Below are 144179 nucleotides of genomic sequence, written 5' to 3'. Positions count from 1 at the left end.
TTTAATTCTGTATTGTTTGTACTTTCTATTGGTTAATACCTGTGATGTATGTATTGTAATTCTGTATTGTTTGTTCTTTCTATTGGTTAATATATGTATGTATTTTAATTCTGTATTGTTTGTACTTTCTGTAGGTTAGTACATGTGATGTATGTATTGTAATTCTGTATTGTTTGTTCTTTCTATATGTTAATATATGTATGCACTGTAATTCTGTATTGTTTGTACCTTCTATTTGTTAACAAATGTATGCATTGTAATTCTGTATGCTTGTACTTTCTATTGGTTAATACCTGTCATGTATGTATTGTAATTCTGTATTGTTTGTTCTTTCTATTTGTTAACATATGTATGCACTGTAATTCTGTATTGTTTGTTCTTTCTATATGTTAATATATGTATGCACTATAATTCTGTATTGTTTGTACTCTCTATTTGTTAATATATGTATGCATTGTAATTCTGTATTGTTTGTACCTTCTATTGGTTACTACCTGTCATGTATGTATTGTAATTCTGTATTGTTTGTTCTTTCTATATGTTAATATATGTATGTATTGTAATTCTGTATTGTTTGTTCTTTCTATATGTTAATATATGTATGTATTGTAATTCTGTATTGTTTGTTCTTTCTATATGTTAATATATGTATGCATTGTAATTCTGTATTGTTTGTACTTTCTATATGTTAATATATGTATGCATGTATTATTGTAATTCTGTATTGTTTGTTCTTTCTATATGTTAATATATGTATGCACTGTAATTCTGTATTGTTTGTTCTTTCTATATGTTAATATATGTATGCACTGTAATTCTGTATTGTTTGTTCTTTCTATTTGTTAATATATGTATGCATTGTAATTCTGTATTGTTTGTCCTTTCTATATGTTAATATATGTATGCACTGTAATTCTGTATTGTTTGTACTTTCCATTTCTTAATATATGTATGTACTGTAATTCTGTATTGTTTGTACTTTCTATTGGTTAATACCTGTGATGTATGTATTGTAATTCTGTATTGTTTGTACTTTCTGTATGTTAATACATGTATGCACTGTAATTCTGTATTGTTTGTACTTTCTATTTGTTAATATATGTATGCACTGTAATTCTGTATTGTTTGTTCTTTTTATATGTTAATATATGTATGCACTTTAATTCTGTATTGTTTGTACTTTCTATTGGTTAATACCTGTGATGTATGTATTGTAATTCTGTATTGTTTGTACTTTCTGTATGTTAATACATGTATGCACTGTAATTCTGTATTGTTTGTACTTTCTATTTGTTAATATATGTATGCACTGTAATTCTGTATTGTTTGTTCTTTCTATATGTTAATATATGTATGCACTTTAATTCTGTATTGTTTGTACTTTCTATTGGTTAATACCTGTGATGTATTGTAATTCTGTATTGTTTGTACTTTCTATATGTTAATATATGTATGCACTGTAATTCTGTATTGTTTGTACTTTCTATTGTTAATATATGTATGCACTGTAATTCTGTATTGTTTGTACTTTCTATATGTTAATATATGTATGCACTGTAATTCTGTATTGTTTGTACTTTCTATTGTTAATATATGTATGCACTGTAATTCTGTATTGTTTGTTCTTTCTATGTTAATATATGTATGCACTGTAATTCTGTATTGTTTGTACTTTCTATTTGTTAATATATGTATGTACTGTAATTCTGTATTGTTTGTACTTTCTATTGGTTAATACCTGTGATGTATGTATTGTAATTCTGTATTGTTTGTACTTTCTATATGTTAATATATGTATGCACTGTAATTCTGTATTGTTTGTACTTTCTATTTGTTAATATATGTATGCACTGTAATTCTGTATTGTTTGTTCTTTTTATATGTTAATATATGTATGCACTTTAATTCTGTATTGTTTGTACTTTCTATTGGTTAATACCTGTGATGTATGTATTGTAATTCTGTATTGTTTGTACTTTCTGTATGTTAATACATGTATGCACTGTAATTCTGTATTGTTTGTACTTTCTATTTGTTAATATATGTATGCACTGTAATTCTGTATTGTTTGTTCTTTCTATATGTTAATATATGTATGCACTTTAATTCTGTATTGTTTGTACTTTCTATTGGTTAATACCTGTGATGTATGTATTGTAATTCTGTATTGTTTGTACTTTCTATATGTCAATATATGTATGCACTGTAATTCTGTATTGTTTGTACTTTCTATTGTTAATATATGTATGCACTGTAATTCTGTATTGTTTGTACTTTATATATGTCAATATATGTATGCACTGTAATTCTGTATTGTTTGTACTTTCTATTGTTAATATATGTATGCACTGTAATTCTGTATTGTTTGTTCTTTCTATGTTAATATATGTATGCACTGTAATTCTGTATTGTTTGTTCTTTCTATATGTTAATATATGTATGCACTGTAATTCTGTATTGTCTGTACTTTCTATTGGTTAATACCTGTGATGTATGTATTGTAATTCTGTATTGTTTGTACTTTCTATTTGTTAACATATGGATGCACTGTAATTCTGTATTGTTTGTACTTTCTATTTGTTACTATATGCATGCACTGTAATTCTGTATTGTTTGTACTTTCTAGATATTAATATATGTAAGCATTGTAATTCTGTATTGTTTGTTCTTTGTATTGGGTTAATATATGTATGCACTATAATTCTGTATTGTTTGTACTTTCTATATGTTAATATATGTATGTATTGTAATTCTGTATTGTTTGTACTTTCTATATGTTAATATATGTATGTCTTGTAATTCTGTATTGTTTGTTCTTTCTATTGGGTTAATATATGTATGCACTGTAATTCTGTATTGTTTGTACTTTCTATTGTTAATATATGTATGCACTGTAATTCTGTATTGTTTGTACTTTCTATTTGTTAATATATGTATGCACTGTAATTCTGTATTGTTTGTACTTTCTATTTGTTAATACATGTATGCACTGTAATTCTCTATTGTTTGTACTTTCTATTTGTTAATATATGTATGGAATGTAATCCTGTATTGTTTGTACCTTCTATTGGTTAATACCTGTGATGTATGTATTGTAATTCTGTATTGTTTGTACTTTCTACATGTTAATATATTTAGGAACTGTAATTCTGTATTGTTTGTTCTTTCTATATGTTAATATATGTATGCATTGTAATTCTGTATTGTTTGTTCTTTCTATATGTTAATATATGTATGCACTGTAATTCTGTATTGTTTGTACTTTCTACATGTTAATATATTTAGGAACTGTAATTCTGTATTGTTTGTTCTTTCTATATGTTAATATATGTATGCATTGTAATTCTGTATTGTTTGTTCTTTGTATTGGGTTAATATATGTATGCACTATAATTCTGTATTGTTTGTACTTTCTATATGTTAATATATGTATGTATTGTAATTCTGTATTGTTTGTTCTTTCTATTGGGTTAATATATGTATGCACTGTAATTCTGTATTGTTTGTACTTTCTATTGGTTAATACCTGTGATGTATGTATTGTAATTCTGTATTGTTTGTACTTTCTATTTATTAACATATGTATGCACTGTAATTCTGTAATTCTTGTACTTTCTAGATGTTAATATATGTATGCATTGTAACTCTGTATTGTTTGTTCTTTCTATTGGGTTAATATATGTATGAATTGTAATTCTGTATTGTTTGTTCTTTCTATTTGTTAATATATGTATACACTGTAATTCTGTATTGTTTCTTCTTTCTGTATGTTAATATATGTATGCATTGTAATTCTGTATTGTTTGTACTTTCTATTTGTTAATACCTGTGATGTATGTATTGTAATTCTGTATTGTTTGTTCTTTCTATTGGGTTAATATATGTATGCACTGTAATTCTGTATTGTTTGTACTTTCTATATCTTAATATATGTATTTATTGTATTTCTCTATTGTTTGTTCTTTCTATTTGTTAATATATGTATACACTGTAATTCTGTATTGTTTGTTCTTTCTATATGTTAATATATGTATGTATTGTAATTCTATATTATTTGTACTTTCTATTTGTTAATACCTGTGATGTATGTATTGTAATTCTGTATTGTTTGTACTTTCTATATGTTAATATATGTATGTATTGTAATTCTGTATTGTTTGTTCTTTCTATATGTTAATATATGTATGCACTGTAATTCTGTATTGTTTGTTCTTTCTATATGTTAATATATGTATGCACTGTAATTCTGTATTGTTTGTTCTTTCTATTTGTTAATATATGTATGCACTGTAATTCTGTATTGTTTGTCCTTTCTATATGTTAATATATGTATGTATTGTAATTCTGTATTGTTTGTACTTTCTATTTGTTAATACCTGTGATGTATGTATTGTAATTCTGTATTGTTTGTACTTTGTATTTGTTAATATATGTATACACTGTAATTCTGTATTGTTTGTACTTTCTATTGGTTAATACCTGTGATGTATGTATTGTAATTCTGTATTGTTTGTACTTTCTGTATGTTAATACATGTATACACTGTAATTCTGTATTGTTTGTCCTTTCTATATGTTAATATATGTATGTATTGTAATTCTGTATTGTTTGTACTTTCTATTTGTTAATACCTGTGATGTATGTATTGTAATTCTGTATTGTGTGTTCTTTCTATTTGTTAATATATGTATGCACTGTAATTCTGTATTGTTTGTACTTTCTATTGGTTAATACCTGTGATGTATGTATTGTAATTCTGTATTGTTTGTACTTTCTGTATGTTAATACATGTATACACTGTAATTCTGTATTGTTTGTACTTTCTATTTGTTAATATATGTATGCACTGTAATTCTGTATTGTTTGTTCTTTCTATATGTTAATATATGTATGTATTGTAATTCTGTATTGTTTGTACTTTCTATATGTTAATATATGTATGCATTGTAATTCTGTATTGTTTGTTCTTTCTATTGGGTTAATATATGTATGCACTGTAATTCTGTATTGTTTGTACTTTCTATATGTTAATATATGTACGCATTGTAATTCTGTATTGTTTGTTCTTTCTATTTGTTAACATATGTATGCACTGTAATTATGTATTGTTTGTACTTTCTATATGCTAATATATGCATGCACTGTAATTCTGTATTGTTTGTTCTTTCTATTTGTTAATACATGTATGCACTGTAATTCTGTATTGTTTGTACTTTCTATTGGTTAATACCTGTGATGTATGTATTGTAATTCTGTATTCTTTGTACTTTCTCTCAGTTAATATATGTATGCATTGTAATTCTGTATTGTTTGTACTTTCTATTGGGTTAATATATGTATGCACTATAATTCTGTATTGTTTGTACTTTCTATATGTTAATATATGTATGTATTGTAATTCTGTATTGTTTGTACTTTCTATATGTTAATATATGTATGCATTGTAATTCTGTATTGTTTGTTCTTTCTATTGGGTTAATATATGTATGCACTATAATTCTGTATTGTTTGTACTTTCTATATGTTAATATATGTATGTATTGTAATTCTGTATTGTTTGTACTTTCTATATGTTAATATATGTATGCATTGTAATTCTGTATTGTTTGTTCTTTCTATTGGGTTAATATATGTATGCACTGTAATTCTGTATTGTTTGTACTTTCTATATGTTTATATATGTATGTATTGTAATTCTGTATTGTTTATTCTTTCTATTTGTTAATATATGTATACACTGTAATTCTGTATTGTGTTCTTTCTATATGTTAATATATGTATGCATTGTAATTCTGTATTGTTTGTACTTTCTATTTGTTAATATATATATGCACTGTAATTCTGTATTGTTTGTACTTTCTATATGTTAATATATGTATGCACTGTAATTCTGTATTGTTTGTTCTTTCTATTTGTTAATACATGTATGCACTGTAATTCTGTATTGTTTGTACTTTCTATTGGTTAATACCTGTGATGTATGTATTGTAATTCTGTATTGTTTGTACTTTCTATTTGTTAATGCATGTATGCATGTAATTCTGTATTGTTTGTACTTTCGATTTGTTAATGCATGCATGCACTGTAATTCTGTATTGTTTGTACTTTCCATTTGTTAATGCATGTATGCACTGTAATTCTGTATTGTTTGTACTTTCTATTTGTTAATGCATGTATGCACTGTAATTCTGTATTGTTTGTACTTTCTATATGTTAATATATGTATGTATTGTAATTCTGTATTTTTTGTACTTTCTATTTGTTAATATATGTATGCACTGTAATTCTGTATTGTTTGTTCTTTCTATATGTTAATATATGTATGCACTGTAATTCTGTATTGTTTGTTCTTTCTATTGGGTTAATATATGTATGCACTGTAATTCTGTATTGTTTGTACTTTGTATTTGTTAATACATGTATGTATTGTAATTCTGTATTGTTTGTACTTTCTATATGTTAATATATGCATGCATTGTAATTCTGTAGTGTTTGTTCTTTCTATTGGGTTAATATATGTATGAACTGTAATACAGTATTGTTTGTACTTTCTATATGTTACTATATGTATGTATTGTAATTATGTATTGTTTGTACTTTCTATTTGTTAATATATGTATACACTGTAATTCTGTATTGTTTATTCTTTGTATATGTTAATATATGTATGTATTGTAATTCTGTATTGTTTGCACTTTCTATTTGTTAATATATGTATGCACTAATTCTGTATTCTTTGTACTTTCTATATGATAATATATGTATGCACTGTAATTCTGTATTGTTTGTACTTTGTATTTGTTAATATATGTATGCACTGTAATTCTGTATTGTTTGTACTTTCTATTGTTAATATATGTATGCACTGTAATTCTGTATTGTTTGTACTTTCTATTGTTAATATATGTATGCACTGTAATTCTGTATTGTTTGTACTTTCTATTTTTAATATATGTATGCACTGTAATTCTGTATTGTTTGTACTTTCTATATGTTAATATATGTATGCACTGTAATTCTGTATTGTTTGTACTTTTTATTGTTAATATATGTATGCACTGTAATTCTGTATTTTTTGTACTTTCTATTGTTAATATATGTATGCACTGTAATTCTGTATTGTTTGTACTTTCTATATGTTAATATATGTATGCACTGTAATTCTGTATTGTTTGTACTTTCTATTTGTTAATGCATGTATGCACTGTAATTCTGTATTGTTTGTACTTTCTATTTGTTAATGCATGTATGCACTGTAATTCTGTATTGTTTGTACTTTCTATTTGTTAATGCATGTATGCACTGTAATTCTGTATTGTTTGTACTTTCTATTTGTTAATGCATGTATGCACTGTAATTCTGTATTGTTTGTACTTTCTATTGGTTAATACCTGTGATGTATGTATTGTAATTCTGTATTCTTTGTACTTTCTCTTAGTTAATATATGTATACACTGTAATTCTGTATTGTTTGTACTTTCTATATGTTAATATATGTATGCATTGTAATTCTGTATTGTTTGTTCTTTCTATTGGGTTAATATATGTATGCACTATAATTCTGTATTGTTTGTACTTTCTATATGTTAATATATGTATGTATTGTAATTCTGTATTGTTTGTACTTTCTATATGTTAATATATGTATGCATTGTAATTCTGTATTGTTTGTTCTTTCTATTGGGTTAATATATGTATGCACTGTAATTCTGTATTGTTTGTACTTCCTATATGTTTATATATGTATGTATTGTAATTCTGTATTGTTTGTACTTTCTATTTGTTAATATATGTATGCACTGTAATTCTGTATTGTTTGTTCTTTCTATATGTTAATATATGTATGCATTGTAATTCTGTATTGTTTGTACTTTCTATTTGTTAATATATGTATGCACTGTAATTCTGTATTGTTTGTACTTTCTATATGTTAATATATGTATGTACTGTAATTCTGTATTGTTTGTTCTTTCTATTTGTTAATATATGTATGCATTGTAATTCTGTATTGTTTGTACTTTCTATATGTTAATATATGTATGTATTGTAATTCTGTATTGTTTGTACTTTCTATTTGTTAATATATGTATGCACTGTAATTCTGTATTGTTTGTTCTTTCTATATGTTAATATATGTATGCATTGTAATTCTGTATTGTTTGTACTTTCTATTGGTTAATACCTGTGATGTATGTATTGTAATTCTGTATTGTTTGCATTTTATATTTGTTAATATATGTATGCACTGTAATTCTGTATTGTTTGTACTTTCTCTATGTTAATATATGTATGCACTGTAATTCTGTATTGTTTGTACTTTCTATTGGTTAATACCTGTGATGTATGTATTGTAATTCTGTATTGTTTGTATTTTCTATATGTTAATATATGTATGCATTGTAATTCTGTATGCTTGCACCCAATGGCCTCTGGGAAGATCACATATTATTATTATTATTATTATTATTATTAAAAATGCCCTCAACACATTTTCATTAAGGTTACATTTGCTGTGTCGGACATACATGTGTGTTTTTCCATGTTCTGATTTGACCAGACGTCTATCCGACTGCTACCATTCAATGGGCTCCTCTAAGTGAAAGGCACGTTATTCAATGTAACAGAAGGAAAAACACAAATTGGAACGTCTAATTATTGGGCCCGATATTGGAATATGTTTTTGTCTGGCGATGGAAAATTTGCCATTCTGATAAGGCCTTCTCCACATTGGCTGCTTTTCCCGTTCTTTGTCTTTTTCGTTCTGGGTTATCATTGGCGAGATATTGGGCACATAAAACGTAGTATTTCTGAGCCAAAGATAAATCATTTCGTTTCCGTTTATTAATACCATGTTGTACATTGTGAAAAAAAAAAGTTCTTGTTAATATTTATTGTTTAAAAGATGATTAATCCAACTTGCAACAAACTTGTTTCCTACAACTTACCTTTTGTCGGCACTTTATTACAATTTAAACATCGTAATTAATCCATAATCGGTCATCCCAAATGGGGCCTCACATTGTGAGCTGCAGAAGAAAAATCAAGTGATTAAAAGATCCCGTAATTCCCACACTAGTAGCAAACGGCATTTGTTTGTTACTGTCATCGACAATCTCATGTCGAAAAATATCTGACAAGTGTATTATTTATCCATTAAACATACACTGCTTCAATAGTTTTCGACTATGAGATTAAGGGTGCCTGTAACGAAACGCACGTGGCCGCCAACAAGGTTATTTTGACCGACTTTGATCCTTGATTGTCCTGCATTGTCTCGGCCATTGGGTCACATTTGAGATGAATCTCAGAGTTCATGGTTTAATTACGATGTAATTAGGAAATGTATTGATTAATAACGAGTCATCCGAAATAATTTAAGAAACAAGAAAAACAAGTTTGTTTGTAAGTCTTTTCTTTTTTTTTAACAATGTCAAATTAAATATAAACGGAAAAGTATTCATTTATCTGCTCAGAAATACGATAGTATGGTATTACGTACGATGCTAAATTTTAACAAAAACACATCAAGTAACACAATGTGGACTTTCCTATGTTTTCCGTGCAATTGCCATTCGGCAAGGATAATTTTATTTTCAAATATCCGAAAACACGTTAAAAAACACATCCAATTAACCGTTGGATTTTGTATTGTCATAATGGCAAATCAGTTCCGTGCAGGACAAACATATTCAAATATCCGTCCTGGTATATACAATAATCCGACATTCAATTAATTGGATTTGACTGTATATGTATGCACTGTTTACAATTCTGTATTAATAATGTACATTTAATATTGGTTAATACCTGTGATGTATGCATTGTAATGACTGTGGTTTGTACTTTCTATATGTTAATATATGTATGCACTGTAATTCTGTATTGTTTGTACTTTCTATTGGTTAATACCTGTGATGTATGCATTGTAATTCTGTATGCTTGCACCCAATGGCCTCTGGGAAGATCACATATTATTATTCGGTATTTTATTATTATACCGGTATTTGAAATGCCCTCAACACATGAGGCCATTAAGGTTCGTAATTGCTGTGTCGGACAACGATGTGTGTTTGGGTATACCATGTCGAAACTGTATAATGAGAGATTGAAATGCCGCTACCATTCAATATACTCCTCTTTGTANGATTAGAAGCACGAGATCTTGTATATGCAGCATCGCACAAACAGGATAGTACATATATCATGGCTTTTGTTACAATTGTTTGGTCATGAAACACTGTCACTGGGTGATCAATTGTCACTGTTGTTTGGTGACTAACTACTGTCACTAGGTGATTGTCACTGTTGTTTGACTAACCAGTCACTGGGTGATTGTTACTGTTGTTTGTCACTGTCACTGGGTGATGTTACTGTTGTTTGGTGACTAACCACTGTCACTGGGTGATTGTCACTGTTGTTTGGTGACTAACCAGTCACTGGGTGATTGTTACTGTTGTTTGGTGACTAAACTCTGTCAGTGGGTGATTGTTACTGTTGTTTGGTGACTAAACACTGTCACTGGGTGATTGTTACTGTTGTTTGGTGACTAACCACTGTCACTGGGTGATTGTTACTGTTGTTTGGTGACTAAACACTGTCACTGGGTGATTGTTACTGTTGTTTGGTGACTAACCACTGTCACTGGGTGATTGTTACTGTTGTTTGGTGACTAAACACTGTCACTGGGTGATTGTTACTGTTGTTTGGTGACTAACCACTGTCACTGGGTGATTGTTACTGTTTGATGACTAACCACCATCACTGGATGATTGTTACTGGTATTTGGTGACTAACCACTGTCACTGGGTGATTGTTACTGTTGTTTGGTGACTAAACACTGTCACTAGATGATTGTTACTGTTGTTTGGTGACTAAACACTGTCATTGAGTGATTGTTACTGTTGTTTGGTGACTAAACTGGGTGATTGTTACTGTTGTTTGGTGACTAAACTGGGTGATTGTTACTGTTGTTTGGTGACTAAACTGGGTGATTGTTACTGTTGTTTGGTGACTAAACACTGTCACTGGATGATTGTCACTGTTGTTTGGGGACTAAACACTGTCTCTGGGTGATTGTTACTGTTTGATGACTAAACACTGTTACTGGGTGATTGTTACTGTTTGATGACTAAACACTGTTACTGGGTGATTGTTACTGTTTGATGACTAAACACTGTCATTAATGGCGATTGCTACTGTTTGGTGACTAAACACTGTCATTAATGGCGATTGTTACTGTTTGGTGACTAAACACTGTCATTAATGGCGATTGTTAGTGTTTGATGACTAAACATTGTCATTAGTGGGTGACTGTCACTGTTGTTTGGTGACTAAACACTGTCACTGGGTGATTGTCACTGTTGTTTGGCGACTAAACACTGTCACGGGTGATTGTTACTGTTGTTTGGTGACTAAACACTGTCACGGGTGATTGTTACTGTTGTTTGGTGACTAAATACTGTCACGGGTGATTGTTACTGGTGTTTGGTAACTAACCATTGTCATTAGTGGGTGACCATTACTGTTGTTTGGTGACTAAACACTGTCACTGGGTGATTGTCACTGTTGTTTGGTGACTAAACACTGTCACTGGGTGATTGTCACTGTTTTTTGGTGACTAAAGACTGTCACAGGTGATTGTTACTGTTGTTTGGTGACTAAACTGGGTGATTGTTACTCGCACACCATATTTCGATGACTCTTCATATGTTGATGTAAAACATCTGGCCGGCTAAATTGCTTAGTGCAGACTGGACAGGTGAAATCCAAGAGCTTTTTGTGTCTGCTTCGATAGTGTCGCAGTAGGTTGTGTCGGTAGGTAAACACGCTGTGACACGCCTGGCATGCATGAGGACCTGGCCTGGTGCACCACTCTCCTTGACCACCATCCACCCTGCAAGCAAAGCGTGCACACAGTCGATTACATCTTGTGCAGCAGACACGCAGTTATCATGATAAACATTTTGTGTGTTAATGTGAGAAAATATTCAGCAGACACGCAGTTATCATGATAAACATTTTGTGTGTTAACATGAGAAATTAATCACCAGACATGCAGTTATCATGATAAACATTCTGTATGTTAATGTGAGAAATTATTCTACCTTCTCTTTCAAAAATGTTGTGTTCTACAATATTCAACTTTAATTATTATGCAATCGTAAAAGCAGCTGCCAATGTCACAAAAATAGACCACAACACAATCACATTAGCCTAGTATATACCACAACCGTAGCCTACTATATGCTACAACAAAACAACCGTAGCCTAGTATATGCTACAACAAAACAACCGTAGTCTAGTATATGCCACAAGAAAACAACCGTAGTCTAGTATATGCCACAAGAAAACAACCATAGTCTAGTATATGCCACAAGAAAACAACCGTAGTCTAGTATATGCCACAACAAAACAACCATAATCTAGTATGCCACAACAAAACATCCGTAATCTATTATATGCCACAACAAAACAACCGTAGTCTAGTATATGCCACAACAAAACATCAGTAATCTAGTATATGCCACAACAAAACATCCGTAATCTATTATATGCCACAACAAAACAACCGTAGTCTAGTATATGCCACAACAAAACATCAGTAATCTAGTATATGCCACAACAAAACATCAGTAATCTAGTATATGCCACAACAAAACAACCGTAGTCTAGTATATGCCACAACAAAACATCAGTAATCTAGTATATGCCACAACAAAACAACCGTAGTCTAGTATATGCCACAACAAAACATCAGTAATCTAGTATATGCCACAACAAAACAACCATAGTCTATTATATGCCACAACAAAACAACCGTAGTCTATTATATGCCACAACAAAACAACCGTAGTCTAGTATATGCTACAACAAAACAACCGTAGTCTATTATATGCCACAACAAAACAACCGTAGTCTAGTATATCCAACCCAAAAAACAACCGTAGTCTAGTATATGCCATAACAAAACAACCGTAGTCTACAATATGCCACAACAAAACAACCGTAGTCTACAATATGCCACAACAAAATAACCGTAGTCTACAATATGTTTTGTTGTGGCATATAGTAGACTAAGGTTGTTTTGTTGCAGTCTCGTCCAAATTTCTCAAAATGTTAATACTGCATTTTGTGTTAAAAGTAATCAAACTTTTAAACTTAATTCAAGGGTGCTGATTTCAAATATGCTGTTTGTCCAGCTGGATTTTGAGGTTTTAACCCCCAAAATTCCAAAACAAAATGGTGGCTATTCAAGACATTCCAACTACACATTTTGGCAATATGACTTGTAGTTACGGTAATATGTGACATGTGGTTTGAAGATTGCATAACACATTAAAACCATAATCCACAAGTACAAAAAGTTTGCCCAATTAAATTTTGAGTTTTAACTCCTAAAACTTAAAAATCAAAATGGCAGCTATAGAACTGATTCTGAATTATGACTGACACTTAATATGTTACGTACTGTTTAAGAGTTGCACAACACATTTAAATCATAATATGTATGTCATAAATTCAGAAAAAGATGTTTGTCTAACTAAAGTTTTGGTTTTAACCCCTAAAAAGTAAAAACAAAATGGCGGCTATTCAACACATTCCATATGAAGTTAATATTTGGCATAATGTTAAAAGCAAGAAAATACATTTTCAGTATTAAAATAATAATTTAGAACTGTTTGTTTCATACACAGTGTCCGACGGACTCAAATATGAATTTTCAACCACAAAAACTGGCAAATGTGGCATTTTTCACTTGCACAGTGGGGAGCTGGCAAACTGTACACAAATTCTCCAATTAAAAGTTATTGCTGTAACTTGAAATTAAACTGCAAATTGAACCAGTGTATCATAAAAACTTCATAACCCTTACTTATAGTCTAATAATTTCACTGTGGTGGTGATGACCACCATGATAGCCACATGTAACTTATACCATCAGCACTGTTTCTGCAATCGATTTGACTATCACTGCATTTGCATATCCCTATAGAATGTGGACCTTATTTCTACAACTGTATCGCTGGATGAAACATTCTTTGGTGCATTAACATATTACTTCAGAACACACTTGTGAAATGGGCGGAAAAGACAAATTTTAGTACAAGAATTCCCACCAACAAATGTTTGTCCCATATCTGTTTTTTCTGCAAGTTGTGCATTGGGGTAGTTTGCTTAATCCAGACCATAGCCTGATAATAAGCATGTTTGAACTAAACCCATAATGGATGGTAATGTTTCTTGGGATTGAGGTTTGCAGAACAGCACAACATAAGCTTTGTCATTCATATGTGTCTATATCAGGGAGATTCACAACCTGCAGATTAATATCTCGGTAGATTTTGTAATTTCATTGGAAAGTTCACCCATTGCCAGATGTTGCAGTGAATTATAATAAACTCCAAACACTTTCCATACCGTTTTGTTGCCATGGCCTAGACGTTGTGATACACTGTCACCTCCTGCAGTTACATGGAATAGTTTGTAATGTTTTTATGGTAATTGCTGATGAACATAAAGCTTGTTTTGTTTAATGACACTACTAGAGAACACAGATATATTTTGTTAATCATCGGCTATTATATGTCCAACAGTTGATAATTCTGACATAGTCTTAATGAGGAAACCCACTAGGGGATCGGTACTTGACTGACCATGCATCAGATGAGTGCTTTACCACTGGGCTGTGTGTCGCCCATGAAGTTCATTGACTGGACGTATTTGGGCTTTTTTAATGTTCCTGCTTTCATCCAGAGTCTGGTACCAAAATGATCGAGCTTTAAGATGAGTCAGTATTGGTATGAATAACGAACAGCATGAATCGCATCTGCTTCTTCATAATTGACTTCAAGTAGTGATTTAACCATCTGTGGATCTTATAAATTCACCTCTGTGACTTCCTTGAATTCTCCAACAAGTATATGTTTGTCAGAATTTATCTCTGGTAAGTCGTGCTTGTTCTCTCCCAATGACAAAATGTTTGTTCAGTTGCTTCAGAGTGAATCATGCCAATAGTTATGGGTTCGTTTGTGTTTGATGCCAGATGGAATGTCTCTTATACCTGTCAAAAGTCACACCAATTCTGCTAAAATGTTCAACAAGACATATTACGGACTTAACAAAATATCTGCAAGAACAATTGATTGCCTATATGCAAGCTTCCATTCATTACAGCAAGTGCCACTGGTACTGGCAGTAGTTCCAAATTACTAGATAATCATGCTCTATAGGCAGTGATATGTGTTTATACTACATTTCTGTCTGCATTAATTTCTGTATGACATGCTATAGGTTGCTTTTTCACAATATACAGTTATGCAAATGTGACATGTGTTCCTACAATTTCACCAGCTTCTTTCCAAGAACCATTCCTGACTATGATTGAAACCCACTTGGTCAAGTTGTGGTTGATTCCTTTGACCAGAAATTTTTCGTTGTAAAATTCTTAAAGGATTTCGTTAACAGATATTGCATTTCTGCCTCATCTAGCCTAGTGTGTATGGTCATATATGAAGAAAAATGGAAACATCCTTCGGAAGCAATACATGTATAATAATGTACGCTAAACCCTAATGTATGACAAGAGAATGCACATCATTTCCCTGTACTGCCACCAAAATGGCATTTGGATTGTTTTTAGATGAAGGACAAATGCAGCCATGTGATTGTGGAATAATTTTGTTGATAAAATGGTGACCAATTCATCAAAGTGATCATGTGATTATGTAATATTTGACAGGTTCACTGTCCGAGCAGCATCCTGTTCTTCTAGGTATTTATCAAGTTGTGGAACAAATAGTTGCCATGATGCATCTTGTAGTATGCTATTTGTATCCTGTTCTTCTAGGTATTTATCAAGTTGTGGAACAAATAGTTGCCATGATGCATCTTGTAGTATGCTATTTGTATCCTGTTCTTCTAGGTATTTATCAAGTTGTGGAACAAATAGTTGCCATGATGCATCTTGTAGTATGCTATTTGTATCCTGTTCTTCTAGGTATTTATCAAGTTGTGGAACAAATAGTTGCCATGATGCATCTTGTAGTATGCTATTTGTATCAAGCTGTGGAAGACTAGACTACGGTTGTTTGTTGTGGCATATACTAGATTACGGGTGTTTTTTTGTGGCATATACTAGACTACAGTTGTTTTGTTGTGGTATATACAAGACTAGTTGTTTTGTTGTGGCATATTGTAGACAACGGTTGTTTTGTTGTGGCATATACTAGACCACGGTTGTTTTGTTGTGACATATACTAGACTACGGTTGCTTTGTTGTGGCATATAGTAGACTATGGTTTTGTTGTGGCATATACTAGACTAATGTTGTTTTGTTGTGGCATGTACTAGACTATGGTTGTTTTGTTGTGGCATATACTAGACTAAGGTTGTGTTGTTGACAACAACCATAGTCTACTATATGCCACAACGAAACAGCCATAGTCTAGTATATGCCACACAAAAACAACCATATCAAAGAATTATATACTATAACAAAACAGCTTTAGTAGTTAGTCACGATACAAATACCATAAAAGAAAACCGTATATATATATAAATATATATATATATGTACCATAAATGTCTGACCCTATTTTGACCATGTACTTTTCATCTTATTGGTACATTTCAACTGTGGACTTAATGGCTGTAGGTTGGGCTCATGACGGTGCCACAGGTGAGGCAGGATAAACATCTGATATCATCTCTGTTTTTACATTCTGTATATGTTCCATTGGGCTCTATCCTGTGCAAGTTTAGATTTTCTAAACTAATCTTGGGTGTGGCAGACCTCCTTCAGGGTTAGGATTAGGGTTAGGAGGGATGAAACATCAGTATATAAAATTTAATTTAAAAATGCCAATAATGAAAAAAACACCCACTCCACATGGACCTTTATCACAGCTCTATTTTTCCGTTTTCATTTCATAAAACCCCACACCAAGTCACATCACTAATCACCCAGTCACATAACTAATCACATCACTAATCACCCAGTCACATCACTAATCACCCAGTCACATCACTAATCACCCAGTCACATCACTAATCACCCAGTCACATAACTAATCACATCATTAATAACCCAGTCACATCACTAATCACCCAGTCACATCACTAATCACATCACTAATCCTCCAGTCATATAACTAATCACCCAGTCACATCACTAATCACCCAGTCACATCACTAATCACCCAGTCACATAACTAACCACATCACTAATCACCCAGTCACATCACTAATCACCCAGTCACATCACTAATCATACTATAACAAAACAGCTTTAGTAGTTAGTCACGATACAAATACCATAAAAGAAAACCGTATATATATATATATATGTACCATAAATGTCTGACCCTATTTTGACCATGTACTTTTCATCTTATTGGTACATTTCAACTGTGGACTTAATGGCTGTAGGTTGGGCTCATGACGGTGCCACAGGTGAGGCAGGATAAACATCTGATATCATCACTGTTTTTACATTCTGTATATGTTCCATTGGGCTCTATCCTGTGCAAGTTTAGATTTTCTAAACTAATCTTGGGTGTGGCAGACCTCCTTCAGGGTTAGGATTAGGGTTAGGAGGGATGAAACATCAGTATATAAAATTTAATTTAAAAATACCAATAATGAAAAAAACACCCACTCCACATGGACCTTTATCACAGCTCTATTTTTCCGTTTTCATTTCATAAAACCCCACACCAAGTCACATCACTAATCACCCAGTCACATAACTAATCACATCACTAATCACCCAGTCACATCACTAATCACATCACTAATCACCCAGTCACATCACTAATCCTCCAGTCACATCACTAATCACCCAGTCACATCACTAATTACCCAGTCACATCACTAATCACCCAGTCACATAACTAATCACCCAGTCATATAAGTAATCACATCACTAATCACCCAGTCACATAACTAATCACATCACTAATCACCCAGTCACATCACTAATCACCCAGTCAAATCACTAATCACATCACTAATCACCCAGTCACATAACTAATCACATCACTAATCACCCAGTCACATAAGTAATCACCAGTCACATCACTAATCACCCAGTCACATCACTAATCACCCAGTCACATCACTAATCACCCAGTCCCATCACTAATCACCCAGTCCCATCACTAATCACATCGCTAATCACCCAGTCACATCACTAATCACCCAGTCATATCACTACTGATCAATGCCTCATGTCGATCCACAAATTACAGTTAATCGATTTATTCATTATTATTTCTTTATTTTATTTTATTTTATTTATTTATTTACTCTTCACTATCATTTATATCAGTCACATACAACTTCATTTGAAATATCTGCTATTTACAAAGTTTTATTTTCTATTGCTCTCTTTCATTTTTATCGGTCACATACAACTTCATTTGAAATATGTGCTATTTACAAAGTTTTATTTTCTATTGCTCTCTATCATTTATATCAGTCACATACAACTTCATTTTCTATTGCTCTCTTTCATTTATATCAGTCACATACAACTTCATTTGAAATATCTGCTATTTACAAAGTTTTATTTTCTATTGCTCTCTTTCATTTATATCAGTCACATACAACTTCATTTGAAATATCTGCTATTTACAGTTTTATTTTCTATTGCTCTCTATCATTTATATCAGTCACATACAACTTCATTTGAAATATCTGCTATTTACAAAGTTTTATTTTCTATTGCTCTCTTTCATTTATATCAGTCACATACAACTTCATTTGAAATATCTGCTATTTACAAAGTTTTATTTTCTATTGCTCTCTTTCATTTATATCAGTCACATACAACTTCATTTGAAATATCTGCTATTTACAAAGTTTTATTTTCTATTGCTCTCTATCATTTATATCAGTCACATACAACTTCATTTGAAATATCTGCTATTTACAGTTTTATTTTCTATTGCTCTCTATCATTTATATCAGTCACATACAACTTCATTTGAAATATCTGCTATTTACAAAGTTTTATTTTCTATTGCTCTCTATCATTTATATCAGTCACATACAACTTCATTTGAAATATCTGCTATTTACAAAGTTTTATTTTCTATTGCTCTCTTTCATTTATATCAGTCACATACAACTTCATTTGAAATATCTGCTATTTACAAAGTTTTATTTTCTATTGCTCTCTTTCATTTATATTCACATACAACTTCATTTGAAATATCTGCTATTTACAGTTTTATTTTCTATTGCTCTCTATCATTTATATCAGTCACATACAACTTCATTTGAAATATCTGCTATTTACAAAGTTTTATTTTCTATTGCTCTCTATCATTTATATCAGTCACATACAACTTCATTTGAAATATCTGCTATTTACAAAGTTTTATTTTCTATTGCTCTCTATCATTTATATCAGTCACATACAACTTCATTTGAAATATCTGCTATTTACAAAGTTTTATTTTCTATTGCTTTCTATCATTTATATCAGTCACATACAACTTCATTTGAAATATCTGCTATTTACAAAGTTTTATTTTCTATTGCTCTCTATCATTTATATCAGTCACATACAACTTCATTTGAAATATCTGCTATTTACAGTTTTATTTTCTATTGCTCTCTATCATTTATATCAGTCACATACAACTTCATTTGAAATATCTGCTATTTACAAAGTTTTATTTTCTATTGCTCTCTATCATTTATATCAGTCACATACAACTTCATTTGAAATATCTGCTATTTACAAAGTTTTATTTTCTATTGCTCTCTTTCATTTATATCAGTCACATACAACTTCATTTGAAATATCTGCTATTTACAGTTTTATTTTCTATTGCTCTCTTTCTTCTTTTTCTTCTTCTTTCTTTGCTCAGTGGTAAAGCGCTTGCTTGATGCATGGTTGGTTTGGGATCGATCCTTGTCAGTGGGCCCATTGGGCTATTTCTTGCTCCAGCCAGTGCACCTCAACTGGTACATCAAAGGCTGTGGTACGTGCTATCCTGTTTGTGGGATGGTGCATATAAAATATCTCTTGCTGCTAATCGAAAAGAGTAGCCCATGAGGTGGCGACAATATCTGTGTAGTCCTTAACCATGTCCGACGTCATATAACCGTAAAATTAAAATGAATTGAGTGCATTATTAAATAAACTATTTCCTTCTTTCTTTCTTTACTCTTCACTATCAAATATATCACTTGATATCAGTCACATACATCATCATTTGAAATATCGAGTATTTATAGAGTTTGAAAAATGTATTTATTTATTTATTTACTCATCACAATTATTTGTATCATGTTCACAGTAACAGTCAGCTACAACTTCATTTACAATCGGGTATTTCTCAAACAGATTATTTTGCTTCTTTTTGCTTCACTATTTTAATTATTTCAGCCTATTCCTTAGTCTTTTTAATTTTGTTGATTGTCCATCGTCCGAGGAGTAATACTTATATGTTTGCTTCCAACATTCAAACTAAACCCTCGTGAGTTTATATTAAAGGGACCATCCTGAATTTGCAGCCGTATTATCAAGTTGTCAGCTATAGTTACTAGTCTAATCACTTAGGATTAAACTTACACGTTTACACCTGCCCCCACCCAGATATGTTCCTATGGTCCTCATTAAACTTACATGTTCTGCCCCCACCCAGATATGTTCCTATCGTCCTCATTAAACTTATACTTTCTGCCCCCACCCAGATATGTTCCTATGGTCCTCATTAAACTTACACGTTCTGCCCCCACCCAGATATGTTCCTATGGTCCTCATTAAACTTACACGTTCTGCCCCCACCCAGATATGTTCCTATGATCCTGATTAAACTTACAAGTTCTGCCCCCACCCAGATATGTTCCTATGGTCCTGATTAAACTTACACGTCCTTTCCCCACCCAGATATGTTCCTATGGTCCTCATTAAACTTACACGTTCTGCCCCCACCCAGATATGTTCCTATGATCCTGATTAAACTTACAAGTTCTGCCCCCACCCAGATATGTTCCTATGATCCTGATTAAACTTATACGTCCTGCCCCCACCCAGATATGTTCCTATGGTCCTGATTAAACTTACACGTCCTTTCCCCACCCAGATATGTTCCTATGGTCCTGATTAAACTTACACATCCTGCCCCCACCCAGATATGTTCCTATGATCCTGATTAAACTTACACGTCCTGCCCCAACCCAGATATGTTCCTATGATCCTCATTCTAATCGTTTGTAGTCGCTCAAATTTCAAAACTATCATTTATTTTTCTTCCAAATGCTGAACAAAATTTTAAATAACTGGGTGAAACGAAATCCCGACAAGAATCCAAAATATATTTATTGGTAGAATACTATATATTTAAATCATATTAAGGTAAGATATACATATGTATTTGGACACAGACACAGACTCGCACAGACACAAATCACAGACACACACACACAGACAGACACAAATCACACACAGACACATATCACACACACACACACACACACACACACACACAAATCACACACACACAGTTCTGTCTTGTAATCTCAAATAAGTTGCTAATACATCTACGAGTTGCTAATATGGTTGTGCAATTGGAATATGAAACAAGTCTATTCCTCAAAATTAAATGTCTCACCTACCATAAACATTTTTGATGCACTGTGATGATCACCCATCAGTGCAACCATAAATCAAGTTTCACTGACCTAGGATGAGGGTTTGTGAGAAACTTACCTAGGACGATGGTTTGTGAGAAACTGACCTAGGACGAGGGTTTGTGAGAAACTGACCTAGGACAAGAGTTTGTGAGAAACTGACCTAGGACGAGGATTTGTGAGAAACTGACCTAGGACGAGGGTTTGTGAGAAACTGACCTAGGACGAAAGTTTGTGAGAAACTGACCTAGGACGAGGGTTTGTGAGAAACTGACCTAGGATGAGAGTTTGTGATAAACTGACCCAGTACAGGATGAGGGTTTGTGGAAACTGATCTAGGACGAGAGTTTGTGAGAAACTGACCTAGGACAGGACGAGAGTTTCTGAGAAACTGACCTAGGATGAGAGTTTGTGAGAAACTGAATCATAGGCCGAGGGTTTGTGAGAAACTGACCTAGGACAGGATGAAGGTTTGTGGAAACTGACCTAGGACAAGGGTTTGTGAGAAACTGACCTAGGACGAGAGTTTGTGAGAAGATGACCTAGGACAGGACGAGAGTTTGTGAGAAACTGACTTAGGACGATGGTTTGTGAGAAGATGACCTAGGACAGGATGAGGGTTTGTGAGAAACTGACCTAGGACGAATTTGCAAGAAACTGACCTAGGATGAGGGTTTCTGAGAACATCACACATAGACACAAATCCCCTAGACGGTAATGCACCCCTTCATTGGTTAATTGGCCTTGTTGTTTAGGAGGTAGAGGGTCATTGCTGCCTGTTCATAACGTCATTCCACAATCAAAGGTAGTATGTGATGTCACGTAATATGTAACACTATATGCATTCCTTCTAGTGACGTAATATATATCAGATGTCAGCAGGGTCCTGACATCACAGTATAAAAAATAAAATGAAGTGAATTTTACAATTATTCAAAAATTGCAAGTATGATTGAACTAGAAATATTTCTGGCACTCGTCTCAACAAAATCAATCCTTGGAGCTTGCTGAAGCTTGCTCCAATGATTGATTTTCATGACTCGTGTCAGAAAAACCATCTACAAAAGGACTCGTGCCAGAAAATTTTATTCTTGTTTTACATAGATAACCAATGATTGCAGGTGACCACTTGGGAAGGTTTGCCTGTAAACTGGAACTGTATACAGATGTTGACAACATTGTAGGAACACACACTGGCAATGGTCAATCCCTAGATGCTGGAAAACAATAACCACACTTGTTTAAGTGCTTATGAAAAACATCCACGTTTCATCTAAAAACTTGTGTAACAGATCCACGTTTCATCTAGAAACTTGTGTAACAGAAAGAAAGAAAGAAAGAAATGTTTTATTTAACGACGCATTCAACACATTTTATTTATGGTTATATGGCGTCAGACATATGGTTAAGGACCACACAGATTTTGACAGGAAACCCGCTGTCGCCACTACATGGGCTACTCTTCCGATTAGCAGCAAGGGATCTTTTATTTGCGCTTCCCACAGGCAGGATAACACAAACCATGGCCTTTGTTGAACCAGTTTCATCTAGAAACTTTTGTAACAGATACACGTTTCATCTTGAAACTTGTGTAACAGATCCACATTTCATCTAGAAACTTTTGTAACAGATACACGTTTCATCTAGAAACTTTTGTAACAGATATATGTTTCATCTAGAAACTTTTGTAACAGATACACATGTCATCTAGAAATTTGTGTAACTGATACACATTTTATCTAGAAACTTGTGTAACAGATACATGTTTCATCTAGAAACTTGTATAACAGCAGTCCTTGGCAAGTTAAAAATCGCACACCTCAAAACACTTACAGAATACCTGCACTTCCACCTGTCCAGCCAGCCATTCGAGCCCTTGAAATCTGCAATTGCAAGTTCCTTGGCAAATTCACTGGCCTTCTCTTGGATGATGGGACCAGAAATCGGGATGTTTTTAGCGCAAGCTTGACAGAACCACTGCCATACCAGTTCATTGAGCTTATCAAATTTACATGCGTTATTAAACCGCTGTTTATTCCCGCTAATATTCTTTTCAAACTCTGCCTTATAAACCTCAATTTTTTTTATGATATCTCCAACTGTTGATTTGCCAATACTAAACTTTTCACTCAAAGATCTTAACGTTGGTTTAAGTACACTTTCGAAACTTTTAATTATTTTGAGTTTATCATCGAGCGAGAGTTCAACACGGTGACGTTTAGCTGGACGTTCCGTCATGTTGAAAATCGACATGAAAATGAAACACTACTAACATCTATTCGACTACGCAAAGCCAACATATACTTTTGCTTACTCTTTATTTCGCTAAACAAACGTTTAAAAAAAACCCAACACATTCACACAATTGGAAGGCAGCAAATTAAATTCCCTGTTATTTGTGTCAATCTTTGAAGCAAATCATGAGACATGTTTGTGAAGGATCACATTTAAAACACACTCGTAACTTAATAAAGACATCTAACCCAAACCTGAACTCCGCTAATGTTAACTATAATTACAACACAATCAATGTGTTTACAGTAGTTAACTCCATACCAAAGCTTGTGATCAGTCCTTTTAATTGTTTATTGTCAAGTTGCTAATCTTGCCTGCTGAGCGGTACCTGTACTGTATGCAGCGGTGATTACACTGATAACAGCAATCTCGAGCATGCGCATATTGCACTAGCCATCGGTGTTCACAGACAGGTGGGCACCATATTGATTGGTATCGGTTTGATCGTCCGGTTTTCAGGGGTAGGATTTACACTAAGTTGACACATTGGGACCGAATTGTTTGTCCAGTGTTCAGTTTAGAGGGGTTTCCGGTTTAGAGGGGTAAAATATAGTGTTAAAAGATGTGTAAATCACGGGACGCGGAAAACGTCCGGTTTTGAGGGGATTGCGGTTTAGAGGGGGTCCGGTGTTGAGGGGTTTCACTGTAGTTATAATTTATTAAAAAGTTTCAGGAGTAGTACTATAGAAATATAATTATGACATGTATACACTGATGCAGACAATTTGATTTTTTAATTACAATATGTACTATTCAGATAATTTGATGCACACAATTATATATACCGGGTATATACCTTCACAGTGTTAGATGGTTTGATGAACATGCAGCTAAACATATATAGGAATCAACTTATCTAGTACAATGAACACGATTAGGATAGTTGAGATGGGAAAAACCCACTGGTTCCGAGGTGGTTCATAAACTATGACTAAAGCATCTCAGGTGTGCACTACAGACTCATATTATAAAAATAAAAAAGTTTAAACAACCCGTGAAACGTAGGCCTACAATTACTTCAATTGAGTGTTGATTGGAACATTGACATTCATTCACATGGCATTTTTAATTCAACAATAACGCAACCAGTCTCCCTTCCTCAACATTTGGAACTTCATTTGACCTACCGCTACAAGTTACAAACAGCTCTGACAGCGTTATGTCATTGATCTAGAATGGCCCCAGTGTTGTTGATAAAAACAAAAAATACAAACTCTGAGTCTGACAAAATCTGTCATTACAAAGGATTTTATTCCAAATGTGGGATGCCATAATAAAGATAATAAAAAAAAACCCACATAATTTTAGACACCATCATCAATTCGTAATAAGTTGTCAAGTAGACCAGCGTGTGCGTGCAAAATTCCAAGAGTAAACATAATCTGACCCCGATAGTTCTGATTGATCAATATGCCACAGAGTTCTGTGCATCAAATCATGTTCCAGTCACATGGTCTGTGACTTTCTAACAAACGAAACAAAAATTAAATAGTCGGCAATGATCATTGATTACTGTTACTACAGTGTGTACATATATAAATAACATATGCACATTCATTAACCTCTGGCTGAAATACAAAAATAGTTAAATGAAGTTTTATTTGATTTTTTTTTTTTTAAAGACAAAAAAGAAAAATAATAGACCTAAAAAAAGACCTAGGCTTATTCCTACATACCTATTATCATTTCTTTTCCTTCTTTTTATTATTCCGTCTAAATTTCATTTGTTTTCTTTTTTCCAAAAGAAAGTATAAAATTACACAACTGCCATTTTCGAGACCTCATGTAAGCTTTGTAGGTTAACAGTTATGAATTAATTGAGACAATTTTACCGACTTCACCGATTTCCGTAACGAGTTCATTTGTGTAAGCTATAGAAGCCACTATTTAATTCAATCCCATTTCTCTTTTTGTCATAACTATATAAACTGTATAAATGAGTTATCCTTTTACTTTATAAAAGTGGATCATTTCTAATTAAAGGAAGGGACAATTAAGGCTTTTGGCCTGACATGCATATTCAACGATATATAATGCACATCATTGCTTAATATTAAGAAGTATAATTGTATAGTTAATTAATAAAACGGTTAAATATGACTATTATATACAACTGGCGCAGCCATTTTGTACCATCCCAGTGAATACGCCCTCTGGCGAGCTGGTGGTTATGTAATACCTAACGTGTCAAGTCAGTAATTAGTCTTTGAACTGAAGAAACAAAACATACCTGATTTTTGCGGAGCATCGCAATGTTCTGTAATAATATCCATCCCAGTAAGCCAGCAACAAGTATATATTATTTTTCAATACAAAATAAACCACCATTATCAAAGTGTTGAAATAACTGTATTATGTTTTGTACATAAATTAACCCACCTACTGAAATAATAATCAGGGTTTTCTTGGTTAATTGGTCTGTTTTTTCTGTGGCCTGGACCTGCGGTTCCTAATTGGCAGGTGTATATTTAGATGGTCCCCAGACTCTGTGTCTAGACACACTTAAAAGACGTATCTCATTTATTAAGATCACAAGGTATTGTGTGATAACCGTGCGGACACCCCTCAAATCATAATGAACATTATCAGCCGTCCTGCTTTATTACTGTAAGTAATTCTGTAAAACCCTTGATTAAGTAGACTTTCCCATCTAAAATCACAAAACTGACCAATTACATAGTCACAAAGGAAAGAAAAATATCACTTGGGTATCGCGAGTGGTCATTTTTGCACGAAAGTACCCTACCAATAGGCCTAATATTATGCATTTTTTCTTTGGATTTTTTTAAAAGTTAAAAATACTATAACTCCATTTCGTTCTATTAATACAAATTGAAATATATTTAGTTAAATAGTTTATTATATTATCAAGTCATTTATGTTGTTTTATAAGTCAGGTTGATGAAAGCGAAGCGCCTTGTCGTAAATTAGTGTTTGTTTACACTGTGCATAGAGAGAGGAATTGAACGGAGCTGACGTCACTTCGCCCCAAGCTATACCACCAGACGTCACAAAAACTAAACAAAATGGCTGCCCCCAGTTAGCAGGAATAATCATGGTTTTTTTTATTAACTCTAAACTTACGCGTTTTTCATTTGTTAAAGTGTTGGTGGTCCAGGTATGCATCTTTCCAACACATAAGGTTCTTGTTTGAGTTGACTCCCTTTAAAAATAAATTAAATAAGCAACAAAGTTTTGATCGGATTGGTTTGGTACGTCTTTGAAGATTAAACCTGTATTTTCCGATTTGTATAGCAAAGGTAAGTACCAGTCATATATTAAAATCTTGCATGGACGCTACCATTTCCTAAACATTTTTTTTCTAGTATAATTAAACGGATCTTTCTATCAGCTACATAAGGTAAGTAGTAGCAATCAATATTTTTCACTCGCTAGACTGAAATAATGTGCACTGTACGAGCGCGATCGCACCTGTGCACCTTAAAAGACAAAGTCTGTAACAGATACATGTTTCATCTAGAAACTTGTGTAACAGATACATGTTTCATCTAGAAACTTGTGTAACAGATACATGTTTCATCTAGAAACTTGTGTATCAGATACATGTTTCATCTAGAAACTTGTGTAACAGATACATGTTTCATCTAGAAACTTGTGTAACAGATACATGTTTCATCTAGAAACTTGTGCAACAGATACATGTTTCATCTAGAAACTTGTGCAACAGATACATGTTTCATCTAGAAACTTGTGTAACAGATACATGTTTCATCTCTTGGACAGGACACAGATGGGGTTTGTGTATCACTCACTTGGACAGGACACAGAGGGGGTTCATGGGGTTTGTGTATCACTCACTTGGACAGGACACAGACGGGGTGTGTTCCTCACTTGGACAGGACACAGATGATTAACTGTGTATCACTCACTGGACAGGACACAGATGTGTGTTCATGGGGTTTGTGTATCACTCACTTGGACAGGACACAGACACAGATGTGTGTATCACTCACTTGGACAGGACACAGATGGGGTTTGGGGTTTGTGTATCACTCACTTGGACAGGACACAGACGGGTGTCTCACTAACCAGGACACAGATTGTGTATCACTCACTTGGACAGGACACAGACAGGGTTCATGGGGTTTGTGTATCACTCACTTGGACAGGACACAGACAGGGTTCATGGGGTTTGTGTATCACTCACTTGGACAGGACACAGACAGGGTTCATGGGGTTTGTGTATCACTCACTTGGACAGGACACAGACGGGGTTCATGGGGTTTGTGTATCACTCACTTGGACAGGACACAGACAGGGTTCATGGGGTTTGTGTATCACTCACTTGGACAGGACACAGACGGGGTTCATGGGGTTTGTGTATCACTCACTTGGACAGGACACAGACGGGGTTCATGGGGTTTGTGTATCACTCACTTGGACAGGACACAGACGGGGTTTGTGTATCACTCACTTGGACAGGACACAGATGGGGTTTGTGTATCACTCACTTGGACAGGACACAGACGGGGTTCATGGGGTTTGTGTATCACTCACTTGGACAGGACACAGATGGGGTTTGTGTATCACTCACTTGGACATGACACAGAGGGGGTTTGTGTATCACTCACTTGGACAGGACACAGATGGGGTTTGTGTATCACTCACTTGGATAGGACACAGACGGGGTTCATGGGGTTTGTGTATCACTCACTTGGACAGGACAATGATGGGGTTTGTGTATCACTCACTTGGACAGGACACAGACGGGGTTCATGGGGTTTGTGTATCACTCACTTGGACAGGACACAGACGGGGTTTGTGTATCACTCACTTGGACAGGACACAGACGGAGTTTGTGTATCACTCACTTGGATAGGACACAGATGGGGTTCATGGGGTTTGTGTATCACTCACTTGGACAGGACACAGATGGTGTTCCTGTGTTTGTCTATCAGTCACTTGGACAGGACACAGATGGGTGTTCACTGTTTGTATCACTCACTTGGACAGGACACAGACAGGGTTTGTGTATCACTCACTTGGACAGGACAGAGTGGTTTGTGTATCACTCACTTGGACACTGACAAAGAGGGGGTTTGTGTATCACTCACTTGGACAGACACAGATGTGGGTTTGTGTATCACTCACTTGGATAGGACACAGACAGGGGTTCATGGGGTTTGTGTATCACTCACTTGAATAGGACACAGATGGGGTTTGTGTATCACTCACTTGGACAGGACACAGACGGGGTGGGGTTTGTGTATCACTCACTTGGACAGGACACAGACTTCAGTCCAGGGCAGACACAGTATCACTCACTGGACAGGACACAGACAGATTGTGTATCACTCACTTGGATAGGACACAGATGTGTGTCATTTAACCACTAATTGTGTATCACTCACTTGGACAGGACACAGATGGGGTTTGTTAACCACTAATGATTAACCTCAGTCCGGGACAGACAGTCCAGGTAGATGAGGTGCTTGCTAAAGACAGCATGAAGTAGTCTTTACGACTAAGTGTCCGGCCACAAATAGTGCACAGAAAGCGAAGTGAGCCAAGATGGACGTTGCGGTTGTGGCGTACTAAAGCTGAGTTATAGGTGAACGTTTTACCACACTGCTGGCACTGGAAGCGTTCATCACTGGGCCGTCTCTGTTGGCTATCTGCTGTGATGTCAGTACAAGTTCCAACATGCAGACGCCCTCTGAAAACAAAAACAAGACAATCAACACAGGGATTCTGGTGTTCAGGGCCATCACAATTTCGACACGTTTCCATCACCAACAACACCCATAAGCCATTAGCAGATCTGAAAGCAAGCAATTATTGGTCGAGATCTGTTTTGAAATTACTTAACTTAAGAGACTTTCAAGTGCTCTGCTAATAAGTGTTGAATCAATGTTTCCCGACACACCAGTGCTAATAAGTGTTGAATCCATGTTTACGGACACACCAGTGCTAATAAGTCTTGAATCAATGTTTACAGACACACCAGTGCTAATAAGTCTTGAATCAATGTTTACAGACACACCAGTGCTAATAAGTGTTGAATCAATGTTTACCGACACACCAGTACTAATAAGTGTTGAATCAATGTTTCCCGACACACCAGTACTAATAAGTGTTGAATCAATGTTTACCGACACACCAGTGCTAATAAGTGTTGAATCAATGTTTACCGACACACCAGTGCTAATAAGTGTTGAATCAATGTTTCCCGACACACCAGTGCTAATAAGTGTTGAATCCATGTTTACGGACACACCATTGCTAATAAGTGTTGAATCAATGTTTACAGACACACCAGTGCTAATAAGTGTTGAATCCATGTTTACAGACACACCAGTGCTAATAAGTGTTGAATCAATGTTTCCCGACACACCAGTGCTAATAAGTGTTGAATCCATGTTTACCAACACACCAGTGCTAATAAGTGGTGAATCAATGTTTACCGACACACCAGTGCTAATAAGTGTTGAATCAATGTTTACGGACACACCAGTGCTAATAAGTGTTGAATCAATGTTTACGAACACACCAGTGCTAATAAGTGTTGAATCAATGTTTCCCGACACACCAGTGCTAATAAGTGTTGAATCCATGTTTACTAACACACCAGTGCTAATAAGTGTTGAATCAATGTTTACTAACACACCAGTGCTAATAAGTGGTGAATCAATGTTTACTAACACACCAGTGCTAATAAGTGATGAATCAATGTTTACGGACACACCAGTGCTAATAAGTGGTGAATCAATGTTTACCAACAGACCAGTGCTAATAAGTGTTGAATCAATGTTTACGGACACACCAGTGCTAATAAGTGGTGAATCAATGTTTACAAAAACACCAGTGTTAATAAGTGGTGAATCAATGTTTACCAACACACCAGTGCTAATAAGTGTTGAATCCATGTTTACGGACACACCAGTACTAATAAGTGTTGAATCAATGTTTACCAACACACCAGTGCTAATAAGTGTTGAATCCATGCTTACGAACACACCAGTGCTAATAAGTAATAAGTGGTGAATCAATGTTTACAGACACACCAGTGCTAATAAGTGGTGAATCAATGTTTACGAACACACCAGTGCTAATAATTGTTGAATCAATGTTTACCGACACACCAGTGCTAATAATTGTTGAATCAATGTTTACTGACACACCAGTGCTAATAAGTGGTGAATCAATGTTTACCGACACATCAGTGCTAATAAGTGGTGAATCAATGTTTACCGACACACCAATGTTAATAAGTGGTGAATCAATGTTTACCAACACACCAGTGCTAATAAGTCTTGAATCAATGTTTATCAACACACCAGTGCTAATAAGTGTTGAATCAATGTTTACCAACACAGCAGTACTAATAAGTGTTGAATCAATGTTTACCAATACAGCAGTGCTAATAAGTGTTGAATCCATGTTTACCGACACACCAGTGCTAATGAGTGATGAATCAATGTTTACTGACACACCAGTGCTAATAAGTGTTGAATCCATGTTTACAGACACACCAGTGCTAATAAGTGTTGAATCAATGTTTACCGACACACCAGTGCTAATAAGTGGTGAATCAATGTTTACCGACACACCAGTGCTAATAAGTGATGAATCAATGTTTACCGACACACCAGTGCTAATAAGTGATGAATCAATGTTTACCGACACACCAGTGCTAATAAGTGTTGAATCAATGTTTACCGACACTCCAGAATGAACAGAATTCCACGGAATTCAATGTCTTACCTATTGTAAATACTTTCAGCGCACTGTTATGAACATCCATAGGCGCAACTATAAACCAGGTTTCACTGACCTAAGGTTGTGAGAAGCTCATCTAAATGTGAAACATTTAACATAAAAGTTGATACTGTAGGTATTTTTTGCTTTTTCACTTTGTAAATTGTTAGACAAAAATGTATCAGCTATTTAGTGTCAACAAAGATAAGTACCAGTATATAAATATATTGACATGACTTAAATGTCTATTGTTCTGCTAAAACACAGTATAAACAGTCAAACATACATGTACAACTTTTACACCTTTTCAAAAAACGTTAAGTAACAAATAACATCTATTAATCTTTCATTGTTAATGATTTTGCCATGCTGTATTAGTTCAACTACATGTAAATGTCATGTATGGGGCTTGAACTACTTTCAGAAGGAGAGTGTAAAGGGAAGTAACTCACTGAACTAATTATAGTTATTCTGCTATGTGGCAAGCAAATGAAAGTAAGTTGGTGGCCAGAGTGCATACAATGTGTATCCTAATAACATTTCCCACCATGGACAGAGGGCATACAATGTGTATCCTGATAGCATTTCTCACCATGGACAGAGGGCATACGATGTGTATCCTGATAGCATTTCCCGCCATGGACAGAGGGCATACGATGTGTATCCTGATAGCATTTCCCGCCATGGACAGAAGGCATACGATGTGTATCCTGATAGCATTTCCCACCATGGACAGAGGGCATACGATGTGTATCTTGATAGCATTTCCCACCATGGACAGAGGGCATACGATGTGTATCCTGATAGCATTTCCCGCCATGGACAGAGGGCATACGATGTGTATCCTGATAGCATTTCCCGCCATGGACAGAGGGCATACAATGTGTATCCTGATAGCATTTCCAGCCATGGACAGAAAGTGTACAACATATCCTGACAGGATTTCCCACCATGGACATAAGGCGTACAATGTGTATCCCGACAGTATTTCCCACCATGGACATAAGGCATACAGTGTGTATCCTGATAGCATTTCCCGCCAGACAGAAGATGTACGATGTGTATCCTGAAAGCATTTCCCGCCATTGACATAAGGCATACAATGTGTATCCTGATAGCATTTCCAGCTATGGACAGAAGATGTACGATGTATATCCTGACAACATTTCCAGCCAAGGACAGATGGTGCACATTGTGTATCCTGAAAGGATTTCCTGTCATGGACAGAAGGCGTATAATGTGTATCCTCACACCATTTCCAGCCAGGGACAGAAGGCATACAATGTGTATTCTGAAAGGATTTCCAGCCATGGACAGAAGGCGTACAATGTGTAGAGGGTGTACAATGTGTATCCTGACAGCATTTCCAGCCATGGACAGAAGACGTACGATGTGTATCCTGACATTTCCAGCCATGGACTGAAGGTGTACAATGTGTATCCTGACAGCATTTCCAGCCATGGACAGAAGACGTACGATGTGTATCCTGACATTTTCAGCCATGGACAGGTGTACACTGTGTATCCTGACAGCATTTCCAGCCATGGACAGAAGGCGTACAATGTGTATCCTGACAGCATTTCCAGCCATGGACAGAAGACATACAATGTGTATCCTGACAGCATTTCCAGCCATGGACAGAAGGCGTACAATGTGTCAGTGGCATACAATGTGTATCCGTGTTACAGTGAAGATGATGAAACTGTCCACACAATGGCTGCCAGTCTTGCTGGGGCTCCGGTAGTGTGAAGATTGAGATTGACTAGACATCTTTGGATCTTATTGTACAAAACTTGTAGACAGACAAAAATTAGACAGAAGACTAGCTCAGCTGTTATCAATCACAGCATTTCTCACTGCTTTATCCAAATATAAAAGCTGCATGACTGAAACCTATCTACAAAGACAGCGTGACCTAGACCTATATGAAAACATCATTATCAGACTCCACAACCAGTTTCCCAACAGCCCAGCGTTCTATGACTACCACAAAATGTTCGCTTCTAGAGCAGCAGAAGCTTTAAGACATTTTATTAAGGTAGATTGGTCATACATGGACCAAGACATTTACAGTCTGGTTACAGGTTGCACAGTACCAAAGAAGAGAGTTCCGTGTCAAAGTTTGAGGTGCACCGTCAAATATTTATGGAATAAAAGCAACTGTGGGTGTGATTGGTAGTAATATGTGACATTGATTATTTGTGCAAATACTATTTCCCATTGATAATAAATAAATACACTTTTATTTGTTATACAGTTGTTATGCAGTATATACCAGAGGTTGAAACTAATGCGGGGTACCCTCAAAAATGGAACTGTAATTTTCAGCAAAAATGACGGTTGCTATTAAAAACATTAATTAAATCTCTTAAATGAGCCCCCATTTTCTTTCAGGTAGAATAGATGTAAGGTGCCACACTTTCTATTGCTGTACTTCCTGGGTGTGTTGATATGCTGCTTATATCAGTTTTATTCATAAATGATAACATTATCGGCAATAGGAATTGATTTGGTCTATTAGAACCTATACCAGGCAGGCAGGGATGCTTGTGCAAGGGCTGTGGTAACATGACACACATCCATTGACTGCACTATGCATAACTCCAGTGATCAACATTACAACACCCCCTTTTCAAACTAAGGGAGATAACTTTAAATGCATAGATTGATACCAGCTATATAAGCGCAACACATAGAAATATCAGTCTCTCCCATCGATCAGCCATCATGACAGCTAGTTTTTAAAATTTATCACAAATTAATCGAATGCCATCCAGAGGGAAAAAACGACCATCTAACATCATGCCAGGAAATAGGAAAAGAAAAGTGGCTGCTCAAGCAACTACCGGGAGAGCGAAGAGGAAGATCGCCCAGCCGGCGCGATAGCGATCGACGTCGGAGCCACGTGAAGCATGGATTGAAATTGACGAGGGACAAAGAAGGAGGACAGAAAAAGATGACGGCGCACCAAGGATTAGAGGGGAACAACGAGATGACGGGCAAGGCAGGAGAGAGGAAGAACGGATCGAGGTGGAACGAAGAGCCTAGGGCGAGGAAACTTCAATCCAGTTCGAAATGGGTGCCGGCCGACATGGGACAACGGGTGAGTCTGTTTTTTTGCCTCAGGTTGAGGTTCCGGCGATTGAGGTTGTGCCCCATGTAAGTGTATTTGACGGGATCGGGATACACATTCCCCAAAAATTAAGGGAAAAATTTGGGAGGGGCAATATGTAGATTTGTGCTTGTTGAATAAGTCCACTCAGGAAATGGAAGCCAGTCAAGGGGGTGTAGGCGAGCTTGTTTTTGAGGGGGGGAAGCTGGTCATAAAGAACCAGGCAAAAAACGGGTCATTTACGTCCATAATTGTGTGGATGTCGGCATTCATGATTTTCATGAGTGTGCTGTTGGAACGGAGCTCCCAGGAGGCTCAACAGTTGTTGAAATACATGAGGGATGTAATGATGTTGGCAAATAGAAGTTCGTCTTGGTCGTGGTATGACGAACAATTTCGGATAAAAAAGGCTAGACACCCAGAAAATTCATGGGGGGTTATTGACAACAAGCTGTGGCTTCTATGCATGTCGGGTGTCGGGGGTGTTAGGCAAATGGGAGGGGGCCAGGCAAGCACCAGTGGGCAGTACAACCAGCCCTTTCGGGCAACCCAAGGGACTAGCCCCGTCAGGAGTGGGGTCAGAACATGCTGGGGGTTCAACAAAGGAAAATGTTCCTTTGCCAGGTGCAAGTTCATGCACTTATGCGGAAAATGTGGTGGACGCCACCCAGCTATGCAGTGTAAGCTGTAAGGACCTTTACACCCTAGGAAAATCCCCAATTCACACAAATAATTTGGCTCAGCAGTTACAAGATTATCCAGATAAGATAGCAGCACAGGAATTGATAGAAGGCTTTACAGAGGGTTTTATATTAAAATATCAGGGGCCAAGGGAGGCAACCGAGGCGAATAATTTAAAAAGTGTAACTCAGGCCCCTGACATACTTAGGGACAAAATTGAAAAAGAGATTTCATTAGGTAGGGTGGCAGGACCATTTCCAGAGCGTCCAATAAAAACTTTGAGAATTTCACCTCTGGGGTTAGTTCTAAAAAATGATGGAGATTTTAAAGTTATCCACCACCTGTCATATCCCAATGCAGCATCAGTTAACGACTACATCGACCCTAATTTTTGTTCTGTGCATTATGCAAACATCAATGAGGCTGCGCATTATTTGAGAAATTTTCTACCTTTATTCAGTGGGAAGTTGAAAAGCAGTGTGTGCACAAGTCACCAGTGGTTTTACATTACCTAGATGATTTTCTTTTTGCGGGCAGGAGGGGATCAAATGAATGTCACATGGTAATGGAAAGTTTTCAGAATGCATGTTCCAGGTTAGGGGTTCCAATCGCGGTAGAGAAAACTGAAGGCCCCAGTACACTCTTGATTTTTCTGGGCATCGAAATAGACACAGAAAATATGGTTTTATGACTACCAGAGAGAAAACTATGGGATTTGACGCAACTCATAACTGCTATTTTACAGAAAAAGAAAATTACATTAAAAACATTACAGTCATTAATTGGGTCATTGAACTTTGCATGCCAAGTGGTAAGACCAGGTCGGGCTTTCATTAGGCGCATGAGTGATGCAACAAGAGGGGTTACTAAACCACACCACAATATCCGGGTTACTCGAGGTATCAAGGCTGATTTGGACCTATGGTTAGACTTCTTGAAATACTACAATGGGGTCACTGTCATGCCTGATTTATTCTGGACAAGTAGTGCTCGCTGGAATTTTTCACTGATAGTGCGGGAGGGAGAGAAAAGAGATTTGGAGTTTACTTCCAGGGTCATTGGGCATATGGGTCTTGGCCTATGGAATGGGGGAAATTGGGGCTGCTTCGAAACACAACATTTTTGGAACTTTTCCCAGTGGTTGTTGCAGTAACAATTTGGGGCAAATGGCTGCAGAACAAAAAGTTGCTATTTCACATTGACAATGAGGCAGTAGTAGTTGTGATCAATAAGAAAACGTCTAAATGTGCCATGGTAATGACATTATTAAGGAAATTGGTCCTAATAACTTTGCGAAAGAACATTTTGTTAAAAGCCGTACACATTGCTGGAAAAAAGAATGTAATAGCAGATGCTATTTCTCGTTGTCAGTGGGACAAGTTCCGGAAGCTGACACCAGAAGCAGACTGGATTCCCGCCAAGATACCTCCACAGGTTTGGCAGCTTTGACAGCAGAGGCAAAGAGGCTTTTAAAAAATTCTGTGGCAAGTCAGACATGGAACACCTACAAAACTGCAGAGAAGCAGCTGGCCTCAGACCACAATTAATTTCGCTATATGTTTCTATATAGCCTTAGTGGCTATAACATTTTTATTAATATCAGCAGGCCCGTGAAGTTTTGTATGTACCTTTGCCTGCATGGGGGACACATACCCTGAAAAGGACAACCCCTGTTGTCCAGCTCTTTCTCCCAGCATATTGGTTTAAACAGACACACCCTCTAAACCAGGCCGGATTACACCCATTTTACACAAAAAGCACTACTTTTGCATGGGCCGGAATTACCACAAACAAGTCTTCAATGTCAACAAGTTACACATGTTTACAAACTACATGCTATCCCCTGTCACTTCAGTCAAACAGTTGCCACTTCATAGCTGTCTGCCATGAAATAATCACAGTCAAACAGCAGACTACTTGCGCGGTGAAACTTCCGGATTTTGGACAACCAAATGGGAAGATAACTGTAATCTGAGGCCAGCTAGAAAAGTTTAGACTGCAACTTAATTTGTCTCCATTATGGCCAGTGCCTTTAGAACACTTAATCCACTTTATTGCTTATCTGTCTCTGGAACAATTATCACCATCCACCGTTCGAACCGTCATTAGCGGATTAAGTAACTGGCATAGATTAAATGGGTATGGGGACCCGACAAAGCACTTTGTAATTTCAAAGCTCCTGGAGGGATTTAGTAGGGGGAATACTAGACTGGATGTACGAAGCCCCTTCACTTTGGAAGTCTTAGAGAAGATAGTGGCAGCATTATCACATGTTTGTTCGTCTCAGTTCGAGACTGAGCTCTTTGCAACAGCTTTTAAGTTGGCCTTTTTCGCATTCCTACGTGTGGGGGAAATAACATCTGCTACACGAGGTGACATTTCAAACAGGGCTGTTGGGGTACATGATGTTAGTTTAATTTTTAGACTGGGGGAACAACTGCCATATCGGGTAAAGCTTCTCCTAAGAAAATCTAAGAATGACCAAAGGGGTAACGGCTATTTACTGTACCTGGAAAGATTCACAAATGAGAACATCTGTCCAGTTCTGGGGGTATACAAATATTTGAAGTCAAGAAATAAGACCAGTTCTCCCCAGTTGCTGACCCATTACAATGGGGTATCTGTAATCAGATACCAGTTTAACACCATTCTCAAACAGACATTACAGTTTATAAATAGCAAAGGCCAATGTTACAAATCACATAGTTTTAGAATAGGAGCGGCAACGGAGGCGGCGGCAAGGGGTGTACCCGAGGAAACCATGAAGCTGTGGGGCTGTTGGCATTCAGGGGCTTACAACAGGTATATTCGGTTTCCACATAAGTAATTTATTTGAAGTCAAGAAATAAGACCGGTTCTCCCCAGTTGCTGACCCATTACAATGGGGTATCTGTAACCAGATATCAGTTTAACACCATTCTCAAACGGACATTACAGTTTATAAATAGCAAAGGCCAATGGAGGCGGTGGCAAGGGGTGTACCCGAGGAAACCATAAAGCTGTGGGGCCGTTGGCATTCAGGGGCTTACAACAGGTATATTCAGTATTTATCAATGTAAATTTATTGATTGTAGGTAGGCATAAAGTGTGGATTATAGGATCGTCAATAGTGCATTGGGCGGGAATCCAGGTGCAAACCAGACCAGGTGGAGGTAACCTAGGGTTACAACAGGCGAGTATAGGTGTAAAATGGTATGGGAATAGGGGAATGCGGTGGTCGCAGTTGGATCAGTTTATTTTGGGTAAGTTGCAACATCAAACCCCACCTAATTCCATGATCTTGCAACTGGGGTCCAATGATATGGTAACGGTTAAAAACAGGGTCCTTATCCAGGAGATTTCTTGTTCAGTTTTGTGACTGAGGTCACTACTTCCCTCTGTAAGGATCATTTGGTCGAATATGTTGCCGCGCCTCTACTGGCATGGAGCGGAACATCCAAAGCAGGTGGACAAAGCTCGGAAAAGGGTAAACGGTGCAGTGAAAGCACTGGTACTTGCAGGGGGGGGGGGGGGGGGGCAGTGATTGGGCACCCCGCTGTGACCATAAAAGAGTTAGAGTTGTTCAGGAATGATGGAGTGCATCTGTCGAGCAAAGGAAATGGGGTGTACCTGGATGGAATGCGGGGTGCCATGAAAGCGTTGCTTTTGGGAGGGGGAAAGACTCACTCCTGTGGCGGGACCCTCGGGGGACTGCTACAGAGCTAAGGTTCATCTGGCCCAGGGTTAGGTCCTACCTACTGGACAGTAGGGGGACAGTCAATATAAAGGATTCACTCGAGACTGCCTGAGGGATCCGCTCCACATTCGGGGCTGAAGGGGAGTTTTCAGCCCACCTACGATTGCCGAGGGGGCAGGTTAATTGGATATGCTCGACCTTTGGGCCGAAGGCGAGTTTAGCCCACCTATGTTTGCCGAGGGAGCAGGTTAATTAGGGCAGTTAACAGATTGTGAACCTTGGCTCGCTGACTTGCCACATACTCTCTAGTGAGGGCAGTCAGTATGTCCCCAGGGTGTTCTGTTATAGGTAATAGCTGCGGCCAGGGTTTATCCAAAACATTAAGGGGTTGGGGGGGGGTGTTTCACCTGTACATAAAGTAAATATGAGGGCAAGTAATATGTAGTAGGTAACATGTATATATTAAATTGAAGTCTGTAATAAATATGTAATATGATTCCTTCTTGTTGTGTATTTTATCTCGACATTAATTGTTTCTACATATACATTTGTAGTAAATGTAATAGTGTGACACATAATGCAACTGAATGCAAAATACCTTCAACAAAGTTGAAACTCAGTCCAGGTAATATGGTCTATTAGAATCTACACCATATGAAACTCAGTCCAGGTAATATGGTCTATTAAAACCTACACCATATGAAACTCAGTCCAGGTAATATGGTCTATTAGAACCTACACCATATGAAACTGCCAAGAATGCCAAGTTGCCTACACCTATGAAACTCAGTCCTAATATGGTCTATTAGAACCTACACCATATCCAGTCCAGGTATATGGTCTATTAGAACCTACACCATATGAAACTCAGTCCAGGTAATATGGTCTATTAGAACCTACACCATATGAAACTCAGTCCAGGTAATATGGTCTATTAAACCTACACCATATGAAACTCAGTCCAGGTAATATGGTCTATTAGAACCTACACCATATCAAACTCAGTCCAGGTAATATGGTCTATTAGAACCTACACCATATCAAACTCAGTCCAGGTAATATGGTCTATTAGAACCTACACCATATGAAACTCAGTCCAGGTAATATGGTCTATTAGAACCTACACCATATGAAACTCAGTCCAGGTAATATGGTCTATTAGAACCTACACCATATGAAACTCAGTCCAGGTAATATGGTCTATTAGAACCTACACCATATGAAACTCAGTCCATACAAATATGGTCATTAGAACCTACACCATATCAAACTCAGTCCAGGTAATATGGTCTATTAAAACCTACACCATATGAAACTCAGTCCAGGTAATATGGTCTATTAGAACCTACACCATATGAAGATGCCAAGATGCCAAGTTGCAACACCTGTGAATGTTACTAGATAACGATTGGAACTTAAAACACATCCTAAAATGAAGTGCACACAATTCTTATGCAACAGTTTTGAGAATGGGTTTGACACATTAGTATGAAAATTGCCAGAGGTTAGCAAACAGTGTGGCAAATCAGCACAACCAGACATGTTAACAAGTCTTAAAGAACAAGAGTGTAAGAAAAATATTTACTGGTTCCTTTACAGTGCCACCATTTTCAGCAGACTGCATCAGTCCCACTGGTAAATTTTCAAACAAACATAGGTTGATAGTAGACCTGTCATCACACAATTATTTACAGTATGATAGTATCAATGATTCTTTTCATAAGAAGCAGTGCAGCTTCAAGTACATAAAAGTAGATGATGGTATACAAATTATTCAGCAGACGCGAAAGGATACATCATTAAGCTTCTGGGTGGTTTTTTTGCATTTGTGATGCATTTAAATCGTGTCCCATACAAAAAGAACAGGTGCATATATTTGGCAACAAAATGGCAGGATACTTTTTTACTTGTATCACAGATTATTGTTTGGATCAAGATCATCATCACCATTATATATATCTCTCACAGGTTATTGTTTGGATCAAGATCATCACCACCATTATATATATCTCTCACAGGTTATTGTTTGGATCAAGATCATCACCACCATTATATATATCCCTCACAGGTTAGTGTTTGGATCAAGATCATCACCACCATATATATACATGTATCTCTCACAGGTTAGTGTTTGGATCAAGATCATCACCACCATATATATACATGTATCTCTCACAGGTTAGTGTTTGGATCAAGATCATCACCACCATATATATACATGTATCTCTCACAGGTTAGTGTTTGGATCAAGATCATCACCACCATTATATATACATGTATCTCTCACAGGTTAGTGTTTGGATCAAGATCATCACCACCATTATATATATCTCTCACAGGTTATTGTTTGGATCAAGATCATCACCACCATATATATACATGTATCTCTCACAGGTTAGTGTTTGGATCAAGATCATCACCACCATTATATATACATGTATCTCTCACAGGTTATTGTTTGGATCAAGATCATCACCACCATTATATATATCTACATTTGGATCAAGATCATCTCTCACAGGTTAGTGTTTGGATCAAGATCATCACCACCATTATATATACATGTATCTCTCACAGATTATTGTTTGGATCAAGATCATCACCACCATTATATATATCTCTCACAGGTTATTGTTTGGATCAAGATCATCAACACCATTATATATACATGCATCTCTCACAGGTTAGTGTTTGGATCAAGATCATCACCACCATTATATATACATGTATCTCTCACAGCTTATTGTTTGGATCAAGATCATCACCACCATTATATATATCTCTCACAGGTTATTGTTTGGATCAAGATCATCACCACCATTATATATACATATACCTCTCACAGCTTATTGTTTGGATCAAGATCATTACCACCATTATATATATCTCTAACAGGTTATTGTTTGGATCAAGATTATCATCACCATTATATACTGAACAAAAAAAGAAACTTCCGATTTGTACATATAGTATTTGTTATGTTAAAGAATTCATTGTGTAATGAAATTATATAGGTAGTATTAGGCTGGAGCTGTATTATCAGGATTCAAGAATTTTATAATTATTTTTGCACTGTTAATCGTCGACAACGTGAAATTAAATTTGCACGTGCATGCATGGTTCGACATGTCCCGTGTAGTATTCGGTCAATTTGTTTTACTTGTCTTACTGACATTGTTGTCAAGTGAACGAAAACGCTTCAAAATTTGTAAAAACATTAACGTTTTTTTACATTGTAGCATTTTTAGTATGCCAAGAATACCCAATAATTTACGCGAACGGGCGATTGGCATGCTTGATGCTGGTATGTCGACAGAAGACGTTGCAAGGCATGTTGGGAGTTCTAGTCGAGCGATACGAAATCTTCGCATAAGATTTCGAACGACAGGAAGCATCAACGACTTGCCACGTTGTGGACGTCCGCGTGTTACAACACATGGTCAAGACCGCTATATCATGAACATGCATTTGCGCAATCGATTCCAGACTGCCACTGCTACTGCTGCTAACACACCTGGGCTTCATAATAACCGAATCAGTGGGCAAACTGTTCGTAATCGTCTGCGGGAGAACGGTTTACATGCACGACGTCCTTACGTTGGATGCGTTTTAACGCAACGTCATTGTCTAAATCGGGCACGTGTACACACTTGTTGGATACGGCGACGCTGGAATACCGTTCTTTTTTCACATGAATCCAGATTTTCTTTACAACGTGGTGATGGCAGGGTGCGCGTCTACCATAGGAGAAATGAACGTTATACTTACTGTTGTGTTCTTGAACGAGATCGTTTCGGGGGTGGGAGTTCTGTCATGGTCTGGGCAGCCATTGCCCATGGTTATCGTTCACCACTAGTCGTCATTGATGGCAATTTAAATGCTCAACGTTACCGCGATGACATTCTCGCTCATCACGTCATTCCTCTGTTCCATAACAACGCCAACATCTCGATTTTTCAGCATGATAATGCCACCTCTCATACAGCTAGAGACACTGTAAATTTTCTTAGGACAAATAACATTGATTTCATTGATGACTGGCCCGCTAAAAGTCCTGATCTCAACCCTATCGAGCATGTCTGGGATAGTCTGGACAGACGATTGAGGCGTTGTCCCAACCCATCCGCTAACGTCAACGAACTTCGTCAAGCGCTCATTCAGGAATGGAACAATATTCCACAGGCACAAATCAAAACTTTAGTCAATTCTATGCGCCTGCGATGCATTGCAGTGGTCAATTCAAGAGGTGGTCACACCCGTTATTAAGTGGGTGTTTTTGTTTTTAACCCCTACCACACTTGGTCAAAATTTCTCCCAATTTCTGTTAACCTATGGCTATGATTTTTGCACCAAACGATGCATCATGGAACACTCTTTAAACGCATATATAACAATTATTCCCCCGGTTTGTTTTCATCAAGTTATGTTCAAGCAAAGTTAGCGGAAGTTTCTTATTTTGTTCAATATATATATATATCTCTCACAGGTTATATATACATATATCTCTCACAGGTTATATATTGCAGGCCTTTGGATTTCATGGTAATGATTGTTTCCGGTATCGTGTCGGTAGTGTGTCGGTAGCGTGTCGGTACCGTGTCGGTAGCATGTGGGTAAAATCATGGAACCAAAATTTCATTTCCCATGATTATTATATCGAGTAACACTATTCCACAAAAATAATATATATATGATTAAAAACAAATTAAATTATGTTTCTAATGTCACAGTACTGGAGAGTGTGTTTGACATAATCACAAGACCCAATTCAGATTGTTGTGTTAACCGAACTTCTTAGTGTTCCAGTTTGGGTAAACCCAATCAGAGTTTGAACACGCGCTCAATCAAATGTGTTACACATTTGAACCAAAATTAATGGCACTAATTATTTGTTGGGTATCTCTTAAATATAGGGGTCAAGAAATAGTATTTAAATTCAAATCATTTGTAGAAAATATTTAACCTTCTGACCACTATCACGCATGTGCTTGAGTACTGAAGGTAGCAATGGAATAGAGAGGAAATGACGTAGGCCTAAATTATCCTTTTTATTTACATGTAGCTGTCATAATCACAAGAGCATGCATGTAATGAGAGGGCGAATCGAAAAACTTTATATTCACTTTGAAAACATGTCTCTGTACGCATTTTATATAATGAGAGGGCGAATCGAAAAACTTTATATTCACTTTGAAAACATGTCTCTGTACGCATTTTATATAATGAGAGGGCGAATCGAAAAACTTTATATTCACTTTGAAAACATGTCTCTGTACGCATTTTATATAATGAGAGGGCGAATCGAAAAACTTTATATTCACTTTGAAAACATGTCTCTGTACGCAATTTATATAATGAGAGGGCGAATCGAAAAACTTTATATTCACTTTGAAAACATGTCTCTGTACGCATTTTATATAATGAGAGGGCGAATCGAAAAACTTTATATTCACTTTGAAAACATGTCTCTGTACGCATTTTATATAATGAGAGGGCGAATCGAAAACTTTATATTCACTTTGAAAACATGTCTCTGTACGCATTTTTGCGATAACAATAATTTAAATCAATGATATTAAAATGGGTTCCTAGGACTAGTTTTCACGGAACCTAAAAACAGTTTCCACTGGGTTCCCATGATCACAAGGCACGGAACCTAAAAACAGTTTCCACTGGGTTCCCATGATCACAAGGCACGGAACCTAAAAACAGTTTCCACTGGGTTCCCATGATCACAAGGCACGGAACCTAAAAACAGTTTCCACTGGGTTCCCATGAGCACAAGGCATGGAACAGAAAAAGTGTTTCCCATGAAATCTGAAATCCTAAGGCCTGTCTTGGATTACACTGAACAATTACAAAGTCAGGTTTTTTGCCAGAAAATAATGCGAGAGAATGTAATAAAAACAAAACAGACTATAATTATGTGCCCCTACAAGGTGGATATGGGTTTAGCATATATTGAACATTGCATTTCATATGCTTTGGCAAACTTTAAAAAGCAGTTCTCTTAATATCATTTTTCTAAAAAATAAAAAATATATCCATTAATTTCCAAGATTTCTGGGTACATAATTTTACCCTTTGTGCGTGCTGGAAGAGAGCCTGCACGTTTCAGTTATACCTGATCTGCTCATTGATGATTGGACTATTGACAGTCAACAAAAATGGCTATAGTTTCTACATAATTTCACCACCTCAACATCCCTTTATCTAAGAAGATAACAATAGGGCCAACTAGTTTTGGAATACTAGTACATGTATTTAAGAATTATCTTAGACACTGACACTGAAGTTCATCTTCCAGTGAAGGAAGTTGATAGCATGGTCTAATTTTTAGAAAGAGTAATTCAAAACCCAACTTGTACAAACAGGCATTTACTACAGCTGAGTGTACTAGGACATCTCAATTGTACAAACAGGCATTTACTACAGCTGAGTGTACTAGGACATCTCAATTGTACAAACAGCCATTTACTACAGCTGAGTGTACATTTACTACAGCTGAGTGTACTAGGACATCTCAATTGTACAAACAGGCATTTACTACAGCTGAGTGTACTAGGACATCTCAATTGTACAAACAGCCATTTACTACAGCTGAGTGTACTAGGACATCTCAATTGTACAAACAGCCATTTACTACAGCTGCGTGTACTAGGACATCTCAATTGTACAAACAGGCATTTACTACAGGTGCATGTACTAGGACATCTCAATTGTACAAACAGGCATTTACTACAGCTGAGTGTACTAGGACATCTCAATTGTACAAACAGGCATTTACTACAGATGCGTGTACTAGGACATCTCAATTGTACAAACAGGCATTTACTACAGATGCGTGTACTAGGACATCTCATTTGTACAAACAGGCATTTACTACAGCTGCGTGTACTACGTCATCTCAATTGTACAAACAGGCATTTACTACAGCTGAGTGTACTAGGACATCTCAATTGTACAAACAGGCATTTACTACAGCTGAGTGTACTAGGACATCTCAATTGTACAAACAGGCATTTACTACAGCTGAGTGTACTAGGACATCTCAATTGTACAAACAGGCATTTACTACAGCTGAGTGTACTAGGACATCTCAATTGTACAAACAGGCATTTACTACAGCTGAGTGTACTAGGACATCTCAATTGTACAAACAGGCATTTACTACAGCTGAGTGTACTAGGACATCTCAATTGTACAAACAGGCATTTACTACAGCTGAGTGTACTAGGACATCTCAATTGTACAAACAGGCATTTACTACAGCTGAGTGTACTAGGACATCTCAATTGTACAAACAGGCATTTACTACAGCTGAGTGTACTAGGACATCTCAATTGTACAAACAGGCATTTACTACAGCTGAGTGTACTAGGACATCTCAATTGTACAAACAGGCATTTACTACAGCTGAGTGTACTAGGACATCTCAATTGTACAAACAGGCATTTACTACAGCTGAGTGTACTAGGACATCTCAATTGTACAAACAGGCCATTTACTACAGCTGCGTGTACTAGGACATCTCAATTGTACAAACAGGCATTTACTACAGCTGAGTGTACTAGGACATCTCAATTGTACAAACAGGCATTTACTACAGCTGAGTGTACTAGGACATCTCAATTGTACAAACAGGCATTTACTACAGCTGAGTGTACTAGGACATCTCAATTGTACAAACAGGCATTTACTACAGCTGCGTGTACTAGGACATCTCAATTGTACAAACAGGCATTTACTACAGCTGAGTGTACTAGGACATCTCAATTGTACAAACAGGCATTTACTACAGATGCGTGTACTAGGACATCTCAATTGTACAAACAGGCATTTACTACAGCTGCGTGTACTAGGACATCTCAATTGTACAAACAGGCATTTACTACAGATGCGTGTACTAGGACATCTCAATTGTACAAACAGGCATTTACTACAGCTGCGTGTACTAGGACATCTCAATTGTACAAACAGGCATTTACTACAGCTGAGTGTACTAGGACATCTCAATTGTACAAACAGGCATTTACTACAGCTGAGTGTACTAGGACATCTCAATTGTACAAACAGGCATTTACTACAGCTGCGTGTACTAGGACATCTCAATTGTACAAACAGGCATTTACTACAGATGCGTGTACTAGGACATCTCAATTGTACAAACAGGCATTTACTACAGCTGAGTGTACTAGGACATCTCAATTGTACAAACAGGCATTTACTACAGCTGAGTGTACTAGGTACTAGGACATCTCAGCTTGTACAAACAGGCATTTACTACAGCTGAGTGTACTAGGACATCTCAATTGTACAAACAGGCATTTACTACAGATGCGTGTACTAGGACATCTCAATTGTACAAACAGGCATTTACTACAGGTGCGTGTACTAGGACATCTCAATTGTACAAACAGGCATTTACTACAGCTGAGTGTACTAGGACATCTCAATTGTACAAACAGGCATTTACTACAGCTGAGTGTACTAGGACATCTCAATTGTACAAACAGCCATCTACAGCTGAGTGTACTAGGACATCTCAATTGTACAAACAGGCATTTACTACAGCTGAGTGTACTAGGACATCTCAATTGTACAAACAGGCATTTACTACAGCTGAGTGTACTAGGACATCTCAATTGTACAAACAGCCATTTACTACAGATGCGTGTACTAGGACATCTCAATTGTACAAACAGGCATTTACTACAGATGCGTGTACTAGGACATCTCAATTGTACAAACAGGCATTTACTACAGCTGCGTGTACTAGGTACAAACAGGCATCTACAGATGCGTGTACAAACAGGCATTTACTACAGCTGTGTACTAGTGTACTAGGACATCTCAATTGTACAAACAGGCATTTACTACAGCTGCGTGTACTAGGACATCTCAATTGTACAAACAGGCATTTACTACAGCTGAGTGTACTAGGACATCTCAATTGTACAAACAGGCATTTACTACAGGTGCGTGTACTAGGACATCTCAATTGTACAAACAGGCATTTACTACAGCTGAGTGTACTAGGACATCTCAATTGTACAAACAGGCATTTACTACAGCTGAGTGTACTAGGACATCTCAATTGTACAAACAGGCATTTACTACAGGTGCGTGTACTAGGACATCTCAATTGTACAAACAGGCATTTACTACAGCTGAGTGTACTAGGACATCTCAATTGTACAAACAGGCATTTACTACAGCTGAGTGTACTAGGACATCTCAATTGTACAAACAGGCATTTACTACAGCTGAGTGTACTAGGACATCTCAATTGTACAAACAGGCATTTACTACAGCTGAGTGTACTAGGACATCTCAATTGTACAAACAGGCATTTACTACAGCTGAGTGTACTAGGACATCTCAATTGTACAAACAGGCATTTACTACAGCTGAGTGTACTAGGACATCTCAATTGTACAAACAGGCATTTACTACAGCTGCGTGTACTAGGACATCTCAATTGTACAAACAGGCATTTACTACAGCTGAGTGTACTAGGACATCTCAATTGTACAAACAGCCATTTACTACAGCTGGGTGTACTAGGACATCTCAATTGTACAAACAGGCATTTACTACAGATGCGTGTACTAGGACATCTCAATTGTACAAACAGGCATTTACTACAGCTGCGTGTACTAGGACATCTCAATTGTACAAACAGGCATTTACTACAGCTGCGTGTACTAGGACATCTCAATTGTACAAACAGGCATTTACTACAGCTGAGTGTACTAGGACATCTCAATTGTACAAACAGGCATTTACTACAGCTGCGTGTACTAGGACATCTCAATTGTACAAACAGGCATTTACTACAGCTGCTAGTGTACTAGGACATCTCAATTGTACAAACAGGCATTTACTACAGCTGCGTGTACTAGGACATCTCAATTGTACAAACAGGCATTTACTACAGCTGCGTGTACTAGGACATCTCAATTGTACAAACAGGCATTTACTACAGCTGCGTGTACTAGGACATCTCAATTGTACAAACAGGCATTTACTACAGATGCGTGTACTAGGACATCTCAATTGTACAAACAGGCATTTACTACAGCTGCGTGTACTAGGACATCTCAATTGTACAAACAGGCATTTACTACAGATGCGTGTACTAGGACATCTCAATTGTACAAACAGGCATTTACTACAGCTGCGTGTACTAGGACATCTCAATTGTACAAACAGGCATTTACTACAGCTGCGTGTACTAGGACATCTCAATTGTACAAACAGGCATTTACTACAGATGCGTGTACTAGGACATCTCAATTGTACAAACAGGCATTTACTACAGCTGAGTGTACTAGGACATCTCAATTGTACAAACAGGCATTTACTACAGCTGAGTGTACTAGGACATCTCAATTGTACAAACAGGCATTTACTACAGCTGTAGTGTACTAGGACATCTCAATTGTACAAACAGGCATTTACTACAGCTGCGTGTACTAGGACATCTCAATTGTACAAACAGGCATTTACTACAGATGCGTGTACTAGGACATCTCAATTGTACAAACAGGCATTTACTACAGCTGAGTGTACTAGGACATCTCAATTGTACAAACAGGCATTTACTACAGCTGAGTGTACTAGGACATCTCAATTGTACAAACAGGCATTTACTACAGCTGAGTGTACTAGGACATCTCAATTGTACAAACAGCCATTTACTACAGCTGAGTGTACTAGGACATCTCAATTGTACAAACAGCCATTTACTACAGCTGAGTGTACTAGGACATCTCAATTGTACAAACAGGCATTTACTACAGCTGAGTGTACTAGGACATCTCAATTGTACAAACAGGCATTTACTACAGCTGAGTGTACTAGGACATCTCAATTGTACAAACAGGCATTTACTACAGCTGAGTGTACTAGGACATCTCAATTGTACAAACAGGCATTTACTACAGATGCGTGTACTAGGACATCTCAATTGTACAAACAGGCATTTACTACAGCTGAGTGTACTAGGACATCTCAATTGTACAAACAGGCATTTACTACAGCTGCGTGTACTAGGACATCTCAATTGTACAAACAGGCATTTACTACAGCTGCGTGTACTAGGACATCTCAATTGTACAAACAGGCATTTACTACAGCTGAGTGTACTAGGACATCTCAATTGTACAAACAGGCATTTACTACAGCTGAGTGTACTAGGACATCTCAATTGTACAAACAGGCATTTACTACAGCTGAGTGTACTAGGACATCTCAATTGTACAAACAGGCATTTACTACAGCTGCGTGTACTAGGACATCTCAATTGTACAAACAGGCATTTACTACAGCTGAGTGTACTAGGACATCTCAATTGTACAAACAGGCATTTACTACAGCTGAGTGTACTAGGACATCTCAATTGTACAAACAGGCATTTACTACAGCTGAGTGTACTAGGACATCTCAGTTGTACAAACAGGCATTTACTACAGCTGAGTGTACTAGGACATCTCAATTGTACAAACAGGCATTTACTACAGCTGAGTGTACTAGGACATCTCAATTGTACAAACAGGCATTTACTACAGCTGAGTGTACTAGGACATCTCAATTGTACAAACAGGCATTTACTACAGCTGAGTGTACTAGGACATCTCAATTGTACAAACAGGCATTTACTACAGCTGCATGTACTAGGACATCTCAGTTGTACAAACAGGCATTTACTACAGCTGAGTGTACTAGGACATCTCAATTGTACAAACAGGCATTTACTACAGCTGAGTGTACTAGGACATCTCAATTGTACAAACAGGCATTTACTACAGCTGAGTGTACTAGGACATCTCAATTGTACAAACAGGCATTTACTACAGCTGAGTGTACTAGGACATCTCAATTGTACAAACAGGCATTTACTACAGCTGAGTGTACTAGGACATCTCAATTGTACAAACAGGCATTTACTACAGCTGCGTGTACTAGGACATCTCAATTGTACAAACAGGCATTTACTACAGCTGCGTGTACTAGGACATCTCAATTGTACAAACAGGCATTTACTACAGCTGCGTGTACTAGGACATCTCAATTGTACAAACAGGCATTTACTACAGCTGAGTGTACCAGGACATCTCAATTGTACAAACAGGCATTTACTACAGCTGAGTGTACTAGGACATCTCAATTGTACAAACAGGCATTTACTACAGCTGGGTGTACTAGGACATCTCAATTGTACAAACAGGCATTTACTACAGCTGCGTGTACTAGGACATCTCAATTGTACAAACAGGCATTTACTACAGCTGCGTGTACTAGGACATCTCAATTGTACAAACAGGCATTTACTACAGCTGAGTGTACTAGGACATCTCAATTGTACAAACAGGCATTTACTACAGCTGAGTGTACTAGGACATCTCAATTGTACAAACAGGCATTTACTACAGCTGGGTGTACTAGGACATCTCAATTGTACAAACAGGCATTTACTACAGCTGAGTGTACTAGGACATCTCAATTGTACAAACAGGCATTTACTACAGCTGAGTGTACTAGGACATCTCAATTGTACAAACAGGCATTTACTACAGCTGAGTGTACTAGGACATCTCAATTGTACAAACAGGCATTTACTACAGCTGAGTGTACTAGGACATCTCAATTGTACAAACAGGCATTTACTACAGCTGAGTGTACTAGGACATCTCAATTGTACAAACAGGCATTTACTACAGCTGCGTGTACTAGGACATCTCAATTGTACAAACAGGCATTTACTACAGCTGAGTGTACTAGGACATCTCAATTGTACAAACAGGCATTTACTACAGCTGCGTGTACTAGGACATCTCAATTGTACAAACAGGCATTTACTACAGCTGAGTGTACTAGGACATCTCAATTGTACAAACAGGCATTTACTACAGCTGAGTGTACTAGGACATCTCAGTTGTACAAACAGGCATTTACTACAGCTGAGTGTACTAGGACATCTCAATTGTACAAACAGGCATTTACTACAGCTGAGTGTACTAGGACATCTCAATTGTACAAACAGGCATTTACTACAGCTGAGTGTACTAGGACATCTCAATTGTACAAACAGGCATTTACTACAGCTGCGTGTACTAGGACATCTCAATTGTACAAACAGGCATTTACTACAGCTGCGTGTACTAGGACATCTCAATTGTACAAACAGGCATTTACTACAGCTGCGTGTACTAGGACATCTCAATTGTACAAACAGGCATTTACTACAGCTGCGTGTACTAGGACATCTCAATTGTACAAACAGGCATTTACTACAGCTGAGTGTACTAGGACATCTCAATTGTACAAACAGGCATTTACTACAGCTGAGTGTACTAGGACATCTCAATTGTACAAACAGGCATTTACTACAGCTGAGTGTACTAGGACATCTCAATTGTACAAACAGGCATTTACTACAGCTGCGTGTACTAGGACATCTCAATTGTACAAACAGGCATTTACTACAGCTGCTAGTGTACTAGGACATCTCATCTCATTGTACAAACAGGCATTTACTACAGCTGAGTGTACTAGGACATCTCAATTGTACAAACAGGCATTTACTACAGCTGCGTGTACTAGGACATCTCAATTGTACAAACAGGCATTTACTACAGCTGACTAGTGTACTAGGACATCTCAATTGTACTACTACAGACATCTCAATTGTACAAACAGGCATTTACTACAGCTGAGTGTACTAGGACATCTCAATTGTACAAACAGGCATTTACTACAGCTGAGTGTACTAGGACATCTCAATTGTACAAACAGGCATTTACTACAGCTGCGTGTACTAGGACATCTCAATTGTACAAACAGGCATTTACTACAGATGCGTGTACTAGGACATCTCAATTGTACAAACAGGCATTTACTACAGCTGAGTGTACTAGGACATCTCAATTGTACAAACAGGCATTTACTACAGCTGCGTGTACTAGGACATCTCAATTGTACAAACAGGCATTTACTACAGCTGAGTGTACTAGGACATCTCAATTGTACAAACAGGCATTTACTACAGCTGAGTGTACTAGGACATCTCAATTGTACAAACAGGCATTTACTACAGCTGCGTGTACTAGGACATCTCAATTGTACAAACAGGCATTTACTACAGCTGCGTGTACTAGGACATCTCAATTGTACAAACAGGCATTTACTACAGCTGCGTGTACTAGGACATCTCAATTGTACAAACAGGCATTTACTACAGGCATGCTACAGTGTACTAGGACATCTCAATTGTACAAACAGGCATTTACTACAGCTGAGTGTACTAGGACATCTCAATTGTACAAACAGGCATTTACTACAGCTGCGTGTACTAGGACATCTCAATTGTACAAACAGGCATTTATCGTTACGTGAACTGAATAGTGAATGTTGTCTGGATATTACTTTGTGGCTAAGGTTTTTGCACAATGGGAATGGAGTATTTCAATGTTATATTATTTTTTATGGAATTGTATTCTATTGCAGTGGCTGCAGTTATATGGGGAAATTATGGCGAATAAAACAGATTCTCTTTCACTGTGATGATCTAGGGTAGATAACGTTTACGTCGAAATTTGAAAACCCCCCAAGTGACCTGAGATTCATTCTGACAGCAACTAGAGTCAACATTTCAAGGTTTGCCCTGAAAAAATCTGTCCACAATCTATAAGATTTTAACAAGATATTGTATTAAATTATAGCATAACATAATATAAGTCAGATATTTAATAGCTCTTTTATTTTAATGAATGGCCTCCTCCTTTACCCCTCATAGCCATTTCATCCTCACTTACATGTACTTCATTATTACCTTTTAACATAGAATTACTTATAATATAGACATGAATGGGAAAATAAACAATACACCCTTATAAACCAGTGTTTTATTGCAGAAGGAGCTCAATTTGAAAGTATAAAAGTCACTTGAATACAATTACATACTCAATTGTGAGGAAATAAGCCAATAAAAATGCAGATGAGATTTGTTCCAAAAAAAAAAAAGAGAAGGAAATAAAGAAGATCTAGCAGAATCATGAAATAAAGGAGATTCTTAGAAATAAAGGAGACACTGGGATCTATAACAGCTCTGACATACAGAGGTTATTACCGTGTATTGGTGATGTCAGCTTTAGGGATCTTAAATAGCTATGACATACAGAGGTTATTACCAGAGTGTGCATTGGTGATGTCAGTTTTAGGGATCTAAGACAAATCTGACATACAGAGGTTATTACCAGTGTGTATTGGTGATGTTAGTTTTAGGGATCTAAAATAGCTCTGACATACAGAGGTTATTACCAGAGTGTGTATTGGTAATGTCAGTTTTAGGGATCTAAAACAGCTCTGACATACAGAGGTTATTACCAGTGTGTGTATTGGTAATGTCAGTTTTAAGGATCTAAAAACCCCAGCTCTGACATACAGAGGTTATTACCAGTGTGTGTATTGGTGATGTCAGGTATAGGGATCTAAAACAGCTCTGACATACAGAGGTTATTACCAGTGTGTGTATTGATGATGTCTTTTTTAGGGATCTAAAACAGCTCTGACATACAGAGGTTATTACCAGTGTGTATTGGTGATGTCAGTTTTAGGGATCTTAAATAGCTCTGAGATACAGAGGTTATTACCGTGTGCATTGATGACATCAGCTTTAGGGATCTTAAATAGCTCTGACATACAGAGGTTATTACTGTGTGCATTGGTGACATCAGCTTTAGGGATCTTAAATAGCTCTGACATACAGAGGTTATTACCGTGTGCATTAGTGACGACAGTTTTAGGGATCTTAAATAGCTCTGACATACAGAGGTTATTACCGTCTGTATTGGTGATGTCAGCTTTAGGGATCTTAAATAGCTCTGACATACAGAGGTTATTATCAGAATGTGCATTGGTAATGTCAGTTTTAGGGATCTAAAACAGTTCTGACATACAGAGGTTATTACCAGTGTGCATTTGTGATGTCAGTTTTAGGGATCTAAGACAAATCTGACATACAGAGGTTATTACCAGTGTCTATTGGTGATGTTAGTTTTAGGGATCTAAAATAGCTCTGACATACAGAGGTTATTACTGTGTGCATTGGTAATGTCAGTTTTAGGGATCTAAAACAGCTCTGACATACAGAGGTTATTACCAGTACCAGTGTGTGTATTGGTAATGTCAGTTTTAAGGATCTAAAAACCCCAGCTCTGACATACAGAGGCTATTACCAGTGTGTGTATTGGTGATGTCAGGTATAGGGATCTAAAACAGCTCTGACATACAGAGGTTATTACCGTCTGTATTGGTGATGTCAGTTTTAGGGATCTAAAACAGCTCTGACATACAGAGGTTATTACTGTGTGCATTGGTGATGTCAGCTTTAGGGATCTTAAATAGCTCTAACATACAGAGGTTATTACCATGTGTATTGGTGATGTCAGCTTTAGGGATCTTAAACAGCTCTGACATACAGAGGTTATTACCGTGTGCATTGATGACATCAGCTTTAGGGATCTTAAATAGCTCTGACATACAGAGGTTATTACTGTGTGCATTGGTGACATCAGCTTTAGGGATCTTAAATAGCTCTGACATACAGAGGTTATTACCGTGTGCATTAGTGACGACAGTTTTAGGGATCTTAAATAGCTCTGACATACAGAGGTTATTATCAGAATGTGCATTGGTGATGTGAGTTTTAAGGATCTAAAAAACCCAGCTCTGACATACAGAGGTTATTACCAGTGTGTATTGGTGATGTCAGTTTTAGGGATCTAAAACAGCTCTGACATACAGAGGTTATTACTGTGTGCATTGGTGATGTCAGCTTTAGGGATCTTAAATAGCTCTGACATACAGAGGTTATTACCGTGTGCATTGATATCAGCTTTAGGGATCTTAAATAGCTCTGACATACAGAGGTTATTACTGTGTGCATTGGTGACATCAGCTTTAGGGATCTTAAATAGCTCTGACATACAGAGGTTATTACCGTGTGCATTGATGATATCAGCTTTAGGGATCTTAAATAGCTCTGACATACAGAGGTTATTACCATGTGCATTAGTGACGACAGTTTTAGGGATCTTAAATAGCTCTGACATACAGAGGTTATTACCATCTGTATTGGTGATGTCAGCTTTAGGGATCTTAAATAGCTCTGACATACAGAGGTTATTATCAGAATGTGCATTGGTTATGTGAGTTTTAAGGATCTAAAAAACCCAGCTCTGACATACAGAGGTTATTACCAGAGTGTGTATTGGTAATGTCAGTTTTAGGGATATAAAACAGATAAACAGATGTCACATACAGAGGTTATTACCAGAGTGTGCATTGGTGATGTTAGTTTTAGGGAACTAAAACAGCTCTGACATACAGAGGTTATTACCAGAGTGTGTATTGGTGATGTCAGTTTTAGAGATCTAAAACAGATGTGACATATAATAAAGGTTATTACCAGTGTGTTTTGATATCATCAATATCACATATTAGAAATAAAAATTGTATTATGCGAGCCTCTGGCAATAAATATTGATGCAGATGTTTTCTGGAAATATACCGAGTCAAATTAAAAACTTCACAATCTAAAATTTGAATAAAGTCAATGAGTGTTGAAAGCAGGTATGTTTCGGGAATAAATATTGTAATGGCAATGCCCATCACAGCCCACATGACCCGATCCATAGCACGTGCACAGCACCCTTGAGGCACAAGTGGTTTTGCATGTGCTACTGGTCACGTAACTATAATAGCACACATGTTTTCATCGTTACTTGCTCACAGTAGTCTAACACAAAGAAAAAACACATTAAAATGATATTTGTTTTGATGCCACGCCTCACAAATGTGCAGCGTCAACGTGCCGTCGGCATGTTGCATGTGGGAACAACAGTAACTGACGTTGCAAGGGTGTTGGGTTGCAGTCGATGGGCAATTTATGATCTGCAGACACAAGTACAACAAAGGGGCACCACAGCTGATCGCCCCTGACCGGGTAAACCACGTGTGACATCATAGGCAGATGACCATCATATTGTGTTACGTCATCTCTGCAACTGTTTCATGACAGCTACAGCAACCTGTAATGAGCTTTTCAGATGTCAGGTGTCCTCAGTGTTGTGTCAGTGAAGTTGACAGATTCAGAGGTGGAAGTGTAATGGTTTGGGGTGCTTTCTGTGGAAATGGACATTCTCGACTTCTTGTCATCTGTGACAACCTCAACGCTGCTGCATACCGTGACCAGGTGCTGGCCCAAGAACTTGTGCCCTTCATGGCAGCTCATGGTCAAGACCTGATCTTTCAGCATGACAACTGCAGACCCTACACGGCCATCTTGACAAGGGATTACCTGAGGAACACGGGCATCAATGTTATGGATTGGCCTTCAAGGTCGCCCGACCTGAATCCCATAGAGCACATCTGGGATGTGCTGGGAAGACACCTACGCACTCTTAGGAACACTCCAGACTTTGCAGGAACTTGGTGCCTCATTAGTGGAACAATGGTGCCATATCCCTAATGCAATCTTATACGCATCAGGCAGTCAATAAGGAGGCGTTGCCTTGCAGTTGTGGGTACACATGGAGGACATACGCGCTATTGAACCTGTGATTTCACCAGACGACCCTGCTTGTGAATTACCATTTTTGACTGTTTGTCGTTTTGACGAAAAATCTTAATATTTATTCCTATTCTTTTTTTGGATGTCATACAATAAAAAAAAAAACCTTATTTAAAACGTTCTTCTGTCATATTTGCTAATTAGCCAAGATGAAATGGTTGTGAAGTTTTTAATTTGACTCAGTATACAACAATGACGTTATATGTTTTGGTTTTGGTTTTGGTTAAAGCGGCAGTATCCGGAATATTTTTATTATTTAAGCATATAGAACAGAAAATCCAATTACGTTTGGTGCATATATGACACCGCACTCCGCATTGGTTTCACTACGCTGGCTTATCCAGGTCAAAAACAAAGCCAGTATTTCGAAAGTGGGACACTTTTGACGGGCTCCTACCAATCTCGGTTTTCATTGGCTTATGACAAGTGTGGAATTCCCAAACAAGAGATCACGTGACATTTCGCAATTTTTGAACAAATTTAACTGTCTTGATTGAGGGGTCGTCTCAAATCTCCAAAACATATTTATATCCATAGAGGTATGGTACGCCTTTCCAGGGGTCGGTGGGTGGGGGATTTGCCTTGAAATTTGGACAGCACTTGGCCAGCTGTTGGCATACGCGTTACATGTAAGGGGGTGTTACTAATTACGTAATGCTCTAGGGGTAGAGGAAGAGGGTAGTGTGTTCGATTTACGTAACATTTTTCAAGACTATATGTTATTTTTATTCATTACTTAGACCTAAAAAGGTGGGTTTTTTAAATGCGCGGTCAGTCTAGGATCGATCCCCATCGGCGGGTATATAAAAGACCATGGTATGTGATATCCTGTCTGTGGGATGGTACATATAAATGATCCTTTGCTAAAAAAATATGTAGCGGGTTTCCAAGGCGCGTGTACAGGGATTTCTGCAGGGTTGGGGTTATAGACTGTGTTGACCGAAGTTTATATGGGGCCATGCTCCCCCAGAAAATACATTTCAATTTTTTTTAAGCTTGGGCAAGTAAAGGTTTCGACCTCCAATACCCTCCGCCTGCACATGCACCCGATTCCTCTCTAAGATTATATGTCAAAATTACCAAATGTTAGACATCCAACAGCAGATGGAAGGAAAGAAAGAAATGTTTTATTTAACGACGCACTCAACACATTTTATTTTATTTATATGGTTAAGGACCACCCAGATTTTGAGAGGAAACCCGCTGTCGCCACTTCATGGGCTACTCTTTCCGATTAGCAGCAAGGGACCTTTTATTTGCGCTTCCCACAGGCAGGATAGCACAAACCATGGCCTTTGTTGAACCAGTTATCAGGCCTTCTAGAATATGGTGGCCCGATGCCCGAGGCGAGTGTTTTTTGCATTCGGGCCAGTGAAAGTTACTTTGTGCAATCCCGATGGCAAGTGATAAAAATTTTTTTTTTAAATCTACCAACGTTATGTCCTACGATCATACAAAAAACAAAAGAAACATCTACAAGTCACTTCTTTCGATTTGCTATCACATGCAATATTTCACTAACAAATAGTTGGCCACCAGTAATCTCAGACCCATCCATGACATCAATATACCTACTGATGTAACTTTATTAAAGTTATAAAGTGTAAACATTTGAAAAACAAAAGTTCATTGTTTTGCCGCCATTTTGTTTTTGACACTGGAATCCAAAGATTTGTTACTCTAATACTAATAATATGCAAAACGGTAACCAGTCTTTTATTAGTTTTAAAGGTTGCATGTCACTATTTACAAATACTTTAAATGTGTAAATTATTAAATTATTAATTTAATTTATAAAATATGACATAAATTGCAAAAAAAGTTTTTTTAAAAGCTTAGGAACACAGTATCATGAAACAGATAAATTTAACAAAGTACCCAAATTGAAAAATTACTAATATTGGGGGGGGGGGGGGGGCCTTAAACTGCAATACATGTACACTTTATTCTAATAAAGGTTCTTAATTGTTTCTTTTCTCTTTTTGTTTTTTGAGAGGGGGTGGGTGGGTGGGGGATGAGTTCCCATTCATAAGTAAATAAATAATGCTGTTAATTGTTGTAATATCTCGGTAACATGGATTATTTTTTATAACTTAGGTGGTTTTAGTGGAAACAATTAGTTTAAAATTTTAATAGGTGCGGTAACTTTATTCTAAACTGATGAAAATTATTTGCATATTTTTCTAAACAAACCATAAAGCATGCCCATTGAGCCTATGTGTTGTATAAATTTACAAATTGACTAAACATGATATCAGTATGAAAAATGGGCAAGTGAATTTTTCACCATGGCCAGTGAATTTTCAAATCCACTGGCCCTATGGCAAGTGAATTTTAAAAATATTCTAGAACCCCTGCAGTTATGGATCACTGGTCAGTGCAAGTGTTTTACACCTACCCATTGAGCTTTGCGGAGCACTCAGGGTTTGGAGTCGATATCTGGATTAAAAATCCCATGCCTCAACTGGGATCCGAACCCAGTACCTACCAGCCTGTAGACCGATGGCCTAACCATGACGCCACCAAGGCCGGTCAGATGGAAGGAAGGATAGGATATGTTTTATTTAACAACACACTCAACACATTTTATTTACAGTTGTATGGCATCGGATAATTATTAAATCAATATGCTCTAACTTTGATGTCGTTAAACCCCCCTTAACTTTATCCTTTCCAAACGAAAGAATATTTATTTGAATTTGTCGATTTTAACGCGTAAAATTAAGAAGTGAAAACGTTCATTGTCTACTTTAGTATATTTTATTTAAAAAAATATATACATGATTAATGTGTTACTAGTATACAAACTAAACTTTATAAAATATTAATTCTGAAATAGGAAGGTACGACTGTCAATAATACGTTGTCAAGATCAAACCGGTTTTAACAAAAGACTCTAGTACCACATCCTCAACCGAACGTTCTTTGTACAGTGCAAGATTTCTCTCTTAATTTTTGAAATCGGCAAACGCACATGTTAATTGAAACTAACAACAGGCTGTCGTTTCTGCATTGTTGACGAATCAAGCGTATATTTTTGACGATCTCTGTTCATAGCGAACACACACAAGTTTTTTAAAAGTGCATTTGAGCTTGTATTTCCTATTTGTACATGATGTTATAATATGGTAACCAGAGACTGTAACTTTAACATTTGAGCTTGTATTTCCTATTTGTACATGATGTTATAATATGGTAACCAGAGACTGTAACTTTAACATTTGAGCTTGTATTTCCTATTTGTACATGATGTTATAATATGGTAACCAGAGACTGTAGCTTTAACTTTAGCACAGCTTAATATTCAAGGTATAAAATCAAAATATGATCAATTTAAGTCTACTTGCTCAAGATGTCAGTATTCTAGTTCTAACAGAAAGTAAACTAAACAACATAATACCAGATAGCATGTTAAATATCAATGGTTATGCATGTACAGAACAGATGATTTGGAAAATGATGAATTGAAATCATATTGTTGCAAATATGTCATAAATCTAAATCTATTCTTGTGGCTTTTCATTATCAATAACAATAACTTGAACATTTCCACGCCAATACAGAAAAAGCTACCACACTTAACAAAGAGCTAATTATAATGGGTGATTTTTATGTAAACATGAAAACATGTCAACATGACTATTCAATATAACATCCTTGACATCAATCACAATGCATTTGGCCCATTTATCCTTGAAGCTCCTGATGCCAGCACAATAGACCTCTTCTGGCTGGTCCATCAGTCATCCTTCTGCTGCAGCCTTCACACTTTGGTTACCTTCAAACCGGGTACCTCACAATAAGGCTTTCACATTCCAGATAATCGAGGCCAGGTCTGGGCTGTAGGGTGAACCACGGATAGCAAATTGAGTAATCCTGGACTTGTGCACTGTAACATGTCATGGTGCAGCTGTACACTAGCCCTGTCATGATGCGGCCGTACACTAGCAGTCAACATCTCCTGTCTTTCTTCCTTCATTTCTCTTCTCAGTTTTGTCATCAGATGGTCTTCCACACCTTGGAACCTCTTCAAAGCTTTCTCATCCTCACTTGAATAACTGGGAGATGTATCACCATACACACCAACCATAAATCTGGTCATATTCAGATGTATCACCATACACACCAACCATAAATCTGGTCATATTCAGATGTATCACCATACACACCAACCCTAAATCTGGTCATATTCAGTTGTATCACCATACACACCAACCCTAAATCTGGTCATATTCAGTTGTATCACCATACACACCAACCCTAAATCTGGTCATATTCAGTTGTATCACCATACACACCAACCCTAAATCTGGTCATATTCAGTTGTATCACCATACACACCAACCCTAAATCTGGTCATATTCAGATGTATCACCATACACACCAACCCTAAATCTGGTCATATTCAGATGTATCACCATACACACCAACCCTAAATCTGGTCATATTCAGATGTATCACCATACACACCAACCCTAAATCTGGTCATATTCAGATGTATCACCATACACACCAACCCTAAATCCGGTCATATTCAGTTTCAGTAGGTTACCATTCAGCTATATTTGTAAATAAAAACAAGAAGAGTTTTGTTGTCAGAACAGTTATGTGAAAGAATATTTTTAAAATATTTAGTTCTACAAATTCTTTGAAGCTTTGAGATAAACTCATCATGATAGTGTACCAAGACATTGTATCTAATTCTATGAATTTTTGCCTGCATCTCGTATATGAATATTTCGTCTAAAGAGTGAAAGAATAAAGCCACTGCCAACACACAGCCTACATCCTGGCTGGAAAACTGTAAACAAAACATACAGGAAGAAATATCATATCATGAAACATCTGTTTGGTCCGATTTGAGGTTTCTGTGAATTTTTAAATGTCTGTTTAGGTTGTCTTTTCTGTTGAAGGTTGTTGCACACACTGTACACACAAATGAGGACCCTCTACGGTGGACACACTGCTTATGTCGCTGCAGCACATGGCGGTAGTGAAATCCTTTGTTGCAAACCTCACAAACATAGACTGGTGGATTGTCAAGGCGGCCACAGAATCCTGGCACAGTTCTGTAAGCAAAACGAAACCACTTTTAGCAGTTGGCTAGTGGTCAACTGATGAACATGACAAAATGTCTAGAAGTTAATCAGTGTTCGCTGATTAACATACTGCAGTGTCTAAGAGTTGGCTAGTGGACAACTGGTTAACATACTGCAGTGTCTAAGAGTTGGCTAGTGGTCAAATGGTTAACATACTGCAGTGTCTAAGAGTTGGCTAGTGGACAACTGGTTAACATACTGCAGTGTCTAAGAGTTGGCTAGTGGACAACTGGTTAACATACTGCAGTGTCTAAGAGTTGGCTAGTGGACAACTGGTCAACATGACTAAATGTCTTGGAGTTGACTAGCAGTTAACTGTTTAACATATGGCACAGTATTTAGGAATTGGCCAATAGTGACAAAATGACAAGGAGATGGCTAGTGGTCAACACAACTGATACAGATACAGATATAACAAAATGTCTAGGTATTGGCTTATGTTCAACAGGTTAATATGACAAAATGTCTAGGTATTGGCTTATGTTCAACAGGTTAATATGACAAAATGTCTAGTTATTGGTTTGTGGTCAGTTGGTTAATATAACAAAATGTCTAGGTATTGACTTGTGGTCAGCTGGTTAATATAACAAAATGTCTAGGTATTGACTTGTGGTCAGCTGGTTACTATGACAAAATGTCTAGGTATTGACTTGTGGTCAACTGGTTACTATGACAAAATGTCTAGGTATTTACTTGTGTTCAAATGGTTACTATGATAAAATGTCTAGGTATTGGCTTGTGGTCAGCTGGTTACTATAACAAAATGTCTAGGTATTGACTTGTGGTCAACTGGTTACTATGACAAAATGTCTAGGTATTGGCTTGTGGTCAACTGGTTACTATGACAAAATGTCTAGGTATTGGCTTGTGGTCAACTGGTTACTATGACAAAATGTCTAGGTATTGACTTGTGGCCAACAGATTAACATAATAAAATGTCTAGGTATTGGCTTGTGGCCAACAAATTAATATAATAAAATGTCTAGGTATTGGCTTGTGGCCAACAGGTTAATATGATAAAGTTGTTACTATGACAAAATGTCTAGGTTTGGCTTGTGGTCAGGTCTAGGTATTGGCTTGTAGTCAGCTGGTTAATATAATAAAATGTCTAGGTATTTGCTAGTGTTCAATTGGTTACTATGATAAAATGTCTAGGTATTGGCTTGTGCCAACAGGTTAATATAATAAAATGTCTAGGTATTGGCTTGTGGCCAACAAATTAATATGATAAAATGTCTAGGTACTGGCTTGTGACCAACAGGTTGATATGATAAAATGTCTAGGTATTGGCTTGTGGCCAACAGATTAATATGATAAAATGTCTAGGTATTGGCTTGTAGTCAGCTGGTTAATATAATAAAATGTCTAGGTATTGGCTTGTGGCCAACAGATTAATATGATAAAATGTTTAGGTATTGGCTTGTAGTCAGCTGTTTCTAAGTATGATAAAATGTCTAGTACTGGCTTGTAGTCAGCTGGTTAATATGACAAAATGTCTAGGTATTGGCCTGTAGTCAGCTGGTTAATATGATAAAATGTCTAGGTATTGGCTTGTAGTCAGCTGGTTAATATGACAAAATGTCTAGGTATTGGCTTGTGGCATACATATTAATATGACACATGTCTAGGTATTGGCTTGTGGCCAACATTTAAGAATTGAACATGAAATTTTTTGAGTTTCATGCTAGTATGAAATGCAAAACCGCCATTCATACTAAAGCGTGTATAATTCCAAAGACATAACCATGTCATTAATGTAAAGCTCTTTAAAATAAAAAGTGAACTCTATTTTCCAACTATTTACTATTTTATTAACACGAAATTCATACTCAACATTAGCGGAATCCCTATGGTGGTTCGGCTTTTTCCGTCAATAGCCGAATGAGAGAATGACAATGTTACAATCATTAATACAATTCATATTAATTTTTTGCATTAAATGTCAATACCAACTAGAAACATTTTGAATTTACTAGAAACATATAACGTAAGTAATTTAATAACTTTTAACCTGTAATAAAAATGTCTGAAGCGACCTATTTTGTATGGTATAATTTATATGTGAAGCGGTCGGTGTATGAATATTTAACTACGAACTGTGGATGGGCGCCATTTTTTTTATTACTGTCCAGATTTACCAATTTCGACGTTGAAATTACAGTTATAAAATTTTGAGTGTGTGAAAATTCCATGTGTTGATAGATTTGACATGGAGAAAGTGGTTTCAATGTTTCCGGAAATGGATGAAACAGGTGTGTCGCGAGTTTCTGTGTTTACTGGCCTTGTAATTGTGGAAGTGGCAACACAGGATGGTTTTGGCATGTGTGACTTCAAGTGGTGCGACACAAGTATTCGTGAGATTTGACAGTGCCATGCTCATGTTTTGTTTTTGGAAAGTGGAACATTCTCTGTTGTAGCTTCGAATTGAAGCTTCGTTCCTGTGTCCCGACATGTACATGATATGCCTAGTTTCAAAACCCGCGTCGTTTAAAGATTGGATTGCAGTGGCGCGCAAACTTAGAAACTATGTGTTGTGTACGTCATACTACAATGCCGTTGAATGCGCGTTACTGCTAATGGTTGGCATGAACTGACCGATTTATTTTTTTTGAAATCGCTTTTGTAAAATACCAAATTCCATTGGAATTATACACTTTTTTGGATCGGCAAAATAGATTTTTAGCTGTGGGATTTTGAATTCACTATAAACATATAACGTAAGTAATTTCAATAACTTTTAACCTTTAATAAAAATGTCTGAAGCGACCTATTTTGTATGGTATAATTTATATGTGAAGATGTTTAGAAGTTTGACAGCAGACGATTACTGTTTGATGTCTAAAAATAGAATCTCAAGGAAATTCCTCGGGGATTCCTTTGTTGACATAATTCACAAAGTAGTTCCGGCTATAAGCCAAAAATAGTGCTAAAAGGGTATTCATGGTGCTATGAATGCCAGTTTTTATCATCACGTGATACGAATTTGACCAATCCAAGGGTTTATAATAAAGGGATTTTTAGAGATTGGAATTATATTAATATGACACACTGTCTAGGTATTGGCTTGTGGCCAACAGATTAATATGACAAAATGTCTAGGTATTGGCTTGTGTTCAGCTGGTTAATATGACCAACATATTAATATGACACACTGTCTAGGTATTGGCTGGTGGCCAACAGATTAATATGACAAAATGTCTAGGCATTGGCTTGTGTTCAGCTGGTTAATATGACAAAATGTCTAGTCATTGGCTTGTGGCCAAAAGATTAATATGACACCATGTCTAGGTATTGGCTTGTGTTCAGCTGGTTAATATGACACCATGTCTAGGTATTGGCTTGTGTTCAGCTGGTTAATATGACAAAATGTCATGGTATTGGCTTGTGGCCAACAGATTAATATGACACCATGTCTAGGTATTGGCTTGTGTTCAGCTGGTTAATATGATGAAATGTCAAGGTATTGGCTTGTATAGATGAGAATGCCCCATCCCAAACAATCCTGGAAATTACAGTGGCCTATTTAGAAAATAGGAAATAATGTTTAGCAGATTTTCTTACACACCCATCGTTGAGAACACCATGCGTTATTTTTGGTTACACATGGTTGTTAACACATGTATGTGTGTTAACAATTTCAAGACATACAACTGGCTGCTCCTAGGTGATGACCAGGTCACCAATGTCATATGTCCAATGAAAAACTACACAATCAAAATCGATTAGACTGTGATGTATAATTAACCTGACATTCATGTGTCTGTGACACGCAAGTCAGCTACAAGTGCAATGGTTGTAAATAACTTTTAGTCGAAAAATATGTTAAAATTTACTTAAAACGTGATTTTTGAGGATGTGTAAGAAATAGAATAATACATTTGTGTCTGTTAGATACCATTTATCTCACAACTCGTTGTTTATAAACATATCAAACTCGCTTTTGCTCATTAAATATTTTAAAACAACTCGTACTGAGATAAATGGTATCTAATGGATACTCATATATTATTCTCTATATAAATAATAATGCAAGGCAGTCAATACTCCTAGTAGATATAGGGGCATGTTCCCCTGGGATATTTTGAAAATATAATGGCCTGAAAACATTTCCTGGCATCTGAGTGAAAACATTTATCCTTTTCTAATTATCAGTTTAGATAATTTTACAGTTTTTTTGGTTGATTTTTTTGGTTGTGATTTTGCAATATTTTTATCCATCTAAAACTTCATAATACAGTTTATATTTGTTCAATAGTTGACACACCATTCTTTTTTATTTATTTTATATCAAGTCTTTGGCTGTAGGCTATGGCTAAATGTTACACTAAACCAAAAAACATCATTTCTTAATTTTCGGAAGTATTTTTTGTCCTTGAATTTGTATTATTCAACATTATGTTTAAATGATGGAGACGTAACAACCACTGCCTTATTGGAATTTGCCAACAAATGTGCCGCTGTCACTTGTTTGGCTGGCAGGTATTAAAGGGACAGTCAACTCAAACAAGAGCCTTAAGTGTTGGAAAGATGCATACCCGGACCACCAACACATACTGACACTTTAACAAATGAAAAATGTGTAATTTTAGAGTTAATAAAAAAAATTGATTTTTCCTGCTAACTGGCAGCAGCCTTTTTGTTTTGTTTTTGTGGCGTCTGGTGCTATAGCTTGTGGTGGAATGACATCAGCTCCAATCAACTCCTGTATGCACAGTGTAAACAAATGCTCTAATTTACGACAAGGTGCTTCGCTTTCATCAACCTGACTTGTAAAACAACATAAATGATTTGATAGTATAATAAACTATTTAAATAAATATATTTCAATTTACATTAATAGAACAAAATGGAGTTATACTATTTTTCTCTCTTAAAATATTCAAAGAAAAAATGTGTATTATTAGGCCTATTGGTAGGGTATGTTGGAGCAAAAACTATCACTCACGATACCCAAGTGATAATTTTCTTTTCTTTGAGACTACTTAATTGGTAAGTTTTGTGATTTTAGATGGAAAAGTCTTCTTAATCAAAGGTTTTACAGAATTATTTACAGTAATAAAGCAGGACAGCTGATAATGTCCATTACAATTTTAGGGTGTCTGCATGGTTATCACACAATACCCTGTGATCTTAAGGAAAGAGGCACATATTTTTAGTGTGTCTAGACACATTGACTGGGGACCGTCAGTCAGGAACCACAGGTACAGGCCACGGAAAGAAAAGACCAATTAACCAAGAAAACACTCCGATTATTATTTCAGTATGTGGGTTAATTTATGGACAAAACATAATAGTTATTTCGACACTTTGACAATAATGGTTCATTTTGTATTGAAAAATAATATATACTTATTGCTTGCTTACTGGGATGAATATTATTACAGAACATTGCGATGCATCCGCAAAAATCAGGTACGTTTTGTTTCTTCAGTTCTAAGACTAATTCCTGACGTGACAAATTAAGTATTAAGTAACCACTGGCTTGCCAGAGGGCGTATTCACTGGGATGGTACAAAATGGCTGCACTTGTGTTATATAATAGCCATCACATTTAACTGTTTTATTAATTAACTATATGATTATACTTGTTAATGTTAAGCAATAATGTGCATTATATATCGTTGAATATGCATACCAGTCCAAAAGTCTTTAATATGCAATTTACATAAGGGTGCATTGACTGGCACACGCCGCTTTTGTCCAAACAAATAGGCACATTTACACTGCTCACAGATCTCGCGAGATCAATACAAGACGGACCAATGGTGATTAGATAACATATGTGGATAACATACCCGCGGCAAATCTAAATTGCTGGGGTGAAATGTAGCAAATTTTGACAAAACCTGGAACAAAATCAGGCAGTGCAAAAATCTGAAATTCCAGATAACTCTGAAGGACTCTCATCTATGAATATGATAAAATGTCTAGGTATTGGCTTGTGGTCAGCTGGTTACTATGATAAAATGTCTAGGTATTGGATTGTGGTCAGCTGGTTACTATGATAAAATGTCTAAGTATTGGCTTGTGGTCAGCTGGTTACTATGATAAAATGTCTAGGTATTGGCTTGTGGTCAGCTGGTTACTAAACTAACAGGCAAAAGAAACTTATCACCTTGTTCAGTAGGTCCATAAAGAAAAAAAAAGACAGATGTGATCTATATGATGATTATTCCAATGTCTTTACAAAAAAGCATTGCCATATCAATAGTGCACTTGCCATAAGGCCGAGCAAAAGAGACATGGGGTCAAAATTAAAAATTACACAATCAGAGTCCCTTCAAAAGGTGCTTCTAAAGTCAAATCATGGGACAAGACATGTCCTCAGTAGCGTGTGACCACGCCTTGCATCAATACACGCCAAAACACGTCTCCTCATGGATGTCGTCAGTCGCCGGATGACATCAGCAGGAATTCTGCGCCAAACATCCAACAAAACCTGTTCAAGCTGCTGTCGATTTGCTGGGGGACGTACGCGTTGTCTCAACTGTCGATCAAGATGATCCCAGAGATGCTCTATGGGATTCATGTCTGGAGAACATGATGGCCAAGGCAATATGTTGACGTTAACGTTGTTGAGATAATCCTGAACAAGTCTGGCTGTATGAGGCCGGGCAGTCTTGCTGCAAAAGAATACCCCTAGGCTGTTGACGCAAGAATGGCACTACAACACTTCATTTCTGTATCTTTGACCAGTCAGATTTCCATGGATGATGAGAAGCCTTGTTGTCCATTGACTGCAAATACCGCCCCATACCATGATGCCACCTCCACCAAAAGGGTGCACATTTTGGATGCAGTTCGGCGCCAGTCACTCTCCCCTACGTCAATAAACACACTCGGCCATCATTTCGGAACATGTTGAAGCGACTTTCATCCGTGAACAGCACCCATTCCCAATCACGCTGCTGCCACCGACGTACAGTTCGCGCCCATTGTAATCTGCGTTGACAGTGTAGAGGGGTCAAGGCCATTCCATGGAAGGGGCAGAAAGTTCTGATACCAGCCCTGCGGAGTCATTGTAAGACTGTTTGTCTGCTGATGGGGTGTTTCCAGTGCCGTCGCCGCCGTTGACATCGCCATCACGAATCGGTTCCACAGGTGGATTGTCCGGATGTAGCGGTCTTCAGCTGGCATTGTGACCCTTGGTCTTCCCGATCTTGCACAGTCTTGTGCCTGGCCTGTCTGCTGATAACGGCTCAACAGTTGCTGATGGCGGCTTGACTGCAGTTGAAGGTTCTTGCAATCTGCTGTTGAGAGGTCCCCATATCAGCCATACCAATAGCTCTGTTGCGTTCTGCTTGGGTAAGTCTCGGCATCTCTCTGATGTTCTTTTTGATACCTTCCTTACTTTGTCCCACACCGGTATTTATGCAACAATCATGCACAAGCATTTTTAACAAATTCAAATTATCCTGTTTTTCACATTTTTCATGACTGCACGAAATTCACTAAATCCGGAAACAGTGACTTTTCGGAAACACAGGGTGTGTTTTGGAGAATAGTTTCTCATTACTTTCAAACTGATTGCAGTGTCTTTAATTCAGTTAAACTTATTTTAAAAGTGATACATTTCTTTTGCCTGTTAGTTTATGATAAAATGTCTAGGTATTGGCTTGTGGTCAGCTGGTTACTATGATAAAATGTCTAGGTATTGGCTTGTGGTCAGCTGGTTACTATGATAAAATGTCTAGGTATTGGCTTGTGGTCAGCTGGTTACAATGATAAAATGTCTACATAATGGCTTGTGGTCAGCTGGTTACTATGATAAAATGTCTAGGTATTGGCTTGTGGTCAGCTGGTAACTATGATAAAATGTCTAGGTATTGGCTTGTTGTCAGCTGGTTACTATGATAAAATGTTTAGGTATTGGCTTGTGGTCAGCTGGTTACTATGATAAAATGTCTAGGTATTGGCTTGTGGTCAGCTGGTTACTATGATAAAATGTTTAGGTATTGGCTTGTGGTCAGCTGGTTACTATGATAAAATGTCTACATAATGGCTTGTGGTCAGCTGGTTACTATGATAAAATGTTTAGGTATTGGCTTGTGGTCAGCTGGTTACTATGATAAAATGTCTACATAATGGCTTGTGGTCAGCTGGTTACTATGATAAAATGTTTAGGTATTGGCTTGTGGTCAGCTGGTTACTATGATAAAATGTCTAGGTATTGGCTTGTGGTCAGCTGGTTACTATGATAAAATGTCTAGGTATTGGCTTGTTGTCAGCTGGTTACTATGATAAAATGTTTAGGTATTGGCTTGTGGTCAGCTGGTTACTATGATAAAATGTCTAGGTATTGGCTTGTGGTCAGCTGGTTACTATGATAAAATGTCTAGGTATTGGCTTGTGGTCAGCTGGTTACTATGATAAAATGTCTAGGTATTGGCTTGTTGTCAGCTGGTTACTATGATAAAATGTTTAGGTATTGGCTTGTGGTCAGCTGGTTACTATGATAAAATGTTTAGGTATTGGCTTGTGGTCAGCTGGTTACTATGATAAAATGTCTAGGTATTGGCTTGTGGTCAGCTGGTTACTATGATAAAATGTCTAGGTATTGGCTTGTTGTCAGCTGGTTACTATGATAAAATGTCTAGGTATACGAGAATACAATATTAACCCAGTCAGGACCTGTAACAGTTCAAATGCCCGGGGCCCACAGCTCGGGGACGTAGCTTCACTTCAGGGGGGAGTATGTATTAGTGTTGGTATAAAGTGCTCCTATTGGCATTTCCCTATTAGCTCAGTTGGTAGAGTGCTGGACTCCTGTACTAAGAGTCCATGGTTCAAATACCCACAGTGGAGGTTTACTTTTTTGTTACATTTCTTTTAAAATATATAGGACATTATTATTTAATGAAAATTGAAGATTTGTAAAAGATGTATTCACTGAAAATAACTAATAATACAGACTTTGAAGTAGATGATGGATGGGGTTACTCGTTGATTGAAAGTGACAATAAACTTTGTGAAAGCGTCATAAACAATGATATCATGGATTGTAATCATAGGGTTTTAACAAATATTTTTTTTAAATATTAATTAATTTCTTCTGTAAATTTAATTTTGGTAATTGAACTCACCAAGATATCCTCTAAACTATGAAACACAACAAAAGAGTGTTTCATTAGTATTTTTCTTACAATTTGAAGTTGAAAAATGTAGGTTCAAATTTACATATTTCACATTGGAAACTTGGGTCAGTGATGATGATTTCTGATTATAAAGCTGGGTGAACAAGAGTTAACTAAACACATCTCCATGTGCAGTTAAAGTATTTTTCCAAAGAAAAAATTGCATACTAGTAGTAGTACATTTGACCAAGTGATAATTTCCTTTTGTTTGGAACTACGTGACTGATGAGTTGTGTGATTTTAGATGGGACAGTTAACTTAAGTCTTACAGAATTATTTGTAGTAATAAATCCTGTCCTTTGATAATGTCCATTACTCTTTTAGAGGCTACAGGTTATTTGTTAGAGAACATTTCAATTTTATTGAGCAATAGTGACATGGGTCATGATCCAATACAAGTGCCTTTCTCCAAAGCATTAAACAAAGACTAATATTAGGACATGTCAGTCATGATGCATCAGATGTTGTTAATAATACCGGTACATATTCTGTTTGTGTCCAGACGATGGTGAAGCTACCAGACTATTACACTGTCTGTTAATCCACCAACTACATACCAAGTCCTGCCAACCAGAAATCACAGAGGAGGCAACTAGAAGAATAGACCCGTTAACAAAGTAAACAGTCACTTTATCATTGCAGTGTGACAGTTATTTTCACTTGGTTTGTAGCCAGGTTGCCAGATTGACAGTGGTCGCATGCCTTTCTTATCATTCTGCAATAATCAACAGACTGGTATGTGTGTGTTTCTTCAGTTGTAAGGCTATACCTCATGTGACAGGTTAAGTTTTACATGACTACCGTCTTACCTGTGGGTCGTAAGACTAAGACCTGATGTGATGTGTTAAGTTTTACATGACTACCTTCTTACCTGTGGGTTGTACGACTAAACCTGGTTTGATGTGTTAAGTTTTACATGACTACCTTCTTACCTGTGTGTTGTATGAGTAAACCTGGTTTGATGTGTTAAGTTTTACATGACTACCTTCTTACCTGTGGGTTGATTTAATGGGATGGAGCACAATTAACTGCCGACACATTTTACAGTTTTATTAATAAAATACACCAACATACTTGTTGCTATTAAGCAATAATGTGCATTAAATACAGTTGAATATTCATACCATAAAATTAGTGTCGGGGTGTTAAGTGAAATACTATATAGTAACTAAAATACACTTACTCTGTGCTGGGGTGTCAGGTGAGATACATACTATATAGTAATTAAAATATACTTACTCAGTGCTGGGGTATCAGGTGAGATAATATATAGTAACTAAAATACACTTACTCTGTGCTGGGGTGTCAGGTGAGATACATACTATATAGTAATTAAAATATACTTACTCAGTGCTGGGTTGTCAGGTGAGATACTATATAGTAACTAAAATACACTTACTCTGTGCTGGGGTGTCAGGTGAGATACTATATAGTAACTAAAATATACTTACTCTGTACTGGGGTGTCAAGTGAGATACTATATAGTAACTGAAATATACTTACTCTGTACTGGGGTGTCAGGTGAGATACTATATAGTAATTAAAATATACTTACTCAGTGCTGGGGTGTCAGGTGAGATACTATATAGTAATTAAAATATACTTACTCAGTGCTGGGGTGTCAGGTGAGATAATATATAGTAACTGAAATATACTTACTCTGTACTGGGGTGTCAGGTGAAATACTATATAGTAACTGAAATATACTTACTCAGTGCTGGGGTGTCAGGTGAGGTACATACTATATAGTAACTGAAATATACTTACTCTGTGCTGGGGTGTCAGGTGAGATACTATATAGTAACTGAAATGTACTTACTCTCTGCTGGGGTGTCAGGTGAGATACTATATAGTAACTGAAATATACTTACTCTGTGCTGGGGTGTCAGTTGAAATACTATATAGTAACTGAAATATACTTACTCAGTGCTGGGGTGTCAGGTGAGATACATACTATATAGTAATTAAAATATACTTACTCTGTGCTTGGGTGTCAGGTGAGATACTATATAGTAATTAAAATATACTTACTCAGTGCTGGGGTGTCAGGTGAGATACTATATAGTAACTAAAATATACTTACTCAGTGCTGGGGTGTCAGGTGAGATACCATATAGTAACTGAAATATACTTACTCAGTGCTGGGGTGTCAGGTGAGATACAGTAACTGAAATATACTTACTCAGTGCTGGGATGTCAAGTGAGATACTATATAGTAAGTGAAATATACTTACTCAGTGCTGGGATGTCAGGTGAGATACTATATAGTAACTGAAATATACGTACTCAGTGCTGGGGTGTCAGGTGAGATACTATATAGTAACTGAAATATACTTACTCAGTGCTGGGGTGTCAGGTGAGATACTATATAGTAACTAAAATATACTGTGCTGGGGTGTCAGGTGAGATACTATATAGTAACTAAAATATACTTACTCTGTACTGGGGTGTCAGGTGAGGTACTATATAGTAACTAAAATATATTGTGCTGGGGTGTCAGGTGAGATACTATATAGTAACTAAAATATACTTACTCTGTACTGGGGTGTCAGGTGAGGTACTTACTATATAGTAACTAAAATATACTTACTCTGTACTGATTTGTCAGGTGAGGTACTATATAGTAACTAAAATATACTGTGCTGGGGTGTCAGGTGAGATACTATATAGTAACTAAAATATACTTACTCTGTACTGGGGTGTCAGGTGAGGTACATACTATATAGTAACTGAAATATACTTACTCTGTGCTGGGGTATCAGGTGAGATACTATATAGTAACTGAAATATACTTACTCTGTGCTGGGGTGTCAGGTGAGATACTATATAGTAACTGAAATATACTTACTCTGTGCTTGGGTGTCAGGTGAGATACTATATAGTAATTGAAATATACTTACTCTGTACTGGGGTATCAGGTGAGATACTATATAGTAACTAAAATATACTTACTCTGTGCTTGGGTGTCAGGTGAGATACTATATAGTAACTGAAATATACTTACTCAGTGCTGGGGTGTCAGGTGAGATACTATATAGTAACTGAAATATACTTACTCAGTGCTGGGGTGTCAGATGAGATACTATATAGTAACTGAAATATACTTACTCTGTGCTTGGGTGTCAGGTGAGATACTATATAGTAACTGAAATATACTTACTCTGTGCTGGGGTGTCAGGTGAGGTACATACTATATAGTAACTGAAATATACTTACTCTGTACTGGGGTGTCAGGTGAGGTACTACATAGTAACTGAAATGTACTTACTCTGTGCTGGGGTGTCAGGTGAAATACTATATAGTAACTGAAATATACTTACTCTGTACTGGGGTGTCAGGTGAGATACTATATAGTAACTGAAATATACTTACTCTGTGCTTGGGTGTCAGGTGAGATACTATATAGTAACTGAAATATACTTACTCTGTGCTTGGGTGTCAGGTGAGATACTATATAGTAACTGAAATATACTTACTCTGTGCTTGGGTGTCAGGTGAGATACTATATAGTAACTGAAATATACTTACTCAGTGCTGGGGTGTCAGGTGAGATACTATATAGTAACTGAAATGTACTTACTCTGTACTGGGGTGTCAGGTGAGATACTATATAGTAACTAAAATATACTTACTCTGCGCTGGGGTGTCAGGTGAGATACTATATAGTAACTGAAATATACTTACTCTGCGCTGGGGTGTCAGGTGAGATACTATATAGTAACTGAAATATACTTACTCTGCGCTGGGGTGTCAGGTGAGATACTATATAGTAACTGAAATATACTTACTCTGCGCTGGGGTGTCAGGTGAGATACTATATAGTAACTGAAATATACTTACTCTGCGCTGGGGTGTCAGGTGAGATACTATATAGTAACTGAAATATACTTACTCTGCGCTGGGGTGTCAGGTGAAATACTATATAGTAACTGAAATATACTTACTCAGTGCTGGGGTGTCAGGTGAGGTACATACTATATAGTAACTGAAATATACTTACTCAGTGCTGGGGTGTCAGGTGAGATACTATATAGTAACTGAAATATACTTACTCAGTGCTGGGGTGTCAGGTGAGGTACATACTATATAGTAACTGAAATATACTTACTCAGTGCTGGGGTGTCAGGTGAGATACTATATAGTAACTGAAATATACTTACTCAGTGCTGGGGTGTCAGGTGAGATACATACTATATAGCAACTGAAATATACTTACTCTGTGCTGGGGTGTCAGGTGAGATACATACTATATAGTAACTGAAATATACTTACTCAGTGCTGGGGTGTCAGGTGAAATACTATATAGTAACTGAAATATACTTACTCAGTGCTGGGGTGTCAGGTGAGGTACATACTATACAGTAACTGAAATATATTTACTCAGTGCTGGGGTGTCAGGTGAGATACATACTATATAGTAACTAAAATATACTTACTCAGTGCTGGGGTGTCAGGTGAAATAATATATAGTAACTGAAATATACTTACTCAGTGCTTGGGTGTCAGGTGAGGTACATACTATATAGTAACTGAAATATACTTACTCAGTGCTGGGGTGTCAGGTGAAATACTATATAGTAACTGAAATATACTTACTCAGTGCTGGGGTGTCAGGTGAGATACATACTATATAGCAACTGAAATATACTTACTCTGTGCTGGGGTGTCAGGTGAGATACATACTATATAGTAACTGAAATATACTTACTCAGTGCTGGGGTGTCAGGTGAAATACTATATAGTAACTGAAATATACTTACTCAGTGCTGGGGTGTCAGGTGAGGTACATACTATATAGTAACTGAAATATACTTACTCAGTGCTGGGGTGTCAGGTGAAATACTATATAGTAAGTGAAATATACTTATTCAGTGCTGGGGTGTCAGGTGAAATACTATATAGTAACTGAAATATACTTACTCAGTGCTGGGGTGTCAGGTGAAATACTATATAGTAACTGAAATATACTTACTCAGTGCTGGGGTGTCAGGTGAGATACATACTATATAGTAACTGAAATATACTTACTCAGTGCTGGGGTGTCAGGTGAGATACATACTATATAGCAACTGAAATATACTTACTCTGTGCTGGGGTGTCAGGTGAGATACATACTATATAATAACTGAAATATACTTACTCAGTGCTGGGGTGTCAGGTGAAATACTATATAGTAACTGAAATATACTTACTCAGTGCTGGGGTGTCAGGTGAGGTACATACTATATAGTAACTGAAATATACTTACTCAGTGCTGGGGTGTCAGGTGAGATACTATATAGTAACTGAAATATACTTACTCTGTGCTGGGGTGTCAGGTGAGATACTATATAGTAACTGAAATATACTTACTCAGTGCTGGGGTGTCAGGTGAGATACATACTATATAGTAACTGAAATATACTTACTCTGTGCTGGGGTGTCAGGTGAGATACTATATAGTAACTGAAATATACTTACTCTGTGCTGGGGTGTCAGGTGAGATACTATATAGTAACTAAAATATACTTACTCTGTGCTGGGGTGTCAGGTGAGATACATACTATATAGTAACTGAAATATACTTACTCTGTGCTGGGGTGTCAGGTGAGATACATACTATATAGTAACTGAAATATACTTACTGTGCTGGGGTGTCAGGTGAGATACATACTATATAGTAACTACAATATACTTACTCTGTGCTGGGGTGTCAGGTGAGATACTATATAGTAACTGAAATATACTTACTCAGTGCTGGGGTGTCAGGTGAGATACTATATAGTAACTGAAATATACTTACTCAGTGCTGGGGTGTCAGGTGAGATACTATATAGTAACTGAAATATACTTACTCTGTGCTGGGGTGTCAGGTGAGATACTATATAGTAACTGAAATATACTTACTCTGTACTGGGGTGTCAGGTGAGATACTATATAGTAACTGAAATATACTTACTCAGTGCTGGGGTGTCAGGTGAGATACTATATAGTAACTGAAATATACTTACTCTGTGCTGGGGTGTCAGGTGAGATACTATATAGTAACTGAAATATATTTACTCTGTGCTGGGGTGTCAGGTGAGATACTATATAGTAACTGAAATATACTTACTCAGTGCTGGGGTGTCAGGTGAGATACTATATAGTAACTGAAATATACTTACTCAGTGCTGGGGTGTCAGGTGAGATACTATATAGTAACTGAAATATACTTACTCTGTGCTGGGGTGTCAGGTGAGATACTATATAGTAACTGAAATATACTTAATCTGTGCTGGGGTGTCAGGTGAGATACTATATAGTAACTGAAATATACTTACTCTGTGCTTGGGTGTCAGGTGAGATACTATATAGTAACTGAAATATACTTACTCTGTACTGGGGTGTCAGGTGAGATACTATATAGTAACTGAAATATACTTACTCTGTACTGGGGGTGTCAGGTTAGATACTATATAGTAACTAAAATATACCTACTCTGTGCTGGGGTGTCAGGTGAGATACTATTTAGTAACTAAAATATACTTACTTTGCACTGGGGTGTCATGTAAGATACTATATAGTAACTGAAATATACTTACTCTGTGCTTGGTTGCCAGTGACTAGGTGAGACAGATGATTCTTGGGAATCATGTGATGAATTCTACAAAAGAAAAACAAACACAGAGGTGCAGAAATGGAAAATATTTCACTAGCCTGCCGGACCAGAACCAACTAAAATTTACTGGCCTGCGAGACATTCTATCTCTTCACCTCAAATGAAAGATATATTCTTTTCTTTTTATTAATGACAAAAATATTAATGACACTTGGTAAGTGATCAACATCATGTAGCAAACTCAATCAAGACCCAAACTTTGAGAGACAAATCAATAAATTTTGAAATATTCTGGTAAATATTATGTTTTTCATATTTCTTTTACAGTGAAACGTCTTAAGACCGGACCATCTGTAAACTGGAATTCCCTCAAACTGGACGTTTTGAATTTCCTCAAACCGGACGTTTTGAATTCCCTCAAACCGGACGTTTTGAAGAGTCCATTTTTAAAAAACAGCAAAGAACCTAACTCCTCTAAAGTATCTCACATCATGTTCTATTCTCATGCTTTAAAAATGCCATGGCTAAAAAACCTTGTTGACCCTTTTTATCAGTCTGCTTGGAAAACCCTTGTTATAGATGATTTGGAGAGGCTAGGGGTGATAAAATTATCTTCTTACATAAGGAATGTTATAAAAAGGTCTGTTCAAAATTCAAGATGTTTTATTAGGTTGGGAGGAAATCCAACAAAACCCCACCACAACCCCGCATGACATATTATCCCAACCTCTTTGCTTTATCCCAAATATCACAGTCAATAATAAATAAGTTTTTTACAGTACGTGGTGTGAAAAAGATATTTATTTTGTTAATGTTTTGTTGGATAATGATGGAAATTTTCTTACATATGATAACTCTTGCAGAAAGTATCACCTGAATCTAAATTACTTACAATATTATGGCTTAATGAATGCAATACCAAACAGATGGAAAAACATAATTAGAAATATTGATTTTAAAATAGGAAAAATATTAAATTCAAATGTAAAACTATTAAAAAAATATGAGAAAGTATCAAAACCCTTCTATCCGTTATTTATTGATAAACTGGATGAAAAACCTACTGCACAACAAAAATGGCGACAGAATTAGATTTACATATTGAGGACAACTATTGGGAAAACATTTACATAATGCCTTTTAAGATAACTGATGACACAAAATTGCAATCCTTTCAATTTAAAATTAACCCTGAATTTATTACACCAACAGTAAACTGATGCCATGCAAACTTTGGGAAACTGAATTATGTACTGTTTGTGGTGGAACTAAAGAAACGATTATTCACTTGTTTGTTGAATGTCATCATGTCAAATCTATTTGGTGTTGTTTTCTTGACAACCTACAATCAAAATGGTTTTTTGCACTTTTTACTAAAAATATAAATGTTGGTATCATAAATTTACGTCTGCTTTTAGTAAAGCATTATATACATGTCTGTAGAATGAAACAGCAAAAACTAAATTATATTTCATGTATAGATCATATTAATTATTATAAAAGAATTGAATTCTATTCACTATATTTATACACACCCCGAAAAGCAAAGAGAATTAAAGAAAAATGGGAAGTTATACGAAGCGCATTACGGTTATAATGGGAAAAAACCCAATATTAAGATACTGAATTTTCTTATTTATATGTTTTATATGTACAAGAAATGGATTATGTGCATATTGTTTTTCTAATGTACTGTTCTGTCTGTTGAGGTAGAAAAGGAATAAAAATATTAAATAAAAAAAAAGACCAAAAAGTCTGACTTTTCAGAAAGATTATGTAAATTTGTCTCATATTAGATGTAGTGTTTGTTATACAAAAGAGACCCGGAGTGCTATGAAACATGGATCAGTGAAAGTGCATGAAGTCCTGACCATTCTAGGTGTAACAGTAGCTGGGCAAAAATCAAAGTACAAAGATGTAGACATCACTGACAGACAGAGATTCTGCAAAATCAGGAACATGTACATTGACAAAATTATCAACAATTTGAACGATAGGTTTTCAACTGACATTCTAAACTTGCTGGAGTGTTTTGATGTTGTTTTCAACCGCTCAAGATGCCCTGATGCGTCAAGTCTAGTGCATTATGGCACAGAGCAGCTGTCAACATTATGCAATTTTAATGCTGATCTTGTGAACAAGGACAGGGTTACTGCACATTTCCTGCTGTGAAAACATTTAGCAAATTCTTACAGGTCTCTCACATTTGAAAACTTTTGTTTTAATTACCTTCCCTATTTTGTCATGTTTGATCCTAAACCATTGTCCCGTTTTCGCTTTTGCACCCAACCCCCATCCCTGCCCCTTCATCCAGAGTGGGTAAATAATTTAACAAACGCCTCTCTCTAACCACCCAAAACAAAAGAATTTAATGCACAATACAATGTAACACAATAATGCATGGTCTTGTTCAGTGTATTCGGTAGTGAATTGTCACCAGGAACGGTGATGTCAGTTGATCAAGTAGCCTACATGGCAATATATCCATTGTCAGACAGATATCAACAAATATATTGGCAAGATTTAACTTGTTAATTGATATTATCTTGTATTATCTTGTACAGATGTGAAACGTTATCCAAACTGCTACACAAATTAAACAGGTCAAGCCGGCTCAGTTATTGCATTCCCTGACTGCCAACATCATATCGCAAGTAAGCGTGGCATTAAATTAGAAGACAATAGAAAAAATAAGAAAAACACAGTAATTCTAAACATGACTGTACTTCAGTTATATTAGCCTTTTAATTAATTGGGACTGGCTATGCACACCTTTGTTACCTTGTTGACAATTGTGCGAGATTTTACTACAACGTGATTTGTACAATCAAAACACACGTTTTATTAAGATTGTTTCCTGTCCATGAAACTTTAGTGAAAAGGAAACAATGTAGTCCATGAGCCAGGACCCAAAATTTGGCCAATTGGTACCACCTGGGTGTGTGTGTGTGTGTGTGTGTGAATGGTACCACTTGGGAGGGGGGGGGCGAATGGTACCACCTGGGGGACGAATGGTACCCCTGGGGGAAGAATGGTACCACCTTGGGGGACAAATGGTACCACCTGGGGGGTGGCGAATGGCACCACCTGGGGGGGGGGGATGAATGGTACCACCTGGGGGGATGAATGGAACCACCTGGAGGGACGAATGGTACCACCTGGGGGGGATGAATGGTACCACCTGCAGGGATGAATGGTACCACCTGGGGGGGGGGGGACTTATGGTACCACCTGGGGGGGACGAATGGTACCACCTGGGGGGGACAAATGCTCATAGTTATTTTTGTCAAGGACTACATCCCTAGGAATGGATGGAAAATTTATGATAGCATTGCAGGATATCTACCCGTTTTGTGACCCTACCTCCATTTCCATGACAGTTATATTTTTATAGAATTGCTTAAAGGTGACTAGTTCAAAAGCATTGTAAAATATATGTTAAGGCATTTAGGAATGCAAAACTTGGAGGATTGGGAGGTAATGGACTGGAGAATTCAGATATGTTACCATTAAAATCCTTTGAGGATTAGGGTCTCATATAACACTTATTTCTGTAACGTAAACAAATATAATTCAGAGTTTCATTTTTTAGTAGACATTTAACATAAAGTTTAGGCTCAGCACCTCAAATATTCTTTTTGAAGGATCTTATTGCAGCAGAAGCTTGTTGTGACATCTAGTTAATATTTACATCCTATATATAAAGTTTTTTTGAAAGTGTTTTTGTGGAACAACCCTTTTGATAACCCTACCCCCTTTCCTCAAAAGCATTATTTCAAAGGAATTGTTAACAGGATAACTAAATAAAAACATCATGCAATATTTATTAAGATATACATGGCAAACCTAAAGGTAGACAAAGTTGATAGGATATAAATCTGAGAAATAGAAGCAATAGTGACGTCATTTGAAGGTTAGGGTCTCACATAACACTTTTTGTTTGATTATTAGGAAATGCAATTTTCACCATTTTACAATTGTAATTCCAGTTAAGTTTAGGTTTACACTTTTTCAGGGCTTTAATGTACCTGAATGTTTGTTGGACTCCCACGAATTATTTAGATCTTTCATATATAAAGCATTTGTTAAGCTATTTGCTGATGAAGTTATTAACATGAGCATGGCTTCTAAAAACATATTTGTTAATACAAATTTTATTATTTTCTAATATAAACCCATTAAAGGTTTCTGTCAACTTAAAATGTACTTTGATCACATATTTATTGTTTCATGCAGGTGATAATAAATATTATTGTTTAAAAAATCATATTGGTGTACAAGACTAAGTCGAAACAATAAATCAGTTGGAAATGCATACATTGCCTTGATAGATTAAAAATACCATGATAAAGATGGATGCATATTTTGCAGATATCAAATTTCTGTGCTACATTTCCATCATTGTCTTCAACCTGGTTGTCAAAATCTTCAATTATAAACATTATACCAGTCTATATAGATGCTGTATACTATAGTAGTCTTCTTCTGTTTCTATTTTCCAGCCTGTATCAACTGCACTTGGTGTCACTGGGTCATACTCTACATTACAATCTGGTTGATTGAATGTTGTGTAAATACTATGTTTTATCAAACAGTCCCTACATAGTTACACTTGGTGTATTTCGGGGTTGATTGCATGTTGTGTATGTTTTATCAAACAATCCCTGCATAGTTACACTTTCGATTTTGCTCTTCTTTGCACAGAACAGAAACATATCCTGACAGGCTCTAATCTAGAATTGAAAAAGTAGGAAAAGTGGACGGCTCCCTTTCAAGAAGAAAGGGAAGAAGTGTGACACAAACAGGCGAAGTGAACATTTATTGGTACATTTCATAATGGTTCGGAAAGGCTTCAAATTAGACACACAGTTCTGATTCCAAGGTACACTGGCAGTGTAACCCCAAATGTATCCACTCTACAAACATTTTGATAGTCAATACAGATTCAACGATACTTGCGCCAATTTCAGGACCACATTTGTGAGAGCGATGGAACTCCAGGGATCTCTTGGAATGCCAAGCACAAAATATAGTTCCTGTTTTCTGAGCTAAAGGCAACTTACTTGTATCTCTCAACTGCAGCATGAGCTGCAGGGAATAAAATTTGATTTTTTCATACAAATGATATGTGGTTCGTGTGGTTTTAGTGTTTGCACGAACGATTTTCTCCAGTGGTTCAGATACAAATGAAATTGGTTAACCGGCAATGGTACTCAAATGAAAATCTAAGATGGGCAATTTTCGTAGCTTTTCTCCAAATTCTTATCATAAATACTAAATTATTATTATTATTTGGTATGCTGGGACTAACTTGAATGCTGCCATTTACATTTCAGCACACTACCCCATCGGTTTCAGGGAAGTACATGTTGGCGCCAAACAATAATCTGAATGAAACGGGGATTTCCCGGAAGCTTTGAGCTTTGAGCTTCCGGGTCTGAACAGTAAGATAATAATGACACAGCCATCTTTATGCCTTTGCCAACTGTTTGATTCATCAGTACGGTAATGGTTTGTAAAGGTAGTTTTATTCTGAGATGCTTTGGTTCTGGTTCACAATTTGAAATACAGTTGTCGGCTCGGAACAAGATGTACTGATAGTAGGCAGGTATCTTTGAGATGGTTCATATTGATATCTCTGGTACTCATACCAAATTCAGTCCAACTTTGGATTTTCAATTTATCTGTGTTTGACTGCTGTGCTAGCCTCCAAATGAGGTTATTTGTTTTCAAGCAACTTTACTTAAATGTTTGGGGTTTTGTTTTACCATTAGTATGATCTATTACCAGTGACTGTGGTCCAACACATGCACCAGAAACATATAAAATTTCAAATGTTTGCTCCACCAGTGAAAAAAGAAAGAAATGTTTTATTTAACGACACACTCAACACATTTTATTTATGGTTATATGGCGTCAAACATATGGTTAAGGACCACACAGATTTTGAGAGGAAACCCGCTGTTGCCACTACATAGACTACTCTTTCCGATTAGCAGCAAGGAATCTTTTATTTGCACTTCCCACAGCACAAACCATGGCCTTTGTTGAACCAGTTATGGATCACTGGTCAGTGCAAGTGGTTTACACCTACCCATTGAGCCTTGCGGAGCACTCGATCACCCAGGGTTTGGAGTCGGTATCTGGATTAAAAATCCCATGCCTCGACTGGGATCCGAACCCAGTACCTAGCAGCCTGTAGACCGATGGCCTCACCACAACCCCACCGAGGCCAGTTCTCCACCAGTGAGAGCCACCTCCAGTCTATCAATGTTGTTGAAAGATAGATTGGTCTTTATTAGGCTAAATGGTGGTTGAAAAATATTGCAGTGCAAACTCGTGGTAGCCTCTAGTTTCAGGAGACATAAAGCTCTATCATTTGTCTTCAGCAGGGAGTATGACACATCCTGTCATGTTATTTTCAATGTCTGAATTAGTTCAACATAATTATGACGGTAGTAATGCATTAATATTAAATTTTAGGAAACGTGTATAGCTGAATCACTTACCAGTGTATTAATGCAATTAACAAATAGGTAAACTTGAATATAATAAAAATGTGTTATTTTGATCTTTTAAGTTGCGGATTCAACAGTATGCCTATTTGTGTGCAGCCATGTTATGATATGTCAGCATCTTCCATGGACTCTGTACAAAGATACAATAAATACAAACAATAATGCCTTTATAGTCATGGTTATATTACAAAGATAACAATAAATACATGATCAATATGGGTTTAAATCAATAGAGTAGACTTTTAATCGGTTTTAGTCTAATGAGAGATCATTTTAATGGCATCTCACCAACATATAACATCAAATTCACTTTACATGCAGGACCTAAGTAGTATTTAGCAGCCTAATATAGATTTGTGTGCAATAAAATCCCTGAAACAGAACATTTAAGGATGTCAACCTAAACTTCAAGTGAAATTACTGTTGAGAAATGGTTGAAATTGCACTACGTAATGTAAAAATAAAAGTGTTACTTGAAACCCTAACCCTCTAAGGATGACACGATTGCTTCTATTTCTGAAATTCATATTCCACTAACTTGCTCTTCTATTATTTTTGCCTTGGCCATCCTAATAACTATTTTATAATGAGTTTTATTTAGTCACTGTTAACAATTCCATTGAAATATTGCTGTTGAGGAAATAGGGGTAGGATTATAAAATGTGTAATTACACAGCAAATCCTGCAACAAACTTTATTTATAGGATGTAAATAATAATTGGATGTCCAAATGGGCTTCTATTATAATTAGAACATTTAAAAAGAATATTTGAGGTGCCGAGCCTAAACTTTATGTTAAATTTTTTTCTGAAAAATAAAACTGTGAATTATTGTATTTTGTAACCTTACAGAAAAGGTGTTATATGAGACCCTAATCCTTGAAGGATTTCAATATTGGTAATATATCTGAATTTTCCAATCCATTATCTGCCAAGTTATGTTTTCCTAAATGCCCTGAGAAATATTTTACAATATTTTTAATATGATCACCTTTTAGCCATTCTGTAAAAATATAACTGTTGAGGAAAGAGGGGTAGGGTTATAAAATGTGTAATTACACAGCAAATCTTGCAACAAAACTTTATTTATAGAATGTAAATAATAACTGGATGTCCAAATGAGCTTCTATTGTAATAAGATCTTTCAAAAAGAATATTTGAGGTGCAGAGCCTAAACTTTATGTTAAATTTCTACTGAAAAATAAAACTGTGTGAATTGTATTTAGTAATGTTAAAAAAAGGTGTTATATGAGAGCCTAATCCTTGAAGGATTTCAATATTGGTAATATATCTGAATTCTCCAATCCATTAACTCCCAACCCTGCAAATTTGATATTCTTAAATGCCCTGACAAATATTTTACAATGATTTTAATATAGTCACCCTTTAGCAAATCTGTAAAAATATAACTGTCGTGAAAATGGGGTAAGGTCACAAAACGGGTAGATACACACAAAACGTTGTGAGTCCTGCAATGCCATCATAAATTTTCCATCCCTAGGGATGCAGGCCTTGACAAAAATGTCTATGAGCATTCGACCCCCAGATGGTACCGAATGACCCCTCTGGCTCATTGACTAAAGTCTGTATCATGTGTAGGCTATTGTTGTAATTGGCAATGTAGAAACTTCTTGTTACTGCATATTAAATTAATTAAATTCAAGTTGAATATTAATATATACTTATTGATTTGTTGACATTATGTGATGACCAATGTCAGAATAACATTTATCAAACGTACGTCAGTGGAGGAAAAACATGGTGAGCTAGCCTTTTTTGTTTTTTAAGCCACTAGCCCATTGGGCTACTGGTTTTGCATTTGTCACTAGCCCTGTGTTAAAAAGCACTAGCGTTGGGCTAGCGAATTTGTCGAACTCTGGGTAAATCCATATATATATATATATATACTGAACAAAAGAAACTTCCGCTAACTTTGCTTGAACATAACTTGATGAAAACAAACCGGGGGAATAATTGTTATATATGCGTTTAAAGAATGTTCCATGATGTATCGTTTGGTGCAAAAATCATGGCCATAGGTTAACAGAAACTGGGAGAAATTTTGACCAAGTGTGGTAGGGGTTAAACATAAAAACTTAATAATGGGTATGACCACCTCTTGAATTGACCACTGCAGTGCATCGCAGGTGCATAGTATTGACTAAAGTGTTGATTTCTGCCTGTGGAATATTGTTCCATTCCTGAATGAGCACTTGACGAAGTTCGTTGACATTAGCGAGTGGGTTGGGACGACGCCTCAATCGTCTGTCCAGACTATCCCAGACATGCTCGATGGGGTTGAGATCAGACTTTTAGCGGGCCAATCATCAATGCAATCAATGTTATCTGTCCTAAGAAAATTTACAGTGTCTCTAGCTGTATGAGAGGTGGCATTATCATGCTGAAAAATCGACATGCTGGCATTGTTAGAGGAATGACGTGATGAGCGAGAATGTAATCGCGGTAACGTTGAGCATTTAAATTGCCATCATTGACGACTAGTGGTGAACGATAACCATGGGCAATGGCTGCCCAGACCATGACAGAAACCCTACCCCCGAAACGATCTCGTTCAAGAACACAACAGTCAGCATAGCGTTCATTTCTCCAACGGTAGACACGCATCCTGCCAGTACCACGTTGTAAAGAAAATCTGGATTCATCCGAAAAAAGAACGGTATACCAGCGTCGCTGTATCCAACAAGTGTGTACATGTGCCCAATTAAGACGATTTAGACGATGATGTTGCGTTAAAATGCATCCGACGTAAGGACGTCGTGCATGTAAACTGTTCTCCCGCAGACGATTACAAACAGTTTGCCCACTGATTCGGTTATTATAAAGCCCAGGTGTGTTAGCAGCAGTAGCAGTGGCAGTTTGGAATCGATTGCACAAGTGCGTGTTCATGATATAGCGGTCTTGACCACGCGTTGTAACACGAGGACGTCCACGACGTGGCAAGTCGTTGGTGCTTCCTATCATTCGAAATCTTATGCAAAGATTTCGTATTGCTCGACTAGAACTTCCAACATGCCTTGCAACATCTTCTGTCGACATGCCAGCATCAAGCATGCCAATCGCCCATTCGCGTAAATTATTGGGTATTCTTGGCATACTAAAAATGCTACAATGTAAAAAACTTTATTTTTTTTTACAAATTTTGAAGCGTTTTCGTTCCCTTGACAACAATGTCAGTAAGACAAGTAAAACAAATTGACCGAATACTACACGGGACATGTCAAATCATGCATGCACATGCAAATTGAATTTCACGTTGTTGACGATTAACAGTGCAAAAATAATCGATAAAATTCATGAATCCTGATAATACAGATCAAGGCTAATACTACCTATATAATTTCATTACACAATGAATTCTTTAACACAACAAATACTATATGTACAAATCGGAAGTTTCTTTTTTTGTTCAGTATATATATCAGGGGTGGGGAAAAATAAAATTGTCAATCGGTCCCACTTGATGTCATCACTACCGGGGGGGGGAAGAGAAGAGGGGGAAAAACCCAATTTTTTTTTTTTTTTAAATCATTGTGATGTTTGTATAGTTTTATCTTCAATCAAGAATGCGAAACAATAAACATTATTTTTATTTTTTTCACATCAGACCAGTGAAAAAAAACCCAAATTGTATATATACTCTTCAAAAAAAGAAACGCAAAAGGGTACAAATGGGTTATAACTCCGATTTTATGTTTCCTACCGGTTCATGCTTTGTGAATATAAGGTCATTGCATGTCCCAAACACATTCCCACGGTTACATTCGATAAAACGCAGCTACTGTACAATAAAGTTCCAAAATGTGAATATTCGCAAAAACGCAGCCACATGCAAACCATGTCACCACTGCACGTGCGTTGTCTGCACATGCAACATGAACACTGACAGTATAAAAGTGCAGGGTGTTCGCTTGCCTGGCCTCTGTATCTGGCCGACAGTTGACAATCCAGGACATGCCACGTCTCAGTGAACCGCAGAGAAACAATGCCATCGGCCGACTAGACGCAGGCGAATCCAGAACGGCCGTTGCCAGGGCATTCCATGTGTCCCCAAGCACCATCTCCAGACTGTGGGACCGTTACCAGCAACATGGATCAACACGTGACCTCCCTAGATCCGGTCGACCACGGGTCACTACCCCCGGGCAGGACCGCTACATCCGGGTACGCCACCTTTGGGAACGATTGACTACTGCCACCTCCACAGCCGCAGCAATACCAGGTTTGCGCAGGATATCCGACCAGACCGTACGGAACCGCCTACGTGAGGTAGGAATTCGTGCCAGACGTCCAGTTCGAGGTGTCATCTTAACACCACAACACCGTCGACTCCGACTGCAGTGGTGCCAGATTCATCAACAATGGCCTCAACTGCGATGGAGACAGGTGTGGTTCAGTGACGAGTCCCGATTTCTGCTCCGTCATGATGGAAGATGTCGCGTGTATAGGCGTCGTGGTGAACGTTATGCGGCAAACTGCGTGCAGGAAGTGGACAGATTCGGCGGGGGTAGTGTCATGGTGTGGGCAGCCATCTCACACACTGGCAGAACTGACCTGGTCCACGTGCAGGGCAACCTGAATGCACAGGGCTACATTGACCAGATCCTCCGGCCACACATCGTTCCAGTTATGGCCAACGCCATCGCAGTGTTCCAACATGACAACGCCAGGCCTCACACAGCACGTCTCACAACGGCTTTCCTACAGAACAACAACATTAATGTCCTTCCTTGGCCATTGATATCACCGGATTTGAACCCAATTGAGCATCTATGGGACGAGTTGGACCGACGCCTCCGACAGCGACAACCACAGCCCCAGACATTGGACGTCAAACATATGGTCATTCTGACATTGTTTTTTTAGAGGAAACCTGCTGTACCCACATAGGCTACTCTTTTATGACAGGCAGCAAGGGATCTTTTATTTGCGCTTCCCACAGGCAGGATAGCACAAACCATGGCCTTTGTTGAACCAGTTATAGATCACTGGTCGGTGCAAGTGGTTTATACCTACCCATTGAGCCTTGCGGAGCACTCACTCAGGGTTTGGAGTTGGTATCTGGATTTAAAATCCCATGCCTCGACTGGGAACCGAACCCAGTACCTACCAGCCTGTAGACCGATGGCCTAACCATGATGCCACCGAGGCCGGCCATGTCATTGGTGATTGGATTAAATTTGACCTCTACTGGCTCTAGTGATAACCAGTACATGTAGCTGTTCTGCTTACTCACACTTGTTAACAAAAAAGGTGAAAACCTTTTGATAATTTAAAAATCCTTTATAATTATTGGATACACTACATTGAACAGTCAACAATAAATACATTTATAGATTATTTCAGTATATTTTATACTATTTCAAGCAGTTTGTTTTGCACAAAAGTATTGCACTCCATCCAACAGAGCTCCATACACAGGTGTTGACAAGTATTGATTGTAACCAGTTGCAAACTCTGGGTCCTTTGTTTTAATTGGAGTGATGGCTCTATCACCAAGAATGGTGTTATTGTGACTGGCGATATAATTAGGCAGACTTTAACATCACAGATGTCTGAAACACCAGCCATATTGACCACTATTTATTTATTATTTTCAATAATGCATGAGATACCAATGTCTGGGCATATATACATCGGGGGGTGGTGGGTGGGGAGCACTTTTTTTTAAAACATGTGTTTGCCAGTCCCACTTTTATCATTCTTGTCGGTCCGAAGCATCTGTCCATTTCTATTATTGGTACAAATTCCTATCAGTCAAGTGGACCAGCCTGCCCAAACATCGATTAAACTGTTTTAACTTTTATTTTGCTTTAATCAGCTATTTAAAGATGTGTATATTGAAGTTACATTGCTCTCACATTAAGAACATAGTATGTAACTCATGAGTCTGGTTGGTCTACATGTATGTGCTTGATCTAATACCAAACAGGTCTGGGCATTATCAAAACAATCAAATCGGTACTGCATTTTCGTTAGTGTGAATTAGAAACGTAAATTGTACAGTTAGCTTTACACATTCGTGTATTCGGTTCAACTAATGACGAATATGAATATAACTGATACAGATCGCTGTTCCGTGCACTGAATATTAGAGTATATCGTTACACCTCTACTTTCAACTACACGTGTTAGTTTTAATAACTTGTCTCTTTCAACTACACAAGTGTTAATTTTAATAACTCATCTCTTTCAACTACACATAACTTGTTTCTTTCAACTATATGTTAGCTTTAATAATTCATCTTTCAACTAAACATGTTAGTTTTAACAACTTCTCTTTCAACTAAACATGTTAGTTTTAACAACTTGTCTCTTTCAACTAAACATGTTAGTTTTAACAACTTGTCTCTTTCAACTAAACATGTTAGTTTTACAATGCTGCTTGTGCACACTCAATGTTTCATCGATCTGAAAGTTACTGTTTGTGAGAAATGGAGCTAGCAAACCATTAATGTTAAGCTAAATGCAAAAGTATTTTAATTAGAAATGTTTAATGAATTGATTTTTAATTCTTTTGACATACATAGGTTGAACTATAAACCAAGGTTCATTGACCTAGGGCTTATAGTTTTTGAGAAACTGATTTAAAGGCAAAACTTTAACATTAAATTTTAATGCAAAAGTTGACACTGTCACCACCGCCAACTTTAGAAAGGTAATACGTATATCTCGCCTTTTTACTTTATAAAGATGAGACAAACAATCTCCCAGCCGCCCCACCAGATGAGACAATCTCCCCACGCCCCAACAGATGAGACAATCTCCCCCCACCACCAGATGAAACAATCTCCCCTCACCCCACCAGATGAGACAATCTCCCCCCACCAGAGGAGACAATCTCCCCCACCCCACCAGAGAAGACACCAGATAAGACAACCCCCCCCACCCCACCAGATGAGACAATCTCCCCCCATCCCACCAGATGAGACAATGTCCCCCGCCCAACCAGATGAGACAATCTCCCACGCCCCACCAGATGAGACAATCTCCCCCACACTCCACCAGATGAGACAATCTCCCCCACCCCACCAGATGAGACAATCTCCCCCGCCCCACAAGAGGAGACTGAAAATGAGGCAACTATGCTAATAGGCTGACAATAAAGTACTTATTCTTCACCCCTCACTCTATTCTCTCCATCCCTCCCCCCCCCCCCTCAATCTCTCTCTCTCTCTCTCTCACAGAGAAAACCAACTGTGCTAACTGTTGACTTCATGTCCTAACAGTTAGTTTTTCTTCTTCTTTCTTTCATTTTCATTCAAAATTATTATTTTCGCAATATTTACTAAACAACATCTTGTTGACACGGGGTTCTGTTAGAATAGTTTTGTTTTTATTCACACAATCTTAAATAACATCTTGTTGACATGATTTCTGTCAGTAGTTTTGTGTTATATTTACATAATTGTAAATGAAATCTTGTTGACATGATTTCTGTCAGTAGTTTTGTGTTTATTTACACAATTCTAAATGAAATCTTGTTGACATGATTTCTGTCAGTTAATTTTGTGTTTATTTACACAATTCTAAATGACATCTTGTTGACATGATTTCTGTCAGTAAAGTTTTGTGTTTATTTACACAATTCTAAATGACATCTTGTTGATATGATTTCTGTCAGTAGTTTTGTGTTTATTTACACAATTCTAAATGGCATCTTGTTGAAATGATTTCTGTCAGTAAAGTTTTGTGTTTATTTACACAATTCTAAATGACATCTTGTTGACATGATTTCTGTCGGTAGGTTTGTGTTTATTTACACAATTCTAAATGACATCTTGTTGACATGATTTCTATCAGTAAAGTTTTGTGTTTATTCAGAAATTTTATTTTATCTTAAAAAGTATGAAAAATGACAAAAGTCCGGGTTCAGATGGTTTCTCAGCTGATTTTTTTTTTTTAATTTTGGATAGACTTAGGATATTTTATAGTTAGATCTATTAATTTCAGTTACAGTATCGAACAAATGTCCAATGTGCAAAAGTAAGGTATTATAACATGTATTCCAAAACCAAATAAATCTAAGCAATTTCTTAAAAATTGGAGACCGTTAACACTTTTAAACTGCACCTATAAAATAGCATCAGGTTGTATTGCAAACAGGATAAAAAACATTTTAGATAAAATTATTGAAAAAGATCAAACTGGATTTATAAAAGGGAGATACATAGGCAAAAATATACGTTTAATATATGACATTATGCAATATACCGAAACACAAAATACACCAGGTCAACTACTATTAGTAGACTTTGAAAAAGCTTTTGATTCTCTATCATGATCTTTCATTCAAGAAGCTTTAGATATTTTTAATTTTCAGACTTCTATTAAAAACTGGATAAAAACATTTTATAAAAATTCTGTTTCAGCAGTAATACAAAATGGACACTTTTCTATTAGGTTTTAAATTAAAGGTGACCCATTTTCTCCTTACATATTTGTAATATGTGCGGAAATACTTGCAATTTTAATACGTAATAATAAAGACATTAAGGGTATAAATATTGATGGAGAAGAATTCCTGATTTCTCAACATTGCGAACATTACCTTTATCTTGGATGGATCCCCAAATTCCCTGTACAATACACTTACTACACTGGATTACTTTGCAAAAATATCTGGTCTGAAGCTAAATTATTCAAAATCAAAGATAATATTGATAGGCAGGAAAAAATATCAAAAGAAGTGTTTCATCATTCTAGATGGAAGTTAGCATGGGGTTCAATTCAATTTACTTTATTGGGTATTAATCTCTCTTTAAATTTACAAGATATTATTAAAGATAATTTCGAGCCAAAAATAGAAGAAATAGAATAAATGGAAATTGTATTAAAAGCATGGAGTGCCCGTAAACTTACACCATTAGGCAGACTCACAGTGTTAAAATCACTAATATTACCAAAAATAACAAATTTGTTAATTTCGCTACCATCCCCGTTAGAACAGTTAACTGAAAAGTTAAATAAGCGATTTTTCAAATTCATTTGGCAAAATAAACCTGACAAAGTTAAAAGAGATGTTATAATTCAGGACCATAAAAACGAGGGGTTAAAAATGGTTAAATTATCTATGTTTATAACATCATTAAAGTCAATGTGGATAAGAAGGTTACTTTTAAACAACACAAAACTGGCATGTCTCTTCTCGTCAGTTACAGGTATATCGATCAAAGAACTAATTATATATGGTGATCATTTTATTAATTTAAAAATTAAAAATATGACTAACCCTTTTTGGGAAGATGTTCTAGATAGCTGGCGAAACATCCAATGTAAACAACCAATAGAAAATGAAAACGATATAGCTGGTATAAACATTTGGTTTAACAGTAAAATATTAAAAAATAAGAAGCCTATTTTTTATTAAAAAAATGCAGAAAAGGGAGTTTGTTTCATTAGTGATTTAGTTAATACTGATGGAGGATTTCTAAATTTATGTGATTTTATTGCAAAATTTAATATAAAAAGAAACTTTCTAGAGTATGCTTCTTTAATTAATGCAGTGAAATGTTTCATAAGCTAAAACAACTTCTTAAAGACAAAACAGGATGTAGAGAAATATATAAATTGTTATGCTACACAAAAGCCATTCCAAAGTCTCAATTAAAATATAAAAATAAAGGTTTTTGTTATTCACCAGCAGAATGGAATATATTTTACAATATACCATTTAAATGCATTAGAGATACAACTTTACGTTGGTTTCAATATAAAATTCTACACAGATTTCTCGCTACTAACACATTTCTATATACAATACATTATATTAATTCAAATAAATGTACTTTTTGTAATCATATGCCAGAGACAACTGAACATCTATTTTATGATTGTTGTTATGGTAAAGTATTTTGGAAAGATATTACAAACTGGATATTCAATACTATAGAAGAGTGTATAATTATAGATAAACTTATTGCCATTTTGGGTCTGCTTAAAAAAACAAATACATATGCAATAAATTGGTTAATTATTAACAAAAAATATTATGTTTATTCCATGAAAATACAAAAAAAAAATTAAACTTCTCTGCCTTAAAAACTATAATTAAAGAAAAGTTGGAAACTGAAAAATGTATCTTATATAAAAATAGTAATTATGAAGATTTCAAGACAGAATGGGAGCAGTGGTATAATTTATTTCAAACATCATAAAAGTTTATTAAACCTATCAAATATTGAGATATATTTATTTCTAAAATACCTTCTTCGCACTTTACCGGCCTCGGTGGAGTCGTGGTAGGCCATCGGTCTACAGGCTGGTAGGTACTGGGTTCGGATCCCAGTCGAGGCATGGGATTTTTAATCCAGATACCGACTCCAAACCCTGAGTGAGTGCTCCGCAAGGCTCAATGGGTAGGTGTAAACCACTTGCACCGACCAGTGATCCATAACTGGTTTAACAAAGGCCATGATTTGTGCTATCCTGCCTGTGGGAAGCGCAAATAAAAGATCCCTTGCTGCTAATCGGAAGAGTAGCCCATGTAGTGGTGACAGCGGGTTTCCTCTCAAAATCTGTGTGGTCCTTAACCATATGTCTGACGCCATATAACCATAAATAAAATGTGTTGAGTGCGTCGTTAAATAAAACATTTCTTTCTTTCTTTCTTCGCACTTTATACTCCTTCGCACACCTTTTCATAATACTTTCTTGTATCAATACTAATTCAGTACATAACATATTCTCCTTTATTTTTATTTTTTCCTTCTTGGCCCCAGATAATAATAATTTAAAAAAATTAATAAAAATAAATAAAAATAATAATATCAACAACAACAATATATACATAAAGTGTGTGGATTATATCTATTTTTGTGTATATATTTTGCCATTTATATGTATGTATATAAAACTGTGTATACCATATGAAATTTAACAAATATTGTGAGACAGTGAGCTCAGGGCACCCCAACCCTGACATTGCCATTTTATATTCTGGGGACAATAAAAAAACAAAAATTAAAAAAGAAGAAAAAAAACGTTTTGTGTTTATTTACATAATTCTAAATCGACATCTGGTTGACATGATTTCTGCCAGTAAAGTTTTGTGTTTATTTACACAATTCTAAATAACATCTTGTTGATATGATTTCTGTCAGTAGTTTTGTGTTTATTTACACAATTCTAAATCGACATCTTGTTGACATGGTTTCTGTCAGTAAAGTTTTGTGTTTATTTACACAATTCTAAGTGACATCTTGCTGCCATGATTTCTGTCAGTAGTTTTTTGTTTATTTACACAATTCTAAATCTTGTCAATATGATTTCTGTCAGTAAAGCTTTGTTTACTCACACAGTACTGTAAGTTACATGTACATCTTGTTGACATGATTTCTGTTAGTAAAGCTTTGTTTACTCACACAGTACTGTAAGTAACATCTTGTTGACATGATTTCTGTCAGTAAAGCTTTGTTTACTCACACAGTACTGTAAGTTACATCTTGTTGACATGATTTCTGTCAGTAAAGCTTTGTTTACTCACACAGTACTGTAAGTTACATCTTGTTGACATGATTTCTGTCAGTAAAGCTTTGTTTACTCACACAGTACTGTAAGTTACATCTTGTTGACATGATTTCTGTCAGTAAAGCTTTGTTTACTCACACAGTACTGTAAGTTACATCTTGTTGACATGATTTCTGTGAGTAAAGCTTTGTTTACTCACACAGTACTGTAAGTTACATCTTGTTGACATGATTTCTGTCAGTAAAGCTTTGTTTACTCACACAGTACTGTAAGTTACATGTACATCTTGTTGACATGATTTTTGTTAGTAAAGCTTTGTTTACTCACACAGACTCAGAGTATGACAAATATTTTGAAACGTCACTAGCCACAGGGCTAGTGGGTTTGTGAAAACCACTAGACCACCAAGGTAAAGCACTAGCCCAAATTCCTGATCAATTATAACTGGATTTTTATATAATTTTTGTAACATTACACATTTACAAGTATAACAGTAAAATAAGACAAACACTTAAATCATGTTATAACTTTCAGGTTTTTGTTGTGTCGTACGTTTGGTCTTTTGTCAAGTGTGATCCATCGTCATTGTCCCGTTTTCGCTTTTGCCTTCCCCCCGGGGAAAAATAATTGAGCAAATTCATGGTTGGTATCTAAACCCACTATCAAAATAATTAAATTTAAATGAGGGTACGACATTGTGACACACGGTAATAGATGGTTAGGTGTATTTGGTAGTGGGTTATACATGTATGAAATGATTTAGGGCCTACTATTTATGTCGCCAGGAACACTGTGTAACAGTGATGCCAATTGCTCAAATACAGGGCATCATCCCCTGTCAGACCGATATCAAAAGAATATAATGACGACATCTAATCCATTGTTTAAATGATGAACAAAAAAGGTATTATCTTGTATCAGTAGCTGTAACACATTATCCAAACCGCTACACATAATAGGCCAAGCCGAGTCGTTGCATGTGCGGTTACCATTAAAGTAAATTGTTTTCCTGATTGCCGATAACCACATGTAAGCGAAGTGTTAAATTAGAAAACAATAGATAAATAAAACAAACACTGAAATTCAAAGCATGACTGGGGTTTACTTGATTGAGATTAACCTGTTATCGCGATTGGTGATTTCCAAGTTCTTAGCCTAAAACATATGTGCGAGATTAACCACCACGTGACGTGTCCAACCAATCAAAACACACGTGTCATTAGACTTATTTCCTGTGCCAGAAACTTGAAAGGGAAAAGTAAACAATGCATGCTGTAACTGTGATGATGTAGAGATAGCATGTTACTGCAGTTTGCAGACCTAGTTCAAGTGGATTATTATACTGACTGGGTTGTTGATATTATTCGATGACAAACGTCACAATCAAATGTATTAAACAAAATTTCAGCCGAGAGAAAAAGAAAAAAGAAGAGAAAAAACCCACAAGCGATAAGGATGGTGGGGACCAGTAGCCCTGCGGCTAGTGGTTTTACATTTCTCACTAGCCCGAATTTAAAAACCACTAGCCACGGGCGTCGGGCTAGCGGATTTGTCGAACTCTGTCAGTAAAGCTTTGTTTACTAACACAGTACTGTAAGTAACATCTTTTTGATTCTGTTAGTAAGGTTTCATCTCATACTGCACTAAGTAACATGTTTATGGTTCTGTTGCTAAGGTTTTGACTCACACTGCTGTTAAGTGAATTTCAAGTTGATTTTGTTATGGCATTGGAAGGGAGGACAGGTTTGTTTCAGTTCAAACCCAGTTGATCAGTTCTCATCTGCAGCCATTGGTCAAGGAACTATTAGTCTCACTGACGGCTCACTCCCTTTGTTTTAGTTCAAACCCAGTTCATCAGTTCTCTGACAAGGTAACCCTCAAGCCTGTTTCAGATCTGACTTTCCACTGATAACTCGTCTCATCTCCGGCCATCGGTCGAGGAACTTGTAGTACCACTGACGGCTCACCCCCTGCTTGTGATCCCGTTTACCAAAGACTACAGCAAACTCTGAGGCCATCTGCAGGACCAGGGCTCGGGTCAGACTGATGCCTTTAGCAGCTGATGACCGCAGCAGATTACAGAACTGCTGTTCCTCTTGTTGGGTGAGAACCATGCGTTGGTCATTCAGTGTACTCGACCAGAAGTCTTGCCCACTTGCTGTGGCTGACTGACTGTGATGGTTTGTCTCTGCAGTAACTACTCCAACCTGTGGAAGTTAAAAGGCAGACATCAGCACGTCGTCTGCTGCAGTACAGTACTGAGCATTCATAGCAAAGCTAAACAGGGCAAACAACAATGAACATGCTCTTAAAATGCATTGCATTCCGATGTTTGGAGCTCTGTACCTCTTAAAACTGTTCTTTTTAATCAAAACTTCCATCTCCAAAATCTTATCTCTGAAGTTTGAAAGATGTTTTCAATAGTGAATAATGTACAAACTCACAAATCAACATTTTTAATAGTAAAGGATGTATGCACTAAATCAACAATGCTAAGAAGTAAAATATATCCTGTACTACTAGTGAAAACCCATCAAACTGCTGTTAAACTGTAAATATGACTCTTTGATGACAACCATCAAACTGCTGTTAAATTGTAAATATGACTTTAGTGACAACCATCAAACTACATTGTTAAATTGTAAATATGACTCTTTGGTGACAACAATCAAATGCATTGTTAAATTGTAAATATGACTCTTTGGTGACAACCATTAAACTGCATTGTTAAATTGTAAATATGACTTTAGTGACAATCATCAAACTGCTTTGATAAATTGTAAATATGACTCTTTGGTGACAACAATCAAAATGTATTGTTAAATTGTAAATATGACCCTTTGGTGACAACCATCAAACTGCATTAATAAATTGCAAATATGACTTTTTGGTGACAACCATCAAACTACATTGTTAAATTGTAAATATGACTCTTTTGTGACAACAATCAATTAAAGAAATGTTTTATTTAAAGATGCACTCAACACATTTTATTTACGGTTATATGGTGTCAGACATATGGTTAAGGACCACACAGATTTTGAGAGGAAACCCACTGTCGCCACTACATGGGCTACTCTTTCCGATTAGTAGCAAGGGATCTTTTATTTGCGCTTCCCACAGGCAGGATAGCACAAACCATGGCCTTTGTTGAACCAATTATGGATCACTGGTCGGTGCAAGTGGTTTACACCTACCCATTGAGCCTTGCGGAGCACTCACTCAGGGTTTGGAGCCGGTATCTGGATTAAAAATCCCATGCCTCGACTGGGATCCGAACCCAGTACCTACCAGCCTGTAGACCGATGGCCTAACCACTACGCCACCGAGGCCGGTCTGCCAACAATCAAATGCATTGTTAAATTGTAAATATGACTCTTTGGTGACAACCATTAAACTGCATTGTTAAACTGTAAATATGACTCTTTGGTGACAATAATCGAACTGCATTGCTGAATTACAAATATGAGTCTTTTTTAACAATCATCAAACAGCATTGATGAATTGCAAATATGACTTTTTGGTGACCACCATTAAACTGCATTGTTAAATTGTAAATATGACTTTAGTGACAACCATCAAACTGCTTTGTTAAATTGTAAATATAACTCTTTGGTGGCAACCATCAAACTGCATTGTTAAATTGCAAATATGATTATTTGGTGACAACAATCACACTGCATTGTTAAATTGTAAATATGACTTTAGCTACAATCATTAAAGATTCAAACTGCATTGTTAAATTGTAAATATGACTTTAGTGACAATCATTAAAGATTCAAACTGCATTGTTAAATTGTAAATATGACTTTAGTGACAATCATTAAAGATTCAAACTGCAATGTTAAATTGTAAATATGACTTTTTCTTGAGAACCATCAAACTGCATTGTTAAATTGTAAATATGACTCTTTGATGACAACCATCAAACCATGTATGAATAGTGTAGCATTTTAGTGCATACATGTATTAAAACAAACAAAAACCTTTACAAGCATCACTTCAATACAGCTCTTTCCATAGCTATGAAACAAGTTTTAGGATATAATGACTTAACAGAAGTACCATTATATCAGGATAATGATAAGAGATGTCACGAGTCTGGACAGTATATAGTCTTGCTATGAGGGATGACATTAAAGGAATTCTTGTGCAAGGCTTTTGGCATATTCAACGATATATAATACATATTATTGTTTAATATCAACAAGTCAACAAGTATAATCTAATAGTTAATTAATAAAATGGTGAAATGTGATGTCTATTATATACAACGGGCGCAGCCATTTTGTACCATCCCAGTGAATACACCCTCTGGAGAGCTGGTGGTTACGTAATACTTAACATGTCACGTCAGGAATTAGTTATAGAACTGAAGAAACAAAATGTACCTGATTTTTGCGGATGCATTGCAATGTTTTGTAATAATATCCATCTCAGTAAACCAGCAATAAATATATATTATTTTTCAATACAAAATAAACATGTTTTAAATATTAAGATCACAGGGTATTGTGGGATAACTGGCCATCCCTAAAATGGTAATGTACATTATCAGCTGTCCAGCTTTATTACTGTAAATAATTCTGTGAAACACTTGATTAAGAAGACTTTCCCATCTAATATCACAAAACTGACCAATTATGTAGTCCCAAAGAAAAGAAAATTATCACTTATTGTGAGTTGTCATTTTTGCTCCAACGTACCCTACCAATAGGCCTACTAATATGCATCTTTTCTTTGGATTTTTTTCAAGAGAGAGAAATACTATAACCCTATTTCGTTCTATTAATGCAAACTGAAATATATTTAGTTAAATAGTTTATTATATATACTACTCAAAAGAATTTAAGGGTCAGACGATATTTTTGACATTATTTTCTGAATGTCAATTATATTAGCTAGACCATAATGTCACGCATGGTATTGTTCCATTTTGACGAAAGTGGGTCTAAGCAACCCATAAATGAATTAAAATCCACTGTCATTGACACTGTCGACTAGTTCTAATGGCGAAAACATGCTTACATTTACACGTAAATTAGGGCGAAAGCGAAAGGTCTGCTAAGTGCCCATAACTTGCTTTTTCACAAAGCGCTTCATTTGCACGCTTTGCACATGTATTCCATGTTCCCAATGCTGAATTTCCGTATAATTGGAGCTTATGTTCGTGTACGGTGCACACTCCAAATTCGACAATGGTTACGACTTCAACGAGATCGAGGAAGGGCTATTGCTTGGCTTCAGGATGGCAATATGCAAAGAAATGTTGCTCTGAGACTTGGTGTCAGTCAGAGTGTCGTTGGCCGACTGTGGCAACGGTACCAAGCAACGAATTCTGTTCGAAATCGTCCACGTTCAGGAAGACCCCGAAGCACTACAAATAGAGAGGACCGCTACATCACCAATATGGCTCTACGTCAACGCACAACCATCTGAGAGCCAATAATCTATGCTGCCGTTGCCAGGCTGTTCGACCACCACTCCTACCACGTCACAGAATGGCCAGACGTCACTGGTGCACGCTTCATCTGCGGTGGCAACGTGTTCAGTGGGGTCGAGTGATGTTCACTGATGAGTCCAGGTTTAGTCTCCAGTTCAACGACAGTCAGGTTTGTGTCTACAGACGTCCTGGGGAGCGCTTCGCTGACGTTAACGTTAGACAACGTCACCGGTTCGGTGGTGGCAGCGTCATGGTGTGGGGCGGCATCTCTATCCACCACAGGACCCCCCTCTATGTGGTGGATGGCGATCTGAATGGAATCCGCTATCTGAATGAGATTATCCGGCCGTTGGTTCTCCCAGGCCTTCAGCAGATTGGCGGCGGGGCAGTTCTGCAGGATGACAATGCCAGACCCCAACGGACTTTCTCAGACAACAAGGTATCGCCAGGATGGATTGACCAGCATATTCGCCTGACTTGGCCCCAATAGAGAACACCTGGGACGAATTAGGCAGGAGAGTTCGGGATAACCATGCCCCTCCGGCCAACCTTCATGATCTGGGTCAACTTCTTATGGCAGAGTGGCAGGCCATTCCCCAAGAGTTCTTCAGATGTCTGATCAACAGCATGAGGCAACGATGTGTCGAGTGTATTCGCGCCAGGGGTGGATTCACACACTATTAAACGAATGTTCTAATGTGTAAAATCCATGTTTGACAACCTTCAACTTTGACAGCATGTCATGTGACTTTCTTGTATACAGTGACGTTTATTTGTGGGTTTTTGTAAATATGGAACAATAAATAAAACATTTGGTGTAGTTTACATCATCAATCTAATACACTCTGAAACTTATTTGGTTATAAATTTTTGACCCTTAAATTCTTTTGAGTAGTATATTATACAGTCATTTATGTTCTTTTACAAGTTAGTTTGATAAAAGCGAAATGCCTTGTCGTAAATGAATGCGTTTGTTTACAGTGCATACAGTAGTTGGTCGGAGGTGATGTCACTTCCTTCCAAGCTATAATTCCAGACGCACCGAAAATAAAAGAAAATGGCTGCCCCCAGTTAGCAGGAATAATCACGGGTTTTTTTTATTAACTCTAAAATTACGCATTTTTCATTTATTAAAGCACTTGTCAGTATTTGTTGGTGGTCCGGGTATGCATCTTTCTAACACATATGACTTATGTTAGCGTTTACTGTCCCTTTAAGAACATTTTGCAATGTAACTGATCAGCAGGACTGGCCAGAAGCAAGGACGAGTAAGAAGTTCTATACTAAAAGAAACTTGTGTATGTCAGAGCTGTGGAAGGCGGCAAAGCAACTGAACTATTTCTTAAATGTCAGCATATGAATAGTTTTGGGGTGTAGATGGTCAATGTCTCAAAATAAGTGTTGATGATGCCCAACTCTCCCACAGCTCATCTCCCACATCACACAATGTGCATCACCACTAATAACCACAATCATCAATGATGTTAAGTTCACAGTGGAAGAACTAAAATGAATTCAGTCTAAAAATAAAGATCACCTTCCATTTTCATCTGCATCAAATGAAGATAGTACAGAAGTCAGTAATACCATTAAGGGTACAAATCTCCCAGGCTCTATTTGATCAATTAATCAAGTTAAAAAAATTCAAATTAAAACAAAAAAATCCGAGAATGTTACCGTTTGTGTTAAAAAAAACCCACATTTAACCTACTAAAATCACACACAATGGGATGCAAGTAGATCACACATGGGATGCAAGTAGATCACACACAATGGGATGTAAGTAGATTACATACAATGATATGAAAGTAGATCACACACAATGAGATGTAAGTAGATCACACACAATGGTATGTAACTAGATCACACACAATGGGATGCAAGTAGATCACACACAATGGTATGTAACTAGATCACACACAATGGGATGCAAACAGATCACACACACAATGGGATGCAAATATATCACACAAAAGGGGATGTAAGTAGATCACACACAATGGGATGCAATTAGATTACACACATGGGATGCAAGTAGATCACACACAAGGGAATCAAGTAGATCACACACAATGAGAGGTAAGTAGATCACACACACTGACAAGTAAATCACACACACTGACAAGTAAGTAGATCACAAACAATGGGATGCAAATAGATCACACACAATGGGATGCAAATAGATCACACACAAGGGGATGTAAGTAGATCAGACACAATGGGATGCAAATAGATTACACACAATGGGATGCAAATAGATCACACACAATGAGATGTAAGTAGATCACACACAATGAAAGGTAAGTAGATCACACACAATGACAAGTAAGTAGATCACACACAATGACAAGTAAGTAGATCACACACAATGAGATGCAAATAGACTACATACAATGGGATGCAAGTAGATCACACACAAGGGGATTAAGTAGATCACACACAAGGGGATTAAGCAGATCGCACACAATGAGAGGTAAGTAGATCACACACAAGAGGATGCAAGTAGATCAATGTTTCTTTGTCTTACTTCATATATATAAAGATAAAAATCTGGTTTGTGCCCCCTCTAGAGACTGTGTCCCACCACACACACAATCCAGATATCGTTCATATGGACCTCAGATAGACTTGCTGAAGTGACACATATTTATTTTTCCCATGCAAATTTCAACGATGTCAGACATGTTATCTTCAATTGCCTACTGTTGCGCAGTTGTCGCTGACACCAAAACAGGCTCCCCAACAACACATGTACAGTGAACTGCACAATACAGGCTCCCCAACAACACATGTACAATGAACTGCACGATACAAGCTCCCCAACAACACCTGTACAGTGAACTGCACGATACAGGCTCCCCAATAACACATGTACAGTGAACTGCACGATACAGGCTCCCCAACAACACATGTACAGTGAACTGCATGATAAGGCGAGTGCGAATAATTTTTACATGCTCATATACCACTAGAGTTTCGAGCATGTCCGTCCCGGGGCCTGTCTCTGGATAGCCAGGGGCTTGTCCCGGGACAGAAAAAAATTAAGCAGACAATTTTGAAATTTACATCCAAAAATTAAATAGTGGGCCTTTAAACTTTTGATGCGCATTTCTAATTAATATAATTAATAAAGAAAATTCTACTCATTAAATTTGGTCGCTAGATTAGATTGGGTGGTCAAAAAGAAATTAGATAAGATCGGTGGCCTGACTTGGGATGGGGTAGAGTTGAAAATGGGCAGAATTTTGAAAATAACAATTAGTAAAAAAGTTAATAGAATTTTTAAAAAAAAAAAAAAAAAAGAAGTTACAAGCCAAAAAGAAAAAGAATTGACTGCTCGGTCGAATATTTATATAATTTGGAGCATTTTAGGACAGTCCAAAAATAAAGAAGAGAAAGAAGAGAGACTATTTAATAATATTTATAAAAAAAGTAATTTCGACATAAACTTTTGAACGAAGGTCTAAAAGTTTAAAGTTCAATCTATATGTCCACGTGAGTGGCCTCGTTAAGGCTCCCCAACAACACATGTACAGTGAACTGCACGATAAGGCTCCCCAACAACACATGTACAGTGAACTGCACGATACAGAAAATGTACAATATGTTTTGTGCTGAACAGAAATACTTACAAACACGTCTTGGGGGGAGGGCACCAAGGAAAATGACTCATTGATGATTGACTCGTTAAAACGGCCCCTTAATAAAGTTTTGATATTTTCAAGTACAGTCAAACCTGTCTTAAGCGGCTACACAAGGGAGTAGATAAAAGTGGCCGCTTAAGACAGGTGGCCGCTGAGTACAGATTGTCACATATATAGTCTTTAAAACATTTGTTGTTGTTTCTTGTTTTACCGTCTGTACTGCTAATCAACGGATGTGTGCTTCACAGTTGACTATGAATCAACTTTTGACATGTTGTCTCCTTCAGAAATAACGCAATTAGAATGTATTAAATTAACCGTTCTCAACCAGTTTGTTTTCTTTTTCCATTTAACTATTTAATTCCTACTTCATGTGGTGTATTGTCATAGTAAGTGAACCTACAAATGTCAAGCGTAGCCTGCCCAGAGGCAATTAGATGCATGTCAGATTCATACTTCCTTAATTGATACACAGTGGAGATGTCGGGACTGAATGGGTACTAGTATTCCTGAAGGTGTGAAGATCGGTTAATTGCTGCACCTTATCACTGTTGTTAAAATATCCCTTTTATATAATAGTAAAACTTTACTGTGGCCGCTTAATACAGGTATTTTAGCGATTTGGGATCTGATTTAGGTGGCTGCTGGCCGCGTTAGACAGGTGACCACTTATTACAGGTGCATTTACATTATAAATCGTTTGTGAGTGAAAAAATTGGCGACTTAAGGCAGGTGACCGCTGAGTACAGGTGGCTGCTAGGACAGGTTTGACTGTAGTATGCATGCGTTTGTGTATATATCACTGTGTATGAATGGAAGTGTACATTAATTTGACTAAATGACTAGCTGCGATTTTCTGTACCGCTAGCTGCATTATTAACTACGACCTAAGCAGTAGTTAATAACAGGCCTCCTAGCCACTTATACATATTAAAATATAAGAAATATAGAAATTTTCATACCAAAATATAGGAGTTTTATAGGAAGTTTGAGGTCAAATATAGGAGTTTTATAGGAAAATTTCGACCGATTATCATGATTATAGGCATTTTACATGGATTTCTAAAGACATTTACATTACTAATCAGGGCTGGTCATATCCTAAAATTTTCTGCTGCCCACCGGGCAAGTAACTCTCAAATTTCACTTGCCCACAAATTAACTCGTCCCAAAACGTAAGCAGTTTAAATCAAAATTAAACTGTATGTTTCAAACAATCTCACATCATACAAAGCACTTGTAAGCCCTGTATTACTAAATATGTTTATTTCCTTTAATTTGTGAATGTAAAAAAACAAACAAAAAATTGTTATCAGCATGAAGCAAATTGTTATCAGCATGAAGCAAAATTGGAAATGAGTTTATCTTTTTTTTTAAACTTTAACATTTTACTTCAGAATGATCATTGAAAATATGCTACTTTGGGTTAATGATTTCAAAGTGAATAACATTATTATTAATTTATTCTGGTTTGTTTTGTTGTGTGTTTTTTTGAGAGGGGAGGCTTCATGACGGATGAGTTTAAATATTTTAAAAAGTATACCCCTCTATTTTTCAGGATGAATTTTACTTGTAGATGCAGGACATTGCATTTCTGGACATTTAATTTTCACAATTGTTTTTGGAGAAAGTACACCCTCTCAGTCGGAGGCTGCTTTGATCCTGTTGCAAATGTTCCAGCACGCACCTACTCACTGTTCTTTAACATTTAGTCAGTTAAATGTTACTTGCATGTATATTTAATACATCAATTTAATTGGGAAACAAATGCGAAAACTTGCAGATGGACAACCTAATTTTGTAATACAAAACACTATTACATTAGTGAAAAAACGACCGTGCAGTGGGAATTCCCTGACCTCGTTTTACATCACACGTGTGTTGCACAAGCTCACATAGATAAAGTGAAAACTAACTTTACAAAGAGTCTACTTATCCATTTTAGTAACGTAATGAATTGTAACATTCTAAACGGTTTTTTCTTGATTCTTCAAAATTTTCAACAATTTACTTCACGGACACAGACATAAAATCAAAATTAAACTGTATGTTTCAAACAATCTCACATCATACAAAGCACTTGTAAGCCCTGTATTACTAAATATGTTTATTTCCTTTAATTTGTGAATGTAAAAAAACAAACAAAAAATTGTTATCAGCATGAAGCAAATTGTTATCAGCATGAAGCAAAATTGGAAATGAGTTTATCTTTTTTTTTTAAACTTTAACATTTTACTTCAGAATGATCATTGAAAATATGCTACTTTGGGTTAATGATTTCAAAGTGAATAACATTATTATTAATTTATTCTGGTTTGTTTTGTTGTGTGTTTTTTTGAGAGGGGAGGCTTCATGACGGATGAGTTTAAATATTTTAAAAAGTATACCCCTCTATTTTTCAGGATGAATTTTACTTGTAGATGCAGGACATTGCATTTCTGGACATTTAATTTTCACAATTGTTTTTGGAGAAAGTACACCCTCAGTCGGAGGCTGCTTTGATCCTGTTGCAAATGTTCCAGCACGCACCTACTCACTGTTCTTTAACATTTAGTCAGTTAAATGTTACTTGCATGTATATTTAATACATCAATTTAATTGGGAAACAAATGCGAAAACTTGCAGATGGACAACCTAATTTTGTAATACAAAACACTATTACATTAGTGAAAAACCGACCGTGCAGTGGGAATTCCCTGACCTCGTTTTACATCACATGTGTGTTGCACAAGCTCACATAGATAAAGTGAAAACTAACTTTACAAAGAGACTGCTTATCCATTTTAGTAACGTAATGAATTGTAACATTCTAAACGGTTTTTTCTTGATTCTTCAAAATGTTCAACAATTTACTTCACGGACACAGACATAAAATACCACAATTTACGAATAAATGCCAAATTTCTTAAATGCCTTCAAAATGGAGGGATGCTTATTCAAAGAGGTGGGCCTACTTCCGGTCAAACACGGTACTCGATATAATAAGCAGCGGCCTCACACGCACACATGCTTGCTGCAGACCAGACCAATTAAAATTAGCTCCACTTTTACATGTGGATCTAACAGCAGCCAGTTGGAGCTCATGTCCACCAATCAAAACCGTACTTGCAGAATCATGTCAGTGATTTAAAAATAATTTGAAAACATTCCGAATTATCCTGAGGGTATACGACATGTTTCATGTGAATTACGAATGCCTTAAAACATGTTTTATTTTATAAAATAAATAATTTGGAATGTAAAACTGAAGACTGGGGGTTTTGGGGTTTTTTTTAAAATAAATAAATAATTTGTAATGTAAAATTGAAGACTGATAACCCATCCCGTACGTATTGGTATGGTTCGCTGTACTGCGAACACTAAAATAGACTTGCCCGATATTTTTAGAATTTGTATGCTCCCAAATATCATTATCACTGGCATGATTCTACAAGTAAGGTTTTGATTGGTGGACATGAGCTCCAACTGGCTGCTGTTAGATCCACATGTAATAGTGGAGCTAATTTTAATTAGATTGGCTGCAGACTATGGAATTACAAAAATTGCAAGTGTACAAAAGGGATAAACAGGCACTTTGTGTTTGGAAATTTTGGTTGCCCAGCAGACTGAATTGTAAATTTTGCTCAGCCGAGCAATGTTTTACTCATCCCAGATGAGTACTTTTGGCCAGCCCTGCTAATGGTATGTTCTTACCTTGCGTATGTACACAAGATACCATCTACTACCTCAACAAATATATACCAAGGCTTGCCAGCAATCCATGCTGATATCCAGAATACTTTGAAAGTTGGTGCATCTTGTATCAGTAATACATCCTCCTCACCTCATCAGGTGAGCAGGATCTTGATAGGCATTTGACACAGATCTCCCACATTCAATGCATCTTCTGAACTTCTGACATATTTTATTCATCAGCATTTTCAATTTTTGGCAAAGCAATTGAGTCAAATATAGGAAATATAGGAACTGAATCTCAATATAGTTTTATAGGATCCTATAAAAATATAGGAAATATAGGAAGTCTGGGAGGCCTGTAATAATGAAACTAACAATACAGAAATTCACTTCCTCGCCTAATGATAAGGTTTCTACTGTCTGACTCGCAAACAAATCGGAACAGCGAGTCCAGTGTCATTGTCAGACGGACATAGTGTAACGGACACATTTCATATGTAATTTAATAGTTACAACTGACTATCTACCTGCAATTATTAATATTATGCACAACCATTAAGCATTCCATAGTGTATATATATTTATCCCGCAATCACTGTATTCATTGGCAAGATATGATGACTAGATAAATCTCAGTGACCAAAAATATAGGTCACGTGACATAACCCCGACTCGACTCGAGTATTTCAGACTATATTTTTAATAAACATATTTAAATCATTTGTTTTAGTACAGTAAATACAAATAACTTTAAGTTTTGAGATAATAATACCAAACTTGTATATGTATTTATGAATTAGAGTTTAGAAATGCTTTTTCAATGTGACGAATGTAGCCAGTGTCTCACAAAGAATGACGTCATGTATCTTGTATGACGTCATACTGCAAAAGCCATGCTAGGTTGATGATACTCGATTTGCGTACACAAAAATGGATTAAATAATGATTTTCCGAAAATTCCTGTAGCATTGCAGGATAAAAGAAATAACTAGTTACTGTCTTAAGATATCGGTCAGGTCAAATGTTGAATGCAGTTCGGCAGAGCCTCGCTGCATTCGCCATTCTAACCTTCGCAGGATAAAGCTGATATCTTAAGACAGTAACCAGTTATTCTCTATATATATTCACTGGCGTAGGAAGCAGGGGGGCAAGGGTGGCATGTGCCCCCCACTTTTCAGAAATTTTGCTTTTTAATAGTGTAAAAGTATGTACATATAAAAGTGCGGGCCTCTCCCCACACTTTTTGGCACCTTCCTGCGCCACTAATATATCTCTGTGTGTGTATGTGCGTGCGTGCGAGCGCACACGTATACCCCCCCCCCCCCCCCCCCCCTTGCCACTTTCATACGCCACTGGTATATATGTACATAGATAAAACTTTTTTTTTCAAATGTGTGTGTTAGTCTGGGTTATGTTTTTGGTTGTGCATGTGTACTGATATGTGGGCTTGTTTTGTAGGCTATTTATTTGGGGGCAGATTTGTTGTTGTTACTAGGGTTTTCTTTGGGGAGGGAGGGGAGGTAAAATTGTTGAGGGAGGGGTATTTTTGAAATATTAGGCTTTTTGTTTTGCCTGCCACTTATAGCCTAGACTACAAAAACAACAGCTCTAGTATGGATATGATAAAGTGACCATTGGTTAGTGCCTATCCAGAGTTAGAATAATCACAGTCTCTGCATAATCATAAAAACAAAATTGTTTGCTATTGTGACACCACGCGGCCATTTGTTTTACTGGAAGCTGACCTGGTTCCATTGAAGATTTGAGAGCAGTGTGCTGCACGCTAGTTTGACTTGGAGCTGTTTTTGTCAAAATACTGGTAAGCGTTCTTTATGTCATTATGTTTTCATATCTATGGGATTTTACACCCACTGCAGACTGTCGAGGACAAGGTATTCGGACACTGTCGTTTCAGCTTCCTACACAATAAATATATATTTTATCGTAGTTTCACTGTAGATCTATCTCTGGTACATGGTAAAAAAATATTTTATAATATTTTCTTCAAACATAGTCGAATGTATTCATAACCATCAAACAAAACAATTCCAGCATTGTGAAAATGGAAGTGGCATGTGGCTTAGACTATTATTATTTATTGGGATATGCAAAGTAACGTCATACAAACAGCTATGGGATGCAGCTTTTTAGATTATTGTCACCCCTTATAAATTAATCGGCAGCTCCAACCCTATTGAATATTTTATTACTGATATTTTTTAAATGTATCATCCGTCAAATTTAACTTGATGATAGAGCAACTGAATGTGCACAATAATTAATAAACTGACCGTGGTTTGTGAGGGGGAATGTATGGCTGACCAAATGGGTCAAAATATTATTGTTATTATTATTTGCATTTTTATTAATAAGTTATTTTTGCACAATTTGTTATTAACAATTTCAGTGTTTTGTCGATAATTCAACGTTCTAAACTCATTCTGTTACTCAATGTGTGATTGTTCCCTTTGAAAAACTAATTTCTAAAAAGAACATGGGCTGTTCAACAATTACGTAATGTTAAGGGGTAGGTATGGAGTGTTGTAAAGAATTGACTAACATTATGAAGAAAACACACACACTGGACCAATGTACTGATTATTTTATGCATAAAGTCAATGCAGAGTATTTGTTCTTTTTTCTGGCATTTAATAATAATAAAACAAACACACACACCACTTTAGAGGAGTTGGTTGTGATGTTAACAGTGTATTTTGTTTTTTAGAAACAGAATTCTGGGAGACCATGGAGCTGTGTGCACTGTGCGACAAGACCATCAACGCGGATGGGGAGACTGTCATACTAACTACTAGAGGAAGAGACTTTAAAACACCGACCAGGAGACTGACTGTCAAGTTGAGCTGGAAGCAGTTCAAAAACATGAGTTCCCTCATATTTGAAAAGGACATTGTTGTGTGTAGCGAGTGAGTTTGAGGACAGCGAAGATCTTGAAGTAATCTCTTCCTTGCACGACAAACTGTTGAAGGGTTAACTGTCACTAGGCTCTGTGAAAAACAACGACCATCTCACCAGGATCAGCAGAAAGCTGCACGAAACGCAACTGACACTGATTGGAAGAACTAGTGAACTATGGCTTCAGTATATGTCTATGGTTGAAATAATGAAATGCTTTCTGGAGGTTGGTTTCTTCACCGGTCAGCTGTACATAAGATACTCCCATATCTTGCTGTAGCTGAACACAACTTATATACAAACTCCGCTTTTTGTTCCTGCAACAGATGACCAAACTTGACAAAACCAACCAGGTTGTCGATAAAAGCTTCACAGATGGACACCCATGTCGTGAGACAAAGCAACATATACTAGGATGGCATTTCACCAGATTTTACTACTGGCAGACCCTGATGCGTGGTGTAAAACAGCAGGTGGCCTTATTCGAGGGACAGGGATAACCGAATCGCAACATGCAAAGTGATTGCTTTCCACGCCAGCATGTGCTGATATAAACAATGTCATGGAAGAAGTCACTGGAACTTGACGACTTATGAGCGATCAGCAATCAGCACGTAGAGTTGGGATCCACACAAACGGCAAAGGACACAGAGGATATGATTGTGATTACCCTCTACAATTTAGGAAAGAAATCAATTTGCTGATGGTCCCACCCTTAGAAACATTGCTATTGGTGTTATTGAAAATTCATTTGTCAATGTTAACACGGCAAAGACAGTCGGTCTTAATATTTTCAGTCCAACAGCAGCAGAGATTACCCTGAAGAAGAAGGAAGTCCAGAAGCTGGGTGAAGACATGTCTGTAACGTGGATGGCAGGCCACAATCAGTCGACCCGCAATTTCTTTTTCAACTTTTCATAACTGCAACCAATACCATATCTGATGACAAAATAAGGCAGCACTGGCAAATAAACTTTGGAAACTTGTTCTTGTCAATGGTAACACTCTCAGACCGTCAGTACAACATGACGTACAGTTAGTAATTGATGAAGGCTCCTTACTTCATTGACTGAATACTATCCTAAAGCTGTTGTTGTGATTGGCAGATACATGCCAAGACCCACAACAAAATACATGACCCACCTAAGGCATGCCAAGGTATGGAAAGCGAATGCTGTTCATTTTGTGCCTGATATGATGCTCAGATCTACAAAAGAGCATTTTTTACCAAACAAAGAGAACAAGCAGTGTTTCATTTGTGCCCTTGGCAGTTGTTTGCAAAATACATGCACAATCATTTATGGAAAAGTTGATGCTGACTTACAGATCGTCACTGCAACATGTGTGCAAAAAGCAATGTTACTGCAATGGTTGGAGAAGACACTGATCTGCTCATTGTGTTAGTACATCACTCGAACTGGCTCACATGACATCTTAGCTTATTTGGACAAACAAGCTTGTCGGTTCATTTGTGAGATTTTTCTTCACAGTTCGGGAATATTTTCATTAACAATAAAGTTTAGACAAGTAAGTATCTAAATAAAATGCTTTGCATCCCCCTAAAACCATTAATTTTACTAAGTTGTTTTTGTTTATTCATCAAAATTACCGATATCGGGTCCACATGGCTTGTCGAAATTGACTTAAAATGGAGGAAGCTAAATTAATATTAGGTGTCACATGACCTCACGCATGCCAGATCAACAAGGCCAAATCATTTATTTTTACAGACTTTCATGCTCCCTATTGCTAGAACGTTTTTGTTTTGTTTCAATTATTATATTCGATTTCCAAAAGGTATGCTGCATTTTGTGACCCTACTGTAGTGAATAGTAGACCTAGTACATTCAGAACAATTGTAAATAATTCTGAGTGTATAAATTGTGTTAATTATAAATCACTTTATTAGAAAATTTATATTTTGCAAACTATCAACTGGTATATATATAGATATAGATATATATATACATGCCTGTCTGTATTGATCATGGGGGGGGGGGGGGGAGGTACACTTGACTACTCTTGACAAATTGAAATTTTCCTTTTAAAAATATTAATCAAAATGTTCACTGTGCATAGTTGAAAAACTTATTTTATTATGTAGCACTAGTGGCTTTTAAAAAAATGAAAACGATGAGCCGCGCAGGCGTGACAAAGTTATTGTTCCAAACTCACGTGCTAGAACAGTTAGAAACAAAAACGCTTTCCTGTTTACTGGATGGTGTTATACTCATGTTTACTAGAATGAATTCGTTTTACATCCATGTTGATTTATTTTTTCGTTAACTGATTGGAATATGTTTTATTTCATGTACTCAACTGAAAAATATATAATATTTATTCTGCAAGTATCGTATTAATGTTTTTGTCCTTGGCCAAATGCAGTTTGGGACGTCGATGGTTGTTGTTTACATAATGATGTCATCAAATCATTATTAAATAATTATGCAGAGTCACACACATTTCTAACTTTTGCAATATGTAGAGATGGTCTTTGGGATAGTGTTACAGCAAAAAACCCTTGTGTACCAATTTGTTTTAGGTCATAGTTAATTTTGCCACAGGCCTACCACACTATTACGCTTATAATCATGTACATAGAACAATGTCTTCATTTTAATTTTTAACCTTGAATAATCGGCATGCAAGACTAACAGAAATATGTTCACACAGATATTTTGATGTAAACAAAACAAGTACTACTACTATAGGTAGATGTTTTTAGGTTAAATTATATATTTAGCTCTTATTACAGCAACATTTACACTTTATAATGCAATGTCTATAGGCCTAATTAATTTACTGCAAACTAAATATTTAGTCAAACAGGCACATATGCAGGAACTAAGGTTCAAGCACGCTGTCATGGGCACAAACCTCAGCTATCTGGGCTATTAATTGTTAGTGGTTAGTGAGAGAGAAGATGGTATAGTGGCCTTACACCTACCCATTGAGTCGTTAAAACTCATTCTTGGTGGGAGCCGGTACCGGGCTGTGAAAAATCGCACTCATCAAAATGCTAAGGCGAGTAAAAACCAAGCATTATTAATTTATGAAGTAATTGGTACATGTAAATGTAGAGACATATATGTTGCAAAAAATTAACCAATAAACCAATAATGTTTTCTTCTAATTTTATGTTGTTTGGTTCATTAGTGTAGTCCGACTTCTTTTCCCTTTCAGGAATGGAGTTATAATAACTTATTACAAAATTTCAAGAGTAGAACTATAGAAATATAATTATGACAATTTGATTTTTTATTATTACAATAGGTACTATTGAGATAATTTTATGTACACAATTATAGATACATTTTCAGTGTTAGATGGTTTGATGAACGTGCAGCTAAACGTGCAGGAATCGACCTGTATTGAATTTCATTATTATGTACAACGAACATGATTAGGATAGTTGGAATGGGGAAAAAACCTGGTTTAATTAGAACTACAGCCCAAGCATCTCAGGCGTGCACTACCGACTGAATTAGATCCCTCAAATTATTAAAAATAATAATAATAACAACTCGTTATATGTAGGCCTACAATTATATCAATTGATAGTGTTGGTTGAGGCGTTGACATTCATGCAGCATTTTTAATTCAACAATTACGCAACCATGCAATCTCCCTCCCTCAACATTTTGCAACACGTCATTTGACATTACCAGTTACGAACGGCTCTGACATCTATGTCAAGTCAGCATTACGTTATTGATCTAGAACGGTCCCAATGTTGTTGATAAAAAATGTTCAAACTCCAACAAAATCTGTCATTACAAAGGATTTTATTCCAAACGTGGGATGCCATAATAAAGATAATCTAAAAAAAAACCCATAATTTTAGACACCAACATAAATGCGTAACAAGTTGTCATGTAGACCAGCATGTGCGTGCAGCCAGAGTTCCAAGAGTAAAAATAATCTGACCCTGATAGCTCTGATTGGTCAATATGCCACATACTACTGTGCATCAAATCATGTTTGAGACACAAAAAATAAAATTAAATAGTCGGCTATGATCATTGATTACTGTTACTATATTTTGTAGATATATAAAACCTCTGGCTAAAATACAAATGTTTAAATGAAGATTTATTTGATTTTTTTTTAAAAGATAAAAAAGAGAAAAATAATAGACGTAAAAAAAGACTTTTTGTAAGCGAGACCTAGGCCTATTCTTACATACCTATTATTTCTTTTCCTTCTTTTTATTTGTCCGTCTACTTTAGAATTGTCTTTGTCTAAATTACATTTCTTTTTTAAAGAAAGTAGAAAGTTACATGCTTACCATTTTCGGGACCTCATGTAAGCTTTGTAGGCTAACAGTTATGAACTATCGAGACAATTTTACCAACTTCGCAAATTTCCGTATCAAGTTCATTTGTGTTCATTTGTGTAAACAACTATTTAATTCAATTCCTTTTCCATTTTTTCATTTTTTATTATCTTACAAACGTGGACTGTTTCTAATTAATAATAAATTAAATAGGCAAAGGAATTTTAACCGGATTAGTACGTCTTCGAAGATGTCTATTTAAGTACCATTCATATATTAAAAGCTTGCATGGATGCCATCGTTCTCGTCACATTTTTTCCTGGTATTATTAAATGGGTCGAACCAGGACCGGATTTAGACCTTGGGGGCCCGGGGCACTTCAGGTTCGGGGGCCCCTCAACATAGAAATTAAATTACATGACAAATAAAAAATTTAACTAAGTCACGGACTTAATAAGGGGGACAGGGGCAATTGCCCCCTTTGCCCCCTTATAAATTCGGCACTGGGTCTAACTATCAGCTACATATGGTAAATAGTGACAATCAATAATAAAAATTAGTTTACGGACAGTGTGTAAGCGCAATCGCAATCGCACTCGCACACCTTGAAAGACAAGGTCTGTCTAAGCCAACACTAAGGTCACTAAGTGAAAACTTTAGTGTAGAAAAATCAACTGTTGGAGATAACATCAAGAAAGGATGCAAAACACCACAAAAGGGACACCCCTGAAGACCGGACATTTGTTTCGGTCCTGTGGGAGTCTGGTTTACAGGGGTTTCACTGTAATAATAATAATGAAATAAAATATAATAATAATAATAATAATGAAATAAATAAAAATTACAAATTATCAGCTGCTGAGGTAGATTATCTGAATGAGAAACTAACTACGGACAACAGGCCTTGAACTTAATAATTTTTCACCGATTGCAATTTTGAGGCTGCTATTACATTTGGGGGTTTTTAAAGTGAATTTTACAGCAAATACATATATATATATATGTATGTATGTATATGTATATATATATATGTGTATGTGTGTGTGTGTGTGTGTGTGTGTGTGTGTGTGTGTGTGTGTATGTGTATGTGTGTATGTGTATGTATATATATATATATATATATATATATATATAATATGACTAAAAGGTTATTTTGCTGTATGTAGTCATATTTTAAATGCGCAAAATTGCAAGGGGCAATAAAATTCAATTTTTTTATTTTATACTGGTCAGTAACACTGAGACCACTCCCAGATCCCCCTCTAAATTTATGTCATGTTTCTGGTAACAACCGTCCACACCAACCCTACAGCAATGTGATTTTACCAACATAATAATAATAATACAATATAATTTTGGGGTGGAGAGTCAGTGTTTTATCGGTGGGGTGGGGTTGACTATAAAAATGCAAGATTAACGTCTGTGCACACACACAAACGGCAGGCTGAACTTGCCCCTGCAGGTAGAACTGGATTCAACTGGGTTAAGTTATAATTAAGCCAGCCTTTGGATGGCAAAACACGTGACAGTACACTGTTTTTTTTACGCTATACATTAAACCGAATGACTACTTTGCGAATCAGTCAAAATAATCTACAAACGTTTAGTGAAAAGTAGGCCACATCGGTGACACTAAAAAACATGTTACCCGTTTTCGAAACGAGCACTATAGTTGTAACCATCTAGACTCCCGTCCTCTGCTAAGTTGCATGCACACACGCCTGAAATAATTTTTTAATCTAAAACTAATTGGGTTTTTTAATCATAATAATAATAAAATAAACAATTGTGAGTTCATGTTCCGACTGTTTATTATAATTTTATTTCAATGTATTCGCAGTTATTTTGTCATGGAATAATTAAGGATTGTCTGTTGTTTCTTTTACGTTCATCAGGGTATGAACAAAAAAAATCATCCGCAAACTGTGTGAATCGGCGAAGCCGTTCTCACATAAGTTTGCGGATGATTTTTTTTTGTTCATATCCAGATGAACGTAAAAGAAATAACAGACAATACTTATAATTAAATTTGAATGATACATGCTAATAATAACACTAAAACATCATACTTTATTTAGAATTATTTTTTATCCATAAACAATAACGCTCATTAAGACAACTTGCCCATATAAAATGACGTCATCACGTATGACGTTCCCTGACGACGTAATTTTTACATTCATCAAAAAATGAACAAACTTCTGTTGCTACGTCTGGACCAATCGGATGACGTTACGTTGTAATGAATGTAACAGAAATTTAATTATTAGATTTTGAATTATATGCCACATATATAGATGGCCCTCATTTGCCAAGTCTCTATACACGGGGGTTGTTTATATAAAATTCAAGAATACATTACATGGCTGTCGTATATATAGCCTCATCACTACGAGTCTGTTTTGTCATACGTTTTATGACTTTTCCCAAGAAGAGTTCCAATTTTTTTTAATTAAGCGCGTCATGGTTCAATTAAAATGTTTTGAATGATACAATAATGAGGTTTGTAATGAATGTAATTTCCATTTATAATCCATATTGAGAGAAATAAGGCCCACTAAATCCGTGACTGAGTGCCTTTAAGGATTGTCTGTTATTTATTTTACATTCATTGGGGTATGAACCAAAAAATTCATCCGCAAACTAAACTGTGTGAATCCACAAAGCTGTTCTCATATAAGTTTACAGATGATTTTTTTTTAGTTCATACGCAGATGAACATATAAGAAATAACGGACAATATGTATAATTAAATTTGAATCATACTTGCTAATAGTTATTTTTGGTCCATAAACAATAATGCTCAATAATGCCGTTGACACACCAAATACGGTTCTGTCCAATGCATGTAAATGCATATCAATGCGTACTGATCTGCATTACTAGTAAGAGTCGCCTTTGACACACCGCCATTCAAAGCAGATCCATACAGATCAATCCGTTTTGAACCGGGACACATCAAATACACTTGTGAGAGGTCGTGTTGTGGGCATAAACTTTCCAGGTCATTTACAAGACATTTTTAACTCAACAATTACACAGTTACCAGTCCTCCCACTCATCATCATGTAGCACGTCCATGCCCTAATCTTGCAGGCGAAATGAGCTTTTGTCTTCACCGAAAGTCGACTCAAGTCACCGAGTTATTAGCAGTAGTGAGAAGTCGAAGTCACCATAATATTTTGCACCTAATCCGATTTCAAAAATGAAATAATACAACAGACGTCAAGATCCCGACTTGTTTATTGTCATAGCTCACTTGGCACCTTGTCGCCGTATGTTAGACAGTGTTTTTTCTTTGGTGTCAGACTGTATCTCGACTCACTAAATTCAAAACCTATGGTAGCTCTTGATCTTTTCTTTTTGACCAACCGTTCAAAATTGTGCCAATCTTCTTTACTGTATATCTTCGCCTGTAAGTCGATCTCGGCTATAAGTCGAGTCCCTAATTTAAAGCCCTGAAAACTTATTTTTTTTATTGACCCGTTTATAAGTCGACCCATGAAAAACAACTTATAAATATTGAAATATTTCTTATTTTCAGCACATGAGAACAATAATTATAATGTACAACATTTGAACATAAGAAAATTATTTTACAAACTTCGGTTTTGTACATCGCAATCGAACTACATAGCATCAAAACAAAATATTACCTTAGTAGATAGTGAAAGCTGTTTGTTACCATATGGCACTGTACAGCATGGTTTTGTGCACAGACAACAACTTTATTTATAAACACTGACAACAGATCACTACGATAAAACAAAGTATCACATGTTTTGCCGCCATATTAATACATGTAAGGAGGATAACTCTGGAAAGTACACTGGTTTTTGTACCAAATGATCAATCAAATCATTTATTTATATATGAATCATATAAACATGGCATGGTATACATTGCAGTATTCTCCAACCCCAGTAAGCGGCTTGTAGACCCGCCAAGCTGAGAATTTGCGCCGCCAAGCTGAAGATTTTTGCAGACGCGTCCGCCAAGCTGATAAAAAATGCCGCCAAGACGAAAATCAATCCGCTATGACACAAAAACTTCCGTCAGTTCTATTCACCTATCGCTATATTTAGCCTGTACTTGGACTTGGAGTATATAATAATAATATTCTAATTCAACACATTTGTAAGAACGAATCTGATTGGATCCCTGCTAAAAATTTCAGGTGGTAAAATCACTGATATACCGGTCGCAAATTTTCTGGCAGAAATACGTCATAGGTTAAGCGAGGAACAGGGTTGTTTTGTAATGACATCATAAAGACAATTTCTGTAGCGTTCATATTACGTACAGAAGTCGTTAAATACTGAGAAGTTTTTATGTCAGAAATGAACATATTATTCTTTATTAGTCGTTATCTAATCATGAGAACAGATTATATATGTCAAATTACACATCTATGTTCGAGCCGCTAACTGTCCGACCACCCATTGTCTGTTAATGGGCTGCCTAATGACGTCACCAGCTGGTATAGGCTTATTCTTACTACAAATGTGACAATTTCCTATTTAAAATCAACCAGCAAACAGTTTAATTAGAATAGGAATAACCCTACTGTGTTTTCCGATTTGCTAACGCGTCGCCAATAAAACTAAATTTGCGACAGTAAAACCACCGATATACGTCCTCAAATCGGAAAACACAGTAGGGTTATCCCCTAAATAACGTTAGAAAATTTATTGCATAAAGTTAGACATCAAAGGACCTATTGAAGAAACCAAAGGACCTACTGAAGAAAGCTCGGGCTTCATGTCTGAATGCTCGTAGTGTATTGTTTGTACTGCGATTAGCGTCGTGCACCCTCCTCTAATTACTCCAAGGCCTATAGGCTATACGATCCCTGGTTTGTTTCATCAGCACGCAGTTTACCGCGATATGACGTCACGACCACTCCCTATAAAATCCTGCACAGGCAAGCGCATTGCGTCCTGATCGTTTATACCGACGTAATATTTAATCATGGCAGGGAAGAAAGATTTGTCCGCTTTCGGATTTATCCGTAGTCCTACATGTACCAACGATAACGCTTCAAGGCCCCTCCCTAATACCGGCACTAAACGACCTTCGTCAGAAGACCCCACAGTCAGGAAACATCGGATAACATTTTCAGATGCCTACCGTATGAAGTACCTCTGGATAGATTATAAAGGCCGTGATGAAGGTATGTAGCCTAGGCCCTATTTAAAATATTTTTATTTCGAATTCGATACCAAACTTAATTTATTGATTTTATAACATAGATATTAATCGCCGATTTAACCGATTTCTGTGATGGTTCGACCCTTCGTGTGAAATTTGACGTAGGTCTAGTTTAATAAAGCCCAGCCCACAAAGTACCACGTGCAGCATGAGCATTTTGGCGCGTGGCCACTGACCTGCCGACGTTTCTCGCTGTATCCAATCTAATGCGGTTGTCAATGGAGGCGGGGCCACACTGAATTTAAAAATTAGTTCCGTATAATGGTGAATTGTGGGCATGTACATAAAAAATGACATTCATCCTCATTTCTTTTATTTTGACATCGGCCGATAGATGCACTTTCATCACAGAAACACTGGCGGGCATGGCGGATGATTGAACCGCTGCTAAAATTAACGTTATAAGCCAGAGGTCAGGTTATCTTTTACCAAAGTAAGCTCCGCTTGGATATTTTGTCGATAAATTAACTGAGTCGCACTCAAATGCCATTCATCATTGGGTTTTCTTGATTGATGTTTAGATTTTTAAAGCCTCCAGAACTATTATCAAAATCATGGCAATCGGTAATTAACAAGTTTCATTAGTGTCACTGTGCTCAACAATTGTTAATTACCCCCTGCTAAGGTTTATTTGCATCAGGTTGCTGGCTGGCCTATTTCGCCGGACAGGCCATTGCATACTAAAATGATCGTAAAAAAATAAGTTTTCATCTGAAATTTCGACGCACCAGATAATAACACGTATTTGAGATGTTTATTCTTGAAAAAAAAGTGTTTTCCGCAAAATACGGTAGCGGGTGGCATGGACTGTGCAGCGTTGGAACAGGCCGTGTGCATTGTATCATTTTATTAAATGATTCATCCCCTACCCTACGTTGTTTGAAACAATTTATAGGCCTTAGTACCTAGCGTCTAGAAAATAAACAATCTATGCAGAAGAAATACACATTTTTGGCGCCAAAGTTTTATGAATGAAGTACATTTGTATGATCATGTGGCTTTCTGCGCCATGCAGATTCCTGTCGCGGTTAGGCCCTACTACTTCAGCGTGACCGGTGCCGGTGCGGCAGATCATGAGATAGATTATTGTTAACTTTATTTAAATCAACTATTAAATGCCAGAAAAAAAGCACCTTTTGTGACTTAAGATTTTCAAAATTTTCCGGTGCGAGAGAGGGCGAACCCCTCTCGAGCTCACCCCCCCACCCCCCCATGTGGACTTCGTCCACTCGTTTGTGAGGCCCAAGGCCTCACTTGTCCGCCAACCTGGTCGCATAAAAGTTGGAGAACACTGCATTGGACAAGATACATAATTAGAATATAAAATGGTAAGATCAGACACATAGTAATAATAATGATGACAATGATTATATACGTGTAATAGTTGTACATGTACACGTAAATGTGTGAAGTGTCACTGAATGTGTATACGTGTTTATTCAAGTTGGTGTTGTAGTAGAGGGTCTGGTAAGTTCATTTTGCCTATGGTTGAACATTTCATAACAGAATTGCCCAACAGTTGGAGTTACTTGTTCTGGGCTGTCAAGAAGGAAAACACATTTTTCCAGTTCAGACAAAAATGTGAACTCAGAACATATTTGACCGACTTTATAGTATAGTATTTTTCTTAAATGCATATTTATTGGACACCGAGTCAAAAAATGAATCTCATCTTCTGGTTCTTTTTGGCACAGCCGGCATATACGGTCATTTCTATGGATATTCCTATAACGTCCTACCTCGATTTCCAGTCTGTGAGCACATAAACGTAGTTTTGTGAGAGCTTGTCTAAAATTGGTATTTTTTATATATTTCAAGTAATTTGCCATTTCATATTTGTTTTTAATATGTTTAAATATTTGCAGCTTTTCAGAATTCTGTAGCTTAATTTTAAAGTGTTCGTAATATCTGTCATCAAGGATTTTGTTTGCGTAGCTAGATTTTGATTTTGGGTGAATTTTAGCGTTAGTTAATAGACTTTTGTCAATGTTGTTACCATCAAGCATATCTTGTAAATAAGCATGCCAGCCTATGTTGTGTTGTGTTTGTAGCTCTTTGCTACAGGATACTGCATCATACAATATAGATCTTGATTCTTCTACATTTTCTAGGTACATAAAATATTTACAAATATTTGTATGTATGCTATTTATAAGTGGGTAGCGCCCCAGTTCACTCCTGCAGGCAATGTTAACACTGTTTCGTGGGACTTGAAGATTAATTTTACAGAATTGATGTATGTCCCTATTGCTCTAGTGAACTGCAGAGATCAGTCTAAGCTCAGGGAAAGCTCGGTAATATTCATGAAGTTAATCACCAACAAAACATTGTTTGAACAACCATTAATGCCAGTGATTAGATTTCAAAATAAACTCAGGCAACAGGTAGTTAGTATTGTTTACATTTTTGCTATTAGTGCAGCTGTTATTTAAACTAAGTGGCCTGTTCTCTTGGTATGTGAGTGAGATCGCACGCCTTTTTGCATAACCAAAACCGTTCTAATGCCAAAAAAAAAAAGGTTATAAAAAATAAATTTGTCAAATTAACATACATACAGGACATACTTCAACAATAAAACTTGTAAAATAATCCCCAAAATCGGTAATATTTTTGGGTGAACTTTTTTTACCCTCTTATAAGTCGACCCCCCCCCCCCCCCCCCCCCCCCCCCCCACCCCCCCCCCCCCCCAAGTTATAAAATAATTTTTGGGTGAAAAAAAATCGACTTATAGGCAAAGATATACGGTAAATCAAAATTGTGCACCTTTTTCCATTTGACATTTTACTTTGCTCCTTCAAAATTCCATAGCACCGCAGGTAGTGGTCATTATTTAAATTCTGATATTTACATCGGCCGAATAAACAGGTAGTGTGATGTGTGCATGCTTCCGGTTAGCTGTCAGTCTATATTTATCAACAGTACCTTAGCTTGTGTTGTTGTTCTTACGAATGTCAATTATACAATCAACATTAAATGGAAACAAAATTTATTCTAAAATAACTAAAGAACACATTATTCAATACGTTTATTAGGTGCTTTGTTATTATAAAGTTATAGTTTCGAACGTCATTGGAATTTCGTTGACATTTTGTTGATCTCACTGCAATGACATGGCAGTCATGAAAATAATTTTTTCTGTTGTAATTTTTTAAACATATATTTAACCAAATGAATTTTTCAACTTGGCTTCATGGAAAAATATCCACTGTATTTCATTTCCAAATAAAATTGCAGCATGTCAGAAAGTCCGACGAAATGTCAACTTGTTTGATTATGAACAAAACGCCCCACCCTCAATCCAAGTGCCATAATTGATTGTAGTTATTTGCTGAGTTTATTACTTTTTCTATATTTAATAATGAACAAAATACAACACAAACTTTTACCTCAATCCAAAACCAAGTAAGCTTATAATCCATCCAAATAAGATACAACACAAACTTTTACCTCAATCCAAAACCAAGTAAGCTTATAATCCATCCAAATAAGACTCACTCACTCACTCACACTCACTCACTCACTCACTCACTCACTCACACTCACTCACACTCTCTCTCTCTCTCTCTTCTCTCTCTCCTCTCTCTCTCTCCATAGTATGAAAAAAAGCTTTCTGTACAGGAAGGACTACATATGGGTTTGAAACTTTCACTACATCATGAATAGTTCTTCGGGTATAACATAATAACATACATGATTCATAAAGGACAATTATTTCAACATTTGGTTGACAGGCACAGTTTTATTTTTCACAGGCTCAAATTAACTGACATAGGTAACTTTAACAAGCACAACTAAACAAATTATTTCCAGGCCTGAGCATAGATCTATTTCTTGGAGTCCAGTCTCAAATGTAACTTATGTGATACAAATAATATTAAATATTTGATTTCTACTAGGATACAAAATTTAATGCAATCATAATATTTCTTAAATTACTTCACTGTGGTGAGATGCACAGTAGACAAAAAAAGTTTAGCAATTTGGTAAATCATTTTAAACGAAAGAAAACTTGTGACTTTCAAAGTGAAGTCAGACACTGGATTTAATTCATGCATCATTTGTCAGTATAAGTAACAGGAGATTTTCAATACAACATTAAATACATAACTGTCACGTCATTGACCTTAGCCTTAGCTTACATTTACAGGACAATGCTGTCTGTGAAATTACTAGACTTTGTTGTCTTGGTATCATATGTCAGCGTTGTAGAAATTGAAGTAACAAATGTGTACCGTATGTGACGTCACGTATGTTACAGTTACTCGATCATACACTGCATACATGTAGTACCTTATGTGACGTCACGTATGTTACAGTTACTCCATCATACACTGCACACATGTAGTACCTTATGTGACGTCACGTATGTTACAGTTACTCCATCATACACTGCATACGTGTACTACCTTATATGACGTCACATATGTTACAGTTACTCCATCATACACTGCATACATGCACTACCTTATGTGACGTCACGTATGTTACAGTTACTCGATCATACACTGCATACATGTACTACCTTATGTGACGTCACGTATGCAGGCTGCAAAATGTCCGGGTTCGCATCGCAAAAAGCGATGCAAAATCTTGCGATCGTGATGCAATATTGTAACAATGACTAGCAGTTTGCGATGCATGTTTTTTGTAACCAAATTGATCTTTGAATTGAGATCGCGGGAGAAGAACGCACTTGCGGGTGTCGATTTTCCGTGATCGCAGCCAAGTTAACTGATTCGCCAATGATTCGCCAAACATTAACGACAAACGGCTGACTGAACTCACGTTTGGTATCTCGTGACTACGAGATTTCAGTTTGTTGATTTTACACTGATTATTCTGATAGTGACAGTGATGACCCTTCACATGTACTGTTCTGTACTTGTTTTATTTTGGGGTAAGCAGCCCACAATACAGATACATGTATAAGAAATATGCAATTTTATTGAAAAGAATGTGTTTTATTCATGTTTACTCATTTTATTAAAGTGCTAATCAAATTCCAATAGTTGCTAATCAATTCTCCATCCAGTAGGAAAAACTGCTAATAAAAATTTTAAAAACAAATTGCACCCTGCGTATGTTACAGTTACTCCATCATACACTGCATACATGCACTACCTTATGTGACGTCACGTATGTTACAGTTACTCGATCATACACTGCATACATGTAGTACCTTACGTGACGTCACGTATGTTACAGTTAGTCAATCATACATTGCATACATGTAGTTCAAAGTCATGCCCCTTCATTTGCATTGTGATTGTAATATACTCGCGAAAAAAAGTTCCTGTGCACCAAATGATTGCATATAGAATATAATTTACTTGAAATCTGGTTATAAAAATTTCAGTAACTGAACGTGTAATCACTCTCGTCAATATTCCAGCGGTGTCCTGTCAATTGCGTGAACTATTCATACTTTGTGATCACACGTTGCATTACTAGCATTCTTGGTCATGTGCTCCTGTTTGGCGTAATTTTTCTTATCATTGGACTTTAAAACTATTGTATGGATTCTCATCACTCAGAAAAATAGTTTTGTTGGTATCTGATCTTCGTCAGTGTGATGCCACGCCTCCCAGAAAATGGACTCCTTCGAACAATGGGTATGACTGAGGTTAGAACGGCACAAACGCTGTTGCTAGTAATTTTGGTATTCATTGGTATTCATCAGAACACTGTGTAATATCTGCGGAGATGTTGTCGACAGTTTAGGGGTACTAGGGATCTTCCATGTTTAGGGAGTCGACACGTGACACCACGTCAGCAAATCGTCAGTATTAAGCGGGTGCACATATGGAATCATTTGGAAATGATACGTTTAACATCCTAATGCATCTCTAAGTTAAGGCCAATCAGTGGAAGAACTGAACGCAACCGATTAGGTGATAACAAAGTACGACCATGACCGTACATCAGTGCGTTGTTCTGTTACATCATCACCGACGGCGCACCAAGCATTGTGTAGACAGTACTTCAGGTTCAGAAGGCAGGAGAGGATCACCGTACTTTTAACAGATAAATAGTACATCTATGTAAATCACAATATTTTTAAATTTTAAAAATGTAAGTCCTACTGAAATTTTAATGATGCACAGGAACTTTTTTCTGTGAGTATATTTTATCAGATACAAAGCTTCTGAGGATGATGATGTGAAGATATGCTTATGAGTGTCCACTGGGGTAATAAATATATATATATATATATATGGTGTATAAGTTAGTTACATGTACATACAGTGTATAAAATAACGTTATAATGGTATATATGTTACCAGTGTTTCTGCCAGAAAGACATTTTTGGGTATGGTGCTATGGAATTGAATGCAGCCACAGTCAACAAGGGGTATGGGGGGCTTCCCCCAGAAAGAAAATGGGTTAAGTTTAGAAAATATTAGGGTTACGAAAATCATACAGTAATGATAAAGAGTCATTAATTTTGTCAAAAGGTTAACTTAAAAAAATAAAATCTGCAAAAAATTTGGGTATGGCGCCATGCCCATTTTACCTTCTGGCAGAAACCCTGGTTATATGTTAAAGTACAACAGAGCAGTTTAAGCTAAGAAAATATGAAGACACCCACCTGCACAGACTGAAATCCCCCATCAGGGTTTGAACCACCGTGCTGTCGCTCACTGTGTAATACTGCTGGTGAATCAAAAGCCAGTTTGCCTGATGTAGCAGTGTCGAGTGTCCCCGGATTAGCGGGGCTGTTATCACTGTCTGTCATGAGGTGACACGCGTCATCCAGTGGGTTGTCTATCACTGTGAGGTGACACACGTCACCCAGTGGGTTGTCTATCACCATGTATGGCACGTCCGTCTCACTCTCCTTCTTAACCCGCACGCCACCGGCTACATCAACACTCTCGGTCAACACAGTACTGTCATCCAAGTCAGCACACAACTCACTCTGTTTCACAATGTCGTCAGCAGCTTTTACCAAATTATTCAGAGCACAGTCCAGTTTATCTGAAACACAAAGAACCAATACAGACCAGTTCCACTCATCACCAGCTTTTACCAAATCATTCAGAGCACAGTCACGTTTATGTGGGATGGTGCATATAAAAGATCCCTTGCAACTAATTAATAGGAAAATATAGCAGGTTTCCTCTCTAAGACTATATGCCAAAATTACCAAATGTTTGACATCCAATAGCCGATGATTAATAAATCAATATGTTCTAGTGGTGTTGTTAAACAAAACAAACGTCAACAAACTTTTCCACAAAATGATTCCTACTATGGTACATGATGTTATGAATTTCGCTCAAATCTGTTAAAATTACACAAATATTATTTGCTCAGACCTTTTTTTTATTTAAATAAAATTGAAAAATAAAATTTACCTTTTTTTTCTACCACTGATATTATTACTGTTCACTATTATAACCCCACAAACACACACCCAAACACACAATAGTTTTCAAGATGCAAACAAGGGACAGTTTTACCCTGTAATGGTAAAACCAAGCAAGTCGTAATTAGCACATTCTCAATAATCAATTGTAATCATTGTAGCATGTATTGTATCATCATCGGATACTGTAAGCTAAGTAACTGAGCATCATCAGAGTAGGAGAGTAACCTAATAAGTCCACAAAAATGTGTCTAACAAAATTCTGGCTAAAACTCAACTTGCTAGGTTTTGCCATCACAGAGTGAAATTAACCCATGCTTTGCTGAAATACAGGTAAACAACACCCACCTTTCTTAACTGTGGGAGAATGAGGCCCCATGGTTTGCTAAAATACATGTAAACAACACGCACCTTTCTTAACTGTGGGAGAATGAGGCCCCATGGTTTGCTAAAATACATGTAAACAACACGCACCTTTCTTAACTGTGGGAGAATGAGGCCCCATGGTTTGCTAAAATACATGTAAACAACACGCACCTTTCTTAACTGTGGGAGAATGAGGCCCCATGGTTTGCTAAAATACATGTAAACAACACGCACCTTTCTTAACTGTGGGAGAATGAGGCCCCATGGTTTGCTAAAATACATGTAAACAACACGCACCTTTCTTAACTGTGGGAGAATGAGGCCCCATGGTTTGCTAAAATACATGTAAACAACACGCACCTTTCTTAACTGTGGGAGAATGAGGCCCCATGGTTTGCTAAAATACATGTAAACAACACGCACCTTTCTTAACTGTGGGAGCTGGACTACAACTGCCGTCTGTGATGCCTCGTTTTGGTATGCCTGGAACGCTGTTAGGAGATCTGCTGCTTATCTGGTCACCAGTACGTTCATTAATCTGGCTGACTGACATTCTATGGGGGGCAATTAGCGAGTGGGAGAGAGCGGGCCGACAGTTGAGCGCTGCTGACCGCCTCATTCTCTGGGTGGAATGCACAAAGTTTTGTCTTCTTCTGTTGAGATTTGAACACTGGAACCCTTGGAACCGTTCCTCAGTGCTGCCCGTCAGATCTACTGATAGCCCAGTCGACTGTAGACTGGTCTTCCTACTGACAGTTCTGTAATGATTTGGAGAACGGTTTTCACCGTCTTTCTCACACACAGACGGTTCTTTACGCAGGGTCTTGAATGCCTTCGTACAGTAACTCTCACTAATGACATTTCCCGAACTTTGAAGCATCTCACTGAGCACATACCGTTCCTTTTTATGATTGTCTATCTCCACAGCCAGGTAGCCACTCAGTTCCACACACTGCTCAAAATCAATGTACTCCCGACAGAACTTCTGCATGGCTTCAACGAATGAAGTAAAGAACTGTACTGAATATTGCTTATCCATGTTGATTTACCTCACAAACTGTACATTCAAGTGATCACATCAAACCTAAAACAGAAAAGAACAATATGAATTTTTTTTTTTTAATTTTACAACATTCAGTTATGATGCAGGGGTTTACTGGCAGGGTTTCTACCAGAAATAATTTTTTGGGTATGGTACTATGGAATTGAATGTGCGCTCAATGCAACCACAGTCGACAGGGAATATGGGGGACCCTTCCCCAGAAAGAAAATGGGTTAGGTTTAGAGTTAAGAAAATCATACAGTCGTGATAAGTCATTAATTTTGTCAAAAGGTCAACTTAAAAAAATAAAATCTGCAAAACATTTTACCCTCTGGCAGAAACCCTGCCTGGATCCCCAAGACATGCGTATATACAGCATTAAAACATCACATGGAACCCAAAAATGGAGACAATGCATCCTCTGGGATGCACAAAAGAACATACATTTTGCAGTCTTGGTGTGAGCGTGAATTGTGAAAGACTAAATCTTTGTAACAGCACTGTTTTCATCACAAAAATCAGATTTCCCATGTGTACAGTTAGTTTCCATCTACCAGATTTCCCCCATCTACAGTCAGTTTCCATCTATCAGATTTCCCATGTCTACAGTCAGTTTCCAGCTACCAGATTTCCCCGTCTACAGTCAGTTTCCATCTATCAGATTTCCCCGTCTACAGTCAGTTTCCATCTATCAGATTTCCCCATCTACAGTCAGTTTCCATCTATCAGATTTCCCCGTCTACAGTCAGTTGTTCTATGTTGACATTAACTGGTAAATCAGTTCTATGTTGCCTTCAACTGGTACACCAGTTCTATGTTGCCTTCAACTGGTAAATCAGTTCTATGTTGCCTTCAACTGGTAAATCAGTTCTATGTCGCCTTCAACTGGTAAATCAGTTCTATGTCGCCTTCAACTGGTAAATCAGTTCTATGTTGACTTCAACTGGTACAACAGTTCTATGTTGCCTTCAACTGATACACCAGTTCTATGTTGCCTTCAACTGATACACCAGTTCTATGTTGCCTTCAACTGGTACACCAGTTCTATGTTGACTTCAGCTGGTAAATCAGTTCTATGTTGACTTCAACTGGTACACCAGTTCTATGTTGCCTTCAACTGGTAAATCAGTTCTATGTTGCCTTCAACTGGTACACCAGTTCTATGTTGACTTCAGCTGGTACACCAGTTCTATGTTGACTTCAGCTGGTACACCAGTTCTATGTTGACTTTAACTGGTAAATCAGTTCTATGTTGACATTAACTGGTAAACCAGTTCTATGTTGACTTCAACTGGTAAATCAGTTCTCTGTTGACTTCAACTGGTACACCAGTTCTATGTTGACTTCAACTGGTAAATCAGTTCTATGTTGACTTCAGCTGGTACACCAGTTCTATGTTGACTTCAGCTGGTACACCAGTTCTATGTTCACTTTAACTGGTAAATCAGTTCTATGTTGACATTAACTGGTAAACCAGTTCTATGTTGACTTCAACTGGTAAACCAGTTCTCTGTTGACTTCAACTGGTACACCAGTTCTATGTTGACTTCAACTGGTAAATCAGTTCTATGTTGCCTTCAACTGGTTCACCAGTTCTATGTTGACTTCAGCTGGTACACCAGTTCTATGTTGACTTTAACTGGTACACCAGTTCAATGTTGACTTTAACTGGTAAATCAGTTCTATGTTGACATTAACTGGTAAATCAGTTCTATGTTGACTTCAACTGGTAAATCAGTTCTATGTTGATATTAACAGGTAAATCAGTTCTATGTTGACATTAACTGGTAAACTGGTTCTGTTGACTGTAACTGGTAAATCAGTTATCTGTTGACTTTAACTGGTAAATCAGTTCTATGTTGACATTAACTGGTAGATCGGTTCTGTTGACATTAAAGGGGCATACCCTAGTTTTTAAACACTAAGGCATATTTTTTACTATTAGAGGCATTTTTTATAACTAAAATCAAACTTTGCTTAGATTTTATTGTTTAGATTATTCATTTCCATACATTCGAAGTGTTATTGGTAAATCAGTTCTATGTTGACATTAACTGGTAAACTGGTTCTGTTGACTTTAACTGGTAAATCAGTTATCTGTTGACTTTAACTGGTAAATCGAAGTGTTATTGGTCATCCAGGTGTTTTTAATATCACAAAATGCATTTCTCATAGTGTTAAAAACGTGCGTCTGAGAAGTAACAGTTATGGAGTCGAGTTTTAGTCTATTTTTAGAGGATATTTCACCATTTCAAAGTCACAGACTCATGTTTCACTCAAATGTAACTTTATCCAACTTTTCAGATATTTTGCTTTATAATTGTGTAAAAGTGTGTAAATATAAAAGTGTGCGCCCCCACCCCTATTTTTGGCACCTTCCTACGCCAGTGATACAGAAAGGAGACCATTGCTTCGCCATCCAATCAAAATGACCTGTGTAAGTCTAGGTATTAGCGTTGCTGCATAATTATAGAAAAAAAAAAAAATGAAGAAGATTGTCAAAATGAGTATATGAATTTGGGGAATAGATATACATTTTGCGTTTCGTTGGTATTAATGTTGTTGAAAACATTTTTAAACATAAAATAGCAGACTGTTGACAGTTTAATCTTATTACAAGCCCGCTACACAGCTAGGGGGCGGCCATTTTCTTTACTGCATAGATCTACACTACTCCATAAATTTAAAAATGTATTTACTAAAAATTATTTTACAAATAAAGACTAAAAATTATTCTGAAAAACTAAATGGGTTATATCTTACGTGCACAATGATACCTGTAAATGACAGATTATTGATGTTTTGCAATTTACATTCTTCTTGTTCACCCCAAACAGTAAACCTCTACTTCCCTGAATTACTTCCCTTTGCAATGTTTGACATTTCTGATTTTCGTTATTTTATTATTGGTTGTTTTTTCAACCGCCCTCATAGATTCTCGAATCGGACAGCCATGTTGTATTATTTTCGATGCATTAAATGATTACTAGATCTATATATTAAAAGCTGGTGTATATAACATTTAATTTGGTGTGAATCCGGGTCGTTTCGCTCTGAAACCATTTCGAACCCCGTGTTGTTTCGCCCTTAGACCCGTTCACCCAGGGTAGGTTCGTTCTAAATCTTATTCGTACCGTCGTTGAATAACAAACGTTATATTACTGAAATTTGCATGTCACCAATATATATTGGATCAATGCAAATTGACCCTTTTTACAAATTATTAACATAAGTACCAGACAGGGAGGACTTTGTCATATTTTAAAAATATATAAGAATACAAAAACGAAGAAAGCAGTGTATATGAATTGTAAGTTTTATTACAAATACAATATATGGGCAAAGCAAAATACTACATTTTATCAACAGAGTTCGTTCAAACATGGCCAGTATATATTCCAGTTCAATTCTCCTTCTCCAAGCCATCATCACTTGGGCCGTACTGATGAATAAATGTTTTTATTAACAAAATAAAAAAAATGACCCTACATGAGGGCGACTCGATTCAGTTAACAGAACGAATGGACCCTGATCCAAACAACGCGGGCGATCTAGTAACAGGGGCGAAACGACCTGTTACCATTTGGTGTATGTTAATTGTTTAACTGGGAAGCAAATCGTGGAGTAGGGTAGGGACCTCCCCCCAGAAACTTTTAGATATTATATTGTCATTCCTCCTTTAGCACTATCCTGGTGCGGTTTTTTTTTCTTCTTCTGGTTTTCAAGTTTTAAAACTACGTCGGGGTCCCCCACCCCTTTTTTCCTTCTCTTTTGTAAATCATAATTAGGGGAAAATATACAGAATGGGATCAAAGTATGCCTGCTTTATTTATATCTAAAATGGTGAGAAATTGCGGGTTTGCTATAATAGCACACCATTTGGTATACAGATGTAGCAGTATCAGATTTTACTTTTCCAGAACACAGGAAGAAAAATATAACAGCAACAGTACGTGGGTTCAGACGATTTATTCAATGTCACAACAAAATGGATGACAAGACAAAAGAAAGAAAGAAATGTTTTATTTAACGACGCACTCAACACATTTTATTTACTTTTATATGGCGTCAGACATATGGTTAAAGACCACACAGATTTTGAGAGGAAACACGCTGTCGCCACTACATGGGCTACTCTTCCGATTAGCAGCAAGGGATCTTTTATTTGCGCTTCCCACAGGCAGGACAGCACAAACCATGGCCTTTGTTGAACCAGTTATGGATCACTGGTCGGTGTAAGTGATTTACACCTACCCATTGAGCCTTGCGGAGCACTCACTCAGGGTTTGGAGTCGGTATCTGGATTAAAAATCCCATGCCTCGACTGGGAGGATGACGACAAGGAAAAACACCCTACAAGAACAATAAAATAACAATAAATATCAAGTCATAGAATGCATATATGTATCATGTATATGTCATCAAATTACCTAAAATAATTTACAGATACATATAACATTTATATCACAATTTATATCAAATGTATATCTTTAATCATAATCATCCCATAATGAAAATAACGTAAAATAAATTATCCTGCATGTAATAAATAAACTTGATGAACAGGAGGCACACTTAGACCCGCGGTGTATACATGACGAGACTGCTCCACATATGATACGGGGGGGGGGGGGGGGGGGGGGCACACCTAGACCTGCAGTATATACACGACTAGACTACACCACAGACGATACGGGGGAGGGGGCGGGGACCACACTTAGACACACGGTATATACACGAGACAACTCCACAGACGATACGGGGGGACCACACTTAGATCCGCAATGTATACACGACGACACCACTCCACAGACGATACAGGGGGGCACTTAGGATCGCGGTGTATACACGACGAGACTACTCCACAAAAGATACGGGGGGGGGGGGGGGCACTTAGACCCGCGGTGTATACACGAGACTACTCCAGACGATACGGGGAGGGGGGCACTTAGACCCGCGGTGTATACACGACGAGACCACTCTACTGACGATACGAGGTTGGGGGGGGGGGGGGACCACACTTAGACCCGCGATGTAAACACGACGACACCATTCCACAGACGATACGGGGGTGGCGGGTGGGGCACACCTAGACCAGCGCTGTATACACGGCGAGACTACTCCACGGACGATACATGGGAGAAGATGCACTTAGACCCGCGGTGTATACACGACGAGACCACTCTACAGACGATACGAGGGGGGGGGGGGCACACCTAGACTAGCGCTGTACACACGGCGAGACTACTCCGCGGACGATACGGGGTGGGGGGGGGGGCACTTAGATCCGCGGTGTATACACGACGAGACTACCCCACAGACGATAAACTGGGGGAGGGGCACTTAGACCCGCAGTGTCTACACGACGAGACTACTCCACAGACGATACGGGAGGGGGGGGGGAGACACACTTAGACCCACGGTGTATACAAGAGACTACTCCATAGATGATACTCGGGGGGTGGGGGGGTGGGGGAGACACTTAGACCCGCGGTGCATACTCCATGAACGATACTAGGGGGCACACCTAGACCCGCGGTGTATACACGAGACTAGTCCACGGATAATACGGGGGAGGGGGGGGGGGGCACACCTAGACCCGCGGTGTATACACGACGAGACTAGTACACGGACGATACGGGGAGGACCACACCTAGACTCGCGGTATATAGACGACGAGACTACTCCGCGGACGATACGAGGGAGCACAGCTAGACAAGCGATGTGTACACGAGGAGACTACTCCACGGACGATACTGGGGGAGGAGGTTCCACACCTAGACCCGCAGTGTATACACGACGAGACCACTCCACGGACGATACGGGGGTGGGGTGGTGGAACCTACATCCGCGGAGTATTCTCGACGAGACTACTCCACAGACGATACTGGGGGGGGGGGGGGGGACTTAGACCTGCGGTGTATTCACAAGACTACTCCACGGACGATACGGGGGGGGGGGGGGGGGGCGGAGACCACATCTAGACCCGCGGTGTATACACGAGACTATTCCACGGACGATACGGGGGGGGGGGGGGGGGTACACCTAAACGTGCGGTGTATACACGACGAGACCCGCGGTGTATACACGATACTACTCCACAGACGATACGGGGGGTGGGGTGGGTTAGGCGGACACCACACCTAGACCCGCAGTGTATACACGAGACTACTCCACGGACGATACGGGGGGTGGGGCGGAGACCACACCTAGACCCGCGGTGTATACACGAGACTACTCCACGGACGATACGGGGGGGGGGGGGGCACACCTAGACACGCGGTGTATACACGACGATACTACTCCGCGGACGATACGGGGGGGGGGGGGGGGAGGCACACCTAGACACGCGGTGTATACACGACGAGACCACTCCACGGACTATACGGGGGTGGGGGGAGACTTAGACCCGCGGTGTATTCACGAGACTACTCCATAGACGATACGGGGGGCGGGGCACACCAAGACCCGCGGTGTATATACGACGAGACTACTCCACGGACGATACAGGGGGTGGGGGGGGGGGGGGACCACACCTAGACCCGCAGTCTTATTTTATATTCCAAAAAGCTAAAGATCTCCTTATGAATGCTATGATCCCCAAGCCCGACATTGTCATTGATCTGGGGATAATAAAATTTATAATTAAAAAATATGTTATTTATATACTATTGGTATCTACAAAGTGATATTGAAACTTTCAGGCTGTCTGCTTGAAATTTTATTAGTAATGTGTGTGGATGTAATGTAATATATACTGAACAACATTGTAAACGCACCACCGGTTGAACACTCCATGAAACACACCACCAAAACAACATATTGCATGCATAGCGTGAAAAACGTAAATTGAATGTGCAAATCATGCTGATTGGGGCAATAAAAGATGGTATATGAAAAAGCCACTTTCATTTATGAAGTAGTCTTTGAGAGAACGTTAAACAAGTGATGGGAAGGTTGACAGCTGAGGAACGTGAACGTGCCTTAGGCATGCTTCAAGTCGGCATTTCGAGTCATCGCTAGACTCCACAGGAGATACCAGCAGACAGGAACCACAAGGGACCGTCCACGTCCAGGCCAACGACAAGATCGCCTCCATATTAATGATCGAACGCTGCCAGCTGTCAGGACTGCACCAACTGTTCAAGGTTGACGAGGGGTTATCAACACAGACACTGTGCGTCGCCGTCTTCAGTCTGCTGGGCTGCGTGCTCAAAGATCATATGTTGGACCTATCCTGACTGATCGACATCGAAATGAGCGCCAACGTTTGGCAAGGGTATCGTCATTGGCGATTAAAACGTTGGCATGGTGTGCTATTCTCTGACGAATCCAGTTTCCATTTAAGGAATATTGATGGTCGGTTGGAGGTGTGGCGTAGGCGTGGAGAACGTTACCACAATGACTGCCTTGTACAGACGGATCGATGGAGTGGAGGGAATGTCATGGTGTTCGACGGGATCAGTTATCACCACCAAACAGCACTCCATGTTTGCCGTGGCTGAATGAATGCCATTTACTACCGGGATTACGTCTTGCAAAATCACGGCATTCCCTTCTTTCATCAGCATCGGGATATGCACAAATTTCAGTAAGACAACGCCCGAGCGCACACAGCACGTGTTACAACACAGTATCTAGCGAACAATAATGTCCCTTTGCTTGAATGGCCAGCACTGTCCCCCGATTTATCGCCAATAGTTTATTTGGGATTACCTTGGTCAACGCATCTCACGTCGTCCACAAATGAATAACCTTAGAGAACTGGACAACGCACTACAGCAGGAGAGGAATGCTATCCCGCAGAAAACTATTCGCAGACTTATCGGGTCGATGAGAAAACGTTGCATGGCTTGTGTTGCTGCAGATGGTGGTCATACGCGCTATTGACTTTTCATTGTGACCCCACGTGTCTTTCATACGTAGATGAATTAAAACCAATCGATGATTGTGCATCCTTTTTTGTTTGTTGCCATTATCAATCATCCATCTATTGCTGTTCACAACAAAAACATTGCTCGGGTATTCTTTTCGAAATCCAAACATTTCTTGGTGGTGCGTTTTCAATGCTGTTCAGTATATTATCTCAGATTTTTTGGGCCAGTTTTTGTTTCTTTTATGGAATATTTTATTATTACTTTTTAATATATTAAGATAATGAGAATTATAGGCAGAGGGTTATAGATGAGAAAGATGAATGTAATGGGAATTAGACCGATAATTATGAGCGTGCATACAACCCAACATTAAACAAAAATAAAATAATTTGTTCACAAAAAAAAAAAATCTTTTAAAAAATATATTTTAAATCCTGTGACATCATCTAACAAATGGCATACATTTGTAATTTTAATATGTATGCAGTTATGAACTAATGATTGGTTAAGAGCTGAACAATTAGTAACATCCATTTGCAACATATTTTATATTTAATGCTGCTGTATTTATGTATTATATATATAGGTTGCCTATTTGAATTCTTTGGACGCGTAACAGCAAAGGATGTAATTGAGAGAATGATGGACAGCATATCCACCCAGCCCTTCGCCTGTCAGTACAACTAAACTGGCAGGAAGGAGAAAAAAACGGCATTAAGAAATTAATTATCAGAAATTTTATAAAATGTATTATTACCCGTCTGCATTCTTATACAATGATTTCTAAATTTGAAACAATTATTTGGCTACTAAATAGGTTATTAGACTTGAAATGATTTTTATTTGCCTTAGTGAATGACAAACTTGATAAGAAATGGACACTTGTTTAAGATCCTATAATAAACTGTACGCAGACATGAAATATCTATCGTTTTTAGCAATTTGTTAGTACATGTATACATCAAGTTTACAATGATTAATTTTGCTAATAATTTAAGTTAAAAGTCATTAATTCAATAATGTTCAATTTCTTCAAGCTATAATTGGGCTAACTTGTGACATAATACATCTAATAAGTTGAAAATATGTATTTAATATTTGCCATTTCACATTTTCTGAAGATGCTGCCAAAAACCACATAAAATAAGTAGGAGGAACGGCATCTTAGAAATTGTTTGAGATATGCATCGGACCGAAGTGGGGGCCGCAAAAGGAAGCGAGTTTATGACATATTTGACTATTAATGTGTACCACTGAATAAGATAAAACAAATCAAGAACTAAGACAAGTAATGTTCATCAACGTGGAACAAATAAGAGAAAGCCTATAGATATATATCACATCTGTATGTGCCTAGACATGCAATAGCAAGGTGATTTAGTTTTAGAATTATGAATAAGTAGTTTCGGGGGGAGGGGAGGGGGGGGGGACGACGACTTCGCCCAGTGGTAAAGCGCTCACTTGATGCCCGGTCGGTGGGCCCCATTTGGCCATTTCTCGTTCCAGCCAGTGCATCACGACCATTGTATGTGCCATCTTGCCTGTGGGATGGTGCATATAAAAGACCCCTTGCTACTAATGGATAAATATAGGTTTTCTCTCTAAGACTCAAAATGACCTAATGTTTGACATTCAGTAGCCGATGATTAATAAATCAATGTGCTCTAGTGGTGTCATTAAATAAAACAAACTTAAGTACAGTACTTTCATTTTAACTCGAGGGAAATGTTATGTTGTTGTTTTTTATGACAGTAATAGTCTGAACAAGGTGACCTTTGCTTATACTGAATACACACGAAAACATTTTTTATTCAGTTGTATATACTTTAATTTTAAATAATTTCAGGTGTATGTTTAATACTAAACTGTTGAAATCCTTTTAATATGACATATTTATCTTCTGTATTTGTCATTGCAGCACCTGTGGAGAGACAACGTGCGAGGCCAGCAACCATGGAGACGTAGTCTGAATCCGAAAAAGATGATGAACAAGATTGATATGTAATTCGATAATAAATGTTACAACTGTGCTGTTATTCTTAATTACACTGGCCCAATGTTGGGCCAACTATATAACGCGGTATAAAAATGTTGGCACAACGTTGGTGCAACGTGGAATTACCAACATTGAGCCAAGGTTGGCCCAACGGACAAAATTACCACTGTGTCAACGTCGGCAGTCTACGTTGGGGCAACGTTGGGCCAACCATGGTGTGCTATCTGGGTTATGTATACCAATTACATACTAAACACCCTTTAAATAAGACTAAACTGTTGAAATATTTTTAGTATGACATCTTTATTTTCTGCATTTGTCATTGCAGCACTTTAGTAGAGGCCAGCAGCCATGGAGATGTTGTCGTCGTCGGAATCTGAAAAAGATTATGAACAAGATTGATATGTAGTTCGATAATAAATATTAAAACTGTACTTTTGTTATTCTTAATTACATTGGCTTATGTATACACACGCACACATATAGGCTAACGTGGTGTGAAAATGGCCCGTGGTCAAAATGACCATTGTCAACGGTCTTCGTTGGGCCAACGCTACGGTTTAGGTCGGGCCAACCATGGTGTGCTGTCTGGGGTAGTTCCGGACCTGATTACTTTACATTTAATTTGCTACGTTATCAAATTCTGAATAATATTACATACTTTTATTACATTGGACTTAATACGATACCTAATATACATATTTATTACTTGCATTTTCCTTTTGGTTTATGATTTGATGCTGGTTGCATAAAATAATCTATTCACAGGCAATGTTTTAATTGTGGCCACATAACGCAGGTACATGCATACTGATTTGGGATTAATTTTAGGATGTCATAGGCGTACGGCTTCCCATTTTTGTAGGGATGACGTGGGAGGTGGGGGGAGGGGGACGCTGGCTTCTGCCTAAATTATAGAAAATGCACGAATCTGGATAACATTTATTCATCTTAGCATTACCACCAAACAGCTATATAGGGTTGTAAATGAATCACTACACGCATAGCTGCCAACATTTAAAAACGGGAAAGAGTAATAATTTTCGCGTGAATTGTGACCCGTCGTATAAACCCTTTTGCTGTGTAAAATATCCAGATATTTGTTTATGAATTGTTTTATCGCTGGCCTCAACGATGTCCTGTTGTTTCTTCGTTTTGATGTTCCTTTGGCAATCATTTTTTCCGCATGGGCAACAGAAAAATCAACACGACATAAAGTGCAAAATGCACTAGTATTACTAACAGAACTGGCCTTCAAAACAGGCCACTCATTGCTGTAGTCCTGTTTATACTTCTGTACTACTTTTGGCTTTTTCTGAGCTTTGCACAGTTCATATGGCTCTGATCGTTCGCGTTTTTTCGACATCTTTACTAAATGGCGTCGTTTCACAAGCTACGTCTATCCCGAAGTGCGTTGCGCACGCAAAAAAAAACTTCCGTGCGCATTTGCGGCTAGTTGGGCGAGTCCAATTTATGTGATTTGTAGGGGTGGTAGGTTATTACAAAAAAAAAAAAAAAAAAAAAACAGGAAAACGCGGTGTAATAGCGTAATAAGAGATGGAAAATCGTAATGATTCCGCATAAATCGTAATGGTTGGCAGCCCTGCTACACGTTTTTACATGGATTACAACTAATTTTGAGGGTAGAATGATGGAAATACATGGTAAAAAGGTCTAAGGTTAGCACATTTTACCGGAATATCTGTATCATTTCTGCCCGAATTCGAGGTTTTGCTCCATCGGTAGGGGTCAGTTTAATATTGGGATGGGGGAAGGGAAGATTGACAATGGACGGGCCACACAGAAGTTACTTGAGAAAAAGTCTCCCGAGGACATCCAAGATGGCTTTTTGGATACCCGTATCGTACGTCTGGGTGGTACTGGTGGTGTTCTTGATAACACACGAGGAGGAGCCTAGGTGGTGTACTGACTTGTACTGTTGAAATGTCATTTCCAACAACCTTTACTCCAGTCTCATCAGTACCAGCATGTAAATGTAACAGATACAAATCAACCTCCACTTATAGGAAAGAAAGAAAGAAATGTTTTATTTAACGACGCACTCAACACATTTTATTTACGGTTATATGGCGTCAGACATATGGTTAAGGACCACACAGATGTTGAGAGGAAACCCGCTGTCACCACTACATCGGCTACTCTTTCTGATTAGCAGCAAGGGATCTTTTATTTGCACTTCCCACAGGCAGGATAGCACAAACCATGGCCTTTGTTGAACTAGTTATGGATCACTGGTCGGTGCAAGTGGTTTACACCTACCCATTGAGCCTTGCGGAACACTCACTCAGGGTTTGGAGTCGATATCTGGATTAAAAATCCCATGCCTCGAATGGGATCCGAACCCAGTACCTACCAGCCTGTAGACCGATGACCTAACCACGACGCCACCGAGGCCGGTTCACTTTATACCAACACTACTACATAAACAAAATGAAACACTATACAAATTAAACCCCGAGATGTGTATGCGATTTTCTGGATTAAATATATAAAAAAAGTGAGATTCTAGGGGGCAGTGGGCAACTATTTGGAAGTAAGCACAAGCATAAATTATAACAAGACTATAACAAAAACAACACTCACCATCTACAGCCAAATTCGAAGTGAAGGCTAATAATCAGTCACCGATACCCACAAAACACACGGACTTGCACGATTTTACTAGCAACAATTTTCATTGGCCAGCAAATCAATATTCAACAATATGAATGGCTGGATAGTATAAATATGGTCTCATTTCACACTTAATTTCGACAGTTATAACCAAGTACCGCAATAGATAGCCCGAATACTTTTACATCGATCATTTTCGAGTTAACTGATTAAAAAAAAATCCACATATTAATCACTAATACACACACTACAGAAGGAAACCCGACAGCACCCACATTCAGCTAAGCTTCGGCAAACTTCGGACAGCAGAATTCTCGAAAATGATCGATGTAAAGGTATTTGACGTCAAACATAGGATTGTTGTGGTATTAGAGCGGAAATCTTTGCCAACTTTTTGGTTGTCGGGAATTGCCAAAAAAATACATAGCTTGGTCTCTGACTGTAATGAGAGCGTATTTATGTCCAAATGTCCGTCTAGCTCTCTTACAGTCAGAGTACTCGGGCTACGCAATATAACGCAACTAAACTAGTCTTAACACAACGTTCCTGCCATTCCTATGCAATTTAATAATGTTAGTATTAGTGATTAGTATATTTAGTAAGAAGAATAATCAGAAGGAAACCAAATAAAAATAATAATCAAGGAAATATGAAAGGAAACCAGGGATGTTATACAGAGCCACTCAACGGCGTGGTGCAAGCCCACTACACCAGCAGTTGAACTTCTCTCGCACTAACTGACGTGTTTTCCCAGGACAGCATGCTTGAACTTTAATTGGATATAAGCAAGAAAATAATAAAGTATTTATACCGGCCTCGGTGGTTTCGTGGTTAAGCCATCGGACATAAGGCTGGTAGATACTGGGTTCCCAGCCCGCATTTTTAACGACTCAATGGGTAGGTGTAAGACCACTACACCCTCTTCCCTCTCACTAACCACTAACTCACTGTCTTGGATAGACAGCCCAGATAGTTGAGATGTGTGCCAAGGACAGCGTGCTTGAACCTTAATTGGATGTAAGCACACACATTTCATTCATTCATTCAATATAGTCATTAAATTAAACAAACAAGTCAGCTGGCTGTTCTCCACCTGCCAACCGTAACATACTTCTACTTAGCGGTTCGCTTACAAAAGGAAGAAATATCC

General features: G+C 37.2%; 1 protein-coding gene and 1 long non-coding RNA gene across 2 annotated transcripts; both read right to left on the bottom strand.

The window, feature by feature from the left end:
• Window positions 1–29337: 29337 nt before the first annotated feature.
• On the bottom strand, window positions 29338–133376 carry LOC121382815. The gene is made up of 5 exons (XM_041512439.1): window positions 133286–133376; window positions 129904–130564; window positions 128335–128723; window positions 78562–78623; window positions 29338–29617 (listed from the first exon to the last, which is right to left on the bottom strand). Exons 2-5 carry the CDS (start codon window positions 130517–130519, stop codon window positions 29338–29340), a joined length of 1347 nt encoding a protein of 448 aa, XP_041368373.1. The 5' UTR covers window positions 130520–130564; window positions 133286–133376.
• Window positions 133377–140679: 7303 nt separating this feature from the next.
• On the bottom strand, window positions 140680–142129 carry LOC121384394. The gene is made up of 2 exons (XR_005959383.1): window positions 141639–142129; window positions 140680–140771 (listed from the first exon to the last, which is right to left on the bottom strand). It is a non-coding gene; the product is annotated as an uncharacterized LOC121384394 (long non-coding RNA).
• Between the last annotated feature and the right edge of the window lie 2050 nt (window positions 142130–144179).

This window comes from Gigantopelta aegis, chromosome 10, assembly GCF_016097555.1.
Source record: "Gigantopelta aegis isolate Gae_Host chromosome 10, Gae_host_genome, whole genome shotgun sequence".
NCBI classification, from domain to species: Eukaryota; Metazoa; Mollusca; class Gastropoda; order Neomphalida; family Peltospiridae; genus Gigantopelta; species Gigantopelta aegis.
Note: the sequence above shows the minus strand (reverse complement) of the source record. Positions and strands in the feature narration are given on the sequence as shown.

What these genes read in the sequence shown, in the direction of transcription:
- LOC121382815 (XM_041512439.1), bottom strand. Translation starts at nt 130,519, where the DNA reads ATGGATAAGCAATATTCAGTACAGTTCTTTACTTCATTCGTTGAAGCC. An exon ending in GGGGATTTCAGTCTGTGCAG is followed by an intron (nt 78,624 to 128,334) that starts GTGGGTGTCTTC and finishes TTTCTTTTGTAG; the next exon opens with AATTCATCACATGATTCCCA. An exon ending in CACTGGCAACCAAGCACAGA is followed by an intron (nt 29,618 to 78,561) that starts GTAAGTATATTT and finishes TTTTGTTTTCAG; the next exon opens with AGGGCGTCTGCATGTTGGAA.